The sequence below is a fragment of the Pinus tabuliformis genome, chromosome 8 (assembly GCF_031772625.1).
Source record: "Pinus tabuliformis cultivar Carrire ecotype Pingquan chromosome 8, CPIR1, whole genome shotgun sequence".
NCBI classification, from domain to species: Eukaryota; Viridiplantae; Streptophyta; class Pinopsida; order Pinales; family Pinaceae; genus Pinus; species Pinus tabuliformis.
The window spans coordinates 723388689-723532867 of NC_142294.1; the positions used below are offsets into that span (position 1 = coordinate 723388689).

At 38.4% G+C, this 144179-nt stretch overlaps 1 protein-coding gene across 1 annotated transcript; it reads right to left on the reverse strand.

Moving 5' to 3' along the window:
• Nucleotides 1-31951: 31951 nt before the first annotated feature.
• On the reverse strand, nucleotides 31952-89085 carry LOC149237630 (Sodium Bile acid symporter family). Its single transcript, XM_089372725.1, has 8 exons — nucleotides 88341-89085; nucleotides 87070-87158; nucleotides 33627-33720; nucleotides 33374-33407; nucleotides 33197-33251; nucleotides 32967-33050; nucleotides 32579-32866; nucleotides 31952-32416 (listed from the first exon to the last, which is right to left on the reverse strand). The coding sequence occupies exons 1-8, from the start codon at nucleotides 88795-88797 to the stop codon at nucleotides 32264-32266; spliced, it is 1254 nt and encodes a 417-aa protein (XP_089228851.1). The 5' UTR covers nucleotides 88798-89085; the 3' UTR covers nucleotides 31952-32263.
• Between the last annotated feature and the right edge of the window lie 55094 nt (nucleotides 89086-144179).

Here is a 144179-nt window from a genome sequence, read left to right on the forward strand (position 1 = left end):
TAATTATTAGCGGATAAGGAAATCGGAGGAGCCGTCATAGCCGTCAATGGTAGAAGATCTATAGTCATCGGGTGCTAAATAGCTCGGGCATTAGTCAAAGAGAAAGGTCAGTTTATAAGCAAAAATGGTTTATCGGGTTGAGAATAAGCATGGTAATTGGAGGGAGTCACCCGATTCCATTAAGCAATTGACATGTCGCACGTCGGAGGAGAGAGGAAACCGCTTTATCGGGCGGGTAACTCTCGTGCAAGTAGTCCACCCGAAATCGCTGTAGACCGTCAGATTTTGGGGGTTGAAATCTACGATAGAGAATTGACCCAACTGTGCCATTGTAATATGCCCTAATGTTATATCATGTCTGCCGCGTCAGGAGTTATGTATCGCAAATGTTTAAGGCCTTGTCATATTAAAGATCCGATTGCGATATCGCAAGTCTCAAAGGGATGCAAACCTGTGATTGCGATATATATATATATATATATATATGGACCCGACGGGTGTATTAACTTCTGTTTAATGTAATATCGCATCTGGTTCAATCCCAAGTCTTGAAGGAGTGTAACGATATAAACTACCGATTGCGATAAAGCGATGGACCTGATGGAGTTATTAACAACTGGTTAATAACATAATCGCATCCGCTCCCTTGGCAGCAGGGGAATCGGCTATCGGCCATCGGCTGTACTATGGGAACGACTTATAAAGACCTCTAGAATTTTTCGATTGCAATTGTGGGTTTAAAGGAATAACTCCAACTGTTCATGAATGTTGCGATTGTCATAAAGAATAAGTCTATTATTTGAATAATAATAAAGATGGCCTCTCTTCCTAATTAACCTGTCTTGTGAGTATTCATGAATTCGAAGAGATAGAGGAAGTCGAAGAGTGAGCGTAGAGGAAGTTGAAAGATCAAGCGAGCATTGAGGAAGCCGAAGCTCAAGCGAGCAAGGAGGAAGCCAAAGGTCAGGCGTATCAGGCATATAAAACAGACAACAAGGAAAGTTTTGTGTCGCTGGCAAACTGTAAGAAAAAAAAAGAAGTTGAAGTTGTGGCAGAAGTGGAAGGAATAGGAGGACAGAAGTAAGACATAGGTCCAGTAGGGTTGGGAGTAGAGAATTACAACTAAACAGATCCAAACAGTTTATAGCAGAGGGTTGGAGCCCTTGAGGTTGGTGCCTCAGAACTGAAAGGATTGGTGTCCTGGGAATTGGTGCTCCTAAATTCAAGGTTGGTGCCTTGACAAGACAGAGTTGGTGCTCTGGAGGTTGGAGCCTCAAAAAGAGTCTAAGTTGGTGCTTGGAAACTACCATATCCATATATATATATATATATATATACATATATATACATATATATATATATACATATATATACATATACACACACACATATATATTGTACTTGATTTATTGCAAAGATCACATTAATAAAAGCATATATTCATGTTATCTATTTTTGTGTTCCAAATATAAATGTTTTTAACTAATAAAAATAATGATTGAAAATAAATATTGATTCACCCCCCCTCTCAGTATTTCCAACACATGGAAATCTTTATAAGACAAAACCAAAAAAATTCTTAATATGAAATATCTTGTAGGCACTAATGTACTATTACATCAATTTGTAGGCACCAATTTACAGGAGACACCAATCCCCTCTACTACTTTGTAGGCATCAACCTACAAGAGACACCAATTCTCTTTGTTTCTTTGTAGGAATAACTTATAGGAGACACCAATCCCCTATGTTTCTTTCTAGGAACCAACCCACAAAAGACACCAATCCCTTTTATTGCAAGATTTGTAGGCACCAAATTACTTGATCACTTCTTCACAATGTCTATCAGTTACTTTTGTTTTCACCATTTCTGCTTGTTACTTTCTTCTTCACCAACTCTGTTAGGTGTTTCTACCTTCACTAAGTTTACCTACAGCTTCCTCCTTCACCCACTGTTCTTCTCCCAACAAATCGTTGTTTTTATTGTTTGAATAAGATTTCAGGATCATTTTGGAAGCTTAATTTTCTTCGACCATATATCTGAAATTATAGTGAATCAACATCTAAAACATTAAAAACATCCTAGAACAAAATTTATATCGAAAATTCCCAACTGACATATTTGAAGAAGATTCCAGGAGCATTCAGGAAACCTAAATTCCTTTAGCCACATCTATGAAATTATAGTGAATCAAGATTTTAAACTTGAACCACATGTACATGAAGATCTTCTCCATAGCTCCTCCAAGTTTTATGATATAAAACATCACAGACGAAAAGATACAACGAAAATGCCAAGATGGCATGTTAACTCCATAAATCACATTTTTCCTCCATCTTTAGACTCCAAGAATCACCCCAAAAGTTATTCCTCGGCTCCTCTTGTGACCCCAAATCCATTCTTTTGATGAATTTATGTTAAAATGAACTCACATTAGATAAATATTTAGGTATAAAATGGGACTCAAAACAAAAATGTTCAACCAAAACCAACTTTATAAGAACTAATAGGATTCAAGATGATGATGTCAACCATGGGGGTGATTCACCATTTTTGGAGTAAAAAAGTAAAAAGATTAAAAAAAAATAATCAACTTGTATTTTCAACTCTCCCTACAGTTTTATTCAAATTTTGAGCGAAAGCACTCATTGGATTCATAATTTATTTTTTCATCCAAGGAGTACCCATGTTGCATACTTTCGATGGACCCTGCTCATACCAAAAATGAGAAATACATGAAAAATGTGATTGCAATAACGTTTTTTCATGTATTTCTCATTTTTCGTGTAGCGGGCTTCATCAAAAGTATGCAACATGGGTACTCCTTGGATGAGGAATTAAATTATGCATATAATGTGTATTCCTGCTTGAAATTTGAGTTAAATCGTAAGGAGATAAATTGAAAATACAAGTTGAAAAAATAGTGGTTTTTTGTTTTTTGTTTTGTTTTTTTTTTTTTTTTTTTTGTCTTTTTTTTTCTTTTTCTTTTCTCTAAAATTTGATAGTGTAATCTAATATTATTTTATTATTTCCACTATCATTTTATAATATTCCTTAGGAGGCCCATTTTAGACCTAAAAATTTATCTAATGTATGCCATATATTTATAGTTTTTTTACGTTCAGTTATGCAGATGACTTGTAAAACTAGTTGGATTGGTCTGCTTGTACCTTGGTTGGGTCATCTTGAAAAAATATTTCATATCTTCTCATTCCAATGGAATTATAAGGAGTGATATACGTCATTGGAAATTACTTATAATTTGATTTCCATCCATATCTCTTATGCTACCATTTGAGCTTGGTAGTTGGAGTAAAAATGCCTTCAAATATAGTGTATCCAAATGGGGTCTACATGTACTTTAGTTTGTTCATCTTGACAAAATATTTCATACCTCCTCATTCTTATGGAATTAGAGGGAGTTCCATAGACCATTGGAAAGGTCTCAAAATAATATTTCTGATCATATATCCTAAGCTCCCATTTTAGCTAGATAATTGGAGTAAATATTCCTTGAAAGATAGCTTATACAATTGGGGTATCAAAAGTCCAAAAACAATATTTTCCAATAATCTTCATTTTTCAATCTTTATCCTGGACATGTGTAGTCTCCCCCTATCTTTGAAATCAATGGCAACAATATTTCCAACAAACTCCTTTTTGTCTTTAATGGCAACCCTTAGTCAATTGTGCAATAATAGTATACATCTCCCCCTATTTGCAATTCTCCTTGTGCCTGCAACTTCTCCCCCTTTGACATAAATGGAAAAGGGATGTTCCCCCCTAAAATTGTGTTTCTCCTTATTTGTAACTCTTCTTTTGTATGCAACTTTAGTGTCTACAACCCTTCCTCTATTTGCAACTTCTATTAATGACTACAATCGCTCACCTTGTCTATTATTTCTCCTTGTGTCTACATGTTCTCCCCCTTTGTTGATATTAAGGGAAAGATTTTATTCCCCATGAAGTTATGCACTATTGAAATGCATCACTTACTTCACTTTATTCATACATCATCTATTTTCTAGATCCTGTAGACTCATTATTCTTCCGTTGCATCTTATGTACTTCCATCTTTCTAATGAAACTTTCCACCCCTTGCTTCACTTGAAATTGTACTCTCTTTTACTGGTGAGCTATTAGGGATATGACTACCATAGAGGAGTTTTTCTTTATTTTAGTTTCATTGAGGACATATACATTGTTTGGAGGCCCAATTGAATTTTCTACTAATCTTCATGAATCTAATTTTCTTATTTCACCTCCTTTGGAATTGAATGTGAGACCATAACTCGGATTAGTATATTATGGTCCAGTGCTTCAACAAGTAGAACACTCGAAGTTTTTATCCTTCCATCATCAAGATTAGTTGTTACCTTTCTAATAATCCTTCCTATATCATTACTTTCAAGGATGACACTACCTTCTTTAACTTCCTTGAGAGAGAAATTTTCTTTTATCACCTGTCATATGATTTGAATATCCACTATGTATACACCATTAGCTTTCTTTGTTTTGAACACATAGAACTAGACTGCATTCTTCACATTTCTCTTGCTTTGTTTTCCATATATTCTTACTTTGATTTCTATTGATGATGATGCCTTATTTTATTCTTTTATCTTGAGGCCTTAATATGCTTCTACAATCACAAGTTTTGTGTCCAAAATCATTTCACTTGAAGCATTCAATGTGATCCAATGACGAGAAAAATGGATTGGAATTTTTAGCATCATTCTCATTAAAAATTCTAGGATTGTCGCTCAAACAAGTATTCCTTGAGATCTTAAATGATCCCCTACTCCTATTCCTCATAAAGTTATTTCTTACATATGCTATGGAATCTATTTCCTTATTACCAAAATATAGCCATAAAATAGATTTTGATACCCAGATGTAAAATTCCTTCTTGGGGGGATTATTCTCCTGAATCCATACTTGGGTCTTGATTGCTCTTCACTTCATTTCCTAGTGTTTCTTTCTTTCATTGGAGGACTAGATCTTTCTTAGTCCTCCTGTGGTCCTCCCCTTCTTTCTTATTTTCATTTGTGCTACTAATGGGATAATGTCTTTGTTGATCCTTAGCCTCATCTCTGACTTTGTTTTCATTTCTACTTGATCCTTTTAGCACATTGACATACCTTTTAGGTTCTTATTCTTGGGTGTCTTTGAGCTTGATTCTCTTTTGAACATCTCTTCCTTAAAACCAGTACTTGTTTTAATAAAAGGGGATCTTTGGTTATTGAGTAAATTATTTAAGATCTCGAAACTTCTTCCAAACCTCAACTAATCATTTTCTTTTTCAAGATCATTTCTCAAGGAAAAAATATCAGCTTCTAGTCTCTCACAATGTCCTTTCTTTTCTTCTAGCTAGCTTGTCACCACTTCTTTCATTCTCTTTGCTTCTCCTAATTGAGTTTTAAGGATGAAAAAACATTCTTAGTTTTATCATGATCCTTATATTCATAGTCTTGCAATAGTTTCTTCTAACTTTTGTTTATTATTGAGTCTCTTTATCTCTTCTATGGAGATAAAGAGCTCACCTTGAAAATATTTCTTACCTTCAATTTCCTTCTCTACATTTGTCTTCTCTTCTTGGTTATCTTATTTTGTTGTTCAACAACTTGAGTATTCATGGCTAGAAAATAATCTTCATCATCATTACCTTCATATTTTTCATATGGACATTTAGAAGAAAAATGACCTCCATTACCACCACTAAAATAGAGTGGAAGATTACCTTTGCCTTTGCTAGTTCCTTTTGAGATAGATTGCACTGCATTTAATTTCTATTTCTGATTTCCCAAGGCCATGAGTAAGCATTCTCTGTGATCATCATCAGATACATCTTCACCCCTATATTATGATCAGTTGTTATTATCCTTGGAATAGAAACTTGTTTTATTGTTCCCTTTTTATGAAATTTGCCTCTATTTCTATGTTAGTTTTCATAATCACTATCTTATGATTTTCCATATGGACATTTTGAAGCACAATGACCTATTCTACGACAACCGAAAACATTTGATTGATAACTTACCTTTATATTTTTTGTATTCTCTCTTCAGCTTTCTCATGAATTTAGCTTCTTCTTCATCTCATTCAAGGCTAGAGTGATCACGGTCCTTGTGTCCTTTTGTTTATTATAATGCTTTCAAGGTTACTTCTTTTAGTTCAAACTTCTTTTTTCTTGTTCTCATTTCATACGTCATTAGAATTCCATGTAGTTCATCTATCTTCAAGTTTTCAAGATCTTTCATTTTGTCAATAATTGAAACCTTTGGATTGAACTTAAGTAGAAGAGATCTCAAGACCTTCTAAAAAAATGTTGATTCTTCAAACTTTTCACCGAATCCTTTATTAGTGTTCACAACTTCATCTACTCAAAGAAAAAAATATGTTATATCTTCTTCTTCATTGATCTGTAAACTGTCATGGATACTTAATTCGATGATTCATCACAGCCATTAGAGAAATTTTGAGGTAAAAAATGGGCCTCAAAACAAAAATGTACAACCAAATTCAGATTTATAAGAACCAATAGGATTCAAGATGATGATGCCAACCATGGGGGATGATTCATCATTTTTGGAGTAAAAATGTAAACTAATTAAAAAAATAAAAAATAAAACTAATTTGTCAACTTGTATTTTCAACTTATCTCCTTGAGGTTTTACTCAAATTTTGAGCGGAAGCACTCATTGGATGCATAAATTAATTCCTCATCCAGGGAGTACCCATGTTGCATACTTTCGGGTGACCCTACTACACGAAAAATGAGAAATACATGAAAAACGTGTTTGCAATCACATTTTTCATGTATTCAGATTTTTCATGTAGCGGGGTTCATCGAAAGTATGCAACATGCTTAATCCTTGGATGAGTAATTAAATTTTGCATCCAACGAGTGCTCTCGCTCAAAATTTGAGTAAACCCATAAGGAGATAAGTTGAAAAAAAAAGGATTTTTATATTTTCCCTCTAAAATTTGATGATGTAATCTAATCTTATTTTAATATTTCCACAATTATTTTATAATATTCCTTAGGAGACCCATTTTAGCCCTCAAATTTTCTCTAATGGGATCTGATAAAACTATAATTAAATTTCCAAAATCTACATTATTACAGTGTTATTTCTCTTTAGATTTATAGATATGTAGATTATTGTTAATAGTGTATGCATACATATTAAAATTATGCAAAAAATAGAGAACAACGAAATAAAAAGCTCACACATACATTTGAAACAAGATATGACCTAGAAAAACCATTTGGGAGAAAAATCCAAGTAGAAGGTGAGGCCGTTATGCTCTCTCTCTAAATAGAAAATGTTTGAGTACAAAGAAGTATGGCTTATGGTCTATGGGGCTACTACAATGCACAAATCCTCTCTATGTTCTCTATCTCCTATCCCTCTCAGTGATGGTACAAATGCACTCAAAAGAATATAACCCCTTTTCCTCCTAGTGGCCCAGTTGTAACACAGCCTTATAGCCTACTAGTGGTTAAGTTGTTGGTTTTTCCAAGGCCCCAAAGAATCTGGTTTGAGTTTAAGATCATGATAAAAAAAACACTCAAATTCCACAACATTTTTACTTTGCAGCATTGGAATAACATACATCAATGAATCAACTAGTGCACATGACAATTTTTAAACATTTTAACCCACTATATGTCATATTACAAACTTTAATACAACAGTCTTAGGACTCCCGTACCAAGGATCATGTCCCTTACACACATCCCTAACACAAGGACATAACTAGGGCTTGGTGTCAATAATTATGACCACCAATCTTCCCTAAACAAGATACACTTGACCAACTTGTTAACGATGTGCACTACAACTCTTTCAATCTATGTACCTTGAACACATTTGGCGAGTACTTTGCCTCCCCATCTATTGATCACTGCAACTGCATCTCTAGTTTTCCATCCTACCACTATCACCCACACTTGGTTGCTCCAAGATGACTGAACTTTGGCCCACTGATCTTCCCACCAGCATCCCTCTTACTCCAGTAAGATGTCTGCTCATTGGGTCTTTCAAATATTCCCTCTTATCAATGACTTTCCACATCAAAACCCTAAACTGGTGATCCATCAAATATGCCTCCTAACAGTCCCTTCGTTGCTCCAAGGATCATTGTACATGAGGTCTTACAATTCTTCCCACTATTAATCTCCTTTTTACACCAAATATGACAAAACTTAGGGCTTATACCCACTACATAATGCATACAAGAATCATTGTTCACACCTTCATTTGTGAATAAAACTCAACTACCTTCACATGGTGTCTTAGTTGCTCCAAGATCATTGTCATAATGCCTTCCATATCTGCCTGCTTTTCAACTTTCTAGCTACTCCAGAATGTTGATCCTAGGGCCTCCAAAATTGCCCACACACAGTCTACACCTTGACTAATCTAGGGCTTCAAAGTTTCCCACACATATTCCTCTTTATTCCTTCAAAGAAGATAGATCTAGGGCTAGCAAACCTATCCCTCACATCTTCTCCTTTGCTCCACCAAACAACCAGCACTTAGGGCTTGCAAGATTTTCCTCTTAACTATCACAGGCATGCTCATTTTTTACAGTACTACGGCATCCAAACATTATTGTTCATCACCTATGAATATACCTATTTATTCCTTCACCAAGTCAATCTTACTCGCTGACACTCACTTCATAATTCTACCTACCATAGAGATCTCTCTACTTAGGGTAACGACCCTCTTCACCATGCTCGTGACTAAGACACATTCAATAGAGATTTGGACATACATTAAGGGTTGCTTTCATCATAGGAAGAAGCCATATCTAGGGCATATTAAATTTTGGTCCAAAACCTCATGGACAGACCACCATCTCCTAGCATTTGTCATCTCAAAAGACAAGTAGACATGCATCTTTAAGATGCTTACACAATTGTCCTAAAGATCACTGATCTGAGCATAATATCCTAAGGTTTTATGCCCTAATTCTGCTATAACAGTCCTCCAAATACACACACAACCCTCATTTACAAGCCTTCCACTTTTGCATTGTGCTCGACCTTCTTTAAACTATTGTTCCAAGGTTATTCTACCTTAGTATAGCTCCCAATTAGAGCTCAACCCTCCCATTAGAGAATTTTTTAGGTCTAAAATGGGCCTAAAAACAAAAATGTACAACTAAAAATCAACTTTATAAGAACCAATGGGATTCAAGATGATGATGTCAACAATGGGGGATGATTCACCATTTTTGGAGTAAAAAAATAAAAATATTAAAAAATTAAAAAACTACTTTTTCAACTCGTATTTTCAACTTATCTCCCTATGGTTTTACTCAAAGTTTGAGTGGGAGCACTCGTTGGATGCATAATTCAATTCTTCATCCAAGGAGTACTCATGCTGCATACTTTCGATGGACCCTGTTACATTAAAAATGAGAAATACATGAAAATATGTGATTTGAAAATATGAGTCCAAAAAGCAGTTTTTTATTTTTTCCCTCTAAAATTTGATAATGTAATCTAATCTTATTTTATTATTTCCACTATTATTTTATAATACTCTATAGGAAGCCAATTTTAGACCTTGAAAATTCTATAATGTGCAACACACAGAGACTATTGTGTCTTGTACACAAAGAGTATGTGACTCAAACGTATGCCCAAAATCCTGCAAGAACTCAGCCAATAGCTAGTTCAACTCGACTAGATCAGAATTGGAGGAATAACCCTTAACCTTGTCCTCCTTCACCTTCCATCTTATCTCCTTGCCCTGCAACACTTCAAAGTTGTCTCTCCTCTTGGATGAAATTCCATTATACAGTGATCAAATGAGTCTCCCTTCCTTCCTTCTTATAGTCATCTATAAGGGTAGATGTTGGACCTCAAAGGGTGTCTTTTCAGTACAAGGCTGACTTGAAATTTTTGGACAAACCCCAACTAACATTAGGAAAATTAATTTCTCTCATTTGATCTCGCCACCTCATCGTTGTCTTAGGTCCTCCTTGATCCTTTAAGGGTGCTCCACTTGCAACAATGATTAAACAATTATTTTCCGTACTTGGTTTTGTGCCCACACCTTCGGTGCAAAATCCACTTCTTGGGTACCCTTTCCCACAAAGCCCATGTGGGTCAACCTTCTCCCAAACCATGTACCCTAGGGTGTGGCAGTACCTCCCAAGCTACATAAATCAACATTCCCTCTTAGCGATGGAGGTACTTCCACTGCACGGAAGTAACCATCATCATTTTCGGCATCACTACCCCAATCTCTAGCATTCACCCCTACAACCTACCCTGTAGAATGAACCACACTATCTTGGTAGTGTCTCTGCCTCATTTCATTAGAACCTAGAGATTCAAACTTCCATAGGGAATCTCCCTTTGAAGCTAGACTGCCTCTAAATATACACAACCTCCACTATTTCACACTACTACTGAACTTATGTCATACAGGATCAATCTAAGTTGTGGTCGAACATGGGCCACATCACCACTGCAACCCAACATAGTAAATGATCTCATCCTCCTGGGTAAAATACCACATGTGCACATGGCTCCAATCTCGGATATGCAACATCAATACCTAATGAAGATACTATCCTGCCAATACCTGGTCCATCACATGAAGCCAACTCGTAATGCCAAATCACCTCTCAAGCAGTCCCAATGATCCATGACAAGTCATAGGAATTCCACGATATGCAAACTACCACACAACAAATTGTTGCCCACCAGGTTCTCCACCAAACCCCAAGAACTCCCAACCCATCTCACCATGTGGCCTATTAAGAACACATCTCCATGTCTTCAGTTGAACCTTCCACCCCAGCTCTAGACAATCTCAGCTCCCTCTGAGTTGCTTCATTATGCAGACTCTAATCCACTAGCCTTTCAAAGTAGCTCTGATAGCATATTGATTTTTCCATGGAACTCAAGAATCCTGTTTGATTCTAAGATCACAATCATAAATAGATTCAAATGCCAAAACACTTCTACTTTTCACAGAAAAACAACACACATCAATGAATCAACTAATGCACATGGAAATTTTTAAACTTTTTAACCCACTACAAATTATATTAAAAACTTGAATACAACAATCTTAGGGCTCCCATACCAGGGAACATGGCCGAACAAGATACACTTGACCTACTTGTTAAAGGTGAAAACCCTTTAAGTCCACGTACCTTGAACACAATTAGCGGGTACTTTGCCTCTGCATCTGCTAATCACTGCAATTGCATCTCCAGCTATCCAACCTACCACTATCAACCATACTTGGCTACTCCAAGATGATTTGGCCTATTGATCTGCTCACTAGCATCCAGATGGTTGCTCATTGGGTCTTCCAAATCTTCCCTCTTATCAGTGATTTTCCACACCAATTCCCTAATCTAGGGCTCCATCAAATCTTGCTCCTAACATACCCTTTGTTGCTCAAAGGATTATTGTACCTGAGGTCTTCTAGATTTTCCCACTATACATCTCCTTGTTGGTCAAAATATGATAGAAGTTAGGGCTTCTACCCATTGCATAATGCATACGAGAATCAATGTTCACACCTTCATTTGTAAATAAAACTTAGTTGCCTTAACACAGTGATGAAGGACAAAGCTGACACTACCCACGTTATGTAAATAAAATTGCATGTCACTGGTCCCAGGCCTTAATCACCTGATCCATGGTGAAAACCTTCTCAAATAAAGGGTTAAGGGCCCTTAATTAAATCTCATGTGGAACCATTTATTTGACTATTCAATAGTCTAAAATTTAGTCAACCTTTCCAATGGAAGGGTTTCTTTAAGTTAGAAATTCCCCAACTCTACGTGCCAACTCATCATCCATCGCAATCACAGAGATTCAAAGGACTCTTAAGAATATAGCATTTTGAACTCCCGATTTGCAATATGCAATTGCTCTTTCTGCCATTCCACGACCTTGCACATTTGCCGACGCTCACCTTTATCGCATTCAACCTCCACCATTTATTTCACTCCATCAGATCAACAATTGTCGCGTCGTATTGCGACTTAAATCGATTCATCTGCCGGAACTCAAATCTCTTAACTCACGTTGATAAACTTCTCGGGTCCGCTCAGGCCCAAGCCTTATCGGCTTCAATCTCCACCGTTGATCTCACCATTCAATCCGACGGTTGATGATTCACCCAATCAACCAACCTAATCAGTGATCCTCCACTGTTGATCAAGGTCCTTTTGATCCAATGGTTAACAGTGATATCGGACGGGAATCTTGCGCGACATTTAACCACCTTTACGAAGCCGATAAGGAATATAAATCCTTGACCTATAAATGTTCGGGTCCAATTTCGAAATTAAAGTTCGATCACTTTATCACCCGATATCTGTTGGATATAAGAGGCCATCAAATCTACGACTTGTGGGTCTTCAACTAGCACACGAATTAAAAACAGCTTAACCCCTGCAGTTGATTGTGACCTAAGAGTTGAATATGAGATCGACGACTAGGAGTGAGTGTGGGGCTTCAACCACAATCAAGAAATTCGTACACTCCTACCTCCGCAGTTTCTAATCATTGTCGATCTAACAGATCTGTCGATTTGGCGATCCAGATCTACTTCCGTGATTCACCTTTTGCAAGCACTTGGGTTTAATCTCCATCGTTCATTTCTTTTACTTAATGTTGCGCAACTTAATCTTGGTCACCCATCGCCTTCAGCCTCGTTCATTGATATTATAGATCCAACGACTCCTGTGCATCGTCACCTCATTTCTTCATCCTTCTCTTTACTTCGGTTTTATGCCATTTCTTCAGTGTGCTTCTGTGGTTTCAGGCTTACTTTATGGTTTCCGGTTTTTTAGTTTTTCTACATAACAACTTCCTCCTAAGCTTAACTTCGTGTACTCTTATTCACTGCCATCCTTGAACTTCACTTGGATCCTTTGATCGGATTCATCAATCAAACCTCGATCCTACATACTCCCCTTCTTCTCTGTATTCAACTCAAACTTCACCTGCATACATATACTATGCAGAAACTTCTAATTCACACACAATTCATAACTCCATTAATCAATACACAACACACAATTCAGAATCGAATTCTTTGTATTGATAAATAAATATTTACATAAGAGTATCTCTCTCTCTCTAGCCTGATATTCTAATCAGTGGCCTCTGTTTCACAATCTTCCCGTAGGCTTACAGTCAACTTCTTCACACTCTAACTCCCTAACTAATTAACTTGACTAACTTGACTAACTATTTTTATGCCTTTTAGGCTTACATTTATACAAAATGATTCTACAACCAATTCCTGGTTTAGATCCATAACCTTCTCAACAAAATCCTAAAATCTCTTCCTTATCTCTAAGGATCCTCTCTAATCCACAAAATCATGAACTAACTCCTAATCTAAGTTTTACAATTAATTCTCAAATCTCTCAATCTCTCAACTATCTTGATTCTCTCATGTTCTCCTACATTCAAGAACATTTACAAATATGCCTCACTATACTTAATTAAATCCCTATTCTAGCTTCTCTCATTAAAATCACTCAAAAACCTTAATAATTACATTAATTCAACACTTAGGAAACCAACTTCCTTGGAAACACAAGACCCCCTATGTCTACTAAAATACAATGATTTTTCTTGAGCTGAATGCTCCTGCATCAGACTCCCAAGGTAGAAAACATTCATGATCTCCTAATCATGTGTCTTCATATGTTGATAGAAAACCTCCAGGGTCCCAAACTTTAGTTTGTAACTGCCCAAATGCCTTGCACCTTTGTTGCTGTTGTATATCTGTCGTCTTCTGATTCATTTTCCTCTCTTCAATCAGTTTCAAATTCTGATTGATGACTCCTCCTACTATCATTTTCCTCAACCTGGATTGTTTCATCATCAACTGCCATAGTTCTTCAATCTCCATTTCCAGCACATCCTTGGGCTGGTCCATACTCTGCCATTTACTACTATCTCTTCCTCTCTGCTTCAGGTCGTTGTTGTTGTCCACTAACTTTGGCACCTTCACATTCTGCATCTCACTGCACATTGTCCATTCATACTCAAACTGCTGATTACTTTCCTCAACCTTTTCTACTTCAGCTTCTGCTATTACTCTTGATATTGCTCTAGGTACTGCTGTAGATATTGCTTCCACCCAAGCTTCCTGAATATCCTTGAAGATATCTTCCTCTGCAACATCTAATTTCTGCTCCTTGTCTGCAACAAAACCTGTAATCATAAAACAATTGTTAAAATAAAAATCATAAGGCTTTTGTGCCTTTTCTTCCTTTGGCAACAATTCAGCTTGTTGCTCTAATTCTTCCTCCTTTGTCAGCACATCAATATGTTGTTTTGAATTCTCAACAAAATTCACAAGACTGTCAGCTAGTCTCTCCTCCACACCATTTGTTTCAATGATGTCTTCCTGTCCTTGTCCACTGTAGTGAACTTCTTCATTCTCATTCAGTTCTGATTTTACAACCTGAACACTTACTTTTTGGTTTTCTAGCCTTTTCTCCAAAAGACTTAACTCATGCCATAAATTTTCCATCTCACTTGAAATTTCTCCTAAAAGCTCTGTACAATCCTCACTATCTTCTTCTTTGTCACAAGTATAACTTCTTGTTGACACTACTTCTTCATTCTTGATTAGAATAAAATTATGATCCTCCATCTCTGTGATAGTTTTAGATGTCTGTCCATCACTCTCCCTTTGGCCATTTAAGAAAATCAATTCCTCGTTGTTCTTACCAATAGCAAATTTCTTATCATAAGACATCACTGTCTCATCTCTACTAAAGATATATCCTCCACTAAGCAAGGAATTTATGAACTCCTTCTGCTGTAATAACTCAACTTGATCTTCATTTGAAAGACAGTCATCATCATACTTTGCTTGGAAACTTTCAGCTTCATTCAAGATAGTTCCATAAAATGGTTTGTCTTCTGCAATACCTGCATTCACGCACAACTTGTCAGTTGTAAAACCACAAGACCTCATGATCTCATTTGATGATTCAATCACCAATTCCTCCTGTTGTTCCAAGTCCTTTACATGACTCAGAAATATTTCGATGGTCTTCTCCTCAATCTCATCAAGTCCTTCACTTGATTGCTTGATATCCTTCTCTACTTCTTCTTTCAAAACAGAATTTAGATTCTGCCTGTCTTCTTCCTCCTTTATGTCAATATCAGCAAATTGTCCTTCTTCACATGTTTCACCTGCAAACATACACAAATTGTCAGATTTAAAATCATGTGACCCTTTGGTCTCACTTGAAGTTTCAGTCTTCAAGTCTTCATCTTCACCCAGAACTTCACCCTGTTCTGCTTCACAAATGGAAACTTCCATTTCCAACTCAGCTTCTCTGAGTTCTTCCACTAGGCTCTTCACTTGCCTCTATTGTAGCCTTCTCTGTAACTTATGCCACTTCACTGACTTTTTCTTCAAGACCCAACCTTGTTTCTGCATTTCCTCTAGTATCATCCTCAATATATTGAGGTGTTCTTTTAACTCAACAATCTCTTTGTCAATTTCCTCTTGAATCACCCTCTTTCCATTTACCTTGGCATTCTCTTTCTTCGCTTTTCTTCTGTTGTGGTGTTCCTCAGAACCTCCACTATGACTATCAGTAGTCATATTCTTCTCCATCTCTATGAGCCCCTCACTCACTCACTATGAGCTGCATTAAAGCTTATGCAATAGCAAGTCCTCCCTGTTGTCACTTACCTCACCAAGGTCCCATCTGTACTCGGTCTTTTGGCAAGCACTTGGTTCTATGTCTCCGGAACCTCTTTTGAGCACTTTTCTCTGCTCCTTCTAGGCTTCAACTCATCTGCACCTTTTAAGAACACAACTGTCCTCTTTATCCAACCTTTGTTGGAATTCCTCAAGGTTCTGCCACATTCTGCTTTCATTTAGAAACTTTTACCAACTTCTTTATCCCTTATCAATTCTACCCACATCCTCTGTGGAATTGCCTTTGTGTGTTGCAACAATACCTCTGCAGTAACAAGTCTCCTTCTTGCTACATATGCCTCACTAAGCTTCTCTCCTCTGAGCTCAGTCTTTTAGCATTTCTCTGGTTCTTTCCTCTGGAACCAATTGAGCACTCCTTGCTCTAGGTTGCTGCAGTCTTCTCACCTTCTTATGCTGCTACCTTCAAGATCTCTTCATGATCTTGTTCTACCATTCTCCTGCACTTTGAATGGATTGTTCTCTGTCTCTTGCATCTATAAATTCTGTTGCACATTATCTCTGTGTGCCTATTGTTTGTCAGATTAGAATCTGATCTCCTCTTGCCTGCATACACATCTTAACACATAACTTTGTTCTAAATTTTCAGACAGAATTTCTTTGTGTTGCTTTGATACCAAATGTTTCAACCACAATTCTGCTCTGATACCAAATGATGATGGGTAAAGCCGACAATACCCACATTATGCAAATAAAATTGCATGTCACTGGTCACAAGCCTTAATCACCTAATCCATGGTGAAAACCTTCTCAAATAAAGGGTTAAGGCCCCTTAATTAAATCTCATGTGGAACTGTTTATTTGACTATTCAATAGTCTGAACTTTAGTCAACCTTTCTGGCGGAAAGGTTGTTTTAAGTTAGAAAATCCCCAACTCTACGTGTCAACTCATCATCTATCGCAATCACGGAGATTCAAAGGACTCTTAAGAATATAGCATTCAGAACTCCCGATTTGCAATATGCGATTGCTCTTTCCGACATTCCACGACCTTACACATTTTCCGACGCTCACCTTTATCGCATTCAACCTCCACCGTTGATTTCACTCCATTAGATCAACGGCTATCGCATTGTATCACCACTTAAACCCATTCATCCATCGGAACTCAAATCACTTAACTCGCGTTGATAAACTTCTCGGGTCTGCTCAAGCCCAAGCCTTATTGGCTTCAATCTCTGCCGTTGATATCACCCTTCAATCCGACGATTGATGATTCACCCGATCAACCAACCTAATCGGTGATCCTCCACCGTTGATCAAGGTCCTTTTGATCCAATGGTTAACAGCGATATCAGTCGGGAATCCTGTGCAACGTTTAACCACCTTTACAGAGCCCATAAGGAATATAAATACTTGACCTATAAATGTTCGGGTCTCATTTCGAAATTAAGTTCGATCGCTTTATGACCCGATATCTGTTGGATATAAGAGGCCATCAAATCTACGACTTGCGGGTCTTCAACTAGCACATGGATTAAAAACAGCGTAACCCCCGCAGTTGACTGTAACCTAAGAGTTGAATATGAGATCGACAGCTAGGAGTGAGTGCGGGGCTTCAACCACGATCAAGAAATCTGTACACTCCTACCTCCACACTTGCTGATCACCGTCGATCTAATAGATTTGTCAATCTGGCGATCGAGATCTACTTCCGCGATTCACCTTCCGCAAGCACTTGGGTTTAATCTCTGTCGTTCATTTCTTTTACTTAATGTTGTGTGAATTAATCTTGGCCGCCCATCACCTTCAGCCTCGTTCATTGATCTTATAAATCCAACGACTCCTGTGCATCGTCACCTCATTTCTTCGTCCTTCTCTTTACTTCTGTTTTATGCCATTTCTTTAGTGTGCTTCTGTGGTTTTGGGCTTACTTCAGGGTTTCTGGTTTTTTAGTTGTTCTGCATAACAACTTCCTCCTGAGCTTAACTTCGTGTACTCTTATTCACTGCCATCCTTGAACTTCACTTGGATCCTTTGATCGGATTCATCGATCAAACCCCGATCCTACATACTCCCCTTCTTCTCTGTATTCAGCTCGAACTTCACCTGCATACATATACTATGTAGAAACTTCTAATTCACACACAATTCATAACTCCATTAATCAATACACACCACACAATTCAGAATCGAATTCTCTGTATTGATAAATAAATATTTACACAAGAGTATCTCTCTCTCTCTCTGGACTAATATTCTAATCAGTGGCCTATGTTTCACAATCTGTCCATAGGCTTACAGTCAACTTCTTCACACTCTATCTCCCTAACTAATTAGCTTGACTAACTTGATTAACTTGACTAACTTGACTAACTCTTTTTATGCCTTTTAGGCTTACATTTATACAAAAGATTCTACAACCCATTCCTGGTTTAGATCCATAACCTTCTCAACCAAATCCTAAAATATCTTCCTTATCTCTAAAGATCCTCTCTAATCCACAAAATCATGAACTAACTCCAAATCTAAGTTTTACAATTAATTCTCAAATATTTCAATCTCTCAACTATCATGATTCTCTCATGTTCTCCTACATATGAGAACATTTACAAATATGTTTCACTATACTTAATTAAATCCCTATTCTAGCTTCTCTCATTAAAATCACTCAAAAACCTTAATAATGACATTAATTCAACACTTAGTAAACCAACTTCCTTGGAAACACAAGAACCCCTATGTCTACTAAAATACAATGATTTTTCTTGAGCTGAATGCTCATGCATCAGACTCCCAAGGTAGAAAACATTCATGATATCTTGATCATGTGTCTTCATATGTTGATAGAAAAGCTCCAGGGTCCCAAACTTTAGTTTGTAACTGCCCAAATGCCTTGCACCTTTGCTTCTGTTGTATTCTGTCATCTTCTGATTCATTTTCCTCTCTTCAATCAGTTTCAAATTCTGATTGATGACTCCTCCTGCTGTCATTTTCCTCAACCTAGATTGTTTCATCATCAATTGCCATAGTTCTTCAATCTCCATTTCCAGTACATCCATGGGCTGGTCCATACTCTGCCATTTACTTCTATCTCTTCCTCTCTGCTTCAGGTCGTTGTTGTTGTCCACTAAGTTTGGCACCTTCACATTCTGCATCTCACTGCATGTTGTCCATTCATACTCAAATTGTTGATTACTTTCCTCAACCTTTTCTACTTCAGCTTCTGCTATTACTCTTGATATTGCTCTAGGTACCACTGTAGATATTGTTTCCACCCAAGCTTCCTGAATATCCTTGAAGATATCTTCCTCTACAACATCTAATTTATGCTCCTTGTCTGCAATAAAACCTGTAATCATAAAACAATTGTTAAAATAAAAATCATAAGGCTTCTGTGCCTCTTCTTCCTTTGGCAACAATTTAGCTCGCTGCTCTAATTCTTCCTCCTCTATCAGCACATCAATATGTTGTTTTGAATTCTCAACAGAATTCACGAGACTGTTAGCTACTCTCTCCTCCACACCATCTGTTTCAATGATGTCTTCCTATCCTTGTCCACTGTAGTGAACTTCTTCATTCTCATTCAGTTCTGATTTTACAACCTAAACACTTACTTTTTGGTTTTCTAGCCTTTTCTCCAAAAGACTTAACTCATGCCATAAATTTTCCATCTCACTTGAAATTTCTCCTAAAAGCTCTGTATAATCCTCACTATCTTCTTCTTTGTCACAAGTATAACTTCTTGTTGACACTACTTCTTCATTCTTGATTAGAATAAAATTTTGATCCTCCATCTCTGTGATAGTTTTAGATGTTTGTCCATCACTCTCCCTTTGGCCATTTAAGAAAATCAATTCCTCGTTGTTCTTACCAATAGCAAATTTCTTATCATAAGACATAATTGTCTCATCTCTACTGAAGATATTTCCTCCACTAAGCAAGGAATTTATGAACTCCTTCTATTGTAATAACTCAACTTGATCTTCATTTGAAAGACAATCATCATCATACTTTGCTTGGCAACTTTCAGCTTCATTCAAGACAGTTCCATAAAATGGTTTGTCTTCTGCAATACCTGCATTCACGCACAACTTGTCAGTTGTAAAACCACAAGACCTCATGATCTCATTTGATGATTCAATCACCAATTCCTCCTATTGTTCCAAGTCCTTTACATGACTCAGAAATATTTCGATGGTCTTCTCCTCAATCTCATCAAGTCCTTCACTTGATTGCTTGATATCCTTCTCTACTTCTTCTTTCAGAACAGAATTTAGATTATGCCCGTTTTCTTCCTCCTTTATGTCAATATCAACAAATTGTCCTTCTTCACATGTTTTAGCTGCAAACATATACAAATTGTTAGATTTAAAATCATGTGACCCTTTGGTCTCACTTGAAGTTTCAATCTTCAAGTCTTCATCTTCACCCAGAACTTCACCCTGTTCTGCTTCACAAATGGAAACTTCCATTTCCAACTCAGCTTCTCTGAGTTCTTCCACTAGGCTCTTCACTTGCCTCTGTTGTAGCCTTCTCTGTAACTTACGCCACTTCACTAGCTTTTTCTTCAAGACCCAACCTTGTTTCTGGCTTTCCTCTAGTATCATCCTCAATACATTGAGGTGTTCTTTTAACTCACAATATCTTTGTCTATTTCCTCTTGACTCACTCTCTTGCCATTTACCTTTGCATTCTCTTTCTTCACTTTTTCTTCTGTTGTGGTCTTCCTCAGAACCTCCACTATGACAATCAGTAGTCATCTTCTTCTCCATCTCTATGAGTTCCTCACTCACTCACTATGAGCCGCATTAAAGCCTATGCAACAGCAAGTCCTCCCTGTTGCCACTTACCTCACCAAGCTCCCCTCTGTACTCGGGCTTTTGGCAAGCACTTGGTTCTATGTCTCTAGAACCTCTATTGAGAACTTTTCTTTGCTCCTTCTAGGCTTCAACTCGTCTCCACTTTTTAAGAACACAATTGTCCTATTTATCCAAACTCTTTTGGGATTCCTCAAGGTTCTACCACATTCTGCTTTCATTCAGAAACTTTTACCAACTTCTTTTATCCCTTAGCAATTCTACCCACATCCTTTGTGGAATTGCCTCTGTGAGATGTAACAATACCTCTGCAGTAACAAGTCTCCTTGCTACATATGCCTCACTAAGCTTCTCTCCTCTGAGCTCAGTATTTTCGCATTTCTCTGGTTCTTTCCTCCGGAACCAATTGAGCACTCCTTGCTCTAGGTTGCTGCAGTGTTCTCACCTTCTTATGCTGCTACCTTCAAGATCTCTTCATGATCTTGTTCTACCATTCTCCTGCACTTTGAATGGATTGTTATCTGTCTCTTACATCTGTAAATTTTGTTGCACATTATCTCTATGTGACTATTGTTTGTCAGATTAGAATCTGATCTCCTCTTGCATGCATACACATCTTAACACATAACTCTGTTCTATATTTTCTCAAAGAAAATTTCACACAGAATTTCTTTGTGCTACTTTGATACCAAATGTTTCAACCACAATTATGCTCTGATACCAAATGATGACAGGCAAAGCCGACAATACCCACATTATGCAAATAAAATTGCATGTCACTGGTCCTAAGCCTTAATCACCTGATCCATGGTGAAAACCTTCTCAAATAAAGGGTTAAGGCCCCTTAATTAAATCTCATGCAGAACCGTTTATTTGACTATTCAATAGTCTGAACTTTAGTCAACCTTTCCAGCGGAAAGGTTGTTTTAAGTTAGAAAATCCCCAACTCTACGTGCCAACTCATCATCTATTGCAATCGCGGAGATTCAAAGGACTGTTAAGAATATAACATTCACAACTCCCGATTTGCGATATGTGATTGCTCTTTCGGCCATTCCACGACCTTGCACATTTTCCGATGCTCACCTTTATCGCATTCAACTTCCGCCATTGATTTCACTCCATTAGATCAACAGCTATCGCGTCGTATTGCCACTTAAACCCATTCATCCATCAGAACTCAAATCACTTAACTCGCGTTGATAAACTTCTTGGGTCTGCTCAAGCCCAAGCCTTATTGGCTTCAATCTCCATCGTTGATCTCACCCTTCAATCTGACGATTGATGATTCACCCGATCAACCAACCTAATCGGTGATCCTCCACCATTGATCAAGGTCCTTTTGATCCAACAGTTAACAATGATATCGGACGGGAATCCTCCGCGACGTTTAACCACCTTTAAGGAGTCGATAAGGAATATAAATCTTTAACCTATAAATGTTCGGGTCCGATTTCGAAATTTAAGTTCGATCGCTTTATGACCCGATATCCATTGGATATAAGAGGCCAAGAGGCCATCAAAGCTATGGCTTGCAGGTCTTCAACTAGCACACGGATTAAAAACAACTTAACCCCCGCAGTTGATTGTGACCTAAGAGTTGAATATGAGATCGACGGCTAGGAGTGAGTGCGGGGCTTCAACCACGATCAAGAAATCCATACACTCCTACCTCCGTAGTTGCTGATCACCGTCGATCTAACAGATCTATCGATCTGGTGATCCAGATCTCCTTCCGCGATTCACCTTCCGCAAGCACTTGGGTTTAATATCCGTCGTTCATTTCTTTTACTTAATGTTGCACGACTTAATCTTGGCCGCCCATCGCCTTTAGCATCGTTCGTTGATCTTATAGATCCAACGACTCCTGTGCATCGTCACCTCATTTCTTTGTCCTTCTCTTTACTTTGGTTTTATGTCATTTCTTCAGTGTGCTTCTGTGGTTTCGGGCTTACTTCAAGGTTTCTGGTTTTTTAGTTGTTCTATAGATCCAACGACTCCTGTGCATTGTCACCTCATTTCTTCGTCCTTCTCTTTACTTCGGTTTTATGCCATTTCTTCAGTGTGCTTCTGTGGTTTCGGGCTTACTTCAAGGTTTCTAGTTTTTTAGTTGTTCTACATAACAACTTCCTCCTGAGCTTAACTCCATGTACTCTTATTCACTGCCATCCTTGAACTTCACTTGGATCCTTTGATCGGATTCATCGATCAAACCCCAATCCTACATACTCCCCTTCTCTGTATTTAGCTCGAACTTCACCTGCATACATATACGATGCGGAAACTTCTAATTCACACACAATTTATAACTCCATTAATCAATACACACCACACAATTCATAATTGAATTCTCTGTATTGATAAATAAATATTTACATAAGAGTATCTCTCTCTCTCTCTCTAGCCTGATATTCTAATCAGTGGCCTCTGTTTCACAATCTGCCCGTAGGCTTACAGTCAACTTCTTCACACTCTAATTCCCTAAATAATTGACTTGACTAACTTAACTAACTCTTTTTATGCCTTTTAGGCTTACATTTATACAAAATGATTCTACAACCAATTCCTAGTTTAGATCCATAACCTTCTCAACAAATCCTAAAATCTCTCCCTTATCTCTAAGGATCCTCTCTAATCCATAAAATCATGAACTAACTCCTAATCTAAGTTTTACAATTAATTCTCAAATATCTTAATCTCTCAACTATCCTGATTCTCTCATGTTCTCCTACATTCGAGAACATTTACAAATATGCCTCACTATACTTAATTAAATCCCTATTCTAGCTTCTCTCATTAAATCACTTGAAAACCTTAATAATTACATTAATTGAACACTTAGGAAACCAACTTCCTTGGAAACACAAAACCCCCTATGTCTACTAAAATACAATGATTTTTCTTGAGCTGAATGCTCCTACATCACACAATGTCTTAGCTGCTCCAAGGTCATTGTCATAAGGCCTTCCAAAACTGCCCGCTTTTCAACCTTCTAGCTACTCCATAATGTTGATCCTAGGGCTTTCAAAACTACCCACACACAGTCTACACCTTGACTGATCTAGGGCTTCAAATTTTCCCACACATAGTCCTCTTTATTCCTTCAAAGAAGACAGATCTAGAGCTGGCAAACCTATCCCTCGCAGTTGCTCCTTTGCTCCACCAAACAACCAACACTTAGGGCTTGCAAGACTACCCTCTTAACTATAACAGGCCTACTCATTTTTGATAGTACTAGGGAATCCAAACAATGTTGTTCATCACCTACGAACAGACCTCTTTCTTCCTTCACCAAGTCAACCCTACTTGATGTCACTCTCCTCACAATTCTGCCCACCACAGAGATCTCTCTACTTAGGGTTACGACCCTCTTCACCATGGTCAATACTAAGCCACATTCAATAGAGATTTGGTAAAACCTTAAGGGTTGCTTGCATCATAGGAAGAATCCCTATATAGGGCATATTAAACTATTATCCAAAACCATATGGACAGGGCTCCATCTCCTAGCATTCGTCACCTCAAAAGACAAGTTGACATGCATCTTTAAGACATTTACACAGTTGTCTTAAAGATAACTAATCTGAGCTTAAAATCCTAATGTTTTCAGCCTCCTATTAGGGCACATGTACCTTCCACATTTTTTCCCTAATTCTATCATAACAGTCCTCCAAATACATGTACAACCCTTATCTACAAGCCTTCCACTTCTATGTCGTTACTCAAACTTCTTTACACTATTGTTCCAAGGTTATTCTCCCTTCATCCAACTCCCAGATAGGCTCGACCCTCCTGCTACACACAGATACAATCATAGCCTGTACATAGAGAGTATTTGCCTCAAACGTATGCCCAAAATCCTGCAAGAACTCGACCAGCAGCTAGTTCAACTCAGCCAGATTAGACATTTAGGAAGAACCCTTAACATTAGAGGAAATTTTAGCCTAAAAGTGCCCATGAAATTTTGACATACATAATATGTAAACCAATCAAAATCCCTTAAATTTAATAATAGGTACATGTAAATATTTTGGAGGAAAAGTTTAAAATATATATATATATATATATATATATATATATATATATATATATATATATATATATACTTTTTTTTTTACTTATCTCCTTATAGGTTTACTCAAATTTCAAGTGAACACTCGTTGGACGCGGAATTTGATTCCACATCCAACGAGTATCTACACTTGAAATTTGAGTAAACCTATAAGGAGAAAAGCCAAATATACAATGAAAAAAAATAGCTTTCTTTTTTTTCCTCCAAAATTCATAGCTATTATTTTATTACTTTTCCTAAGTAGGCCACTTTTAGGCTGAAATTTCCTCTAATGCTTTGTCCTCCCTCACCTTCTATCTTGGCTCCTTGACCTGAGGCACCTCAAAGTTGTTTGTCCTCTTGGATGAAATTCCCTTAGATGGTGATCAAGTGAGTCTCCCTTCCTTCTTATAATAATCTATGAGGGTAGACGTTGGCCCTCAAAGGGTGTCTTTTCAAGCCAAGGTCGTCTTGAACTTTCTAGACAATCCCCAACTAACTTTAGGAAAAATAATTTCTCTCATTTGATCTCGCCACCTCATTGTTGTCTTAGGTCCTCCTTAATCCTTTAAGGGTGCTCCACTTGCAACAATGACTAAATAATTATTTTCTTTGGTTCTGTGCCCACACCTTTGGTGCAAAACCAACTAATTAGGTACCCTTGCCCACAAAGCCCATGTGGTTCAACCTTCTCCCAAACCATGTAGCCTAGGGTGTGGGAGTACCTCCCAAGCTACATAAATCAACATAGGTTTGACTACCTGAACTCTTAACTAGAGTTACAATATACACTCTTCTAGATTTTTCTACATCATAATCACATGTCTAGTCCCCTTTTCATGAATAATGTGCGCTGACATGGCATCCTCTTGAATTATGGTGGTGAAAAAAGGACAGTGAACTTCTGAGTGGCATAACTTTCACATATGGGCTCTAATTTACGTGATTCTTGCACCGTTGGAAAGGGCTTTGTGTGTAGAATAGGTGAAGAAGATGTTGCACTAAAGCGGCAAAGTTTTACCCCCAAAAAACATCATTTGATGCCTCAAAACACTCTTGGACATTTTCAAGCCCCAATTTGTCAAATTAGGTCTCGCTAGTAAAATGGTCCTGAGAGTTGATTCCTCCATTTTTTCCATTTTGAATGCATCGAGATGGATGACAAACAATATAATGATCCATCCGAATCATTCATTCATCTTTAAACTTTGAAATTGCATTTTATGAGTTTGAAGTTTAGCCCTTTTCACCCTATCATCTCCTTCATAGATGCTTTGAAATTTGTCCCAAATTTTTTTACTAGTCACAATGCATTACCTTGACAAAAACCGATTTATCAAAACCATTGAAAATGGCATTCATTGCTTTCGAATTATGTTCTTAAGGCTTCTTCTCGTCTGCATCTCATGGAGGAATTTATGGAACTTCATAATTTTCTATCACTAAACACCAAACATTAGCACCAAGAGACATTAGATGTGCCCTCATTCTTATCTTCTGAAAAGCATAATCTGATCCATCCAATAATGGAACTTTGATTGGGTAAGATCCATCCTGACGACCATGGTCCCTTTGAGATCCACCTTCCAGTAGTTAGACCGCTTGTAAAGGGACCCACTCCGATATCAATTGTTGGAATTCACAATTATACTGAGAGGGGGGTGAATTAGTATAATGACAATTTTTACTTATCTAATTCCATTCAAACATCATGAAACACAAATCTCATAAATTGAACAAGTAACACAAGATATATGTGGAAACCCTTACAAGAAAAACCATAAAAATTCTTAATATGAAAGATCTTGTAGGCACCAACATACAAGAGACAAGAATTCCCTCTGCTACTTTTTAGGCACCAACCTACAAAAGACCAATCCCCTTTGCTGCTTTGTAGGCACCAACCTATAGGAGACATCAATCCCCTCTGCTGCAAAATTTTAGGCATCAACCTACTTTCTTGCTTCTTTACAATGTCTATTAATTGCTTCTACTTTCACCAAGTTTGCTTACTACTTATGTCGTCACCAACTCTATTAGTTGTTTTTACCTTTGTCGAGTCTACATATTGCTTCTTCCTTCACCAAGTGTACTTCTCCTAAAACTTCTTGTTTTTGGTTGTTTGAGGAATATTCCATGAGCATTCAAGAAGCCTAAATTTCTTCGACCATATCTCCAAAATTATAGCAAATCAAAGTCTAAAACTTGAACCATAGGTGTATGAAGATCTTATATCTGTATCATCAAAGTTTCATGATCTAAAACAACCCAAAACAATCACCTACTACATTTTTATCAGAGATGGAATGCATGTTGTCTCAATCATGGAATGGAGGATACATCATATGGATGTGAATGTAACATTCCTTAATAAGGTCATTGAGGAAGAGGTGTACATAGAGCGACCTCATTTCTTTGAGGTACATAGAAAAGAGTCTCATGTGTGTAGGCTTAAGAAAGCCTTGTGCAAACTCAAGTAAGCACTAAGAGCATGGTATTCCATGATTGATAGATATCTGTTGAGCATGAGATTCACCAAAAGTGAAGCAGATCCTAACTTGTACTAGATATTTGTTGAAACGTATCTATTTATTTGGGTGTTGTATGTAGATTATTTGTTTCTCACAAGTGTAGAGAAGCTTGTTGCAAGGTGCAAATCAGATTTGATAATTAGTTCAAGATGGACATTAGTTTTATGCACTACTTGAGGTTAGAGGTTTGGAAGAGACCGAGGGAAATTTTTCTTGAACAAGGGAAGAATGCAGTTGAGATCTTGAAGATACTTCTCGAATGGAGGATTGCAAGCATATGGCCAAACCTATGATCACCAATCTAAAGAAGGTGGTGAGTTTAGACACAGATTTGGTGGATCCTACGTTGTCCAGCAACTGATTGGTTCTTTGATGTATTTGGTCAACACTAGACCATATGTGTGTTTTGCAATGAACACCTTGGGCAATTCAAGGTGGAGCCAAAGTAGGAGCATTGGGTAGCAGCAAAACATGTTCTTAGATATGTAAGGGGCATAATGGAGTATGGTCTTACGTATCTTGGAGATGGTGAAGTGAAGTTGCAAGGGTATACAAACTCAAATTGGGAAAGGAGTGCAACAAATAAGAAGACATCTCAAGATGTTGCTTTAGCTTGGGATCAGTGATATTATCTTAGTTCAGCAAGAAGCAAACTTCTATTGCACTCAATTCAGAAGGGGAATTTATAGCAATGAGTACAATGAATTTTTAAGCCATTTGGCTTCTCACATTACTTGTAGGGTTGTTTAATCAGGAGTTGGGTCCTACAATGATCTATTGTGATAATTTGAGTTGTATCAAACTCTCTAAGAATCCAATGTTATATGACAAGTCCAAGCACATAGAGATCAAGTACCAATTCAACTGAAACATGATTCAAAAGAAAGTTATGAAGCTCTAGTATATTCCCACAGATCAACAGGTTGTTGATATTCTAACAAAGCCCTTAGTGAAAGAGAAGTTTGAGGCCTTCATAGATGAACTTAGGTTGATGCAAAATTCCTTCCTCACTAAGAGGGAGTGTTGATGTTTGTAGCTTGGACAAGAACTTTTGCACAAGTTTTGTGTCAGACGTGCAGGAAGTCATTTGAGTCCTTTTTATTTTGTAATTCACTTTATTAAAGTGAAGATCCTTTTAATTTTAATTTATGAAAAGTTTAATAAAGTGTAATTTAATTACACTAGTGATTTAGATAAATCTACATCGTTGATCTTTAGTGAGATTGGGACTTAATCTTAATCATTGACCAAATAAGAGGTTAGGGTTGTGGAGACTTAATCATCAACCCAAAATTATAAAGGTTGGGCAGAATAGAAGGAAAAGTGACACAATAACGCAATTGCATAGACAAATAGAGGAGTTCACTCAATGTGCGAACCAAGAAGAAGCATAAAACAACATAACAAAGGGAGATCTCATATTTATAGATGACGGCATTTATCTTAGTGTCATAGAGGATTGTATGGCTGCCATAAACTTACCGTACATTTTTTTCCAATGGGTAGAGTTTCCTTAGTTGAGGAGCCCTTGTAAGTTTTGAGAAAGTTAATGAAAATTTGATTTGAAGAGCAATAAAATTTATTTGTATATTTTGTTTTCACTAATTTATTTTCCAATGAATGTGTGATTAATTCTATGATTTGAATTTTCATGTTTAAATTCAAATTTTAGTGAGTTTTATTTATTGCGGTCATAAGGAAGTTATTCACCTAGGGTCTAGATAGATTTTTTAACGTTATCTAGTAGTGAGCAAGTAAAAGGATAGAGGACAAGTGATGTAGCAATCATATCAGAGCGTAGAATCAACTTATCCACTTCAAATCTAATTCAAGAAGCTCTTTGTGAAATAAGTGGTAATAAGAAAAGTATAATAAATAAACCCAATCCATCGACTTATTGTACATATCATGTTAATTTTGTCAATCTCATTCAAGAAATAATCAATAAGTTGAAATAAAATTATCTTAACAAGTTAACTTAGGGAGCCACATTTCTATAGAGGCAAAAGGTTAGGATATCAACATATGAAAAGAGACATGCACTTTCAACTACACTAAGTACCATTACCAACAAGGCTAGAAAGTTGAAAGTAAAGAGCGACATCAACATCATGAGGACTTCAACGTCCCACAATCATTAAAAACTCCTTGATGGTAGTGAGTTTTCTACTTGGAAAGCTTAAGAAGAAGGTTAAAGATTTTTCCAAATAGGACTAGAACCAAAAGCTATCAGTGTAGCAAATCTCATATGAGCTCAAAAAACTTAAGTTTGGTTGTTGAGATGCTACTACCTATAGGAATTAATGGCCTTTTGGATAATTGTTCTAGTTACATGCAAAAGTTCTTTCTCTTTTGTCTCTCATTAAAGATAGCGTTGATTGGTGTTCCAAAATGAATGCAACTTTTAAATCTAAGTACATTGTGATGGACCCCATACATGCCAAAAGACTCTTTCACTTGGAATTTCTTAATAATTTAAGGGATTTCAACTTCTTCAAGATTTCTAAGTTTTCCATAAAGACAAAATCACCTTACTAATGTCACCCTTAATTGCATAGCAAGTTAAGACTAATGAAATACATAACTGAACATCTTCTTCTAAACTTGGTCGTGTGGGTGCAAAAATACTCCCCAAAGCATGGACAAAATAAATTGAAAAATATTTTGGGAACAATAATCTTCCAAAAATAGCCACCACGAAGTGACAAACATCATCTCTTAGAAAAAATAATATAGGGCTAAACTACAAGTAATGGACCATGATATCGTGGTAACTTACCTAGAATATGAAAATATCCATGAGAACCCTAAAAACACATTTCAATTCAATTAGTTTCTCACACCATGGAAGTCTTCAACACAGGTTTCTAAAGTAATTTTGAGCTAGTCCCAAAGTTGATAATCTTTCTATCAAGCTCAAGCTCTTTGTGATGATATCTGCAAAAAGGAACAGAAGATAATTGTAGCCCTTAGGGCTAGCTCAATTGGTGGAGTCCTCGTCGTTGAAGCACCTCTACTAATGAGAGGTCACAATGTTCAATTCTCTCTATACTCACGGGGTCAGGCTCCGTGGTTGAACCAGCAGGAAGTGATCCTTTCAGGTAGCTCTGCCTGGTACAAATATTTCCGTGAACGTAACAGTGGCTAATCTCCGAGAACTATGAAAAAACAGAGGAAGATAATTGCATACATGTCAGTTGTTAACTCATTAGCTTTGATACTTATCATTATTATCTATTTGACTTATTGTAATACTATACATTGCTTTACAAAGTTGTTAGCTGTTGTTTTGAAGATTTTTTGACAGCAGTAAAAGAGGATTATGAATATTCTAGTGAAATCTTGATAGATTGATGTGAACTTCAAATAGAAATATTTATAAGCTTGCATTTTCATTATTAATATATTTAATTGCAACTAAAATAAACAAAAAAAACTCAACTTGCATTTTCCTTATTGATATATTTAATTTCAATTGAAATCGACCAATAAAATTATTTATAATGAAGCTATGTTTATTAGTATTTGAAAATAAAATTTAAAATTATATTTTATTGAAATAATCACTCTGCTTTAATCACTAGACAAACTTGTAACTGACAAGATCTATTCTACTATAAATATTTAATCCCAATGACTCAAGCTTTTAGAAATTGCAATTTTGCTTTAATCATCTTTATTTTCTAAAACAAAATTATCGCAGATTATGATAGATAAACCTTAACTTGAATAAAGGGTTCCTTGCCCCAAAAAAAAAACCATAAATTAGTGTTATATGTCATAAACCCTGGAGAAAATATGCAACTGAGGGCATTTCATCAATTTTATCTTTAGACTAATTCAAATTTTACCGACTTAATGCAGCTTACCTATGGCCTGGCATTATTCCATTCTGCGGGTGCACGAACAATAGATGTTTCCCATCCTAGGGGAAAAAGTTAAGAATCGTGACAACAAAACCTCCTCATGTGAAAATATATGAGTTCTAAAATTTATGTGAATATATATAAGAGTTCTCTGAAAATGCATGTGACGATTAGTTTCCCAAAGTTTTGATGTAACACTCTTGCCAAAGAGAAAGCCTATAGTGCAAAAGAGCCTATATCATTAAAAGCAATTATAAAAATGAGCAGCAAATATTATATACATATATATATATAAGAGAGTGGGGTATTAATTCAACCAGTTGTTATTAACATTGTTTAGCATTTTATTAGGTTTATGTTAGCAGCTGTCTAGGTTGAATTCTCCTTAGATGTGACACATTAATCTATATTGATGATTTTACAGGGGTTACATTCACAAATGTGGAGAAAAATCCCTTGGGTTTCCCTATAAGGTTTTCATCGGGGTCAATCCCCCTAGCTGACTGCCTTTAAAATGCAGATAAGTACCTAAAAGCTTTCCCACAAAGTTTTCCATATATACAGAATATCTATATATAACTTTGAATTGCAATGAGAACCATTGAATTTATAACTCAACCTAAGGCATGTGTTTCTGTTTAGTGAACACATTATTCTTGCAATAATTTGGACAACTACCTCCACTATGGTGGGAACTAAACTAGAACATTAAACACATCAATATCATGATCATTTCATGTGATTTATGTTAGACAATTTAAAGCTTATTTGATTTATTTCACACAGTAGTTGCGATATAGAAACTTGCATGACAGTTGCTAAGGCTAAATCCTGGCATCTATTCACTTAAATGGAGGCTCACTCGACTTGAGTTTAAACCTAACACTAAGTGCACAGCTATTAGACTCAAAAATTCCTGGCTAGCCTTCAGAACAAAAATAAGAAATGAAGAGGATGCTTTGAACTAAGAAATGAAGAGGATGGCTTTGAAGTAAAATTCAAATGTTTCTTTGAGGATGATTTTTAAGGGAAATTTTAGATGTTTCGTTTGCCCAGTAAGGGGAAAGGCAGAAGTGCATTAACAAATGAACCCATTGTAAAAGCTTCTTTTTGCGTGCCTTGCAGGTTGAAGAAAGCAATTTAAGATTAAAAGGGTACAAGTCAGAGATGCAAACTTTCAGCTAACATTGATATTGCTCTCGTATTTGAATCTTCAGTAGACAATCTCTCCCATGAACCCACCAGTTTACCATTAGCATCAAATTAAAAATCATCGAACTCACTGAAAGTCGTAGAACTTATGCCTCAACCTTTGACTTCATTGCCAGATGTTAGACGCCAAAATCCAGCTAAAGCACTGCCAAATATTGACTGGCAGACACTGGAGACAGCAGAGGGTACTGCTGACAAGGGATTGCTAAAATGCTGACCCGCGAGGACCACTCCAAGCGTAGAATTCTATAGCATAAGACATGTGAACCTTAGAACTGCAATTTGAAACTGAAACCTCGAAAAACATACATGACAATGAACTAGTAAAGAATGGAACGTCCATGTTATGCTATTTAACTTTGCTTGATATAAAATTTCAGAATCTTACAAAAGTTCACAGAAACTTGCCTGCATCCCAACTTCTATAGAAATGGTACGCGATGTGCGGCTGTCAAAGCCAAGAAGTTTGGAAAGTAAATAACCAAAGCAGTATCCAGCCAAATGAAGAAGACACACTGCCAGCACCACTTGTCCACCAGAAGACAGAATAGCTGAGGCACTCTGTGCAATCGCACTAGCACACAGTGCTGACACAGTCATGACTACTACAAGAGGAGTAAACGGAGAAATTTTGCTCACTAAGGTTGGTATATACTGATTTATAAGGGCGCCAATCAGGACTGGGAGAAGAACGACCTGCTCAAATGAAGATGAAAAGCATAAAATTGGTTAGTTAGATAAATATTTTATCATTTGAGAGAGGCATAACTGTGACATTGTGTAAGCAATGAATCACCTGCAGTGCTGAGGCAAATAGACCACTGGCATCAACAGCAACGTATTGTCCCGCAAGTTTTGCTGTTAGAAGTGGTGTCATCACCTACATGCCAAGTTTTTTGAGCCAGAAAACTCAGAGCATTTCGATAAACAGCGAATCCAACTTAATAAAACACATAATCTTCAATGCATTGTCCCTAAAGAGATTACATGAAACAGAGCAATCAAAATATCAAAATAAAAGCATACCACAGCCAAGAAGGTGCTAGCAGCCGTCATTAGAACAGAAAGTGCTACATCCCCCCTGCACAGCAGTCCAAAGAGCAGAATACTAGATGTTCTTATTTAAACTCCAATGAACCCATGGCTGCAAAAACATGCATGAGAAAAAAGGAAATAAGAAAGGTAATAAAGACAAGTCCACACCGTGCTATATAAGTAATCACATTACTTGCAGTTCCTGCAAAAAGAAGTTCCTCTTCAGTTTAAGGTCTTCCCGTTTCAACATGTCTTTTGGAATAGTGAAGATTCCTACCAAAATTGAGTGACATTCCACAGTAATAAACCATAGATACTATTCTGAGCAGAAATGAATCCCATATTTATAAAAGCAATCCAGAAAAACTGAAATGTGGCAATCACAAGAGAATAAAATGCAAATTCTTTAACAATTAGCTACCTCCAGGACAGCAGGAAACCAAGATTAATCCTGCCGCGTAATGGGAAGGTAAGTTTAATAATCTGCTCACCAATGCTCCTGCAGTTGGCATTACCTAGAATCAGCCCAAAGAATGTTAGAAAATTCTACCAATCCAAACATTCAACATCAGAGAAAAAGCAAAAAATATCACAAAATATGCCATGGCTAGTTTAACATACAAGCAGCTAAAACCAAGAATGATAGAGAGATTCCCCAAAGGTCATAAAACTCCACTTCCACTTTGTCATATCGTCTGAATTATTGGCAAATCCAAAGACCTCTGTTATGAAAGACAATTGAAGGATGATACAGTGCTTCTGCGGGACTACTTCAGAATAACCTTCCTACAACATGAACTGCCCTACAAAGCATAAATGATAATAACGGCCAAAATATATAGTACTAACTGAATATAAGAAAAAAAAAATGATTAGTGTCATATTTATTTTGAGATTGTGAATAAGAATCAACATAGTGAGGGCAGAGGGGACCATTGATGTGATTGTGCTTGGGAATATCCAACACTCCTAGATCAGTTTTACAACCCCATGAGAGTAATCTTTTTGTCATCATAGTGCTAGTAGGGCAAGCTGCAGTTTAACCTTATGAGAATAATAGGTGGCAGAGTGATCATAATGCATATACACAGCAAAGGCCTTGTGCAATAACCAGCCAATGAACTACTAGACGGTTTTTTGAAATATTTTATTAATGATACATGTGACATGAAATAATCACCTTTAATTAAATGGAAATTATTTACTTTGTACCAATGTTGCAATTATCGTGCCAGCATATATCGCCAAAGTTCTTAAAAAAACCTTACCAGATATATCTACAGTTTTTAAAAATTACAAAAATATTTTATTTTTTTTTTCGGTTAAACATATAAAGAAGCAACATTAAATGATGCATTTCCACATAAATATGAAAAGAAAACTGATGTATAAGATGTCAAGTGATACATCATGCATTGACACTAAACAACATGACATCGAAAATATAATAATCAAATAAATATGTTGTTGATTTCCTCTGCCCTTTTTATATTGTTTTTTTCGGTTAAACATATAAAGAAGCAACATTAAATAATGCATTTCCACATAAATATGAAAAGAAAACTGATGTATAAGATGTCAAGTGATACATCATGCATTGACACTAAACAACATGACATCGAAAATATAATAATCAAATAAGTATGTTATTGATTCCTCTACCCTTTTTACAGTCAAAGGTAATGATTAAAACGAAAAAAGAAAAGACATTGAGATTTGAAATTAAATGTGTTGAAAATGTAGCAAGGTTTTATGGCGTGTGCCTTAGCCAGTGAATACCTTGAACTGTCCTCATGAACTAGACTTCAGTTAGGATGAGTTATTTCCAATTTACTGGAATAATCACCCAGTTAGCATGCATAGAGTTGCAGCTTCAATTAAGCGGAGTCTTCATTAGTTTGACTACCAAAAGAGGTGGCAGTTAGAAGTTCAGTTAAAGTGAGCTAGTCTTTTGTCTTGATTGAAGGAAGAGCAAGTTAGTCTCCAATATTGATTGGAGAGAGAACGAGTTAACAACTCCAGTGATGATTGGAAGGAGAGTGAGTAACACTCTCAGTTAACTTGGAATCAGAACTCAAGTTCTAAATTTGGAACTAGGCCTCCTTCCTGTTCAAATTGGGCCTATAAAGGAAGGACGAAGGCACCGGTCTTCATAATGTAACTCAAATGTATCATTTATGTATTTATTATATTCATTATTATTATTTTTATCTCTAGTCTAAGCATGTTCTTCATGCTTTTAGGGTTTATTTAGTCAAAAGAAAATTTATTATGAGTCAAGGAAATGTATTTGAATCAAAGTCTTATTTGGACTCATTGTAAGAAAAAGTAAATTATTTACCTTGAGACAAAAGGAGTCAAAAAGTCAATTTGTCATCCACAAGACCAAGTCGGCCTAGAAGAGGCATCTATTCGACCTCCTGGACAGCGATAAATAGAAGACGCTTCGACCTCATTCACCCACTCATTGCACACCTTGATTTTTGTGCCAAATAGAATAAGAAAGATAGTGAAGTCAAAGGAGAGAATCCGGGTGTTTTTGGCTTGTTTTTGTTCACACGTGCGAAGGCACTGTTACCACTCAAACCAGTAGGGGACCTAAAGGGGTTCCCAAGGGGGCAACTGCGGAGCCTTAGCCCACTATAACCACAGTTAAGTCTCCTTGCTCTTTACAGACTTTCACCGATGGGAGGAGTCCCGGTAGTGCAGGGATTCACTTGTAAAGTATATGTCAATAGATAGGTGAGAAGTGACCCTAAAAACCCCTTCCCATGGATGGAGTGAAGAATGGAGATTGCTTGCTCTTTAAGCAAGGGACTTGGTCCACCAAGTATAAGGGGTAAGGATTGGAGGGTTGAGGTAGAAAGGATAGGCTTATGAACAACTTTCTCAGTCCCTATAATCCTTGGGAATCTTGGATTCCCAATTGGTCCTTGACAAATAGTCTTTATTGAGAAGTGAGACCACACGGGGCCAAGTGGACCCAGCCCAGGTTCGGGGATGGAATGTAGCAACCAATGGTGTTCCTATCCTGGAAAAGGTGAGGGGAAAGGACCAAACAAGAATACTTTCTTCAAAAGGTTGAATTGATCCTATTGAGGTCTAGCCTTGAGGATGCCTAGGCACAATTCGATCCTAGAGCTAGGGCTTGAGATTCCAGGAGATTCCACAGCTAGAATTGCCTCAAATTTGGAGGAGAGGAAGAGGACCCACTAGCGCAGTAGCCTATAGGAGATCAAATTTTTTCCTTGGATCAATTCTCGGGAAATTGATGCCCTAGGTGACCTAATGTGGCTAGACTTGGGGAAAAAGGGTAAAATGGTTAAAAGAGAGTTGAGATGATCACCCTTTTTGAGGGATCAACGCCTAGTTCACTTGGGGATATGGAGTCAAGGATAATAAAGAGTAAGAACTTGGTTTCTTGATCAAGGAGGCCCAAAAAGTCAACTTCGTCCAATGTTGAGAGAAAGAAAAGAAAAGTGACCTTCAAGCATTTATACTTCAAAGCAAATGATGCAAGCTTCTCGAGATAAATAAATCTCTAGGACATTTCATTCATATAACATTGGCCCATACATTAAATTAGCTAAAACATGCTCAATTCCACATTTCGATAATGCAACAACTAGCCCTAATTTTAGCAGTATGCAGCAACAAGAATAATAGCATCAAAATTTACTTACAACGTTATAGAGTATATCCAACCAGCATTTTGTTTGCTCAATAAAGCTCCAAGACAAGAGAAATAGCCCAAATCCATACATCAAAATTCATCCATCTCCAAAAATATCCACCAAGGAAAAAGTGTGAAAATTCTCTATGATTAGAGAGATCCCAAGTCAAGTGATGATACAAATGAATGTATCTAACATCAATATATAGCCTCCTAAAGAGTTTGAACTAGCCTTGGGTGCCTAATGATAAAATAATGTGCAAATAATAACCCCTAATGGTGACAAACCCACCATACTAGCTCATAATGTAAAAACAAGCCTCACAAGGGGCCAAATAATGATGTATGCATGTCGTAGGGCCCTCCAAAGGCTCAATAACATCCTGAAGTGCCATATTGAGGAATAAATTCCTCGGAATATGATGGACAAGGGGGTGGCCCCTTATTCTCCAAGTAGTAGCCCTGTGGTGCTCTCAGTGGGTCTAAGGGCACGTCAATGACCCCATGGGTCTCCATATGAATCGGAGATGTTTGTGGATCCTCTGCAATGGTCCAAGTGGTGGAATGAATGTTGCCATGACATCGCACAAGTGTTGGGACACCTACCAAGAGTGTGGGGCTCCTTTGGGGGTTTGCTGGCATAGTGTACCAATCATGTCACCATCGTCCCAAAAGTGGATCACTAGTAGTCTCTGAACATCCATGAAGATCTGTGGAGTGTTGTTTGTTGTTGTGGAGGCCCATGGCTCTCTATGCACACCCTACATGTGCCAATGTGGACCTCTAGGGGTCAGGATCCCATATAGGGAAGCCAAACCCAAATGGAAACCACCTGCAATCCTGCATAAGATCCAATGTGTCCCCTAGGCTTCCAATACAATCAGTCATTAGAATAATCGAGTAAAGGAGCTTACAAACCATGGATAACAAAGTGGGCATTTCATAATGGCATGCCCTTCTGTAGTGGGCTTTGGCATGTGCTAGTGTCTCCAAACTCCAAAGGGGGTTAGCCAAGTACCTTATTAGGTGGTTTTAGCCCTTAGAGGGGATAGTATGTCCAAGGTACACCCTTCTAATGGGGGTGGCAAGTGACAAATAGGTGAGATGGAATAGGGAATGAGAGGGGTAGCCCTGGGCCACATAATGGGGCATAGGGGTAGCTAGATAAGGGGAAGCCCACACCTAGGTATATAATGTATAGGAGGGAGCAGTCGTGGTACATGAGGTGCCCCAGCCTTGATTTTTCCACCCTTCTTTATATGCCTTTTGCCTTTTATGAATTTTCTTTAATTAACTACTCGGGGCTCAAAGGACAAGAGCATGATGTGTATAATATAGCAGTGATTACACCTTTTGAGGTAAGGCGATTCACTGCCCCCTAGGGGATGGGACAATCATGGGTTCCTAAATGATAGAGGAGGCTCATCTAGGGCCTATGGAGCCAAGGTGATGGCCATGGATGGGGTAGAGCTCATGTGTCGGCTTTTGCCCACGTGCTAATTATTTTTGTCCCGGCCATCTTTTGCATTTTGTGGTACATTCCTGTTAAATGTGGCCAATTATGTTTTTTCTTCTTTTCTTTTAGTTGCTTCAACCTTCGAGGCATCATTCTAGGTCTGACCCAAGGTGGGGGCAAAGGGGATAGGGAGGCTAGCCCTATGTGGACCTAGAATGGGAATGTGGACCCAGGTGGGAGAAATGATGAATGGGGGTATAGTGAGTGGAAAGGGAGTAGTATGTGCAGGTAAAGGAGTGGGACCACGCACCCAAAGTCGGGGTTTCCCAAGTAGTACCACCCTAGAACCAAATGGCCAATAAAGGAGATCCCACAGGACTAAGATCCAAGGGTAACAACCAAAAGAGATCAAGGAGACAAGAGTACAAACTAAGCCCACTCTTTCTGCCAAATCCCCCCATCAATCCATACCCAAAGGTATCCATGTTAAGTAAACTCAATACTCAATTATCAAATGACAAGACATACCTTTAGATTCGGGAGGCCCACCTTCAAACATACGATCAATACAGGTGGGTGAGGAACCACATGGTTGGCTCAAGTGGCAAAGAAATGGCACAACGAGCTAGTAGGAGGCATCAAGGGGCTACTGGTTGTCGGTTGAGGCTCATCATGGAGAAAAATTCTCCCGGGGATATCACCCACAAAGTGGTGGGTAACATCTGGCTCCAACTTGGACGTGATCTCTCAAAGAAGTGGACAAGGCTGCTCGAACGCGAGGTCATGAGAGCTCCATTAATCTCTTGGTCACCGTAGACCTGTTATATGCACATGTCAAAGATCAAAGCCACGGGGCAGCATGTTTTTCACAGTGTCTTATGATCACCCATGCTTAATGTTAGCCCATAAAGCAGCAAGAAATAAAATATGCAAATTTTTATTTTTTTAAACTAAATGTAATCTAATCTATCTTGAGAAACATCATATGTTGTTAGTTCTAATGCAAAAATCAGCATGCAATGCATCCTACCCTAACATGCATATGACGAAGCTATTATTCAGTGTAATTATAAATCCAGTGCAACCCACATATCATCAAGTCAATATAAATATGCCTGCCTATATGATTACTCATGCAGCGAACCCCAAAGCGACTGCAAATCCAAACACATGGATGTTGTTGTGGGCGGGAGGTGGGAAAAGGATGTAATCTAGTCCATGAGATCTTCTCTTGCAACCAAAATATAGAGATGTCAACAACCAAGCTCATAAAATTTTGATGGATGGCAACCTTAGGCATATCACTTCCACCATTGTCGTTATTATTTACGTCATGGCTTATGGCCTTCATTGGGTTATGATTAGTAGGAAAGGGAGGCCGACGAGATGGAGAAACACAAGTAGGTTGCACATGATGATTACACTAGAGAAGGGGAACTATGGAATGATCAAAACCCTGAGGGTGCGTCCAAGGAGAAAAAGTGTAATCAATCAAGGGCTTCTCCTTAACACTATACTTGGGAGGGGAAAAGGGCTCACAGTTACTTGGGATTATATGACAAGGGGTGAGGAAATCACTTCATGAACACTCAAGATGATGACTAATAGGAAAAAGGGAGAATGAAATATTGTATTCAACGGGTTGTGCTTTTCCAAAATCATAATCTAAAGGCTCAAGTGATTTGAACATAGAATCATACTCAAGAGAAGTGGGAGCCCTATCAATTTCCTTAGTACCAAAGATTAGGTCTCTTCTAAAAGGAAAATTGATCGCTTCCAACTGCTCCTCTTTGTGCAAAGGAAAATGAAGATTCTCCTTCCCAAGGGTATCAATGGGTACATCATCATAAGTAGTACCTAAGGGGAAAGGAAGATCGATCTCATCCTCATCCTCCTTATCGGTGTCGTCAATGGGAGCACAATCAAATTGAGGACCAATAATTTCTCATTTCTCCTTTTCAATGTGGAAATAATCTTCAATATCACATTCCAAGGGGCTAATGGGATCATCTCTCTCAAGGTTTTCAAAAGAGGTTTCATCAAGAGTAATATACTTGAGAAAGGTAAGTTTGGTCTCAATTTCACTTTCCATGGACTCATCCTTCCCAACACGTGTTCTCAAAATCATTATTTTCATCACGTGGACCCAAGGAGGACACATCTTCCCATTCATCACTTAGATTCTCAAGGTCTTGATTATGCTTGATGAAGCCTTCCTCTCGAATATTCAATGGGGAGCATACTTGAAAATGCCTAAGAAAGCCATCAACGAACTCCTCAATAGATGAGATGCTCCTAGGTTCGTGATTTGCAACCATGAGTTATGACCATAGAGAGAACTAAAGAATAACAACATAAGGACATCCTGGTGGACCACTTTCTCCTTTGAAGTATGTGCATTAAATCTTTCCACATGGTCAATTGCGGAGCTTGGGTCACCATCAAACATGAGTACTCCACGTACCATCCTTCCTGTGACATGATTAGGATGTCTTGGGATGCTAGCAATCCAAAGCGGGAAATTTATGAAAGAATGACAGCCTATTTGAGGTATACATGAAACATATGTAGGAGTCGCCAGGGTGAAATTAAAGATGCCTAGAAAATGCTTGCTTCACCCTACAAGCATCGACCTTAAAGTTCAATGAAGAACTAGGGCTTCGTTCTTCCAGTGGAGTCGCCAATAATGATATGTCGATATGTTGTACGAGAAACACACGTCTCGTGTCCCCGGAAGTGGCGCCAGAAGGTTAACACTCAAACCAGTAGGGGACCTAAAGGGATTCCTAAGGGGGCAACTGCGGAGCTTAGCCCACTGTCACCACAGCTAAGTCTCCCTGCTCTTTATGGACTTTCACCGATGGGAGGAATCTCGGTAGTGTAGTGATTCACTTGTAAAGCATATGTCAATGGATAGGTGAGAAGTGACCCTGAAAACCCTTTACCATGGATGGAGTGAAGAATGGAACTTGCTTGCTCTTTAAGCAAGGGAATTGGTCCACCAGGCATAAGGGGTGAGGATTAGAGGGGTGAGGATTAGAGGGTTGAGGGATTAAGGATAGGTTTATGAACAAGTTTCTCAGTCCCTATAATCCTTGGGAAACTTGGATTCCCAAATGGTCTTTGGCAAATAGTCTTTATTGAGAAGTGGGACCACATAGGGCCAAGCGGACCCAACCCAGGTTCGGGGATGGTAAGTAGCAACCAATGGTGTTCCTATCCTGGACAAGGTGAGGGGAAAGGACCAAACAAGAATACTTTCTTCAAAAGGTTGAATTGATTCTATTGAGGTCTAGCCTTGGGGATGCCTAGGCACAATTCGATCCTAGAGCTAGGGCTTGAGATTCCCGGTGATTCCATCGTTAGAATTGCCTCAAATTTGGAGGAGAGGGAGGGGACCCACCAACGTAGTAGCTTATAGGAGATCAATTATTTTTCCTTGGGTCAATTCCCAGTAAATTGATGCCCTAGGTGACCTAGAGGGGCTAGACTTGGGGAAAAAGGGGGAAATGGTTAAAAGAGGGTTGAAATGAACACTCTTCTTGAGGGATCAGTGCCTAGATCACTTGGGGATATGGGGTCAAGGATAATGATGAGTAAAGACTTGGTTTCTTGATCAAGGAGACCTAGAAAGTCAACTTCGTCCAATGTTAAGAGAAAGAAAAGAAAAGTGACCTTCAAGCATTTATACTTCAAAGCAAATGATGCAAGCTTCATGAGATAAATAAATCTCTAGGACATTTCATTCATATAACATTGGCCCATACATTAAATTAGCTAAAACATGTTCAATTCCGCATTTCGATAATGCAACAACTAGCCCTAATTTTAGCAGTATGCAACAACAAGAATAATAGCATCAAAATTTTACTCACAACGTTATAGAGTATTTCCAACCAGCGTTTCATTTGCTCAATAAAGCTCCAAGACAAGAGAAATAGTCCAAATCCATACATCAAATTCATCCATCTCCAAAAATATCCACCAAGGAAAAAGTGTGAAAATTCTCTATGATTAGAAAGATCCCAAGTCAAGTGATGATACAAATGAATGTATCTAACATCAATATATAGCCTCCTAAGGAGTTCGAATTAGCCTATGGGCCCCTAATGATAAAATAATGTGCAAATAATAACCCCTAATGGTGACAAGTGTTGAAATTTCTAAGTCTAACCCGTTAGAAATTTTCCTGCACTATCTGGTTTATTTTTCCTACTTGTTTAATTACTGAACAAGTTATTTAACCATATAAATACTGAAATAAACACAATGCGGTCTCAACCATCTACAGATCATTAATTGAAAGAAATAGACAAACACACAAGGGACACCGTTATTTTTGGACAATCGTCCCTGGAAAAACCCAACTTGGTAAAACTGGTGCAGCAGTTATGAGGGTTTTATTATTAAGCAGATTTTCTTGAGTACAACTAGGTGCCAAACTGGCTCACTCGACAGAGAATTCTATCTAGGAGTAATATCTCTCTCCGAAGGCAGATATTCTGAAAGTCTGCTCCATGAAACTCTCTCTAGTGTCTCTCTGAGGCTCAACGTCAGCCATTCTGGCCTCTGCATCAACCTAGAACCCTCTGTGTTAGCCTCCTGATGCACTGCGCAGCCTTTCTAGCCCTCTGCATCACTTTTGCAGCCTTAGTGTCACTCACGCAAACCCTCTGGCCCTCTGCGCAATCACTGTTGGCCTCTGCGTGGCTCCTGCTGGCTCTGCGTCTGCCTCTCTGCCTCTGCGCTGGTCTTCCAACACTATCTCTGCCTCTCTGCTATGCACTCACTGCCCCTCGTTGCAACTTTGATCACTGGTTCGATTTCTCTTAGCAAACCCCGCTCTAGAAAATTGAACTAACTGATCAATTTGGTGTATCTCTCACTGACCCTCAAGCCTCCTCTTATACTTCTTTTGTTGAGTCCTCAGCGGCAGAGATTACATCTCTAATCAATGGCTAAGATTAAATTTGGCTTGATCCATGTCATTTAGAACCTTCTCACTCAGTTTTATATTAATACCCATTAATATTTTTATTTTGCTAAGTTTAGACTTAGGAACCCATTAAAAATATTAATTATTTTAATATCTCCTTAACCGGGTGGAATTTTCCCAAACCATTTCTGGGTCTTAGAGATCTCATGTGCTTTAATCTCTCCCGCAATTTTCATGGCTAGAGCACATCCAATGCTACCCCAAATCAACACTCCCTCTTAGCGAGGAATGTGCTCTAGTAATGCTCCACCACTGAACATTACCCTGATCATCCAGCACCAATACCTGTGCTGATGCTTGGCCTTCTTGCCCAACATCCTCTGCACTGTTGCATCCTATACTGCTACCCATGGCTCTACCACTGCCATTGCTACATCTGTATGGTAGCTCCTCTGCATCTATGCTGTTGATGGTCCTTCCTCCCAACACTGCCTCTGCAACTGCAGCACTCTCTCATCATGCTGCATCGTGCTACCCATAGCACTACCACTGCTACTATGCACTGACATCTTTATCAAGCTAGAAGCCCTTCTGATGCTGAAGCTCTCTCTGCTGCTATCCTGTGCTCCCTCTGCTACCTCTGCGTTGTTGCAACAACTATGTGCCTCTCGCACTGCTGCAAACTCCTCTGTGCCTTCATGCACTGTTGTGACCTCCTCTATGCCTCTCGCACTACTGCAACCTCCTCTGTGCCTCTCACACTGTTGCAACCCTCTCTGCGATGCCAGGGATTACTGCACTCTAGCACTGTTCTGTCGCTCCATCCGCATCCGCTTCTACGAACATCTGTCATCCTGCTACTGTCTCTCGGGGCTCCCATAGCCAGATATAATCCAAGAGTATGGGTACCTAAAGGATTCTGCCCCTACATCTTTTGTAGTCCTCCTGACTACAGTTCGATGTCTCCCCACCTCTTCTCTAGAGGTGCATGAGCACTCATGGCACAGTGGTCATCATCCTCTACCTCCTTCTCTACCTTAGCCGGCGCTGCCTTGGAGTCAGACGCCTCTCCCTTATTCTTCTTCCTAGGACACTGAGTTGCATAATGGCCAAGCTCCCCAGAGTTGAAGCACTTAATCTTGGAGAGGTTCTTTTTCTTCCTCTTCCCTTGCTGCCTTGCAGATGTCAGAGCTGCATCCTCTTCTTCCTCTTTCTTGACCCGAGCTCCTACTACTTCCCGCCTTCGTCAACCGTCTAATCTCTTCTTGGCGAAGAGCTGCCCACAGTTCTTCCCAATCTGGAAATATTCGCTCTGCCCAAAATGCTTTGGACAAATGTCTCCCATTCCTCGGAGACTGCGTTCAGGGCGGTCCTCACCATCAACTCCTGATCCGGCGTGGCCCCTATGGAATTCAATTGGTCTTGAATCTTCTGCAACCTGCTAAAGAAGTGATCTACTTGCTCCCCCTTCTGCATCTTATACGACCACAGTTGATTCTCCAATAGCATCTTCCTCTGCACGGAATGTCGCCAATGTGTCCCACATCTCCTTTGTCGTATTCTTCTCAGCAATATGTTGAACTACATGATCCTTGACCCCATCAAGGATTATGCACTTTGCCTTGGCCATCGCATCCTCATACTTTTCGTTATCAGCTGGGTCGACTGGGATAGCCATGGTTCTCAAGGCGAAGGCCTTGATGCGATGTCTATCTAGAACAGACAAGATCCTAGCCTTCCAGATGACAAAGTTGGATGCCCCGTCCAGCCTGTCCTAATCCCTCAGTCCGTTCATGGCCATCTCTGCTCTTCTTTTCGACTCCTCTGAGTCTCTACTTCCCTCCTAGAAGTTCTCTTCTAAACTCTCTCTAAGTCTTGATTTCCCTCCTGGAAATCCTTCTGCCAACAGTCGAATCACACCTCTCCAATCTCCTTTGCTCCTGCAACACTAATCTGGATTTCTTGGCTAGAAATCGCCTAGGTAGCGACTCCCTTCTACCTTGGTTTTGTCCCATTAGGTATTGTTCTATCTCAACAACAACAGCACCCCACCAGCTTCACACTCCACAATCTGCCCACAGCTTCCTATGCCCCAGCAACTGAAGAACTGAGCCTCTAGGCTCTGCGCAATCTCGGCAGTGGCTGAATCGCTCCACTAGCCAACTGCGTCACACCTACTTGGTTAAGCAGGATGATGTGGCTCTTCGTGAGCCTCTTCTGCCTCTCACTACTTATGCGCTGGCCTCTCCTCTGGCTCGAACTGATGGCGCAGTCCCTCTATGTCACCCCTTCTCTGCTGCTTTCTTCTTAGGAACAGCTTCTGTCACTCGGGACAGTTGTTTTTGCTGCAAATTCTCCAATTCAACTGGTGCCCTCAGCTCTCTTGTGATTTGTAACTCTCTGATACCATGTTAAAATTTCTAAGTCTAACCGTTAGAAATTTTCCTGGACTATCTGGTTTATTTCTCCTACTTATTTAATTACTAAACAAGTTATTTAACCATATAAATATTGAAATAAACACAATGCAGTCTCAACCATCTATAGATCATCAACTGAAAGAAATAGACGAACACACAAGGGACACCGTTATTTTTGGACAATCGTCCCTGGAAAAAACCCAACTTAAGAAAACCGGTGCAACAGTTCTGTGAGTTTTATTACTAAGCAGATTTTATTGAGTACAACTGGGTGCCAAATTGGCTCACTCGACAAAGAAATCTATCTAGCAGTAATACCTCTCTTTGGAAGTAGATACTCTGAAAGTCTACTCCATGAAACTCTCTCCAGCGTCTCTCTAAGGCTCAGCGTCAGCGCTTCTGGCCTCTGCGTCAACCTAGAACCCTCTGCGTCAGCCCTTCTAGCCTCTGCGTCAGCCTAGAATCCTCTGCGTCAGCCTCTTGATGCACTACGCAACCTTTCTGGCCCTCTGCGTCACTTCTGCAGCCTCTGTGTTACTCACACAGGCCCTCTGGCCCTCTACGCAATCACTGCTGACCTCTACGTGGCTCCTACTGGCTCTACCTCTGCCTCTGCGCTGGTCTTCCAGCGCTATCTCTGCCTCTCTCCTATGCACTCATTGCCCCTCGCTGCAACTCTGATCACTGGTTCGACTTCTCTTAGCAAACCCCACTCTAGAAAATCGAACTAACTAATCAACTTGGTGTATATCTCCAACCGACCCTCAAGCCTCCTTTTATACTTTTTCTGTTGAGTCTTCAACAGCCGAGATTACATCTCTAATCAACGGCTAAGATTAGATTTGGCTTGATCCATGTCATTTAGAACCTTCTCACCTAGTTTTATATTAATACCCATTAATATTTTTATTTTCCTATGTTTAGACTTAGGAACCCATTAAAAATATTAATTATTTTAATATCTTATTAACCGGGTGGAATTTCCCCAAACTATTTATGGGTCTTGAAGATCTCGCGTGCTTTAGCCTCTCCACCAATTTTCATGGCTAGAGCACATCCGATGCTACCCCAAATCAACAACAAGCCCACCATACTAGCTCATAATGTAAAAACAAGCCTCACAAGGGGCCAAATAATGATGTATGCATGTCGTAGGGCCCTCCAAAGGCTCAATAACATCCTGAAGTGCCATATTAAGGAATAAATTCCTCAGAATATGATGGACAAGGGGGTGGCCCCTTGTTCTCCAAGTAGTAGACTTGTGGTGCTCTCAGTGGGTCTGAGGGCACATCAATGACCCCATGGGTCTCCATATGAATCGGAGATGTTTGTAGATCCTCTGCAATGGTCCAAGTGGTGGAATGAATGTTTCCATGACATCGTACAAGTGTTGGGACACCTACCAAGAGCGTGGGGCTCATGTGGTGGTATGTTGGGTAGTGTACCAATCATGTCACCATCATCCCAAAAGTGGATCGCTAGTAGTCTCTGAACATCCATGAAGATCTGTGGAGTGTTGTATGTTGTTGTGGAGGCCCATGGCTCTCTATGCACACCCTACATGTGCCAATGTGGAGTTTGGACGTTTGGGGGTCAAGATCTCATATACGGAAACCAAACCCAAATGGAAACCACCTGCAATCCTGCATAAGATCCAATGCGTCCCCTAGGCTTCCAGTACAATCAGTCATTAGAATAATCAGGTAAAAGAGCTTACAAACCATGGATAACAAAGTGGGCACTTCATAATGGCATGCCCTTCCGTAGTGGGCTTTGGCATGTGCTAGTGTCTCCAAACTCCAAAGGGGGTTAGCCAAGTACCTTATTAGGTGGTTTCATGCCTTAGAGGGGATAGTATGTCCAAGTTACACCCTTCTAATGGGGGTGGCAAGTGACAAATAGGTGAGATGGAATAGGGAATGAGGGGGCAGCCCTAGGCCACATAAAGGGGCATAGGAGTAGCAAGATAAGGGGAAGCCCACACCTAGGTATATAATGTATAGGAGGAAGCAGTCGTGGTGCATGAGGTGCCCCAGCCTTGATTTTTCCACCCTTCTTTATATGTCTTTTGCCTTTTATGAATTTTCTTTAATTAACTGCTTAGGGCTCAAGAACAAGTGCATGATGTGTATAATATAGCAGTGATTACCCCTTTTGAGGTAGTGCGGTTCATTGCCCTCCAAGGGTTGGGACAATCATGGGTTCCTGAATGATAGAGGAGGCTCATTTAGGGCCTATGGAACCAAGGTGATAACCATGGATGGGGTAGAGCTCATGTGTTGGCTTTTGCCCACATGCTAATTATTTTTGTCCTGGCCATCTTTTGCATTTTGTGGTACAATTTCCTATTAAATGTGGTCAATTATGCTTTTTCTTCTTTTCTTTTAGTTGCTTCAACCTCCAGGGCATCATTCTAGGCCTGACCAAAGGTGGGGGCAAAGGGGATCAAGAGGCTAGCCCTATGTGTACCCAAAATGGGAATGTGGACCCAGGTGGGAGAAACGATGAATGGGGGTATAGTGAGTGGAAAGAGAGTAGTATGTGCGAGTAAAGGAGTGGGACCACGCACCCAAAGTCGGGGTTTCCCAAGTGGTACCACCCTAGAACCAAAAGGCTAATAAAGGTGATCCCCCAGGACAAAGAGCCAAGGGCAATAACCAAAAGAGATCAAGGAGACAAGAGTACAAACTAAGCCCACTCTTTCTGCCAAATCCCCCCGTCAATCCATGCCCAGAGGTATCCATGTTAAGTAAACTCAATACTCAATTATCAAATGACAAGACATACCTTTAGATTCGAGAGGCCCACCTTCAAACATACGATCAATACAGGTGGGTGAGGAACCACACGGCTAGCCCAGGTGGCAGAGAAATGGCACAACGAGCTAGTAGGAGGCATCAAGGGGTTGTTGGCTGCCCACTGAGGCTCATCATGGAGAAAAAATTCTCCTAGGGATATCACCCACAAAGTGGTGGGTAACAAGTCCTGGGGCAAGTTTGTGATATTACAAGTCCGAATTGTAGGTCCAAATTTATGTGTTTTGACCAAATTTGACAAGGTTTGACCAGCGTTGACTTTCACTGACTTTGACTAGGTTGGAGGAGTTTTGAAGGAGGCCTGACTTGGGTCTTTGTGGCAATCTTGGTCTTGGGTATTGGATATCTCACTTTGATCTGAGTCTATAAGAAGAGGGATTTTGGGTTTTCCTCCTTGTGGGGTTTTTCCCTTAATTGAAGCCTAATTTCTAGTGTACTTTGTTTCTTTGTGATCTTTATGTTTTTGGTAATCGCTAGATAAAGAGAACAAAATATGAATAAGCCAACAAATATTCACAAGTAATTATCAAGTTAAGAGAAATCACCATTATCTACTTTCATTTGGTTTTCCAACATGAAATATCATTGTTTTGTGCACAAGGTTGTGAGACAAAGCAGCTGACGAGTTTGTGAGAAGAGTCTCGTTTGTGGAGAATGCAAAGAACTTGTTTCCTAAGAAATAGAGGAACAAGTGCACAAGTATTTAGGAGCTAGTTTTGTGCAGGAAGGAGGAGTTAGGGTCCTAAGGAATAGAGGCTGAAATGTCTAAGAAATAGGGCCCAAATGCACGAGAAAATAGAGAATGAAGTGTGCCAGGAAATAGGAGATCAGCACAAGAATTAAGGCTGCCAAGTACACAAGGAAGGAGGAGCAGAATTGAAGCAAGACAGAGGGGTTTGTAGAGCAAGTCAAGAAGGCAGCAGGGGATTGGTTGCAAGCTAGAGGGTCGAGATCAAGTAGTGATCTAGGCAAGCCTAGATTAACTATATTAGATGAGATTTCAGAGAGAAGCAGAACGCTTTCTCAAGAGAGACAGATTGCTTTGTAATAGATTGAATTGCGCCAAGACAATCAATAAAATACCACATCAAGCAAGCAGGTTTTCCCTGTTGGATTTCTTGAGAACACAAGTGTGTCAATATTTGTTTGATGTGTTTTTATCTCTATATTTTTATTTCGCTACTTATCAGATGTTAAGAGGCTCTATATCTCAGTGAAAGTTAACTAGTTTTTAGTTATTCATCTAAGTAGTTGTAAAGTTTCATGGAAATTTAACAAAATGAAGGTTACCTTGGTATTTCAATTTTGCTATCCTTCGTATTTCATTTTTGCTATCCTAAACAATGATGTCAAGGTTACATGTTCCAACACAGGCCAATTGGATTTATCTCAGGTGGTTGGGAGGAATGATTGTTATTGTCCCCACCCAAGGACAATTCTCACAAGTGGCATGTTGTGTTCATAACAAATATTGTTGTAATGGCTTCGAACCTAGTTATTGATCAACCTTGTGTCCTAAAGATTCTAGGGTTTACCCTGAGTACCATCCTTGTAATGACTAGTACTCAGGGATTTTCTCTAGGTTTAGTAGCTTAGGAAAAAAAATGTTCTAACACCCATCCTATATATCTCCACTTCTTTTAAACTCTCTTAGCATTCATATGGATTTGGCACCATCCTATGAACACACGAAAGGAATTCATCCATAACCTTGACATTACATATAAAACCACAAATAACAGAATAGGATTTGTTGAGAAACCAATGCATGTAGTTATTAGGGTTTTGATTCCTCTTTTCTTGATAATTACTTGTGATATGTGTTGGCTTCTTTACTTCTTTATTATGTTATCTTTCATCAAGCAATTACCAAATCAAAAATATGAAGATCACAAGAACAAGAGACACAAGATGTAGGCACTCAACCAGGGCAAAACCCCTCTCCTAGGGGAAAACCCAGTCAAACTCTTCTTCTCTAATAGAACCAAGTCAAAGTGATACAATCCAAGACCTTATGACCAAGACAAAGACCTTCTCCAATCACCAAGTCAGCCCTCCTTCCAAGTAGACAAATTTTGCCAAAGTCAACAAGGGTCAACACCCTTCAAATCTACTCCAACTGGAATTTTGCCCCCCTGCAACTCAGAAGCTTGGACCTGCAGAAACTTTGGCCCCTGCAACTTGCCCAGAAACCCTAGAAAAACTCACACATGTGAGAGAGAGATGCCCAAAACTTGTCTTTCTTTCACTTCTCTTTGACTTTGCCTTCCTTCCTCTAGATTTCGCTCTTTTTTTTGTCTTCTTTCCACTATAGATCAAACTTGTTATAAATTGATACCAAGGAGGTCGAATTCTCCTAATATATACTACTTCCACAGGGTCCAGTGGCCCTAGAGAAAGTTGACCTCATCAAGACAGGGCCGACTTGGTGAGGAGGTGTAAAATGACTATTTTTACTCAAAATAATTTTTCTTTATATGATACAAAAGCCCAAGAAGAGTCAAATACATATGACAATGACTCTTATGACTCAAGAAAAACCTAGAAGCCTTCAATGGAGGTTTTGACCTAATGAACAAATGAAAAGAGCATGAAACCCATGCTTCAAAATAATTTTATTTTTCTTCTTTTCAATTTTACAATAAATACATAATGATGACATACAATAGCAATTATGAAGACCAACCATAGTTACATTTTCAACACTCCCTCTTAACTAGGGAGTTATTCATAATTGTATAAACAGGTACAAGGATGAACTCAAGTTGACATGTTCTTAGAAGAGTATCAGCATACGCAATGTTAGGGATCTAGATACCATCTAGGCTAACTGCCAAGGTATCAACCCAATAGGGACTAAGGTGTCATCAAGGCAACTTGCCACTATAGGTACCATCAAGCTACAACCAAGGTATCAATCCAACTGGATATAGATACCATCTAGGCCTCCATGCCATGACACCAACCCTCACAAGGATCTAGGTATTATCTAGGTCAAGATATCAACCCTTAAAGTGTCTCCATATCAGCAAGACCAAGATACCCTCCCACATAGGGATATAGACATCATTAAGGCCAAAATATAACTGAGATCTCAATACCAACTAGACCAAGATGTCCTCCCAAGTACCATCATATGGGCATGCAGCCTAAGGTACTCATCTCTCCCTGTTAACCAAATCAGAGATATGCACCAATCCAAGCATGCTCCTAAAATATTCAAACTTCTTGTTGGGGAAAGATTTTGTCAACACATTAGCTACTTGTTCATCTGTCAGAACATACTATAGCTTCACGACCCCATCCTGTACCAAACTTCTAATATAGTGGTACTTATTATTAATGTGCTTAGTCCTAGCATGGAACACAGTCTTCAGACATTCTGATGCTGCTTTGGTTATCGCAATTTATAACTATGGGATTCAAGGGCCCTCCAAACAAATCTAACAGAAGCTTCCTTATCCAAACCACTTCTATTCCAATGTTAATTTTAGGTATGTTCTATGCTTAGAGCAATTTATTTCAATTTTCATAGTTAGCGCAATATCTTTTCTAGATTAACAATCACATCAGCATTAAAGTAAGCTGCAGATAGAACATAAACATAAATCGCAGAAGACAAGCCAAGACAAGAGAACACAAGATATGGCGCTAGGCAGGGACAAACCCCAATGTGGGGAACCCTTCGTCAATTCTTCTTATATGTTCTTCAATAGTTCAGCAGAGAGAGAGAGAGAGATAGTACATTTACAACAGAAGTCAACACTTTGACTTTTTAGATAAGAAAATAGATCATCTCTGCATGAAATCAGTTGAAGACATGTTGCTTCAACTGATTCTCCAAGATGACTCCTTCACCTATCATTGTGCTGCATCTCGTCCACATGCTGCACCTCACCATGCTGCTCCAATCACTGAGTTGCTCTCATCACGGATCTGCATTCAATGCTGCACTCATCATCACAATGTTGGACCTCATGCTGCTGCTGTCACAGTTTCTAGCACTGTTATACATAGTGCCACTGTTGCACCATGTTTACTGTGCTACTGCTGCTCCTATGTACAATTGCTATACTAAATGCCATCGCTGTTATGACTTGTAGTCTTCCACACAGTCAAGAGATAAGTCCTTTTAGGACTGTAGTTTGTTAGGGTCCTATAATAATAGGATTCATAATTTTGAATTGGCTATGGTTAGTCTTACAATAGTGTACATACTTTTGCTTTCTGCAAAATGTTTTCCATATTAAAAAATTAAAAAATGTAAAGAGGGTATGTCCTAAAAGAATAATCAAAGGAAAAAAAAGGAAGAAAAAGTGGAAAAAAAAAAAAGGTGAAAAATATGAACCCCAAAAGAGATAAAAATAGATCTTGAAAGTGTGCAAATTCAAATGCCACTACCTTTTTATTTTACTTTGCAAAATAAGATTGTGTGCAGCTTGTCCAAAATGCCACAATCCATGATGGTCAAATAGCTTAATCTTGACCAATGTTACTTGGGAGTGGGAGCGGAAGCGGGGAGCGGGAGCGGAAGCGGGAGCGGAAGCGGGAGCGGGAGCGACCATTTTCAGAAGCTCCAGATTTGGGAGCGAATCCCGGAGCGATTTTTTAAAAATATATATATATTTTATATTTTTTAATTTTTGATACATATATGTCAACAAAAACATGTAGAATGATGAATTAGATATAAAAAACATAAAAAAGCATAGATTGAACCATATAACAACAATCATCTAGAAGTTATAATCTTCATCAACCACGTCCGCAAGTTAGTAACATAGTAACATACAACATATTGAGTCTCATGATTCATCAATCTTAAAGTTTCAAGCTTTCAAAATTCAATATATAACATTTATCATCATTGATCACCAAAGTTGTACTTGTAAGCTAAGTGTAACCATTACAACAAATAATATCTAACATGAAATGAAATGAAACAACTTTCAACTTTCATGAAGCATCATATTCATAATTCATTACTAATGAGTTATAATTGCCAACTTCAAACTTAAATTGTCATATATTGTTTAAAAAAATATCATAATAAATATGAAAGAGTCAATAGTTATAAAAGCTACTAGAAACTAGAAAAGAGAAGTAAATCTATTATCTATTTCTTATGCTTGGGCCTCTTGCCACCACGAGAAATGTCTAATTTTTTAGTCTTGTTGCAAAATCAGGATCTTTGTCATTAATATCACCCTCCAAGCATTAATATCCAGAGGTATCTTTGTCATTACCTTTGTATCTGTATAGGGATCTTTGTCATTAATATCACCCTCTAAGCATTAACATAAGATAGAAAAAGCATAGCATGTCAAGTCAAGATTTTGTTTGAGTGATGCGTACATTTTTAGAAGGGTCATGATAGAGGAGTTCGACAACCAATGTCACTAACATCAAGGTACATAGAGGGATTGGTACTCTTGATTAAATATGAGTTCCATACCCTAATACATGACAAAATTCAATGGAAACATTGCAATCCCCCAATCCTGAAATCCTGAAAAACTGATAAGTCTGCTGGATTTTGAATGAAATCTAAAATTCTACTTTCTCCATATGAAATCCAATGAGAACGAAACCACTCTCAAACATCCTGAGTCATTTCATGGTAATGTTAAAAATTTAAGTAAAAGGATGAAAATGAAAATTAAAGAAAATGTCACTTTTACTTTAAGAATTTAACATTACCATGAATAGCATATCAATACTAGGGCCTAGACTTGATCATTAAGTTGCCCCACTCAAAAACTATTTGTTTCTTTCAAAAAAAATTGCATTTCGAACATTACTACAAAAAAAAAAATGCAAAAAAGGCAAAACGCTCCCGAAAAGGCAGGGAGCGAAATTTTTTTTAGGGAGCGCGCTCCCGAAATCGCTCCCTTTTCGGGAGCGATTTCGGGAGCGCGCTCCCGACCCGCTCCCGAGTCGCTCCCGCCCAGAGCGCGGATCGGGAGCGGGAGCGAGGGGGGGGGGGCGCTCCCCCGCAACACTGATCTTGACTCATTCATGCTTTAAATTTCATGTTGATAGATAGGGAATAAAGATCTAGCCAAAATGTTTAACCTTGGCAGATCAATAGATAATAATGAGCTCATCAGTTTAATCTGAGCGATTGGAAGTTATAAGGTTAGAATTAGATAGTTTGCTTATCAAAAAAAAAGGAAATAAAGAGTCAGCAAGCTCAAATGCACCCATTGAAATAAAGAAAAAATGTTAGGGTAAATAAAGGGTAAATAGAAGAAATTTTGCAAAGTGCACAAGGTTTCCAAGTCAAAAGTACATTTATCATGCTTAATCCTATGTTTCATGTGCAGGGGGAGTTGAGAAAAGAAAGGATATTCACCAAGCTTGTTTACTAATTTCCTCTCATTTTACTACACCCCCACATACTTATTTGTTAATTTCCCTCATTATCCCTTCATTACTTATAAATACCTTCCCCCTCATTTTGACCTTTTACCTCTTGGTTTCACACATTTCCCTAGAAATTACCAATGTTGCACGAAGCGGGGACGTTTTTTGGAAGCGGGGACGCGGAAGCGTCATTTTCCAAAAATCTAGGAAGTGAAGCGTCTGCTATATATATATATATATATATTATTTTTATATTTTTTTGCATTTATACTCAAAACAAACATCCCAAATACCAAATTAGTTGTAGAAGACATGAAAACATGCATATTTTTGCATAAATCAAGATAGATATAGCATCTATTGTACATTAATGATTAATTATTCGAGCATCAACCATCTAGAATCTAGATTCTTCTCCTCTTGTCTAGCCTTTGCCTCTACCTCGATTGTCTAGGGATATTAGTCAACATTGCCCGATTTTGATCAAACTACCTAATTCAAGACTTAAAATATGGTAGAAAAAGCTTAACATGCTTGATCGATGATTTTGACTTGATTGAAAGGTAATTTTTTGCTAAGGGCGTGCCACATGACAAAGGAGTTCAACAATTAACACCACCCAAAACTAGGGTACATATAGGGCTTAGTGCTCTTGATTAAATGCTAATCGCATACCTTCATACTTGATATAATCTAATGAAATGTCACAATCCCATTGATCCTAAATTCCTGAAAACTGTTAAATCTACTGAATTTTGAATAGGATATGAAATTCTATTTTCTCCATATGAAGTCCAATGAGGCTGGAACCACTCTCAAACATCCTAAGTCATTTCATGGTAATGTTAAAAATTTAAGTAAAAGGATGAAAATGAAAAATAAAGGAGAATGTCACTTTTACTTTAAGAATTTAACATTACCATGAGGGAGCATCTGCTATATTTATATTTTTTTGCCTTCATTCCTCACCCTAACCCAAGGTGGACCCACCCCCAACAAGCAAACTCACCTAAAATTAAAAAAAAAAAAATGATTTTTTAAACAGCGCGACAGTTTTCCGGAATCGTACGGAAGCGTACGTACGACGCTTCGGAGGAAAGCTTCCGAAATTTCCAGGAAGCATCCAAAACAAGTGGAAGCGCACTTCCGAGGACGCGCTTCGGGCCTTGGAACCGGGGGGGACGCTTCCTGCAACATTGGAAATTACCCTTCAAAAATCATCCTCTCTTCCCAAAAGCCCTTTCCCTAATGTGAAACCCATTCCCCATTACAAATATCACTTTCCCCCTTATTAATTTCCCTTTTCCCCTTAAAAACCCACAAAAACCCTTTATCCTAAGTTTTTCCTATGCCCCCGCATTATGTAATTAACATCCCCCACTTTATATTTCCCCGATACCCTTTTTAACCCACCAACCCTGGTGTAGTTAAAAAAAACCCCGCCACATAACCCATGGTCCCACCTTTATTAGCCCGCTGCTTATATTAAATCCCGACATTATTCATTAATTAATTACAATTCTTTGTAATTAAACCTTGGGCCCCGCCAACCACTTTCCCGACTTCGTCCGTGCAACTCAACTGTGCGATATCCCTCCAATCTCCCACCCCCAGATCCAACGGTGTAAAGCCATATTGCACGGATTCATTGTCCGGCAGTTAACAGCCCGAGAGCACGCGAGATTCGCGGTTTTGGCCGAGCACTATTTGGCTACGTGGCAGCACCACGTTATATTGCGTGCTCACGAAAAATACCGCCCGCCATCCAAAAGCAGTGTGATGTCACACAAAACCACCTCCCCGCCTAAAGGCAAAACTGCCCACTGTTCATTCAATAATATTCGCGCCAAAATGTGACCGTTATCGGTTAAAAGGCCGAAAAAGCCCCAATTTGCTCTTTTCGCTCGTTTTTCACTGCAAACCGTTGTAAACCAATTGTGACACCCAGAACCTCTGAGCGACCAATTTAGCCACCAATTGCCACCTGAAGATGTTGCGGACACCAAATTGAAGCAGCAAATATCTAGTTCAAGCCTCAATACCCTCTGCAGCTACCACAGAACCCCGTCTGCACACCAAATCGCTAATTTCTAGGTATTCTTGGAAAAACCAGAACGACCCTGTGAATTTGAAAAACGCACAGTAATTACTGAATTGTTAATTAATTAAATTAACTAAAAAACCTTCCTGAAGTTGAAGAGAAGCCTACTATCCACCCAAAACCCTTTTTCACAAACTGTAATTACCCTCCCACTGTTCCAGAGCTTCTAAACCTCACTCCTTAAGTCACAAAAAGCATAATTTAGTTGAATTAACCCAATTATGGCTTCCCAAACTTCTCTGGATGTAAGACCTTTGCAAACCCCTCACCTGGATATTGACCACCTTGCATTAGCCGATAAAGACTTTCAAATTAAAGATACAGCTTCCCCTGCCTACCTACTGAAACTCCACTGCTGGAGTAAAGACAAGTTTTTAAACCAGAATGATGACATTCACCTTTGGGAGTCAAATTTGCCCAAGTATTGTTTCCCACAGGTACACCCTTTCCCAGAAATCATCCACTTCTGCCAAGCTTGATACATTCTCAGTCAAAGAGCCATAGTCACCCCTGACCAGTGAGTTTTATTGACCATTACTGCAGAATCCATTAATCAAATGCTGCAAATCCAGCCAAGCCAAAATGAGACCCCACTTTCAATTGAAGGCTTGCTTGATCTCTACACCAAGCTAGACATACCCAAGAAAGCTCAGATTATTCAAACTTTCATCATTAAAGAGTCTCACACTCCAACAGATAGTCCTCCTTATGCTGCCACCATTTTTTCTAAGAGAGGCAAACAAATTATTACCATGCTCTCTTGCATTTTAGGGTACACCACAGATGAACATGTGGATGAGGTTGTCCTGGATTTCCTTTCTATCTTTTGCCCAGGCAAGCCTCCTGCTATAATGTATAACTATGCTCAGTTCATAGCAGACAAAATGCATGAACAATTCATCAGACTACCAAATGAGAGAGTTTTCAAGTACTCTTCAGTTTTGTTTCACATGTTCCTCTACTATCAGTCAGACAAGTTTCCAATCAACATTTAGAAGTTGGACACCAAAGGCAATCCAAGATCAGTCATCTATTGGACACCATTGATCCAAGAATACTCCACTGTTTTTTCCTACAAAGACTTCATTGATTCATTTGTGCATCCTGTTGTAAACATGCTAACCAGTAGCTATCAGCCCAGGATCAGTCAGGAAATTAAAAGGGTTTTACAGTTGGCAAAGAACAGTAAAGTGGGAGACTGGTATTTATACCAACACCACACAAAGATAAGGATATATGGATGCCAACTAGCTCCCTACAAACTGCCCAAATACCTCCCCATGAGGTTATTTGCATTAGAGTACTTTAGGCAGATTATAAACTCTGATGAAGTTAACTTCCTGGCAGCCAAGAAGAAGACTCAATTCAAAATGAAAAACCAATTGGGCCCCTTTATTTGTAATAATAGGGAAGTTGGACCAGAGGCAGATAAGATTCTACAGCAGATGAAATTCAAGAACAGTTTTATGTGGCAATATGACCCTCATGGAGTCATAAATAAACTTAGGCTCGAAGTCAAATTGGGTCCTTTCATACATCATCCCAGACCAGACATTGAGAGATTTGCCAACCAGTCTGAATGGTTGGAAAACACTTTAATAGACATGGACAGTATTGTAGTAGATGTGGAAAATACATTGATAGATGTGGAAAAGCAGATTGATACTAGTTCCTTTCTACAGGTTCTAGACTTAGGAGAACAGATGAATATTACTCCCATCCTACAAACTCCAGCAAATGAAGACAGGAATGTGAAAAGAACTAGGGAAGAAGGTTCTGGTTCGGCAATGGACACTACAGAGGAACAATTTGAGATCAGTTACAGGAAGAGGCCCAAGCTTAGTCCTGTAACTGAACAGGAAGACACCATTGGAATAGTGGAAATCACTGACACTAACACAATGGTGAGAAGGAGCAAAGGCCCATCAGCTTCAGAAGAAACACACCAACCCTCTACCTCAAACACCCAACTTATTGAGAGACAGCTCAACATTGAGGTCTCTTCATTCACCAGGCCTGTGGATAAAGAGAAAGATATTAAGGAGAGGTACAAGGAAATTAAGTTGAGGAATGAGACATTGAAGGCTAAGACTTATGCCCAGTACTTCAAGCAAACACCTGCAAATCAAAATAGGTTAATGTCAGCCTTTGACATTAAGACTGGGAAGATGCAAATGACATTCATGCAACCTACAGTCCAGCAGCCAAGGTCATCAACAGACTATAAGAAAACAGATTTTGAAGTTTTGGCCAGGGATGTTCACCCCATTGACCAAATTGAGTTCCATAAGCAGGTAGGTGAGATGATCTATTCCACCATGACAAATAAAGCTATGACTGTGCACAAACTTCAAGGTTCATTGGATAATATCACTGCACAGTACAAGCTGGAAAAGGCCTCCTCACAGGCCAAGGACAACAGAATCAAGTCATTGGAAGACTTGGTGATTGAGCTTGGACATGATCCCAATGATGTCAAGGCTGCTAAGAAATTGATAAAGAAAAAGAATGAGGATATTGCTGCTTTGAAGAAGCAATTGAAACTGCCTCATTCAAAGCATCCACAGACAAAAGAGGTCTTAGAAAGCCAAACACATCAGGAGGAAATAATGGACCTTGTTTTACAACTTAATGACCAATTGAAAGAAATGGAGGAGTTGGACAGCTTAATACAGCTAAAACAGGCCAGTCTTGAGACTGCCACTACCACTGTCATTCCAACAATCACTACAGTAGTACCATCCACCTTGGCAGCTTCATTGGCTCCTACAGCTCCACTGGCTATAGCACTTCCAGCTGCAACAACATCTACATCAGCAATAGGTTCAACAACAACAGCAGCTCAGCCAGGTGATGAGGCAAGCAAATTGGTCAAAGCAATGGAAGACATGTCCATTCAGACCATAGAGATAAATAAGCTTAAGGAAAAGATAACAAATTTAGAGAACGACAATAAGCTTGCACAGATTATGCACAAGGAGGAAGTTCAGAAGTCAACCAGGTTGACTGAAAGAATGAAGAGCTTAGAGAAAGAACTAACATTGAAGGAGCCACTTGGCCAAGCTAAAGAACAGTTATGGGCCAATATCATTGACTCTGTCAATGATATTTGGCCATCTATACAAGTCATCTTTGGCCATCTATACAAGTCAACTTTGAGCAAAATGACTTAGTCAAAGAAGCTATAGAAGCAATACAAAGAGTTAAGGTTGAACTGGGAGACATGCCAGAAAAAGCCATTAGAATAATCCATTTCCTTAACTCTAAAAATAAATATGAATTGCAGGAGTTGGACATAGCTGATAGGACAGGCACCATACTGGAGGTTAAAAAGGTGCTCACCAAGAGGAATTTGATGATGAACCTTGAGGACAAATGCCAAACCATGCAGCTAGCTATAGACAGGTTCATGGTAAAGTTTGATGTTTTGAGGCAGAAAGGTCTGCCAAATCCCTTAGTGATAAATGACAAATTGATGCCTCAGGAAGACTACAACAAAAGAATCAGAGAGGTGGCAAAGGATCAGGCAAGTAATTCTTCTATGAAGGGAATGCCTACTGGAAAGGTTCTATATCAAACATTTGAGAACCTGTTTTACCTCCAGCATGAGGTAAAGCACCTTTTTGTGAACAGGCCAACCTTTGCTAAGTACACAGAAGCAGATGAAATTTATAGGAAAATGGTAAATATCAAATTACCAGATGCAGATATTTGGGAGAAGTTAAATGACCTACTATAAAAATGCACAGTAACAGTGAAAACAGCACAGTGAAAGAAAAATGACAGATCAGCCAGATGAAAGAGTATCAGGGTAAAGAGTATCAGTTGAAAGCACAAAGTAAAAAGAATAGCCAGCATGAAAACCAACAGCAAGGCAAAGAAGAAACAGCAAAAGATCAAAAGCATAAAGACAGCACAACCAAATAAACAGGGACAACATACAACAGTTGAACATCCGTCTCTATCTTCTTGCATGAAGATATTTCCTTTTCCTAGATTAATTCCCAAAGTAGTTTGGGATATTTTGTAAATTATTTTTGTATAAATACTTCAGAATTCGAAGTATTGAGTGTGGATTACTAGACATTTGTAGAGTTGTATTGATCTGAAACCTAAGGGTTCATTGTATCATTTTTTCAACTCAGCAAACTGGACTAAGTAATAAAGAGATTGCATTACAGGATTCATGTTTTGAGCTACTTCAGTGAAGTATTTTCTTTGTCAAATTGTTATTTTCTTATGTCTTTCACATACTTGCATGATATCTAAAATTGAATGAATTAACTGGAAATTTATTTCAGAATTAGTTTAAGTACACTGTCTTGAACAGTTAATCATTTTAATGTTTTCTTCTGATATCCGGATATGAGAATCCTTAATTGTTCTCCCATCCCGGTTGACCTACTTCACTTCCTTCATAATCCGGTTTAAGGAATCCTTAATTGCTCCTTTGATCCGATTGAAACCACTTCACCATCCTGCCTTAAGATCTGAAATTACTCAACTACCTTGCCCTGTAAACACTATCTTTAGACCTTGATCCAGTCCTGTTTGTTTGACACTTGACCCCATAGCCCAATGGTAAAAGACATCCCTCTATCCATCTAAGTAAGCCATCCCACCACCAAATCAAAATCAAAACCCAAGTACAATCATAACTAGCCTAAAATCAATGAACTAAACAAAGTTAAATTATAAAGAGAGAGCCCTCTTTGAGCATTAGGAAGGCTAGATCCTAATCTCCAAAGTAGGTTTGTGGTTACCTCTACATTTCTTTCCTAACAACTCTAGAGAAATTTTGGAGTGATAACATAGTTTTCCTGGAGAGCTTTCTCTCATGCCACGCTTCCCTTTGAAGGTGTTGCCCACCCTTGACAGTCTTTAACACAACCTCAGCTGTGTGCTATGGCTTGCAGCGTAGCACAACAGCTAGTTGTAACTTTTGACCTTCCCAAATGATACCCAAACAGTCTCTAACAATAGCGTTGCCTTCCTCATGAACACGGCCAAGATGACAAAACTTACTTGCACTCAAATGCATACTTCTAACCCTTGACAATAGCTCTGTCCATCTCTTATTACAGTAGCATTATACAGCCCTTAGAACAGGTCTGAGGCAGCCTTTCTGGAGCACTGTTCCATCTCTCAAACAGCTCCATCTATCCTCTGCCTTCTAGCAAGATATACGGCCTCCTCTTTAGCCCTTTAGTCTTCCTTTATCACACAGTCACCTATAGCAAACACATTGTCCATTCTTAGTGTTGTGTTAAGACACTTTCTTGCTGCGTTTTAGGGCTACCTGTGTTGCGTCTTAGGGTCTTTACATAGCTGAGTATTAGGGCTCCATTGACAGTGGCTTTAGGCTTCTTTGATTGTGAATATAGAGCTTCTTAGGACAGCGGATTTAGGGCTTCTTGGGAGAGCGAATTAGGGCTTTCTGTTTGTTGCGTATTGGAGCTTTCTTGACAGCAAGTAGGACCGCCCTTGACAGCGTCCTAGTCTCCTTTATGACTGCGGATTAGGGACTCCCTTTCGTTGTGTTTTGGAGCTCTCTTTACAGGGATTAGGGCCTCTCTTTAAGTGTAGATTAAGGCACCTTTGACCTGCAGCTAGGGCACTTTAGGACTGCGCATTAGGGCTTCTCCTTCAGTTGTGTATAGGCCTTCTTCTTGTGGCTAGATCTCCCTATTTGGACAGCGGCTAGGCTTCCTCCTTGAGGTGCGAATATGACTCCCTCTTGATAGCATATAGGGTTTCTTTGAGCTGCGTATAGGTCTCCTCTTACCTGCGAATAGATCTCCTCATAAAACTGCGGCTAGGGCTCTTTAGTTGATTGTGTCTAGGGCTCTCTTAGAAGACCCTTTCCACTGCGTCCTCCTTGAGAGAGGATAACCCAAACAAGTGGAGAGGAGAGATCAAGGGAGATGAGTGTGTGAGGAATGACTCTCAAGTCATCTCCTTTTATACTAAAACGTTGAGCACTTGTGGGGTTTATTTGGTTGCTGGCCGACCTTGACGAATTGTCCCATAACACAAATAAATTCATATCTTCATGAATACTTATCAGAATCAAATGATCTTTAGATCAATCCTACACCTCTCAATGAGAGGGATCCAAGAAAAAATATCAGTTGCCATTAATAAGATGACCCACACGGAGTTTGGCCCTAGTTGCCAATTTTAACACTCCCTCTCAACTAGGGAGGACTCCAACTGCTGATCCATATGTCCGACTATACTATCTCTGCCATCAGTGCCTTGCACTACTCTGCTATGTTCTGCTCTGCTCTTCTGAACCATGAAGAAGAAGAATTAATCAAGAATGTCTCATACCATTCTCTACTAACCCGAAGTCAGTTTCATATGAGGAGAGTGTTTCATACCACTCTTACTGACCCGAAGTCAGTTTCATTGATCCCAGATCAATATCACAAGGGAGTGTCTCAAACCACTCATACTGATCCCAGATCAATGGAGGTCATCCTAGCATAGGGAGTATGGTAGATACAACGATGCGTCCATCGATAGTACTACTAATGGTCCCTAACCCCATTTCCCTACTCATTAATCAAATGAGAGGTACTTCCCATGAGTCCCAAACTGCATGGGTAGGATGCCTCGACAGGAGAACTAATCATCCTGTCCCACAGGGGAACGAATCACCCTGTCCAACAATCGCCACAAGAAAACTCATCATCCTGGCCCACAAGAGAACTAATCATCCTGGCCAAAGTCGCTACGGGGTATCACAAGGGAAGGTTGAACCTTTCACCCTATACATAGCACACCACCAGGGGAGGGTGAGTCGCCCTATGGTCGTATGTCGCTCCAGTAAGTACCCCAAGTCCCCCAGAGCTCCCAGAGCTCAATGCATGCAACATGCAGGACCCTTAAAAGAAGGTCTCTCAACGACTCTAAGTCGTTCAGGAAAGTCATAGATTTGACCTTTCCCCTGAGCTTTGACAAAATGTCTACGACCTGTACATCAGTCTCAATGCGATGGAGCCTCCTCGCTCATTGACTTACCATATCCCAGATAAGGTAGTATTTGATGTCTATCTGCGGGAGCAATCATAGAATATGAGATTCCTCAACAATCGAATCCCCCCTGGTTGTCACAGAGGATCACGGTGGTATTCATTATATGTACAAACAGCTCATTGAAGAGCTTCCACAACCAGGCAGCTTCATACGAGATCATACTCGTAGTTATGTATTTGGTCTCAGCGGTGCTTATGGCAACTGACTTCTACTTCCTGCTCATCCATGATATCGAAGCAGAACCCAAAGAGAGCCAGCACTGAGAAGTGCTCTAGTGATCCTCCACACTGCCTGCCTAGTCAGCGTTCGAATAATCATGCAGCTTCATATTTCCGGCAGTGTATCTCAATCCATGAGAGATTGTGCCCCGAAGATATCTCAGAAGATTCTTGGCACCAATCCAGTGAGGCTCAACCAAATATGAGCTCACCATGCTAACTGCAAAACATATGTCCAGACAGAAGTTCACCAAGAACATCAATGCAAATGAGTTTATGAAACTCAGAGGCATTTCTCAAATCTAGTCCGGCATCATCACCATATAACTTCTGAAAGTTAAGATCCTCGAGGTAGTCACGGGTTTGCAGTTTACCATTCCACATCCGGAATCCAACTCCCTCTTACTTCTGCAAGTGAGAGGGTCTGCACTTGTCTGAAATAGGTCGTCCTCAGAATGTGCCAATATGAGAGGTCTATCATCCACAACCTTCAAACAATGGTTTGGATCGACTTCACTCTTAGTGAATCTTAGCTTCATCTGACAGCTATCAATCCTCTCATATCAAACCCGGGATGATCTGCTTCAAGCCATAGAGGGCTTTCTTCCACCGGCACACATGAGATTCCTAATCATGAATCTCAAACCCCTCGGGTTGTTCCAAACCTGTGGACCTGCTACATGAGGGGAATGGTCCCCTTGTAAGATTTTCCCTTTGGTACATCTCAAACATGTACCTTCATTCTCCTTTTGAATTCAGGCATCCCTATCATCATCTAACTTACAGACCTCCGGTGCTATGTGTCAACTGACATGATTCCCAATGGACTTCCTGCCAACCCTGAACTCAAAGATAAAAGCATATTTGAAAATTCTATTTCCAAACACGTACCTTTCCATCGATGAATACCACCCTGAAACCTTTTGACTTCCATTGTCAAAATGGACACCAGGTTCTTCTTCCGATCAGTTACATAAAAGAGATTCTTGTAAATGAATCAAGTTACCCACATTCAATTGAGGGGTAACATTCCCTACACCCTTTCTGGGATAGGTGGCATCGACTCCAAGTATAATCCCATGGTTGTTTCCATCTCTACCAAATTCGAGAGAGCACCCTTCTATCCGATGAGGTGCCTTGAAGCACTACAATCAATAAGCCAGATTCCCAAAGAATTTGAAGGAGAGGGCCAATACAAGATAACGCTTCTTTATCTTATCAGAAACAACATTTGATTCTTCATACCTGGGGTTCCTTGCCTTCTCTGAAGAGTCGGTCGTTTCTTTGATGACCTGCATTACCTGTCATTCCTTTGATCATTGAAGATGTCCCTGGAATGATTGTTATCATCATCAAGTGATGTGTCCCTGCCATTCGGACACTCCTTCGCATAATGGCCGAACTTATTGCAACCAAGGCATCTGCCTTTCCTTCCACTCTTAGATCTGGACTTCCTAATGGAGTGATCTTTAGCTAGATCATCATAAGCTTCCGTTGCGCTATTCTGATAATATTCTTTGCTTCGATTTCACCCTAGGTGAATTTGAAGAGGGATAAGGAATCCGTTGATCCTTTTGTCCTTTTCCAACTGTCTTTGGTGATTGCTCTTCCACTCTTGCTTGGGCTTTGGCTTCACCTCAGCTCTGATACCATGTTAATTTTAGGTATGTTCTATGCTTAGAGCAATTTATTTCAATTTTCATTGTTAGCTCAATATCTTTTCCAGATTAACAATCACATCAACATTAAAGTAAATTGCAGATAGAACATAAACATAAATTGCAAAAGACAAGCCCAGACAAGAGAACACAAGATATGGCGCTAGGCAGGGACAAACCCCAATGTGGGGAAACCCTTCGTCAATTCTTCTTATATGTTCTTCAATAGTTCAGCAGAGAAGGAGAGAGAGATAGTAAATTTACAACAGAATTCAACACTTCAACTTTCTAGATAAGAGAATAGATCATCTCTACATGAAATCAGTTGAAGACATGCTGCTTCAACTGATTCTCCAAGGTGACTCCTTCACCTATCCTTGTGTTGCATCTCATCCACATGCTGCACCTCACCGTGCTGCTCCAATCACTGAGTTGTTCTCATCACGGATCTGCACTTAATGTTGCACTCATCATCACAATGTTGGACCTCATGTTGTTGTTGTCACAGTGTCTAGCACTATTGTACATAGTGCCACTGCTGCACCATGCTTACTATGCTACTGTTGCTCCTATGTACAACTGCTATACTAATTGCCATTGCTGTTATGACTTGTAGTCTTCCACACAATCAGGAGATAAGTCCTTTTAGGACTGTAGTTTACCTTGGAGAGCTTTCTCTCATGCCACACTACCCTTTGAAGGTGTTGCCCACCCTTGACAGTCTTTAACACAACCTCAGTTGTGTGCTATGGCTTGCAACCTAGCACAACAGCTAGCTGTAACTTTTGACCTTCCCAAATGATACCCAAACAGTCTCTAACAGTAGCGTTGCCTTCCTCATGAACACGGCCAAGCTGACAACACTTACCTGCACTCAAACGCATACTTCTAACCCTTGACAATGGCTTTGTCCATCTCTTATTACAGTAGCATTATACAGCCCTTAGAACAGGTCTGAGGCAGCCTTTCTGGAGGACTGTTCCATCTCTCAAACAGCTCCCTCTATCCTCTGCCTTCTAGCAAGATACACGACCTCCTCTTCAGCCCTTCAGTCTTCCTTTATCACACAGTCACCTACAGCAAACACACTGTCCATTCTTAGTGCTGTGTTAAGACACTTTCTTGCTGCGTTCTAGGGCTACCTGTGCTGCATCTTAGGGTCTTTACATAGCTGAGTATTAGGGCTCCATTGACAGTGGCTTTAGGCTTCTTTGACTGCGAATATAGAGCTTCTTAGGACAGCGGATTTAGGGCTTCTTGGGACAACGAATTAGGGCTCCCTGTTTGCTGCGTATTGGAGCTTTCTTGACAGGGAGTAAGACCGCCCTTGACAGTGTCCTAGTCTCCTTTATGACTGCGGATTAGGGACTCCCTTTAGCTGTGTTTTGGAGCTCTCTTTACAGCGGATTAGGGCCTCTCTTTAAGTGTAGATTAAGTTACCTTTGACTTGTGGCTAGGGCGCTTTAGGACTGCGCATTAGGGCTTCTCCTTCAGCTGTGTATAGGCCTTCTTCTTGTGGCTAGATCTCCCTTTTTGGACAGTGGCTAGGCTTCCTCCTTGAGCTGCGAATATGACTCCCTCTTGACAACGTATAGGGTTTCTTTGAGCTGCATATAGGTCTCCTCTTACCTGCGAATAGATCTCCTCATAAGACTGCGGCTAGGGCTCTTTAGTTGACTGCATCTAGGGCTCTCTTAGAAGAGCCTTTCCACTGCGTCCTCCTTGAGAGAGGATAACCCAAACAAGTGGAGAGGAGAGATCAAGGGAGATGAGTGTGTGAGGAATGACTCTCAAGTCATCTCCTTTTATACTAAAACGTTGAGCACTTGTGGGGTTTATTTAGTTGTTGGCCGACCTTGACGAATTGCCCCATAACACAAATAAATTCATGTCTTCATGAACACTTATCAGAATCGGATGATCTTTAGATCAATCCTACACCTCTCGATGAGAGGGATCCAAGAAAAAATATCAGTCGGTACCAATTCTTTTGTGTTGGGATTGAGATTTCTAAGATCCAAATCAGATCACTATGTGTATTACAAACAAGATGGTAGTCATTTCCTTGGTCTCACTTTGTATGTAGATGATATGCCATTATTTGGTAATAGTAGGGATAGAATTCATGATTTGAAGTCTCAGCTTTTCGTGCAATTTTGTCATGTCCCCATTTTTATTCTTCTTCATAGTACAGCCAGGGTGGATTTCTAGGACAAGGGATGGCCAAGTCAGTGGAGCAGGTTTATGTCATCAAGGGTCCCGATGGAGTTTTGAGGAGTTTTTATGGGATTTGATGGCATTCGCTTGGCATATTCCATCACTAGCACAGTTTGCCTTTCTTTCTGTTGTGTTCCGGCAACTTTCAAAAATCAGCGTTATTGTTGGGCATATGCCATAACTTAATTAATTATGCTCGAGGTGGCATTCCGGAGAGATTAATTGATGGAACACCTCAGTGTAATAGCTCATTGGGACCGGAACGAGAAGATCTACATGATGGAACTTTTGGATGGGAGTTTCGGTAACCGAGGAGACATGATGGCCAATTTACCCTTTCCCTGCATTAAAAAGGATATTTTATTAAAATAAAAGAGGGAAAAGTGCTTCATGATTAAAATAATAATAAAATAGAATATTCTAAAGGGATCCATCAGATCTATAAAAGAGGAGGAGGAGGCCATTGGAAGACATATTGGATTTGATATTGTTTCTTGTATGAGAGGTTGGGAACTCAGTTCTCTACTCTATTGGTAGCCCCAGGATGGAAACCTAAAAATTTAGTGAGATTGGGCAAGTACCCATCTCCCCATGGTGAATTCATCCAAAATTCACAGGAGAGCTCAGCAGTACAGTTCAGTTCAGTTTGGAGGGCCAGCATAGCAGTGCAGCAGATTATCTTGGAGGCCAGCTTTTCATCTCAACTCTTTTGGTTGTATGTGCATGTAACCCCAGTTTATATATTATGAATAAAGCTGAGATTATTTCTGCTCCTTATTGTTATTTATAGTTCTATGGTGTTGAATTTTACATGGAAATCTTCTGTTTATGAATGAAAGTTTTGTCTGAAGAAATTTTGAGTTAAAATATCGAGGAAACCCAAAATTTTTGCATTTGGGACATTACAGTGATATCAAAGCATCGAGCTTGGCTCAACCTGTGGGTTCGGGATTTTTAGTTGCAGCTATTATAATTCGAGGGCTTTTAGGTTATTTGCAGTGATTCTGCGAAGTATAAAACTCTTGCTTGATTATCTCGACAATTTGGGAGAAATTTTCTCGGCCATCCCACAAAAAGTTCTATTACCAAGGATCAGAGAAGTTCTGTCGAATTTGTCTCACTTAAACGATGAGTTGATAGAAGTCGTCAGTCAAAATTTGTCAAAGCTTAAAGGGCCCATTGTTAAATTGCAGGGTGGTGAAAATTTTATTTGAGAGCCGTGAAAATACTTTGGAAGCCACGGGTCAAAGTTGATATTGTTGTGCCTATGCCCAGGATCTGAAGCGTACTTGGTGCTTGGGTGCGGCAATTGTGAAGATCAAACACTGTTCATTCTTGCTATGCAGCAAATTGGTCAATTGCAAGGGCCGAGAGCAAATGTGAAAGGGACAGCGGTCGACTCATTTCGTGGATACGTAGACCATTCTCATCAGCGTAAAATTCAAAGCGCATATCACTCATTCGGAAGATCGTCGAGTGGGTAGTGATGTAGTTCGAGCAGATTTTATAGCTCAGAATCTCAACCGACGGAGTTAAATTAGATGGAAGCCCGATTTTGAATTATATGCAGGGCCGGTATTTTTATTAACGCAGTCACACAAATTTTGTGTTATCACAAGCCAGTCGGATGGCCAGTTCGTGAGCCAGGGTCATCCTCGGGTGATAGGAATCTGACTGTCGAGCCCGCAAATTTATTTTGAGAAAATCAGTCAAGTAGACTTGTGAGGTTAAAGCCACCATTGTCTCGTTCGTGAAGTGTATGTGCCTGGCTGAAGAGAATCGTGCATTCGTCGAGTGGCTTACACTGATCGGGAGGGCGATATCAAGGGGGCGACTACTCTCGGCAACTCACTACATGACAGAGGGGCATTTATCGATCGGGTGAATGTGATTGAGCCACAGGCTGTCGTCCGGTCATGGTGCAATTATCAGAAACATTGCTCACGGTGCGCATGAAGAAAGGGGCCCTATACACATGAAGAGCGTGTGATCTGTTGCGCCGTCATTTGCATGTGGAAGCTTGAAGCGGTTAACGCATGCGGCCGAGTCAGTTTCGTACCTATAGCAACACATTCAGGGAGACCAAGATTGGTTTCAGAGTATCTTCAAATCAAGACTACCATCATCTGCAGAAGTCCACGGAAATGGAAGCATAAATGATGTCGTTTGTATTACTTCGGTAGAGGACAGGGATTTTGGTGATCAGAACGACTACGTGAAGAATCTCGGGGAGACAGTGTATTAGTAAAAATCGTCCAGTCGGTAAGAGCCGCATACCAGTGCAGGGGCCGATTGAATTAATAAGCTCGTGCCTAATGACTTGGCGTATTTATGGTCCGCAGGGTGTGCCTCTGCCCACATATATTTGGCGTTCATTTTGCCAATTCTTTTTGCCACGAATTCTTCGACCGGAGAACGAGTCATAACCGAATATTTCTTGTGCATTGGCGGTGCATTTTATAAGTCAAATCATGAGGTATTGTCAATGGTTCGATATCCCTAGCTTATAAAGTCAAATTATTGCAATTTTGGAAGGGTCGAATATTTGCAATCGATTCCAGATTTAAAAATTAATACAGTGTGAGTTGCAGCGGACTGTTGATCTCCATCTCGGTCTTTTGAAAATGGGAGAATTTATGGTGTCTCTGACACTTGTTTCTCAGGAAAATCAAATAATTTTGTTGCCTGTAGCTCACTGTTCAATTCTAGAAAGTTGTTTAGTCATTTCCTATCAGAAGAGAGGACGTATGCCATTACTAGCTGTATCATTGGGCTGAAATCACCTCATCGATAACTAGTTAAATGGAAAGGCACTGCTAAAAGCACCTGGGAGCTGGTCCACGTCTTAAAGAATGCCTTGCAGACTTGAATATCAGGTTCCTTAATATTGTGTCACTATTGTTTTTCAATTAATGCAATAACTACACGCTAGTTTTAAATGTCCAATTGCTGCCAATATATCATTGTACTTGCTGCTTGTGACAGAGGATAGGTTGAGAGGTTTGTCGTTGGCTATGTACTGCTAGGGTTTAGAGGGAAAAGAGACTATAATTATTAGCCTTGTATTGTTGTGGGATCTAAGAGATAGTACAAAAACAGGGACCTCATTAAGTGAACCCTGTAATGTTTATATGTTGCTGAACAGATCATTGTGTCAAAACACATCTAAGACTCATGTCAAGTATGCTACTAGTAAATATGAGAGGTCGATAGTCAGCTGGTCATTATTGTATAGTGTTGTTATGTTGTCAATCTAAGTCTTGTATAAGTCAGCTTGACATATTTTTCATCATTGAGCAAAACATGGATCAAACTTTTACACAATCCCTTAATAAACTAGCAGCAGAAATCAGCAGACCCTTCTCAAAGGGACTCTATGCCAGCCTTCTGAAAGAACAACCAAGAGATGTGCAGGAGGAGCAGGAAATAGGACACAAGATTTTCACACTTGGGACAAATTTAAAACACATGAGGGTCACATGGAAAATTCTCTTCAAACTTGAAGAACTAGATGCCCTCCTTTCCAAAGTGAGTCAATTAAAAGGGAAGAAATTAGTTTGGGCTCTAAAACCAGCGATGCTTGCTCTCATACAACACAAGTTCTTGGAGAAACCTTTTGAAGGGGTTAGACTTCCAATTGTATCTTGTCTCAGTAGCATCATGAGACTAACCGCACCTACCATTCCTTAAAATGATGAAGTTATGAGGAGAGTTTTTAGATTGATAATAGAAACTTTCCGAGACTTGGACAACAGTGCAGGCTCTACCTTCAAAAAGAAGCTTGAGATTTTAGGAGTTATGGCCATGACTAGGACTTACGAAGTCATGTTTGATCTAGAGTGTGATGGTTTGATCTTGCAGATGTTCCAATGCTTCTTCAGCATTAGGAAACATCATCATGACACAGTCATAACACACATGCAGTCCATCTTATCATCATATATGAGAGATCGTGATGCCATTTGCCGGGAGTTGCAGTTCCCACTGTTGTCTGTTTGGAGGAGAGAGCAGTTGGTTTCACCTGTTGCTTATGAACTAGCCGAGAGGTTGGTTGAGCAGAACATTGGATTGTTCAGAAGATAGTTGACCAAGGAGGAGTTGATCAGGTTTGGGGGATCATGTAGCAAGAATGCGATGAGGAGGAAGGGACTTTGCTTTGTCTGCAAAGGACCTTGGGGACCTAACCACTCATGCTTGAGTAACGTTGAGGAGATGGCAGAGGTAGAACAAAACGGGATTCCTTCTGACTTTCAGGGTGAGGACTCTTCTTTGGACGAGTCCATGGGTTCACACGATGATATCTCTAAGGAGCACGAGCAGTGATGTGAAGTTGATGTCAATAGCCCAAATGTGCATCCATGTGTGTTAGAGAAGTATGACGAGCAATTGATTGTTCCTAGGAGGGAAGGAGATCCGGGAGCAAATGAGCGACTGATGATTCAGCATAAAGAGCACATAGAGGAGCATGAGTCATGTCGAGTCGTTGACAGTAGACCAAATTCATATGATGAGCAGTCAGTGGGTCTTATGAGAGACATTTAGGATGATGAATCAACAATGGTGATTCAGCATGAGCAGCACATGGTGGATCATGAGTCAGCTGAGGAGGATGATGTGCGTAGTATGCATGGTGAGCCTTCTAGGGAGGGCAGTTGGAGGTTCATATTGAACCCGTGAGATGGAGGACGAGCAACCACCCTTGGGGTCAGTTGTTGATGAGGAGCAGACAGATGTGCAGGTAGCCTCCAGAGAGGTAGTATTTGCAGACACTTGTTCTCGGGAGATGTTGGAGATTGACAGGGTAGTCTTGCACGAGGCTAGTATATGGCAGGAGTTGTTGGAGTTGGCAGTGCATCCATCTTCAAGTCTACCCATTAATGAGGTGCAAACCGATGTAGTGGCAGCTAGCAAAGTTGCAACATTTTCAGGCAGAAGCCCTCTCCAGGAGTACATAGACGGGGCTTGCAGCAGAGTTTGCACACTTTTTCCCATTAGAGGGAGAGAGGTAGGATTTCTTGGACATGTTTTAATTGCCCAGGTAGAGCATCAGGAGTTGAGCATGGACCAGTTTCAACCTAGCAGACGTATCCCTTGCACAGGTGTCCATGCATTGGATTGGCGAGAGATCATGAGCTGGTATCCTTTTGATGGAGTATCATTTTTAGTCAAGAGCATTGTATTGCAGGAGCCCTCAAAGGTGAGGGATATCACATGCTTCAGTTGGCATCAGGATGTAAGCCGGCCACTCATCAATATCTCAGTGCAGCATCAGTATGGTGAGATTGACCTTGGGGTATGCCAAGGATTGGATTGGAGAGAGGTGATGAGCTAGTACACAGTTGGTAGGGCAGCATTCACAGCCGGAGCTATAGCACAACAGGAGCCATGTAGCATTAACGCTCCTTCTTGGTGGCATTGGGATCCAGGTGGATCTACTGGCAGCAGGTTGAGTCAGAGATGGACATGGGATCCAGGTATTGGAGGATCCAGTCATGTTTTGATAGCTTGGAGACGTGACGTGGACCAATGGTTCGTATGGGATCCGGGCATTGGGTCTCAGTGGCATTGGGCCACCAAATTGGTCCACAGATTTGGATTGCTTGAGGGCAAGCAATCTTGGGGCGGGAGGACTGTCATGTCCCCATTTTTATTCTTCTTCATAGTACAGCCAGGGTGGATTTCCAGGACAAGGGATGGCCAAGTCAGTGGAGCAGGTTTATGTCATCAGGGGTCCCGATGGAGTTTTGAGGAGTTTTTATGGGATTTGATGGCATTCGCTTGGCATATTCCATCATCAGCACAGTTTGCCTTTCGTTCCGTTGCATTCCGACAACTTTCAAAAATCAACATTATTATTGGGCATAACTTAATTAATTATGCTCGAGGTGGCATTCCGGGGAGATTAATTGATGGAACACCTCAGTGTAATAGCTCGTTGGAACCAGAACGAGAAGATCTACATGATGGGACTTTTGGATGGGAGTTTCGATAACCTAAGGAGACATGGTGGCCAATTTACCCTTTTCCCGCATTAGAAAGAATATTTTAATTAAAATAAAAGAGGGAAAAGTGCTCCATGATTAAAATAATAATAAAATAGAAGATTCTAGAGGGGTCCATCAAATCTATAAAAGAGGAGGAGGAGGCCATTGGAGGAAATCTTGAATTTGATATTGTTTCTTATATGAGAGGTTGAGAACTCGGTTCTCTACTCCATTGGTAGCCCCAGGACGGAAACCCTCAGGTGATTTAGTGAGATTGGGCAAGTACCCATCTCCCCTTGGTGAATTCTTCCAGAAGTCACAGGAGAGCTCAGCAATACAGTTCGGTTTAGTTTGGAGGGCCAGCATAGAAGTGCAGTGGATTATCTTGGAGGCCAGCTTTTCATCTCAGCTCTTTTTGTTGTATGTGCATGTAACCCCAGTTTATACATTATGAATAAAGTTGGTATTATTTCTACTCCTTATTGTTATTTACAGTTCTATGATGTTGAATTTTACAAGGAAATCTTCTGTTTATGAATGAAGGTTTTGTCTGAAGAAATTTTGAGTTAAAATATAGAGGAAACCCAAATTTTTTGCATCTGGCACATTACAAATTTGATAGGAAGGACTTGAGGGTTGCAAACTTTAAGAATGGAGATTAGGAAAGATAGAGCAAAAAAAAGCTTTAATTGAAGATAAGTAAGTAAACTCTATGCTGCAACATTTTCATATGGCAAATTGCAAGGCGTTGAGTGTTTTGATTTTTGTGGGAACTAAACTTTTAGTTGAGCAGTGTCTTACAACACCCACAGATATGGAGGATATGACTTCTATTCCTTATGCTAGTGCAATTAATAGTTTGATGTATGCTATGGTTTGTACTAGACCAGACATTGCCCAAGAAGTGGGAGTCATAAGTCCATTCATGGTTAATCCTGGACAAGAACATTAGGCTGCAATGAAGAAGGTCTTCAGGTATTTGTGAGCTACTTATAAAAATTCCATTTGCTATCATAGTGATGTATTAGGGGATCCACACTTAGTGGATATATAGAGTTATGTGGATTTTGAATTGGCAAGGAATGTATATAAAAGGAAATCTACAAGCACATATGTGTTTCTATTGTTTGGTGGGCAATAAGTTGGATGAGCAAGCAATAAGTTGTGGTTTCTTTGTCCACTACAGAGGCAAAGTATGTGGAGGCTACTCATCCCTATAAGGAGGTTGTTTGGATTATGGAACTATGTTTAGATGTAGGGCTACGTTAGAAAGCCATTACAATTCAATGTGATAGTAATAGTTCCATTTTTCCAGCTAAAAATCAGACCTTTCATGCAAAGAAAAAGCATATTGATATCCAGAACCGCAGTGCCATTTGTCTAACTAAAAATCCGACCTTTCATGCAAAGACAAAGCATATTGATATCCAGTACTATTCTGTTTGAGACCTGGTAGAGGACGGAAAGGTGATATTTAAGGAAGTTGACATTTTACTAAATATTGCAAATGCTGTGAGGCTATGGGCCTCATGGCCCCTAGTAGTTAACTCATAGTTTGATGCCTTCGCCCTTGGACTCTTGCAAGGTATATGACATGTGGGAGAGTGTTGGGAAAAGTGTGCCATACAACTTGTCGTTGTATAAGAGTAGTTATCTCAATAAATGCTTAGCAAAATCCAGGAATAAATGTTGAGAATGACAGGTAATAAATACCAACTAGTAGCAGGTAATGAATGTTTAGCAGTGGTAGGCAATTAAAGCTAAGTAGCAACAATTGGCCAATTTATTGTTGGTGGTTTCCAACACGTCGAGTTAGAAAACCATAAATGGTTGATGCTTTCATTAAGCTTATTTATTGAGTGCTTGGCTAGGAGGTATTCTGAGCTATTATGAGCCTCTTAACTAACCGTTATGCTGTTGAAATTTCTCCAAAACCTTTATGCTACTAAATACTTCTATGTAGAGCACAGTGACTCTGTGATGTATTGTAACCATATTTTAGTTGTTGAATAATACATTGGGTCACAATGTTGCACAAAGCGGGGACGTTTTTTGGAAGCGGGGACACGGAAGCGTCATTTCCCAAAATTCTAGGAATTGAAGCGTCTCGGAAGCGTCTACTATATATATATATATATATATATTCAAAAAAAACATCCCAAATACCAAATTAGTTGTCGAAGACATGAAAACATGCATATTTTTACATAAATCAAGATAGATATGGCATCCATGATTCCATTGTACATCAATGATTAATTATTTGAGCATCAACCATCTAGATTCTAGCAATTACAAACATACATCAAATTTTTAAGCATATCATAAAACATAAAACGTTTAGAAGATAAAATCATCAAACATTCAAGTAACTTATCTAGCAAGTGAGCAACTGTCAACGTTAGTCGTGTCCAAAATTCAAATAATAATGTTTACAAAATGGGCCACTTGGCCACCACCAAGACTGAAGTACACACTGAAATAGGAAGAGTAAAACAAAAAAGTTCAAATTCACAACAAGAGTCTACAAGTCTAATCTATGACAAAAGTAGTAAACTGTGAATATATCTACTAATATCCTCCTCCTTCCACCACAAACAGGGCATGAGCCTCCACGTGGTGGCAATGAAGAAGATGGTGGGCTTTGGAAGTTGTGGCAGTGACTATGGAACTGATGAAGATGAAACCCCTGTTGTTGGTGTTGAAGAATGAAACCTGTGAATCAAGGGACCGGGTGGGGGTGGCATCTCAACTCGATCATCATCATCATAGATAAGAGCATCCTCCAATTGCTCTAATCGTGACACTCCATCCTCCAAATTGGGCTCCTCTGGATTTATGTCCCAAACCTTAAGGTTTTTATTAGTCTTTGCATCCTCACAGTAATGGGACAACAATCGCAAGTTGTAGTGAACATAAACCAAGCTCTCTGCCCGATCTAAATTTAACCTATTCCTTTTAACACTATGGATTAAAAAATAAGAGCTCCAACACCTCTCTGCAGAAGAAGTGTTTACCACTTGTGATAGCACCCACAATGCTAAAGTTTGTAGAACTGGAGTAGCACCTCCATGCATGTTCCACCACTCATGAAACGAAAAAATCTCTCGATCTCTAATTGCATGCATGCTCCCAAATGGACCAGCGATAAGTGTATAGTTGCTCAAATGTTTTCGTACCATGGCAGCCTCCTCTTCATCAGGGATTAATTTATCCAATGCTTTCATATAACCAGATACAACCTCTGGATCTAGGTGTGGTTTTGAAAGTCATGATGGATGATAGTATTTAGGTGTCAGAACATATGCTAAGGCATGCAATGGAACGTTTAGCATATCCCATTGTTTTTTCACCTCTACACGAATATAATTATACAAGGTGATATCTCTAGGCTCAACAATGTCTTTAATCTGCCCCAACATGCTATCCATTTGCTCATACACCTCCCCAATTATTGGTCAATCTGAATCTGCAAACTTGATCATGTAATAAATTGGTTTGGTGAATTGCAAAACATATTTAATCTGTGACCAAAAGTAATTGTCAAGAATAGTGTCCTTGGCTACATTAGCACCATCTCTATCAGTGTTAATTTCCTCCCATGATTCAGAGGTCACCATATTAGTTAAAGCTTGTCTCACCTTCACTAGCCGCCTAAAGGTGAGGTAATAACTTTCAAATCTTGTTTTTGCAAGTTTAAGAAACTGCAACTTGGAGTAAGTGCTATAAAATTAGTTTACACTTGTATGCCCTATGATAAATTTAATGAGTTGCTTCCCTCTCGCGTAAAGCTCATTAATCCATCCACATTCTTTATGCTTCACAATATCATGCATTAAAAGGTTCAATGTGTGCACCAAGCACCCAAACCAAAAGATGTGTGGATGTGTAGGCTCAATAATTTTCATTGTTTCCTTGCAATTTGTTGCATTATCAGTGATCACTTGAACCACATTATTAAGACCAACATCTTCGATTGATTGCAATAGGAGATCTACAATGTTTTGGGTAGTTTCACTGGCAGAGGAGTCCTGAGATGTAATAAACTATGCACCACTAGCAGAAACACCAAGAACATTTATCAAATGTTGGTTTCTAACATTTGTCCACCCATCTGATACAATGGATACCCCACAATCCACCCACTCATTTGTAAAACGTGTCAAAGCTCTTTGAACCTTTGCTTTTTCTCTTTCTAATAACATTGTTCTAGCTTTCTCATAGTTGGGGCTCTTGTATCCTTTTGGGGCTTCATTGATGGCCTTAACCATATCATGCCAATAGGGAGAGCGAAACACATTGAATGGTACACCGCAAGCACAAAGAAACTGGACTATCTTTCCATCCACATCATCCCTCCCAGCAACATTCAAGAAATCCCCTATTGTTCTTCTACTTCCAGAGGTTGCAGAAGTACCATGAGGAGATGAGCTACCAAATCTAGAGGTTGCACTTGATTCAAAATGAGTTTTTTGTTTCTTGTTTTTTGTTGTGCAGCCTCCTCTATTTGGATGTATTTTCTTATTTGTTAAGCTGAAACCTTTGGGCAAATTGCTATACCGAGGGCACCCTTTTTGTCATCCCTATCCAAAACCCTGTTGATTTATGGTAGCATCAAATGTGCTCTAAGTCTCAAAATTTGCAGGGAGGCTTAGACACATGCATTCTCCAATACCCATAAATCGTTTTGGGAAATTTCACCCAGAGACAGTTTTATTTAAATGATTAATTATTTTTAATGGGACCCTAAGTCTAACTTAGGAAATTAAAATAATTAAAGGGTATTAATCTAAACTGTGGGTGTAACTTCCAGAAGAAGACAAGGATCAAGCCAAAATGATCTAAGCCATTGATTAGAAGTTAATCTGGGTCATTGGTTGTCCAACAGAAAGATATAAGAAGAGGCTTGAGGGGCACTTGGAGAACACACCGAATAGAGTTCATAAGATCGAATTTCTGAAGCAAAGCAGTGCTGGACAGAAATTCAAAGTGAGCTTTTGCAGCGAGGGGCAGGGATAGTTCCGGTTGGAGATTTCTCCTGATCCGGGAATACTCAGCATAGGAGGCAAAGAGAGATCTGGGAGAGGCAGCGCAAAGCTAGAAAATGCTGACGCAAGGCCACCCTGCGGCAGCGCAGAGCCAGAAAAGGCCGATGCAGGGCCACGCTGAGGCAACATAAGCTGACGCAGGGCCACGCTGAGGCACCACAAAAGCCTTGAGGGAGTACGAAATTTGTTAGAGGGTTCTATTTATGTAGCTAAAAGCCAGGGTGTGAGACCGGGAGAGCAAAAGTCAGAATCTCAAAGGTAATTCGATCAGTCGGGAAGAGTGACGCAGACCCAAGACAGTGTGACGTAGACACAGTGCAGAGGCAGCCAGGGGTTATTCATTCAAGGGTTGGATTAGCTAGGATTTCCGGTGATAGTGTGAGGTAATCTCACTAATCTCTCTGTCAGTGATATTCTATGTAACTGGATTGTCGGAAAGGCATTCAAAGATTGTATTCAGAAATTACTACTGCATAATAAATTAATAATAAAACCCTCAGAGTTGTTGCACCAATTTTCCCGCATTGGGTTTTTCCGGGGACATTGGTCCAAACACAACGGTGTCACTTGTGTGTGTTATTTCTTTCTTGCTCAAATTCTTGTTTCCGCATATTATTTAAAGTTGTGAAGGCTGCAATTGTATTTACTTCGATATTTACTGTAGAACACAGTAAATAACTTGCATGGATTAACCAGTAGGAGAAGTAATATCAGTTTGTTGCAGTAGTGATTCGGGGATTCTCGAATTTTCACATGGTATCAGAGCACAGATGAAACAAGAGAACAATGTTGAAAGAGCCCAATGCTGAAGGGGGAAGGGGCAGAGGCAGCAATTCGAATCCCCAGAGGGTTTGCATAGTTAGGCCAAGAGGGCAAGATTTTCATGGTAAATCTCTCTCTGAGTGAGTCGACAAAGAGGTAAGACTTCCAAATTGAAGTTTGCCAGTGTCAGAGGGAGCAGCACAGTAGCTTCCACAAAGAGGCAGTTGTCTGGTGGGATGCAGTTTTCTGCAAGCAGTTGTTGGGCAGAAAGACGTCAGAAGGAAGAAGAGAGACACTTGAGGGAATTCTTCCTCAGAGGACTTCTAGCCAAGGAGTCTAAGTTCTCACTTGCTGAGCAACAGCGGAGAGGGGAAGATCTACAAGCTCCAGCAAGGAGTGCGTAGGCTAGTCTAATGTTGCGCAGAGGAGAGAGGAGGCTATTTGACCTTCTTCTTTTTTGGCAGTGATGGCAGCCAGTGGACTGAGAGATCAAGATAGGTTGGATGGGGCATCCAACTATGTGATCTAGAAGGCAAAGATGTCATGCCTTCTGGATGAGCATTTTCTCAAAGTCTACGTCGACAGTGATCCTCGACAGAGTAAAGGATCATATAGTCTGTCGCATTGCTGGCAGAAACACTGCCATGGAGATGTGGGATGCATTGTCAACGTTGTATCAAGGATCTTCCGAGTAGCAGAAGATGTACTTGGAGCAAAAGATGAGGTCTATGTAGATGCAGAAGGGGGAACGCATTGATTCGTTGCTTGCAAAGCTTCAAGAGACCCGAGATGAGTTGGCAACTGTGGGGTCAACACCTCAAAGTTCCAAGATGGTAAGACTGGCCCTAAATTCAGTATCTGAGCAGTGGCAAGTCTTTGTCCAAAGTATCCTAGACAGGGCGACTTTGCCAAATTGGGATGAGATGTGGGCAGTTCTTAAGCAAGAGGAGTTGAGGAGAGACTTGGTCAAGTGCAAACTTGACAGAAGCAGCAACAGTGGGTCGAAGCCCAAGGAAGAGGAAGAGAATGCAGCCCTCACATCCAAGGGGCAGTAGGAGCAACGAAGGAAGAAGAAAGATGTTTTGAAGATCAAATGATTCAGGTGTGGTGAACTCAGTCACTACGCAACATAGTGTCCTCTCAGGAACAAGGACAAAGATGAGAAGCACGATCCTAAGGTTGCAGCCGCAAACATCGAGGAGGATGAGTTCGCCATGACAGCCCAGGGATTTACAGGAAGGAGGTGGGGAGATTTAGAGTTGTAGTTCGAAAAAGCTACAGATGGGCAAGATCCTTGAGGAGCCCACCTCATGGATCAATTCCTTGCTACGGGAGCCCGGATCAATAGTAGCAGGATGGACCAGTGTCAATTGGTGTAGAGGAGTGTCGGAATGACAGTTGCAGTGGCTAGGAGCGCCAGAGACTAAGCAGCGCAGAGCTAGAGTTGGCAACAGTGCAGATGGCACAAAGCAAAGTCAGCAACAGCGCACAGGCTTCAGAGGGTCAACGTAGAGACTAGCAACAGTGAGAACTCCAGTAACAAGATGCATCATATTGAACACTAGTTCAGTAATTTGGGATGTTTTTCCGTTGTGATGCAGTGGCAGCAGCAGTTGGAGAAGGCCGCGATGCAGACGCAGAGTTGGCAGTGGCAGGGCCAACAGCAGCGTGGATGCAAAATTGAGAGGGAGTTGCAGTACGGATGCAGTGTTGACAGTGGCAAGGTCAGCAGTAGTACAGATGCAGCATTTGCGCATTGGTTGGTGGACAGGATGTCAGACATCAGCAGTGCAGAAGGAGATGTTACAAAATAGAGTGATGCTTAAGCAGGTTGCATCGCTAGAGCACATTCCTCGCTAAGAGGGAGTGATGATTTTTGGCAGCATCGGATTGCTCTAAGTCTCAAAAGTTGCAAGGAGGCTTAGACACATGCATTCTCCAATACCCAAAAATCATTTTGGGAAATTCCACCAGGAGACAGTGTTATTAAAATAATTAATTATTTTTAATGGGACCCTAAGTCTAAACGTAGGAAATTAAAATAATTAAAGGGTATTACTCTAAACTGTGGGTGTAACTTCTAGAAGAAGACGAGGATCAAGCCAAAATGATCTAAGCCATTGATTAGAAGTTAATCTGGGTCGTTGGTTGTCCAACAGAAAGATATAAGAAGAGGCTTGAGGGCACTTGGAGAACACACCGAATAGAGTTCAGAAGATCGAATTTCTGAAGCAGAGCAGCTGCCGGAGAGAAATTTGAAGTGAGCTTTTGCAGTGAGGGGCAGGGATAGTTCCGGTTGGAGATTTCTCCTGATCCGGGAATACTCAGCAGAGGAGGCAAAGAGAGATCCAAGAGAGGCAGCGCAAAGCCAGAAAAGGCTGACACAAGGCCACGCAGAGGGGTGTGAGACCGGGAGAGCAGAAGTCAGAATCTCAGAGGCAAATCAATTAGCCAAGAAGAGTGACACAGATCCTAGACAGTGTGACGCTGGGCTGACGCAAATGCAGCCAGGGTTGTTCATTCAAGGGCTGGACCAGCCAGGACTTCCAATGATAGTGTGAGGTAATCTCACAAATCTCTCTGTCAGTGATATTCTCTGTAACTGGATTGTCGAGCAAGCATTCAGAGATTGTATTCAAAAATTACTACTACATAATAATAAAACCCTCAGAATTGTTGCACCGGTTTTTCTGGGGACATTGGTCCAAAAACAACGGTGTCACTTGTGTGTGTTATTTCTTTCTTGCACGGATTCTTGTTTCCGCTATTATTTAAAGTTGTGAAGGCTGCAGTTGTATTTACTTCGATATTTACGATAGAACACAATAAATAAATTGCATGGATTAACAAGTAGGAGAAGTAATATCAGTTTGCTGCAGTAGTGATTCGGGGATTCTTGAATTTTCACAAACCCCACAAAGATGTCTCCTCACATGGGTATATGAACCACTATATGGTTTTCCTCCATGATAACCATGAGGGCACAAAAACTTGTAGCTTCCACCACCTTTTCCCCCTTCAAGTTTGGTCACATAATTCCACAAGGGTGTCAATGCAGCTTTCCCCTCTAGCATTTCAGTGTTCTCTTCATCCCCTTCCTCTTCAAACCCTTCCTCCTCATCATACATTGGGTCACTCATATGGGGACCACTATCCTCTTGTTCTTCTTCCCTTCTATTCCTACTCCCCCTTGCCATCATGAAAACCAAAAGTGGAATGATACATAGAAGCCAAAAGAACACCATTTTGGAATATGAATATAAATGGACAACTTGCAATGAAATGAGCAAGAAGAAAGAATGGGAAAGAGTAGGAGAGGGAGGAGAAAAAATACAAACAACAATGACAGAAAAATGAGGGAATTTGGGGTTTTTGCACGCACTTCTTTAGCTCTTGTAGATGGAAGCCTTTCTTTACTCCTCCAAGCTCCTCTTCCTTCACTGCTCCTAGCTCCTCCTCCTTCACTCCTCCAAGCTCTCTTCAAGCCTCTCTTCTCCAAGCTCTCTTCTCCTCTCTTCTCCAAGCTCTCCAAAAATACAAGAGTGAGGAAATGAGAGGGGGAAATGAGCTTTATCCCCATCTATCATTTCCCTAACTCAACCTAAACCCACCCCCAACTCAAGTTAAACAAAAATAAAATAAAATAAAATTGTTTTTTTTTTGGGTCGGCCATGCGGAACTACCCGTCGGGCATCGGATCCGCTCGGGATCCATATAGATCCGTGCCCGATCTGCCGCGAATCTGAGGTGGATCTGATGCCAAAAATCTGGAACCGCGGATCAGGCCGAAACACTTCCGAAATTCTAGGAACCGTTATTTTCAATCCGATCAACAGATCCAGCAGCAGATCCCCCATGGATCCGTACGGGGTCAATGTTGATTGACGTTGACAATGGCAGAGAAGGAACCAACCCACAGTTGCTAACACTGCAAGATACGGAACCGGAGTTACTACAGCGACACATAAATAGAATCCAGTCTATGAACTCTTATTAACCACTACTTGATTCTGATTTTATAGATACATAGATCCCGATAAGATGGAGGGGGAACAGACACTCTTGTGCTACGCGGATCCTGGTTTAGATCCGGGGGGCGTTTCGTGCAACACTGATTGGGTCTGTTTTGGAGCATGGAGTTTTTCTCCCGAAAGGGTTTTCCCCGGGAAATCATCGTGCAATGGTTTGTTGTTTCTTTCAATTGTTTTCTGACATATCATCTGCAACTGTTTGTTTAAAGTTTTCACAAATTCTTCTCTCATTGATTACTATAGGAAGTGTATTCCACACCTCTACTTCCTTTCAAAGGTGACTTACTTCAAAAACATATATTAATAATTAAAGACACAGTCATTTGTTGGCTATTGGTAGAAAAGTAGAAGAAGAAGACCGAGATGTCATCACTTTGAAGAGTTTCCCAGCATTATGATAATTTTGTTGAAACATAAGTGTCACATTAGAATCCACTAACATGTTTGAGTAATTAGAAAAAAATTGCTTGAAAAGCCAAATATAAAAAGCAATTTGGCAGTGCATGGATCTTCAGATATGGGTCTTGCAGTAAGGGCAAGGGCAAGTTTGGCAAACTTTAAATAAGAACAAATCCAGAACAGTAAAAGAGTGTTTTATTGTGGCAAACTACGCCATATAAGCGAAGCATGTAAAAATCAGTGTGGGATGAGCAACACAATCAGGGGCCTCAATCCGGAAAGAATTAGTAAAATTTGGGCCTGATGAAGAAGAATTTTATGCATTTGTGACAAGAAACAAAGGGACAAAAGATGGTAAGTATGATGATTGGTATATCGATTTAAAAACTTCTAGAGATTTCACTAAAAAAAAACAGTTCAATTACTTTGTACTATGTAGAAGACAAAACATAATCTCAGTCTGCGGTATTTGGTGATGAAATGGAGTACTTCGTTGAAGAAAAGGCGTTGTCCAAATCAAAATCAAATGTAAAACATTGCCATTTCATGCATGTTTTCCATGTCCTTAGTTTCGAGAAAAATTACCTTTTGTGAGTCAAATTACAAAGCATATCCCACACTTGGATGTCACTTTCCAGGGTGAAAAAAGATTTCTAATGGATCTAGGAACAAGACCAACAAAATTACTGCCACTGGTGTGGAGGAACAGGGCCTATGCAAGTTAGTGGACAAAGAAGAAGCCAAAGCACATGCTTCATAGCCAACATTGGACAAAATAACAATGCCCTTTGTTATCAAATGACACATGTATGGTTTTTAGATAGAGGAGGAATGACCTGTATCTAAAAACTATCCTCACCTGTATGGATTCATTATTTAACAACATGTATGGTTGTTTGAATTTCCATATCTTCCTCTATTGACGAAACGAAACATGGTGTTTGGTCAACCAGGGATTTAAGAGCAGAGGGAAGATGTGTGTGAAGCTTGCCTTGCAAGAAAGCAACATCGGTCAGCATGAGATCATAAGTGGAATTAGATATTGGAGGTTATTCAAGTTACATAATGTATGTCCCTTCTCTCATCCATGTAATAGAACATTACACCATGGAATAATATCATCCACGTACATTTTCTCTAATATGCTTGCCTTATCTTCCTGCATGTTTTGTGTGCTTTTTAACAATTATGTATCATTTGAGGCAATGCAAGCTATTTTTTGAGAACGCGAGATGAAAATAGGTCCCAGGATACGGAAACGATTCACTACAGTGGCTAGACTGTGCATTGATGATTATGTACATGATAAACTCCATTTATCTGCCAATGAAGAAAATGCCAAAAAAGCAAGGAAGCAGGTGTACGGAAGCATGGGTATATTACAGGTAGTATCAAAGAAGTTGTTAATCTCTGTCATCTTTGTCACCAGGTTTGAATTCAAATTCAGATTTATCAAAGCACAAATAAGGCAAATATTTTGAAGACCTTAAAAATAACTCAGGACAAAGAAAGCCATAAAAATGGCAATACATTAATTTAGATTTTGTGGTTGACCATCTAAAAGGGTACTGTTACATAAAAGCTAAAAGAGATAATACCTAGTCTACGATAAAAATAAGATATAAAACAATCATAAACGAACACAAACCTAGATAACCAACACTGAAATTATTGAATATTTTTAATAAAACAAAGATATGCCTGTATATTTAAAAAAGTTCAATCCTGTAAATATTGTTCGCTTAGAGTTCGAAATACATGAGAGGACAAGAGGAGACAATAAAGGCCAGTCATGGAACTTACGTGAATTAGGCAAATAGATTGATAACACATTGAGAGCATGTGTTCACTTCATACACCTACAATATCATAACCCTAAAAGAATTTACTTAATTCACTGACCTAAAGTCTATATTATCCTAAAGCAGCATAATATCAAATTCAAATGGATGAGCCAACGATAATATTCGCTCAATGTTTTAGAAGTTCGAACCGGTCGAGGATCAGAAGACTCGGAACATAATCGGCCAATGACTCAGTTTATGAACTAGTTCACGAAAACACATATAACATATTAAAGTTTTAATAAAATAAAAACAAGTAAAAAAATTGAGGGTTTGAACCGGTTGAACTGGCCAATCAAACAGTTTACAACCCAGTTCAGAGTCCCCTAGGGTTGAACCAATCGAACAGGCTGGTTCCGGTTCTGGTTTAGCCAGTTTTTAGAACAATGTATTTAAGAGCATATTTTATATTAGGAAATAACTTTACATCCATACAATTAACAATCATTGGAATACTATTGTAGTTATTACATTCATAAATCAAGTTAACTAACAAATCAGTTACAAACTTCAGCATAAATCTGCAAAATAGTTCTAGAGAGTCGAATCAACATTTAAGTGTTCTGTGCACTGACTTGTTTTGTGTGTTGTGCACTGACTTGTTTTGTGTGTAGAGATGAAAAAGCAAATGTGTGCATCAACTCATATGTGCAAAACAATTTCTTGATTCAATCATTTAAATCTCAACAAGGAGTTCAATTCTGTGGACAGTTTCAACTCCATCAGATTATATTGCAATTCCCCATTAAAATAATCAAATTTGATAGTTTCAACACTGTTGAAAGAGAGTTCGGATTATCCACAGTAATATTTATAATTTGTTGAAGTTTCAACATGGTCAGTTTGCTACATTACATGAGCATAATATCACCATTTCGGCTATGAAATACTCACTGTATACTGTAGCAACACTCCTCCCAGCACTTCTTTGGGCATTGCCAATGCACCTTGCAAATCCTTGAAGGAAAGTGTCATGCCCATTCCTGCAGGAAGGAAAACAACAATGTGACACTTCTATTTGCGTTACTTCAATAACTAGATATGGTGATCAGAGTCCAGACTTATTAAATTTTTAGAATAAGTAATTCTAAATAGTTTAAATAATAATAATAATCTAATTTTAAGGTTAGAGTTTAACAAGACACCAAATTGATGCATGAAATTTTTTGTGAGATAATGATGACGACTTAATTTATAGAGGTGTAAATACCCTACTACTTTTAAATTTGAACCTATTATTTTAACCATTAAACTCACTCAACTAAAATGACCCAGATAGGCTTAATATATAGTAGATCATTGCTACCTCACAAGACCAGGAAAAAATCAAATCATCATATATATATGTATGATAAAATAAAATAAAATGCCTCAATGGAAAATGAACTTTCACAGGTTTGACAATAACAAAGACACCTTCCCACTTATAATACATTCTCCAAAAAAACCTATCAAATGCCTACCAAGACATTCCAAGGTAGCATCTTAACACTATATGCATCCATAACTAGCTCAATCTTTGATTGACTAAGTGGAAGGCCTACATTAACACACATTCCTGCGCAAGAAAATATGCCCCTATCAATGTAATCCATACTTCACAAGAACTATCAACATTCAGAATGAATGTTAGTTCTAACTAGACTGACTACTAATAACACCAGTTCTATTTTTTATTTTTTGAGATATCACTCTGAAGCTTGGCCCTCTCTGTTATGACCATGGTTTGAAACTTCCATATTGACTAAATACAATCCTTACATAGAATTAATATATATGCAGTAAACATACTAAGTTCATGCTGATCTGATCGTATGCGATATGATGAAACCCTTCACATTCAGCATACTCACAAAATGCAATAAGAGTCCCATCCTAAAATGGCACTGATCAGATGTTCATTTCATGTGGCAAAAAAAGTTTTAACAAATTAAACGTTAATGAAATTCCCAACAAGGCATTAGTTCACAGGCAAGTGGACTGAGTGTTAAACCAACTGCCAAGGTTACATTCTTGTTGTGGTGTACACCGGCTATATGGCTTGAGTTTCAAAGGAATTAGGCCTAATTCAGTGGTTTAATAAATACTCCACACTTTGCAACTAGGTCTAAAAAAATCCACTATTCACCATGCAGCGATAATAACAATAGTATTATATGATAGACCTAGCATTGTGACGGTAAGTCCAGCAATTTGCCAGTTGCCTCGAATCCAGAGAAAGGCTGACGGCCGAAACAATCCTGCAAGGCAAGCCAATGCAATCCACACAGGAAACGCCGTTGTAAGAACGTCTCCCACCTGTCGAAGCCATTTCATCCACTCTTCCTCGTTCGCAACGTCAGAGACCGCTGGTATCTCTTGATTTGAACAACCAACATGCCCGAATGCCCCAAAGGGCAGCTTCCGATACCTAGATGGTTGAAAAGAGGATATAGCAGCCGTTTGCAGAAAAGCATCGAAATTGTTAAGCGAGCGGGAAATTTTTGGGCTCCTCAGCTTCAGAGAATGCACAGAACGCGAGACGAAGATTGAATCTGTCATCGGAGACCTTAATGAACATGGGATTAAGGCTTTGTGTAAATCATACGAAGAAAGAGGGGATGAAAAGCAGATTCCAGTCATGGCCTCCAATGAACCTAAGGAATCGATCAGACGAATGGAAGATGTGGGTAGCTAGATGAAAGAATACTGTAAATATTTTCCTGTAGCCAGTAAAGAATGCGAGGGTCGGAAGATATTCTTGGCATGAAGCCAAATAAACATACAGTGGTCACCGTGATCGAAAGTCATAACGCCATGATAACCGAATTGAAGTATTTAGTAGCAATTTTCCAGAGTATGCAAAGATCGTGCGACAGTAAGAATAGTGCTCTCCAAATTTTTTGAGAAGAGGATGCTGCTACTAGCCAGTGGTTTTAGCTATGTTTTTTTCAATTCAATTATTTTCTTATTCAAATTGATTTCTTATTCAAATGGATGAGGGTTAGTTTTAGCTTTTTGCAATTCAATTATTTTCTTATTCAAATTGATGATGCGCTGGCCCAACCTTCCAAGAATCCTCTCAGTGAAAATACAGTCCCAAAAAACCGATACTAATATATTTTTGTAAGTTTCTTTGATGTCTTTGAATGCATCACATTCCAAAATGAAATGTTTCTCCGATTCACACCCGTTCTTCCCAAGCTTCTTTGGGCCTTTTCCATCGTCCTGTGTCACACCGAAACTGATGTCCTCCACGGAATGCTAGCTCCAATGTACTCTTTTTGTTGGAGATCACACTTAGGGTTGAATTCTTCAATATAACACTTCTTCTTCCTATCCAACTCTTTTCCCCATATCCATTTACAAAACTTCTCCGTAACAAAATTCTTTAGCTCCTTGCTATTTGTGGGACAGGGATTGAGGTAGATATTCCACTTTTGTATCCATGTGTAGTTTTGTCTCATCCATGTTTTCTTTTCTTTTACTCATGCCTTCATTAAAGATAACATTAGGCCATCTACCTATTCTCATTTGCTCAATTCTTTTTAGATATCATATGAGTAGCACCGTAGCAATTACTTGGATGGGAGTTGCACCTTTTCCCTCAACATTATCTCATAAGGTACCAAACTTTTTATTTTGAACTTGCTCATGATCAAGCATTTTGGATTTTCTCAATTTGTTTCCATTTTGAGCCGGGGGTGCTAGTAGCCCACAATTCACACCCATATAGCATCACTCGACAAACTGAAGTCCAAAAAGCACTTTAATCGTTTTCCAATCCCATAACTTTGCCTCTCTACCTCTGTTTTGAAGAGCATAGAATGTTTTCCACCCTCCTAAAATTTTCTTCTTTCTATGGTTCTTCCAACTAAGTTTGTTGTTGAAATCAATCCCGAGGTACTTGTACTCATTTACTTTTTCAAGAATGTTGTCTTCAAAGAAGAACGTATGCTGAAACTGCTTCCTTTTATTAGATAAAATCATTATTTTGGTCTTGCTAGTATTGACTTGCATCACCATTGCTCTACAAAAATGTTCAAGGGCATATAGGTGCATCTACAAACCATGGGTCGATTTAGAAATCAATATAAGATTATCAGCATATAAAAGAAGCTTTATCACAAACTCCCCCAACCGAACACCATCTCCACCTTTCCACCTTGCATATTTAGCCACTCTTCCAATTTATCAATAAATAAATCAAAAAAAGTAGGGGATAGAGGGAAACCTTGCTTGACTCCAATGTCACTTCTAAAGCTTTCTGAAATACCCGTTGAGGTTCTAATTTTGACTTTCACCTCTTCATAAAGTCTATGGACAACAACTCTATAATGCGAAGGAATTTCAAATTCTTCCATTCTACACCACAACTTATCTCTAAGGACTCTGTCAAATGCCTTTTTGAACTCAACAAAGCAGCGAAATACTTCTTCTTTGTCCCCCAAAACCTTTTCAATAATGTGTCTCAACGTGATACCATGATCCATTGTAGAATTGTTCGGCCTAAAACCCTTGTGTCCTTTTGCCCTCTTTTTTTTTACCTCTGTCCTCTCACTGATTCTATTTTCTACCATGCTACTAAAAAGATTTGCAAACAAAGGATTGATCATAATGGTTCTATAATTGGAAGGATTATTAAAGCATAAGAGAGTTCCCTTAGTTGGCAGACGAGTAACGAGCACTTGATTAGGACTTCTTGTCTTTTGGATTGAATTTGATAAATTTTAGGAGTTAGTTTTTTCCGTTCGTTTATTTCTTTATAAATACTTAATATATTAAGTTTAATTTGTTGGATATAGTCTTGGTGTTAGCACCCAAATTACTTATTCATTGTATTTTAAATATGATGAATAAATGAGATTTTAGAGATTAAAAAAAGCCTATAGGACCACAACCACAAGTTTTCATGTTTTTTGCTTTTTTCAATTCAGCGTTTTTGGATTTAACAATCCCCTTGCCTAAAAGACAACACTAACAAACCCTTACTAACATATAAATTTTAATGTATTTAGAGATATAGTAGAGATGTTGTAATGTAATGTTTAACATTTTGACTAAATCAAATTAAATAAAACTAAAAATTAAATTAAATTTAAAAAATAAAATTAATTAAAAAGATTAATGTAATGTAAACATTTTAACTTATTCAAAATAAAATAAAAATAAAGATGACCTATGGTATTCATGTGGAATATGGCCTATTTAAATGTGAAATTAAACGAGCCTAGATCCATCTTAACTTCATATCTACCAAGCATGCAGAGGGATCAAATCTCTTTTCATTGGAAAATAGGTTTGCATATCAAAATATTTGATCCCTCGATCTAGAATTAAGATGGATCTAGGCTAGTGAATAAGTACATTGAATAATATGAAATACTTAAATTTTGCATATTATTATCTTTGCATTGGATTTTTGGTCAAACCACATTAATTTGGCTTCGACTAAAAACTTAATGCAATATTTCTATAGTTTAACATTGGAAATTGAAGTTTATTATTTTTAAAAAATAATTTAATTTATTTATTTGCAATTTCATTAGCTATGAAATTGAAAATGTTATTGTTCATTGCTTAGGAATCTGTGTTATTCATTTAAAGCATTTATGTTGACTGGGCATTGATGTTGGTTGTCAGAGTGATATGCTCCTTGGTACATTCGATTTCGTTGTTGCGATTTTCAATTGTTATTGATGTTTCATGGCACAAGTTCATGTTATTTCGCTGGAATTGCACGAAAGGATATTCCACGATTATATTGTATCGCATAATAAGTTGATTGCTTGAAATTTAATTGTCTAGTACCAATAAATAAATTGTATGGTTGCCGCTAATTTTATTTGCAGTGAACTATTTTAACTTTTTAGTGGTAATATTAAATGTAATATTTTAAGTAATATTATTTAATGTAATATATTTTAAAATATAGTAATATTATTTACTGTAATATATTTTAAGATATATTTATTTTTTCAAAGGAATCTAGCCATATAATTTCAAGCAAGAATGCAATTTTTTGTTGTTTAAAATACAATTTTAAATACATAAATGGATTCAGGGTGTGAAAAACTTATGGAACACTCAAATTCTACATATTAAACAACTTAATATCAAGTAATGGGAAAACAAATTTGGTTTATTAGATTTTAATTTATTTTATTTTAAATCTTTATTATATTTAAGAAAAGTATTTTATTATTTATTTTATAAATAATATTTTCTTAATTTTTTAAGTTAAGTAAATTTTTCTCCCGATCGGGATGAGGAAGAGGGCAGGTGAGGATGGCAGGAGCGATCATGATAAGAGAAGGACAGACGGACGTGACTGTAGGGATGAGGCTACCCTTCCAACAAAAGCAATGAGTAATCGGCCAGCTCTCGTTTCAAGTAACCGGAGTGGGGAAGGTGGATTGCAGATGATTAGCAAAAGTGGCGGCGGTAATGGCAAAGAGAGAAGGACGGCGAAGGGGTATTATATGAAGGTGGTAGAGAGTAAAGGAAAGGGTAGTTCAGACAGATTGAAGGAGGAGCGGAACGTGGCGCAGCTAGGAAGCATCATCAAGGTGGTCTGCGGTCTCGGGAGAAGGTAGGCGAGAGGATGGCACGGCCAGGTCGTGGAAGAGGTCGCAGTAGTAGAGGCCGTCCAAGGCAAGGAAACCCGGGTGGTAGGCCAATGGAAGAACCAGGAAACCAACGTAGAGGGAGATGGTCCACCCTGTCAGTGGTGCAGGAGGCGGCTCGTGCTTACCAGGAAGGAACAGACGAGGACATCCGTCGTATCATCCAAAATATGGAATCCAGTGTGTTAGAGGAACAGTCGGAATCAGAGACAGAAGAATGGGCAGCAATGGTTAGTGACCCAGGAAACACGAGGGGAAGGCTGACACTCTACAGGCAATCTTTGCATATTTACTGGGTCCTAAAAAGCCTATTGGCAAAGGCACTGGAACAGGTAGCAAAGGAAATGGCGGATATTGCCAATGGGCTGCCAGACCTGCAGAAGGAAATGAAAAATTTCCAAGTCATTATGATCAATCAGAACAATAAACTGGAGGAGATGTCTCAAATTCTGTCCAGGATGGTAGGCTCGCACCCGAGCCAGGAGGAACATATGGATATCCCCATGGATATGGACTAGAATACTGGAACCAGAAAGGCATGATTCACTTGTGGCTATGCTGTGGGCTTTTTGATCTTCTCCTATTTACAGTTTTATGCAAAATAGTAGCTTGATAGGTAGTTTTAGTTGTATAGTGCATATAGCCAGTATGGAAAGACTTGTCAAATTTTGCTTTTGGAATGCTTATAGCAAACTCAGGTGGCCAACAGACCTGGTTTCCCTTCGGGGCAGGTTGAGGCCACCAAAACAATGTATCTGGTCTCTTTGTTTAGCATAAATAGAAAAGAATGGTACTACCTCCACTTACAAAAAAAAAGTTAAGTAAATTTTTAAAATAAATATTATTATTATTATCCAATTTTAAGGTTACCGCCAAGCCAGACACCAAATTGGTGTATAAGAGCTCCTTGTTTGTAGGACAAGGGACCCACCTCCGAGTAGCGATTTGACTGCTAAGTCTACGAAGGCATACATACTCTACCACCTTTGGTTTTGAACCTGTGACCTCTTATGAGGAAAGACATGCTCTTAAACATTAGGTCCACTCAAGTTGTATTTAATCCATCAAACCAGTGGTTGACCAATCATATTTTTTTTAAATTGTACAAATATTAATTATGGATTGAAACTTATGGTTTCAATTCAACTTACAATTTCAATCCTTGCCTTAAGATATATTTTACAACTACATTTAGAAAACATAGTAACTAATTATTTTAATATATAGTAATAGTGATTAGATAGTTTCACTATTTTTTTTTACTAAGCCCCAGAGACAAGCTACTATGTAGCACTTATTTTATTAAAAGTTATAATTTAAAAAACAACATTTTATTTCATGTAAAATTGGTAGTTAAATTTTACATATTAAATGATTCATGTAAAATTGATAATTAAATTCTACATATTATATATGGTTACAAACATATTTTATTTCATGATTGATAATTAAATTATACATATTATATGGTTGCAAAAGAATGGTTACATTACCTTATTCCAGGTGAAATTGAATGAAAAATATGCTAACCGAAAGGTACAATTGAATTAAGCAATTATTAGACTACACAAATAATAATGCATAACTTTGACACTGTGGGTTTAATCGTTTATATATATATATATATATTACAAGGTTTGTTGAGCTTTAACTTTGAGGTTCGAATTTTGGCGAATCTTAAAAAAAAATTGAGGTTTGGCGAACCTCATCAAACTTTATAGCCATTGACCAAGTCCATAGGTCAAAACACATAACCTCATGTCACAACTCAAACTTGTAATTTATCCTTGCAGTTTCCATGCCAATCATAACATTTTTTATGTTTATATATATATATATAGACGAACCTAATGGCAAACCTCATCCAAACCTCATCAAAAAATTTGAACTCAAACTGAATCTAATCATTGCCGAACCCGAACCATGTGACATATATATGTGTGTGTGTGTGTGTATTTAAATAATATTTTTTAAATTTTGGTTACTACGCTAAATAGTAGTGGGAATCTTTGAAATATATTTTTAATTTATGTATTTTTTTATTTTTAATTCAAATTATTTAAATTATTTTATATATTTTGTAAATGAATTTTTATATAAATTATTTTTTAGTGGGTAATATTTGTATAAATAAAATTTTTAATAATAAAATGATAAAAAGAAGTTACAAGATGAGCTTCTTACTCATAACTACTATTATCCAATCAATTATTGTTCTACTATTATCTTAGAGTGCTCCTAATATGCCTTAGTGCTAAATATCATAGATACATATATTATGTAAAACTTTCCAAGAAGATAGCATACTTTTTAGCACATCCAAAAAGTCAAAGGAAGAGATTGGGTCACTTATTTGAGGGTGACTCCTTGGATGTGTCAATTGTCACCTCATTTCTAGCATGCATGTGTGACGTTGAGCTTCCCTAATTTTGTTGAACCTTAATCTCCCCTAAAACTGGTTCAAGATTAGCCTTAAGTATATTGTACAAAATGGACTTAGGGGCCATGGAGGTGAGCAGGTAGAGATCCAAGAGGAGATATTAGCCATGTGAAGATGGATTACACAAACCTCCTTCTCGAACCTCGAAATTCTCTTAGTTTAAAATATCAAGGAACTCGTGACAACTTCATTTGTCATGAGTTCCATCTTCTGTAAAAAATTTGGTTATCTTGTGCTTAGATCATGTCATTATGACTCCTTAATTGTTGTTCTAGGTCATTAATTCTAGCCCCATGGCTCTCCAACATCTTCCTTGTTCTGTGAAGCTCTATATAGTGCATTTTTTAGCTTTGGAAGTGATGCAAGACCCATTTGGGCGCAATTGCAAGAATACAAGGAAAGGTGAAGAAAGGACCTCAAAGAAGAAAACCTATTAACAGGGGATGGGATGTAGCAGAGTTATGAATGGCAAGGAGGACTCCGCAAAAAAAATGGAGTGGAGGAACATGAATTTGATAGAGTAATTCACAGGGGATGGGAAAAAGTGGAGGATAGTAGAAATTGAAAGCCAAAAGAGTTTGCGGAGGGGACGAACCAAGATTACCAATGCAATTTGGCCCAACAAATAGGAATATTAAGCACTTAATGCAAATAGAGAATGGAGTGCATCCAAAAGGGCACCTCTGGATAATAATGAGACTGCATCTAAGAAAATTTCACTAAAGATGGAAAGGCTAAACAAATAACTGCCTTGACCACAAGGCACTCATCCCATGAATGATAACAGAGAGGTACAACTATATACCCATTGCAAAGGAAGATCAAGCAAAAACCACTTTTGTAATAAAGCTTGGGTTATTTGATTTTACAATCATATCATTTCGATTAAAGAATGCCTCTATTGTATTTTGAAGGATAGTAGTTAAGGCATTCCAAGAGTACATTTATGAAAGTATGGTCATGTATTTTGACAACTAGACAATATATAGTTTAATGAGAATTCATATGCATTAGCTTAAACTAATGTTGGAATGACGTTGATAAATTTGACTATCCTTGACATAAAGAAATGCATCTTTGCTACCGTCATCAACATACTTTTAGGTCATGGAGATCTGCAATGATAGAATCAATGTTGACATGGAAAAGATAAAAGTTATACTCAACCTAAAACCTCTGGTAAGCTTGGAGAAAATACTGATAATTTTAGATCACATGAGCAATTATAGAAATCCATCAAATAATATTCAAATAAAACATTTCCAATTGATGAGGTCTTAAAGACTAGCATATAATTTATTTAGAACAAGGATTGTAGCTTTGCATTCAAAACCTTAAAAAGGAAGTTAGTTGAAGCACCAACACTTAGATTTCTTAACTAAATGAACAAATTTGATGCACATATCTCAATGCATCTAGTATAACAATTGGGATCGTATTAGTGCAACTAGAAGGAGGAGGAGTTTACCGTCGTAATGGATGCGTTATTTGAAAATTTAATAAAAGCATAAATAATTTATTTGACTATAGAAAGAGAAGACGTTATGAAACCAGCTCACAAAAAGATAGAAAAGATAGATAAACGCCTTAGAATTCAGCCTCTTCGAGGGGGCAACCTCCTTTACATTACACAGATGAACAATTCTTGGATGATACAAATGACAAGACCTCCTTTCTATATATAGGAGTCTAAGGGGTCATAATATAATCAGAGCTGACATAACAATAATAATGTAAGGGCACAATAATAACAATAGTGGGCTTCTATGGGGCACAATAATAACAATATGGGGACTACATGGGCACAACAATATAATAAGGGGGTTGTACTAATAACAATAAGGGGTTACACTAGTAGTATAGGGACCTAACATGCCCCTCTCCTTCAAAAAGTGTTGTCCTCAACGCTTGAGTAGTTCTTGATGCTTTTGTATAAATTCTTGTCCTCCCATGTGGAATCTTCAGCAGGTAAGTTCTTCCACTTGATGAGATACTCTGAAATTGATCTATTTCGTAGCTTTTGATTTCTCAGTTCTGTGACTTCTTCAGGTTCCAATATGATTTTCCCTTCCTTGTCAAGTTCTCGCAATACTTTTTGAACTAGGATCTGCTGCAACTTCTGAATGAGTTTCCACTCCTGTGGGCATATGGATATATGTAAGGCCTGATATTTGGAAGAACACTTCGTGGAATCAAATGAATAGCATGATCATGATCAAGAATAGGTGGGAGGCCTTTGGGAGTCTCAAATACCTTGGAATGATTGTCCAAAATGTTTTGGAGATCTGGAAAAATACATGATTTCGATGTGGGATCCTCTAGTGAACATAATTGTGCAATTACACCTGGTTGTTCTTTATTTAGAAGCTTTGTCATGTTGTTAGAGTTTATTATCTTTCCAAGTTTTCCTTCAATACCCCTCAATTCAACTTCCTTTCCTTCACAAAAAAAATCAAGAAAAGTTCTTGAAAATTAATTCTATCGTACCCAAAGATGTAGCCATTGCACTCCTAGTAAAACATCAACACCACCCATTGGAATGGAAAGAATTGGGCTATTCAATACATATTCTCCCATGGATAGCTTGATATTATGGCACTTTCCAGAGCAATTTATGGTTCCTCCACTTGCAACCATCACTTGACACTCCGATGCTGGATATAGGAAGCAATTCAATTCCTTGGCTATCTTACAATCAATAAAATTATGGGTACTGCCCGAATCAATCAACACTCTTACCTTTTTCTTCTTGATATGTCCTTCTATCTTGATAGTTTGAGGAGTGGTAATTTCTTCCAATGCATTACAAGATATGGTCGGATTGATTTCTTGAGACTCGATGTGATCTTTCAATTCTTGAACATTTTTCTTCTTGATATGTCCTTCTATATTGATAGTTTGAGGAGTGGTAATTCCGTCCAATGCATTACAAGATATGGTCGGATTCATTTCTTCTTTCTCGATGTGATCTTTCACTTCTTGAACCTTTTTCTTCTTGATATGTCCTTCTATCTTGAGAGTTTTAGGAGTGGTAATTCTTTCCAATGCTTTACAAGATATGGTCAGATTCATTTCTTCTTTATCTAAGGTTGGTTCCTGGTGTATATACTCTTCTTTTGATGTTTCTTGATCCTTTTCTTCCTCCTCTCCACAATCAATGTAAAATAATTTCTTCTCAGCGCACTTATGACCTTTAATGTATTTGTTATCACAATTGTAACAAAGCCCTTTTTCTCTTTTTTCTTCCAATTGTTGTGGTGTAACTTTTGTAGGTTGTGGAAGGCTAGGAGAAACAACACTTCCATGTTTATAGTTGTGAGGGGTAGAATTCCTTGTTTCCATAATTTCGCTTTCAATTTTTCTTGCCCACCTGAATGCCTTCTCCAATGAATCAGGTTCCCAAAGATGAACCTCGTGTTGAATGTTATCCTTTAAAGTCCCTATGAAGACATCAACCATTTTCTTCTTTGGAATACCATTTACCCTTATATTCAACTTTTGGAAGTCCTCAATGTGCTCTGCCATTGAACCCTTTTGTTTGAGATTTATCAATTAGCTAAAGAAGGTGTTTCTCTTTGTATCCTCATAATGTGCTATCATTTCCTCCATGAAAATTGACCACATGACAAGTGGTTTATGAGAAAAAATCGCTTTATACCATAAAAATTGATTCAATTCTAAATAAGTAGATGCAATACATACCTTTTGTAACAGTGGTACACCATGTAGATCAAAATATTTCTCCATCTATAGTATCCAACTTACCGGATCCTTGCCATCAAACTTCCTCATCTCGCTTTTTCTTGATTTTAGGAGCTCGATCTTGAAATGATTGTAACTCTATGCTTTCGGATCTTTAAGTTCTGAAATTTCGGTATGTAATAGCCCTCTGAGTCCTCTTTCTAACCCCACAAGTCTAATCAAGATTTGATTCTCCAGTGAAGAGTTATGCCAAATCTCCCACGATGACCTGAGTATAGACTAGTTCAGTAGAGCGAACTTGTACGACGTGCCACAGGTCATTGTTTTGACCTTAGGTTCTGAAAACGATACCCAAAAAGCTACAGTCCGTCCTCTTTCTGTAACTTCTTACGAAAATTCAATCTGATGCTCAAAGCAAAAGTTCTGACGATTTTCCCAAGGTGACCTGTTTGGAATGTAATTCGGGGGTCTGCAAAAACCCTAACTTCTTCAGATTATATCTCCGAAAATATTGCGAGATAGGATCTGAAATTCGGAGCCGCGGTTCAGACCAATTTCGTCTCCAATGGGTTTTTTTTTAGCTTCTAAAACTTCGTAGCGAAAGAGTGGTAGCGAAAATTCCACAATGACCTATTTTAGATGAAATTATGGAGCTTGCAAAAACCCTAAATTCCTCAGATCATATCTCCGAGGATATAGCGATAAAAAATCTGAAATTCGAACCCAACGTTCAGAGAGATTTCGTCTCAAATGGGTTTTTTTTAGCTTCTGAAACGTCGCCGAAAACAAGTTATAGCGAAAATGCCATGATGACCTGTTTGGAGCAGCGAAACCCTAGAATCCAAAGCTCTGATACCAAATGTTATGAAACCAGCTCACAAAAAGATAGAAAAGATAGATAAACGCCTTAGAATTCAGCCTCTTCGAGGGGCAACCTCCTTTACATTACACAGATGAACAATTCTTGGATGATACAAATTACAAGACCTCCTTTCTATATATAGGAGTTTAAGGGGTCATAATATAATCAGAGCCGACATAACAATGATAATGTAAGGGCACAATAATAACAATAGTGGGCTTCTATGGGGCACAATAACAATAATATGGGGACTACATGGGCACAACAATATAATAAGGGGGTTGTACTAATAACAATAAGGGGTTACACTAGTAGTATAGGGACCTAACAGAAGAGTTTAGGATGTCATTTGCTTTGTATAAATTATGGCATTGTTACTACCTAACTCCGATTACTTTTATAGAGAACACCAAGCAATAAAAATACCTAGTCAATAAGCTATAACATCAAGGAAGAATCTACAAATGGGTCCTACATTTTTAAGTGTTCAAGTTTGAAGTAATAGTTTGATTAGGGAAAATAAATGTTGTTCTCAACCATCTATTGTGAGTTGAAACAAGAACAGAGATGGTAGGAAATAATGATGATGACCTTCCTAATGCTCATGTATTCTGTTGGAAACACTGAGAGGGGGGGTGAATCAGTATTCCTTAGCAATTATCACTTTAAAATATTTTCAGAGCATTAGTTAATCTTCAATTGTTATTAATGTTTACGCAGTAATAACAGTAAATAAAAGAACATAGTAGGCACAAGAATTTTAGGTGGAAATCCCCCTCCCTGTCAAAAACCACCGAACGTTTTTCTAATATATTCTTTAATCTTCAGCCCCAACTAAAATGAAAGCAACAACTTCCTAGAATTCTAGAAATTCATTCTTCTCCAGCTCCCACTGGAAGGACACCCCAACGCCCTGGTTTCTTCAGTAATCAATTGAATGGATGCCCCAACACCCTAGTGAGCCACAACTCGCCCTAACACCACCCTACCACCCTGAAGTGTTCATAGGCCCCAACCTGTAGCCGACTTCATACACCTACCTAGCACCTCCCTGCCACCCTATAATGATTGAAATAAGACAAGACTGTGGATTCCCACACCAGGGACAACAATCCATGATACAATAAGATGTACAATTATTTTCGTGTACTTTACTAAATAACCAATCACTCTATGACCTGCAACCCAACCATGGCATCATCCCAACAGTGACTCCTATACCTCCCAACACTACCTCTTCGACTCTAGGCATAATGACTCTTTCACAAATGACTCTTTTACAATCTTTACAATGATGACACTTTTACAACTTTACAGTGATGACTGTTTTACAACTTTACAATGATGACTCTTTTACAATGATGACTCTTTCACAACTTTACAATGATGACTCTTGGCCTTAACAATACTTCACGGTATATGGATGGTTGTCATGTCTTCAAGGATGTCATGCTGCAATGCTTCCTTTGAATTGATACTTCTGCTCTTGAATTCTTGCTTAATGTTGTACTTGAATCTTTTTCTACCTGCATGCAAAATTTGCTCGGTGAAACCAATCCCAAAACAAAACAAAATACCCTTCAACTTACCTCTGCCTACAAAACACATGTAAGTGCATAATAATGAATAAATGTATACAATAAAAACTGATGAGACCCTAGACTTGTGATGGACCAAGTTCTAAGTACAACAACAGAGACCATTCTATCAACTATGACAAGACAAGTAACATGAACTTACAACATCATATAGATTTAGGAGACTTGGTGTAGCATCAAATGTGTAGTATCAAGAATAGGACATCTGAAATGTGGTATCAAAACTAACTGTGACATATAGAAACATTAACCAAGAACCTATATATACTTACGTTGTCCTGCAAAAACATATGTCAGAGATGATACTCAAAATTCAAATGTAAACACTAATCATACATACCTTGTTGTAGGATACTTACCCTTGACTGTTGATGTGTGGTCCTTACTGCAATGATCCTTGATTGCATGTTTTTTCTTGCCTTCTAGGAGCTCAATATTGAATCTGTTGTATCTATGTAATTTTGAGTCTCCAGGGTCTGAAATTTCATCCTGCAGTAGCCCTTTGAGTCCTCTTTCCAACCCCACAGGTCTGATCAAGATTGGATTCTTCAAGAAAGAGTTATGCCCAATCTTCCACAATGACCTGATTATAGACTAGTTCACTAGAGTGAACTTGTATGAAGTGCCACGTGTCACTGTTGCAACCTTCAGCCCTCAAAACGATACCCAACAAATTACAATCCGTCCTATTTCTGTCACTATTTACGAAATTTGAATCCAACGCTCAGAGAGAAAGTTATGACGATTTTCCCATCGTCACCTGTTTGACATGGAATTCGGGAACCTGCAAAAACCCTAACTTCCTCAGATCATATCTCTGAAAATATAGCGAACCAAGATATGAAATTTAGTCATGAGGTTCATCAAGATTTTGGCTCAAATGGGTTTTAATTTTAGCTTCGGAAGATTCGCAAAAAAAAAAAAAAAAAAAAAACAGAAGAAGAAGAAGAAGAAGAAGAAGTTATAGCAAAAATTCCACGATGACCTATTTGAAGCCACAAAATCCTTACTAGAGGAGGATATGAGGGTTACTATTTACATGAATGTCTTGAGTTGAGAGGGTCCTCAACAAGTGAACATTGGAGGGATTTTAGGAGAAAAAAAAATGTTATTAATTATTGACTAGACCACAACCAATTACGAGTGCCATGCCACAATCCCATAGGGTTCTAACCCACTAACACAAATATCTCTTAAACCGTGAAGAATTATGTGTTGTGCCATATATCAATGGAAACATATCGATGAGTAGAATCCATCTAGAAGATCCTTGACTCAGAATAGAGTAATTTGTCAAGTCAAAATTCCCATTCAAGATCGGGGTAGTCCATGGTGCTCTTTGGGTTGAAATAAATGACAACCACTAATCAACAATCTCCCCCTTTGGCATTGATGGCAACACGAGTACTCCCCCTGCGATCATGACCCCTCTTCCTACTGCCTTCTCTCCCCCTTTGTCATCAATGGCAAAGGGTAACTCCCCGTGGCAAACTACCATCCTGCGGACCTGTACACATCTCCACTCCCCATTTTTACTTAGTTAGATAAGAGAAAGATTCTAATGAGAACTTGGGAGAATCCCAAGCTTTTGGCGAAGATACTCAAATTCTTCACGAGGTAATGGTTTGGTAAATATGTCAGAAATTTGTTCCTTTGTGCCAACATATTCAAGCTTGATATTCTTTTCAGCGACCTTCTCTCTAACGAAATGATATTTGATCAGAATGTGCTTTGTTTTGGAATGCATCACAGGATTTTTGGAGATACTGATGGCACTGGTGTTATCACAGAAGATGGGAATAGGCTCATCAAACTTAACTTGAAGATCTTGCAAGGTTTGCTTCATCCAAAGAACTTGAGTACAACAAGCTACTGCTACAATGTATTCTGCTTCTGTTGTGGATAACAAGATTGAAGACTGATTTTTACTTAACCATGAGACAAGGCAACCACCTAGATAGAATGTTGCTCCATTGGTACTCTTACGATCATCAACACTTCCTACCCAATCTACATCTGTATAAGCTTGGATAACCAGATCATTTCCTTTGGGATACCACATACCATATTCCGTTGTATCCTTAAGGTATCGAAGAATTATTTTGACGCCAATAATATGAGATTCTTTTGGTGTCACTTGGAATCATGCTACTTTTCCAACATCCTGCATCACATCTGGTAGGGATACTGTCATATATAAGAGACTACCAATCATGGATCTATACAACCTTTGGTCCACATCAATTGACGAATCTTCTTGTAACCTATTACCATGGGGGTAAGGATAGGCTTGCAATCTTCCATCTTGAATTTCTTGAGCATTTCCTTGATGTACTTGATTTGATATATGAATATTCCTTTATCCTACTGAGATATCTCGATAATCGTTAGATTGTCTTGATCCACTTTCACATAGAGATTGCTTGTCAGCGCTTCCTTTCTTGAATCTGTAATACTTCAACTATTCTTCTCCCCCTAAACATGTAATGAAACTGCCATCTTGTTCAAACTACCTGTCTGTCAATCGTAGACTTGTGTCATATACTGTTGCATAGACTCCTCATCTTCAAATTTCTAGGAGTCGATAAGCTGAATTGTTCAGAATAGTGTGTCATTTAACGGACCGTCTTGACTCAAGTCATTAACTGAAGCAATTGTTGATTCCTCACAATCTATTACAAATCGTGAAAGCATAACTGTTGGGACCTTATTGCCTTCTTTCTTTTCTTGCTCATCTTGTCCCTGTTTTCCTTTCCAAACCTTCTTATTCTCGTCGTCAAGCTTTTCATTCATGGTTGATTCCATCTTGTACCTGCAGTTACGAGATATGTGTCCATAGTTATGAAATTTGTGACATTCGATGTTATTCATAGAAGATTTCCTTTGGTGCCTATCTCGTGATCCTACAAATTTACTTCTAGGGTTTTGTCGATAATAGTTGTTCCTTTCTGAAACTTCACAATCCCTAGCCATATGTCCAAAATTGTTACATTTGTAACATTCGACATCATCTCTCAAATGATAAAATTTGTTGATATTATGTTGAGTTTTGGAATATCCATTTTTGAAGGATCTTCTGGAATTATATTCATTCCAAACATACATGCAACATTATGCAACTCTATGTCCAAACCTTCCACATCAATAACAATGACCATAAAACATAGGTTGGTACCTAGGAGGAAATTTTCTTCGAGGAATTATCTTCCAAGTTTCTTCATGTGAGTTTTGATCTCTTGATTTAGCTTAGAGATCTATCTTCTTGGTAGATTTTGCATATCCATATTCTTTTATTGTCATAGAAGGACTCGACTTCTTTTCAAATTTTTCTTTGTATCCAAGACCAGTCTTGGCATTGTATGATTGTTGGTTGTTGATGAGTTCGTCCAAATTCTTTGAACTGTTGGCGTAGTTTTGAAAAGTTTTTCCATTTTTTACTTCCTTTCGTAGAGCTACTATTTCAACTTCCAATGCTTCTCTTTCCTTGTTGTTTTCTTGAATTCTTTCCTGAGAGATTCTTCAGTTCGTTTGTATTCTTCAACCTTGATTTTAAGATTGAGGACCTGTTCTCTTTCTGTCTTCAATTAGTCTTCAAGAGTGTTCACATGCTTCTTCTCAGCTTTGATCTCTTTGATAACCCCTATCACTTCGTTTTGAAATTCAACCTCAGTCATTTCTTCTTCTTCGTCTCCTTCTTCGTTAGGTGCCTCTTGCTTATTGTGCTTGGCCATAAACAATACTCTTCCGTTGAATTCTTCTTCATTATCATTGTCTTCTTTAGATGAGGAGCTATCTTCTTTGGTGAAGAAACTTTTCTTAAACCATTTCTTCTAGCCTTGCTTGTTGAACTTCCTAGGACCTTTCTTTCCATTCGTAACAACCTCATTTTTGTGAGGACATTTGGCTGCAAAATGCCCAACCTCACCATAGTCAAAACATATTAATGGAAGTTTACCTTTGAATTTCCCATACCTGTTCTCATTTTCCGCGTGAAGTAGGTGAATTCTTTATCTCAGAGTTCTTCTTCCTCTTCCTTTTCTTCATCCTTACAACTGCAAGTTTTTGCTTTCTGAGCTTGCTTGTCCTTACCATTCTTCTTGGATGCGGCAAATGTTGTTTCTAAGTAAGATGTGCCATCATCTTCTTCAATCCTCATTTCATATGCTGTAAGAATTCCATGCAATTCATCTATGCTGAGATTGGTCAGATTCGATCTATCTTCCAAGACAGATACCTTAGGGTTAAATCTTGCTGGCAAGGTTCTGAGGATCTTTCAGACAACAATTTTCGTTTCAACAGGTTCTCCCAAACCTTTCAATGTATTTGTTGTTTCATCAACACGCTAAAATTATGCAGCAATATCTTCATCTTCCCTCATTTTGAGTTGCTCAAATTTTGCCCTGAAATTTTGAAGCTTTGCTTCTTTCACCTTTGAGTCACCTGCATATATATTTTCAAGCTTGCCCCATACCTCTCTAGCAATTTTGCAACTCAATACCTTAAGATAAATAGATTTGATAAGTCCAGTGATAATAAGATCTTTAGCCTTTGCATCATATACCATATCTTTCTTACCTTGTTCATCCTGGGTCGGTGTGAAGCCTTTGTCAACGATTTCCCATACTTTTTATCCTCGCGCCAGCAAATGAACCTGCATTCTTCCACTCCAAAGTGCATAGTTATTTCCATTGGACAAAGGAACTCTATTCTTAGTATACTCCATGATCTCCTCCAAGTTGTTAGACTACTATTGAAGGAACCAAGATCTGATTCCAATTGTTGGAAATACTGAGAGGGGGGCTGAATCAATATTCCTTAGCAATTAGCACTTTTAAATATTTTCAAAGCATTAGTTAATCTTCAATTATTATTAATGTTTATGAAGTAATAACAGTAAATAAAAGAACATAGTAGGCACAAGAATTTTAGGTGGAAAACTCCCTCCAGGTCAAAAACCACTGAACACTTTTCTAATAAATTCTTTAATCTTCAGCCCCAATTGAAATGAAAGCAACAACTTCCTAGAATTCTAGAAAGTCATTCTTCTCCATCTCCCACTGGAAGGACACCCCAACGCCCTGTTTTCTTCAGTAATCAATTGAATGGATGCCCCGACACCCTAGCGAGCCACAACTCGCCCTAACACCACCCTTCCACCTTGAAGTGTTCACAGGCCCCAACCTGTAGCCGACTTCATACACCTGCCTAACACCTCCCTGCCACCCTATAATGACTGAAATAAGACAAGACTGTGGATTCCCACACCAGGGACAACAATCCACGATACAATAAGATGTACAATGATTTTCGTGTACTTTACTAAATAACCAATCACTCTATGACCTGCAACCCAACCATGGCATCATCCCAACAGTGACTCCTATACCTCCCAACACTGCCTCTTCGACTCTAGGCAGAATGACTCTTTCACAAATGACTCTTTTACAATCTTTACAATGATGACACTTTTACAACTTTACAGTGATGACTGTTTTACAAATTTACAATGATGACTCTTTTTCAAATGACTCTTTTACAATGGTGGCTCTTTTATAAATGACTCTTTTACAACTTTACAATGATGACTCTTGGCCTTAACAATACTTTACGATATTTGGATGGCTGTCATGTCTTCAAGGATGTCTCGCTACAACGCTTCCTTTGATTTGATACTTCTGATCTTGGATTCTTTCTTGATTTTGTACTTGAATCTTCTTCTACCTACATGAAAAATTTGCCCGATGAAACCAATCCCAAAACAAACTTCTGCCTACAAAACACATGTAAGTGCATAATAATGAATAAATACAAATTTAAATTACAATGCATACCTGAATTGTGCTTGTCACTTTTGTTGTTGACTTGTTGCAGCAAAGACTCCCACTCTTGATATAGGCCTGGACTCTGTGCAAGACTATATCTAAAATTGACCTAAAGATATATACAATAAAAACTGATGACAGACCCTAGACTTGTGATGGACCAAGTTCTAAGTACAACAACAGAGACCATTATATCAACTATGACAAGGAAAGTAACATGAACTTACAACATCATATAGATTTATCAGACTTGGTATATATAGCATCAAATGTGTAGTATCAAGAATAGGACATCCGAAATGTGGTATCAAAACTAACTGTGACATATAGAGACATAGAGATATAACTGAGACCCTGTAGATACTTATGTTTTCCTGCAAAAACATATGTCAGAGATGATACTCAAAATTGAAATGTAAACACTAATCATACATACCTTGTTGTAGGAGACTTACCCTTGACTATTGATGTGTGGTCCTTACTGTAGTGATCCTTGATTGCATGTTTTTTCTCGTCTTCTAAGAGCTCAATATTGAATTTGTTGTGTCTATGTAATTTCAGATCTCTAGGGTATGAAATTTCATCCTGTGGTAGCCCTCTGAGTCCTATTTCCAACCCCACAGGTCTGATCAAGATTGGATTCTTCAAGAAAGAGTTATTCCCAATCTCCCACAATGACCTGATTATATAATGGTTTAGTAGAGCAAACTTGTACGAAGTTCCATGTGTCCCTGTTGCAACTTTCGACCTTGAAAACAATACCCAACAAACTACAGTCTGTCCTATTTCGGTCACTATTTACTAAATTTGAATCCAATGTTCAGAGAGAGAGTCATGATGATTTTCCCAACATCACCTGTTTGACATGGAATTCGGGAGCCTACAAAAACCCTAACTTCCTCAGATCATATCTCCAAAAATATAGCGAACCAAGATCTGAAATTAGATCACAAGGTTCATCAAGATTTTTGGCTCAAATGAGTTTTAATTTCAGGTTCTGAAGCTTCGCAAAAAAAAATTTATAGTGAAAATTCCATGATGACCTGTTTGAAGCCACAAAATCCTTCCTAGAGGAGGATATGAGGGTCACTATTTATATGAATGTATTGAGTTGAGAGGGTCCTCAACAAGTGAACATTGGAGGGAATTTAGGATTGATTTTTTTATTATTATTAATTATTGAATATTCAATGACCACAACTAATTATGAGTGCCATGCCACAACCCCATAGGGTTTTAGCCCACTAACTAGGGTTACTAACTTCAGACACGAATATCTCTCAAACTATGAATAATTACATGGTGTGCCATATATCAATAGAAACATATTGACGAGTAGAATCCATATAGCAGATCCTTGACTCAGAATAGAGTAATTTGTCAAGTCAAAATTTCCATGCAAGATTAGGGTAGCCCGCGGTGCTGCTTGGGTTGACACCAATGACAACCACTTATCAACATATTAAAAGTAGAAGTTGTACCAAAGGAACTAGTAGAAATTGTCCAGTTCTTATGGGAAGGAAGGGCTCCCTAGGATCTAAGTGAAAATAAAAGAAGGTACTAGTAATGAAGGTTGCACCCCATACATGGATAAATGGATTGTTGAAGCCCAAGTGAAATTTTGGGTATTTTTTGAAATTTAATGTAAATGTAATTGTAAAATCCAAATGTAAATGTGAAATGGCAAGAAAATGTAAATGAAATGTAAATACAAAATGCAAATGCAAATGACATGTGATGTAAATGAAATAAATTCGAATTTGTCATGGAGGGAAAAGGTGTTGGAAGATATTTTTAGGAAAATATTAAAATAATCCCTCATGATATTAGGGTTAGGGATTATGTAAGAGGGTGGAAGTGAGGATTCGAGAGAGTCTTTTTGGGTCTCTTTGGAGAGGGTGTTGCAAAAGGGTTTTTGGAAGGGAGCAAGAAGCTTGGGGAGGCTACGCAGCCTCCCTACTGCCATGGTAGGGAGCGTTTCCTATGATCTAAATTATTTTTGTTAATGGAGGAATTCGAATTCTGGTCTTTAGCTACTTGAAATTGTGTGTTTTTTGCTTCATATATTGTTCCCTTTTATCTTTGTGTTGTTGGATTGTTTATAATTGCAACAACGTGGTGTTAATGAGTTTTTTGCTCTGTTTTGCTATTCAGTCACTTATTGTTTTGTAGCAGGGTCATAGTCAACTAGTTGCAGTTGTTGTATTTGTTTCAATAGTTTATTGTCCCGTGCCATGATTTTATTTGCATAAATGTACAACAACAGTTTCTTGTGATTATGGTATTATATGGTTTTAGTTGCAGCAATTTCATGTGTGTTTTGTGTTGGGAAAAATATGGAGAGGGGGCGGGATGAATCAAATTTTCTAATATTAACTTTTCATTTCATATTATGATTTCTGTACGCGACTTTACTGAAGGGAATCCGCGTGTGTACATGATTGTTCTTAAGACAACTAGCGTATATCCAGTAAACTTATGTTTCAGTTAACTCCTCATCTGCTTATCTTGAGCCAGTGCATCAGTTCTTTCTTAAACATTAGAGAATCAATAACAATGTGTAGTAAGAACAAAATAAACCATCACACATAAGCAACACACATGAACACCATGATTTAAGGTGGAAACCCAATGCAGGAAAAAACCACCTGTTGTTGTCGTCTTTGTCTTCTTTTAAATATAAAGAAAATATTTTACAATCTTGTATTGGCACAAACTCATGTCAATACGCAGGCACCCACCTGCAGAAGGCAACAACCTTTGATCGTTCTCCAGCTCCTACTAGAAGGAAGCTCCGACCTCCTGATCTGATTTACTAGCTACCACTAGAAGGAAGCTCCAACTCCCTCAACTTTGGGGACCACGTTTCATAAATTTTCATACTGGATCCACCTTCTATAACACATCATAACTTGTAGTCCACATTTCATAAAATTTTCAAACTGGACCCACAATGACCATTTAATCTCGATACCAATCATCAAACTATAACTCAACACTGTTACTGAATCAATCAATCACTGAAACCCAATCAACTAAAACTCAACCAAAAACTCAATCAATCAGAACAGTTAGATCATTGTAACCAGAATACCAAACAACTTACAATACATCATAGAAACCAAATTCTGTTACTACAAACCTTGATCAACCATTTGTCAAAATATGTACACTACTTTGCAGTAGAAAACTTGTGTGTGTACGCACTTTTCATGAAGTATACTCATGTACAGATCTTAAACCTCTGAAAACTAAAAATTGAACAACTGCCATTCTAAAACAAACACTGAATCATACTTAGATCTACTTCATCATTTTGAATTAACCACAAAACCTTCACTGAACTTCAATCACAACCAGCAAGTAACTTCAACATTCTTCAATCAATCAATTCATAATCAAGACATCACTGTTTAAGCCCAGATCATCAAGAAGACTTCATTGACAGACAACAGAAACACATCAAAACTGATAAAACTGATCAGAAAACCTTTTAATCAAAACTTTACTTTCTGTACATGCTTTATTCAAAGCATATCCACGTGTGTACGCAGTTTTTAGAAAAAAAACCTGTTTGTACGTGGCTTATCAGAACCACACTGGCATTTGTATGTGCCTTGCAAGATATAAAACCCGCGTACAAATATGCAAATTCATAATCAAATCTTCGCTGCAACACAGAACTTCAGACATACCCAGATCTCGGCATACATAGAAAAATCATGCATTAAGACACCATCAACACAAATCAAATCATCCCATAATCATGATTGTCATCTCAGATCTATTGGATCTGATCCATCATCAAACTCCCGAGTGCATACTTAGTTTAGATCAAGCAAAGCATCAATAGCTCATAACATGCATATTTTCTTCAGATCTAACTATTCATAAGATTTCCATCACTTGCACACATTGCACACTTTTTACCACTTTGATCTTCATCACCTTATATAGCTTAGCCTTTTTCAATACCATAGGTCAAAACCATACTCCAGTCGATGGTTTTCTTAGATGGGATCAAAACATCTGTTACTGGGCTCAATACCATAGGTCAATACCATGGTTCGGAAATTGTATTTGCCTTTGATTCTTCATACTCACGTGTGTGCGCAGCTTTGCTTAACAGAACCCATGTATACTTCTTGAACTTTCAACTTTATCATACCTTTGCCTCTGAATTGTTATGCCTTTGCCAAAACACTCTGTCACATCTGTAAAACACTCTGTCACATCCTGTTTACATCTTCAACAAGTAGGTTTCCATCAAGAGACAACTCATCAAGTAGGTTGTCATTCATCAGGTAGGTTGCCATCAAGGACAACACATAATTCATAATGCCAACAATCTCCCCCTTTGGACTTGATGGCAACCACTTTGGTGTTTGGTCACCACAACCTGTAAATACTTGTAAAACACATCAAGCCAAGCACCAAACCAAGCTACTCTCCAAACACCAAGATACTCTCCCCCTTTGACATCAAGGGAAAAGGGCTGACCAAATGTTGAATGAAGACTTATGTATCTGAACTGCTGAGTATGAACATTGATCATGCTCCCCCTAAGCACATGTTGAAGTTTCTAATGGATGTACAATGAAGTACATGACTCTATGACTCATATGACTTGTTCTATCACCAAGGACTCAAACTTAAATCAATCGACCAATCACAGTGGGTTTACATATTTGACATAATTATTACATCAACTTCCCAAACACAGTGGGTTACAAATTACATCACATATCTAGAAGGACTTGACCACAATAGTCCATACATGATTAAATTCTACAATGATTACATCATAGGTCTTTACATGACCTTTACATCAAATGATAGATAAGACATTTATAACCAAGACCAAAGACCTCAAAAAGACCATGATAGTCATCAACAACTATCATACACCATATATGATCTGTACCATGAGTATCTGATAGCACCATCAAGAACAACAACCTGTTGATAAATATCATTAAGCAAACATAATGCCAACAATGCATTATTTGAAGCAAATGCCCCCCCTGAACCTATGTCATCTTTTCACACCAAGTCCAAAACCAACAAGAAAAATTTGAGCTTATTTCTTCATCATACCAATATATACGTGATTGTTCAATTCAGAACTCGCGTATACATGCGAATTTTCTTTATAGGATCCGCGTACAGAAAGTGAAATACTAAAATTTCACACCTTCAGCTCCCCCTGAGTCTGTTCTGTCTGTACTTGTGTATTATGACTACACCAGAGACACTGTTAGTAGTATAAGAAGCATGAAAAAAAAACATGGGAGTCATCATCAAGTCACATATGTATTACTCCCCTTGAACATGAAGAATCAACTGAGTGATGAAGCAGAGACCATTCCTAATTTATGTCTGAGATATTCAAATGCCTCACGTGGAAGAGGTTTTGTAAAAATATCAACAACTTGTTCTTTTGAGGGAACATATTCCAGTTTAACCTTTTGTTCAAGCACCTATTCTCTTAGAAAATGATATTTAATTGGAATATGCTTGGTCTTGGAGTGCATAACCAGATTTTTTGAAATACTAATTGCACTTGTATTATCACATAGAATGGAAATGGGTGGAGAATAGTTGATTTGAATATCTTGCAATGTTTGCATCATCCAGAGAAGTTGTGTGCAGCATGATGAAATAGCTACATATTCTGATTCTGCAGTAGATAAAGCAATTGAGCTTTGTTTCTTGCTGAACCATGATACCAAGCGGGGCCCATATAGAATGCTCCTCCACTAGTACTTTTTCTATCATCCACATTTCCTGCCCAATCTGCATATGTATAAGCATGAAGAGTAAGATCTACATCTTTGGGATACCATAAACCAAGGTCTTGAGTGCCTTGTAGATATTTGAAGATTCTTTTCACTACTTGAATATGAGTTTCCTTTGGATTATATTGAAATCGTCCAACAATCCCAACTGCATGCATGATATCTGGTCTTGTTCCTGCAAGATAAAGTAGACTTCCGATCATGGATCTGTATTCTGGTTGGTTGACTGCAGGAGAATCATCATGTGAACTGAGACTACATCTTGTCACCATGGGTGTGCAGACTAGTTTACAATCTTCCATTCCATATTTCTTTAGAATTTGCTTAAGGTACTTTGTTTGTGAGAGGAAGATGTCATTCTTTTCTTGTTGAACTTGTAAACCAAGAAAGTATGTTAGTTCACCAAGTAAAGACATTTCAAATTCTTGTTGCATGACAGAAGCAAACCTTTGACTCATGGATTCTTCATTACTACCAAAGATGATGTCATCCACATAAACAATAACAATTAAAATTTTACCATCATCCACCTTTATATATAGGTTGCTATCTGTAGACCCCTTAGTGAATCTTGTTGTTGAAGATACTTGTCAAGACAATAATACCATGCACGAGGGGTTTGTTTTAGCCCATGTAATTCCTTCTTGAGTTTTCAAACAAGTTTTTCATCATTAACTAGAATAAACCCTTCAGGTTGTTCAATATAGACTTCTTCTTCTAGGTCCCCATTAAGAAATGCAGATTTAACATCCATTTGATAGACTTTGAAATTACGAAATCTTGAAAAGGCAAGAAACATTCTTATGGCTTCAAGTCTGGCTACAGGAGAAAATGTTTCTTCAAAGTCTATTCATTCTTGTTGAGCATAAACTTTGCAAATGATTCTTTCTTTATTTCTAATTACTTCTCCATTCTCGTTTAGTTTATTTTAAAAAACCCATTGTGTCCCAATTAAATTCTTATCACGAGTTCTATGAACCAATTCCTAAGTGTGATTATTTTCTATCTGGTCAAGTTCTTCATGCATAGCATTAACCCAACATTCATATTTTCTAGATTGATTTACATTTTGTGGTTCAATTGTGGATAGTAAGGCTAGATGACTGGCAGTTCCAACAAGAGTTCTTCTAGTTTGTATTCCAGATTCCTTACCACCTAGAATTTGAGATTTTAGATGGTTTTTCTGAACATACCTTGATGGAGTCTTTTTTGGTTCTTCTATATTGTCACTTCCTTCATTTGATGCTTCATTGATTCTTTCCTCCTCATATTTTGGCTAGATGTAAGAGGATCTTCGTCATCTATTGGTGCTTCCCTTTTGATACCTGTGGATGCTTCATCAATCACAACATAAATGCATTCAACAATCTTTTTAAGTATTTTATTGTAGCATTGATATCCTTTTCTTCTAGCGAAGTACTCAACAAGAATTCCTTCATCAGATCGAGCTTCAAACTTTCCAAGTTTATCATTATTATTCTTTATATAACACTTACTTCCGAAAGCTCAGTAATGCTTAACAGTTGGGTGTTTACCGCACCAAAGTTCATAAGGCGTTTTATCACTATTCACACGGATATGAGCTTTGTTAAGAATATTTACCGCTGTATGTGCTACTTCACCCCAGAAGATACGAGATGTCCCAAACTCATCAAGCATGGCAGATGCCATTTCTTGAATTGTTCTATTCATTCTTTCTGCTACCCCATTTTTTTGAGGAGTCCTAGCTATAGAAAACTGCCTCTTGATGCCATGTTGTTCACAAAAGTCAAAAAATTTGTTTGATATGTATTCTCCTCCCTTGTCAGATCTGAGACATTTGATTTTCAAGTCTAACTCATTCTCTACTAAATCTTTGAAGACTTTAAATTTATCAAATGCTTCATCTTTATACTTCAATAAACCAATCCAGCACATTCTAGTAAAATCATCAATAAATAAGATGAAATATTGTTCACCTCTAAGTGACTTTTTCTTTACTGGTCCACATACATCAGTATGAATAAGTTCAAGAGGCCTACTTGCAGAACCTTCTTTGGCATTGAATTGTACCCAAGTTTGCTTACCAAATTGACATGCTTTTCATATGGTATTTTCTGGTAGAGAGATGTTTGGCAAATCACAAACTGCTCCTAGCTTGCTTGACTTATGTAATTGACTGAAGCTTAGATGTCCCAGTCTTTTGTGCCATAACCAACCTTCTTCTGCTTTGCTTAAGTAACAATGTTCAAGACCACCTTCCAAGACATAGACATTACCTGGAGTTCTTGTTCCTTTTATTATGGTCTTTCATGTATCAAGACTTCAAACTACACAATTATTTAATCTGAAAACAACTTCATTCCCTTGATCACACATTTGGTTGACACTTAACAAGTTATGCTTCAATCCATCAACAAATAAAACATTTCCAACTTTAACCTTTTCTTTTAACATAACAATTCATTTTCCTTTGATAGTAGTAGGTGTATTGTTTCCAAAGGTTATGTTCTTTTCTTTATTTATTTCATTAAAAGACATAAACTTATCTTTATCACTTATCATGTGTTTTGAGCATCCACTATCAATGTACCACAAATTTTCTTGATCCCCTGCATATAAAGCTAGACCACAATTCTCAGATTCAATGGTTTTCTTCTTCCATACCTTAGATGTTGTTTCCATTTGCTTATCCTGAGATATTGATCATCCTTTGCTCCTGCATTCAGATTCCTTATGCCCAAAGTTATTGCAAAGGGAGCATTTAGTTTCATATTGAAGAGGAGAGAAAGCATTGTGATAGAATTTATCATTCTTTTGTTTTCTTGCTTCCCTAGTCATGATAGTTTTGTAAGCAACACATTGAGCAACCTTATGACCAAAATTGTGACAAGAAAAACATTTTCCATTAAAGTAGAATCGTCTGGGAGCATAATACCTTCTAGTGTTGTTATTTTGATTGAACCGAGAAGAGTTTACCTGGGAGGTATTTGGTCCTTTATTCTTTTATTGTAAGACAAAGAGATGTTGACTGCTTCCTTTTACTGTATTGAGATAGCTTCTTGTTTCTATATTTGTTCTTTATTCTTTTGTTGTAGGACGGAGTGATGTTGACTGCTTCCTTTTATTGCATTGAGATAGCTTCCTGTGTTTGTAGAAGACTTTACAATTTTTGATGTTTCTTCACAGTATCCAAGACTTGTCTTTATAAGAGGTGAGCGTTGAACCTTGATGATTTCATCCAAGGTTTCAGATCCTTTAGCAAATCTAAGATTAAGACTTTTTGCTTTCTCAAGTTCTTTCCTTAGACTGACTATTTCACATTCTAGCTTCTCATTATGCTCTTCTTTTTCTATGATTTGTTTCTTCAAAGTTTCTTCTGCTAATTTAGCTTCTTCTAAACAAATCTTAAGCTGAGATATTTCTTCAATAAAAATATCTTTTTCTTCTAGGGCATCCATGAAATTATCATCAGACTCATCTTCAAATGCCATAAGTAATTGACAGTCTTGATCAAACTCATCTTCTTCATCACTATCATTTTTGCATAGAAAAGGAAATGGATCACATTTAGAACAAAATTCCATACCTGATAATGATTTTGAATATCTGCTTCCATTTACTATCTTTTTCCTTGGAGTTTCTTTCTTCTTTTTCTTCTTTCCCATTGTCTTGACGAATCTCCTTCAAACGATCAAGCTTCTGCCAAATAAGCTGGCTCTGATACCAATTGTTGGGAAAAATACTGAGGGGGGGGGGTGTGAATCAGTATTTCAAATCATTATCTTTTCATTTCATATTCTGATTTCTATACGCGACTTTACTGAAGGGAAATTGCGTGTGTATGTGACTGTTCTTAAGACAACTAGCGTATATCCAGTAAACTCATGTTTCAGTTAATTCCTCATTTGTTTATATTGATCTAGTGCATCAATACTTTATTAAACATAGGTAAAAAGTAATCATGTGTAGTAAGAACAAAATAAAACATCACAAGTAAGCAACACACATGAACACCAGGATTTAAGGTGGAAACCTAATATGGGAAAAAACCACCCGTTGTTGTCGTCTCTGTCTTATTTTAAATGTAAAGAAAAGATTTAACAATCTTGTACTGGCACAGACTCATGCCAATACGCAGGCACCCACCTGCAAAAGGCTACAACATTCGCTCGTTCTCCATTTCCTACTAGAAGGGAGCTCTAACCCCCTGATTTGATTTACCAGCTATCACTGGAAGGAAGCTCCAACTCCCTCAACTTTGGGGACCACGTTTCATAGATTTTCATACTGGATCCACCTGCTACAACACATCATAACTTGTAGGCCACATTTCATCAAAATTTCAGACTGAACCCACTACCAACATTTAAGTTCAATATCAATCATCAAACTGTAACTCGTCACTATAGCTGAATCAACCAATCACTGAAACCCAATCAACTGAAACTCAACCAATCAAAACAGTTAGATCATTGTAACCAGAATGCCAAACAACTTACATTACATCACCGAAACCAGATTTTGTTACTCCAAACCCTAATCAATCGTCTGTCAAAATATGTATGCTACTTTGCAGTAGAAAACATGCGTGTGTACGGACTTTTCATGAAGTATATTCACGTACAGATCTTAAACCCCTGAAAACTGAAAACTGAACAACTACCATTCTAAAACAAACACTGAATCATACTCAAATCTACTGCATCATTCTGAATCAACCATAGAGCCTTCACTGAACTTCAATCACAACCAACAAGTAACTTCAACATTCTTCAATCAATCAATTCATAATCAAGACATCATTGTTAATCCCAGATCATCAAGAAGACTTCATTAACAGACAACAGAAACACATCAAACCTGATAAAACTGATTAGACAACATTTTGATCAAAACCTTACTTTATGTACGCACTTTCTTCAAAGAACATCCGTGTGTGTACATAGTTTTTAGAAAACAAAATCGCATGTACGCGACTTACCAGAACCACACTAGTGTGTGTGCGTGCCCTGTAGGATATAAAATCCATGTATAGATCTACAAATTCATAATCAAATCTTCGTTGCAACACAAAACTTCAGACATACCCAGATCTCAGCATACACGGAAAAATCCTGCGTTAAGACGCCATTAACACAAATCAAATCATCCCATAATCATGATTGTGATCTCAAATCTATTGGATCTAATCCATCATCAAATTCACGGGTGCATACTTATTTTAGATCAAGCAAAGCATCAATAAACCATAACATGCATATTTGCTTCAGATCTAACTATTCATAAGATTTCAATCACTTGCACACATTTTTCCAATTTGATCTTCATCACCTTATATAGCTGAGCCATTTTCAATACCACAGGTCAAAACCATACTCCAGCCGATAGTTTTCTTAGACGAGATCAAAACATCCATTACTGGGCTCAATACCATAGGGCAATACCATGGTAAGGACCCTTGGTATTTAGAATACCATGGTGCAGAAACTGTACGTGCCTTTGATTCTTCATACTCGCGTGTGTACGTGGCTTTTCTTAACAGAACCCACGTATACTTCTTGAACTTTCAACTTTATCATACCTCTACCTCTGAATTGTTATGCCTTTTCCAAAACACTCTGTCACATCTGTAAAACACTCTGCCACATCTTGTTTACATCTTCAACAAGTAGGTTTCCATCAAGAGAGAACTCATCAAGTAGGTTGTCATTCATCAGGTAGGTTTCCATCAAGGACAACACATAATTCGTAATGCCAACATTTTGTACAACAATTTGTGAAATATGGCTTTTTGGTGTTATGTAGTTGTATGTACATTATGCTGCTAGTATTATTTTGTTGTCTAGGCATTTCTACATTTGTTTTTGTGGTTGAAATCAGTTCTAAATTATAGTAGTGTTATGTGAATATTTATGATCCAGTGTGTTTAATTAGTATCAAAAATCCAGGGTCATTTGTAGTCGTTTGGGTCATTTCCTGTAGCAGTTGTGATTTTGCAGTGTCAGATTTTATTTACAACAATGACGTAGTCTGTGTTTCTGGCACTGTTGGTGCACGACACTATCGATGCGTGACGTTGTCGGTGCACAATGAAAAAGCTAGCGATGACAACATTGGCAGTGACGACACCGACGATGACGACACTAGCGGTGACGATACTGGCGGTGACGACACTGTCGGTGATGACATTGGCTGTGAAAACATTAGTGGTGACAACGCTGGCGATGACAACATTGGTAGTGACAACACTAGTGGTGATAGCAATGTCTGTGTTGCCTCCACTATCAGAGTAGCATTGTATGGGGTTTTACAGTTGTGTTAGTGTATATGTGTCGAATTAAATTTGTCTTTTCAACTTTTGGTTTTCCCTTGTTGGCCTTCCTAGCTAGATCATTTCCAACATGGATGTTTGTACAAATTGGGACTAAATGATGTGCTTAGAAAATGTGCCTTGAAACATGAAATAGAGAGTATAATATAGGAAACATACTAAAGCCTTGCAAAGGGTCACTTCCATGTAAATACTATAGCTAGGAAAATCTTACAAATTGAATTTTGGTGGTCTATACTAAATAAGAATTGTTGATCAAATATTAATAAATATGAAAAATGTCAGAAGTTGTGTTAACCACTGAGGATAGATGAGATTCCCTTAATAATTGTCAACTAAGGTCTCCCTCTCAATATTTGGGCCATTGACTTCATTGGACTCTTATTATTATTATATTATTATTGCATTATTATAGTGGTTGAATATTTCACAAAGTGGGTAGAGGCAAAGCCTATCAAAACATGTACTAAGGAGGGAGTAGCCAAGTTCATAAATGAGAACATTTTTACAAAGTTTGGTTTTCTGTTAACAATAATAAGCAATCAAGGGGTGGAAAGTGTAAGGATGTTTCTCTATGGCCCCGAAGGACAAATTGAATTAAATTACTCATGGAATTTGGGCAGAGCCTTCAATAATCAAGTCGAAATGTATGCTCTCCTTCAAGGCATCATCTTGGAAACATCCTTCCTAATCAGATTCCCCATTATCAAAGGAGATTCTAATAACACAATTCGACATCTCACCTTGGGAAACTCTCCTTCAAACTCCAAATTAAACCATCTCCATAAGAGAATTTTGAAAAATCTATCATTTTTTTTTCCAAACATTCAAGTTAAGGATGTGCTAAGGGACCTTAATTGTACAATTGATCGATTGGATAACCAAGCTTTCTTATTAGCCAATGGAACCATGTAAATCAATGGAACCTTGAGGGTGGTAGTAATTCCATAAATCATGAAATCACACTAACAAATAAACATCAATGTATTGATATTCCCCACATGCATGGAATGTGGTAACAACATATTGTTTTGGAATTGCAATTGAAGGGTTACTACAAACCAAGGAATGGATTCAATTTGATGCAATTATTTTTGTTTTAAAACTTATGGTGAGTTATGCAATGTACCAGGAAATTATTTCCACAAATATGATGGCACACCATGTGATGAAGAATAGATTCCTTGTGCAAAATACATGGGATGGCCAAGATAGGATAGCCCATTGATGCAACCCACCCATATGATCAAGTAGTGGGAGATCTATGGATTAGAGAAAGACAATAGTGAGAGTGTGAGGGAGGACAGAGCAATTATTTATGTAATAATTCCTTGTTTTCACAAATGATCAGTGGGTATTCCAAGATGTTTCAAATGATAGACCATGTATGGGACTTAATTTCACTATCTCTTTGGATTTGAAATAAAGGAAATCTAGGGATAAGAAGTGAAAATGGGGAAATTGATTCCACCACCAATAGGAGAGAAAGAGTCAATCCAACCATGTATTATCAAATACCAAGACAAGCAAACTACCCTACGGGAATGTAGGACAAAAACAGAAGAAATAGAGAACATGAAAGGAAGCATGAGTGACGGAGTAAGACATCAAAAATGGAGATTGTGATATTAAGTAGGAAGGTTGATTGGTTAACTATGAAAGTGGATTCATTGACCAACATATTCTCTGCTCATCGCTAACAATTATAGGATTTTAAAATGGGACTTCAATAATTCTAGCTCTAGGTGCTAAACCCATAGGATATGCAGCAGGGAGAAGGTGAAGACCACAAAGTTTAGGTGTCTTCAAGCAATTCAACAAAACTCACTCCACTTGGATTGTGCAATCTCAACTAGGTAGCCTCAACTAACAATTTAATTATAATAGATGAGTATGAGCACAATTTAGTTTAAATTTTGTTCAATTCCAACAAAACATTGTTATATTTTAGGCATCTTATTTAAAGTGAATGCATATAGACATTACTAAAGTATTGGAATAGGACAAAGACATAATTGGTTTGGACAAAATAATGTAGTTTAGAAAAACTGTTAAATTTTGCTAATGGACACTATGGATATACTTTCACTATGCTCCTACACAGATTTGTTAATATAATAGACCTTGTTATTGTTAAAAAAGAAAAAGGAAAAATAGTAATAATAAGCAATCAAGGGACACACTTTGTAAACAAAACCACATACATTCTAATGAATGAATTTATGATCAACCACAAAAAGAATTCTCCATGTCATCCACAGGAAAAGGAGCAGTCGAGTGATTTGATAAGACCCCATTTAAAGGACTCACCAAAATGTGCAATGTCGAGAAGAATGATTAGGGCATCAAGGTGCTTATTGTTTTATGGTTATATTTAATTGCATATAACCAGACAACTAATTAGACACCATTCTAACTAGTATATGGATAGGAGATAGTGATCCAATTTAATTTTAGAGCTAATATTGATAGAGTGGCCAAGGTATTAAAATTTGACTAAACCAAAGGAAAATGCAATCAACTACACCAACTCAATAAAATCAAAGAGAGAAGACTAGTATCTCTTCACCACACAAAATACAAAAGTAACAACAAAAAGGTCAGCATAATAAAAACTTAAGGAAAAAGGAGATCAACACTGGAGACATAATGTTTTTATATAATAACAAAATCAATTGCAAGCTTGGGAAATTGGAGGCAACCTACCTTGGTCCTTGTATAATAGAAGACATAAGAGGGAATGAAGCTATGCAATTTTGAAGTCTCTAAAGAAAACTCCTAAACAAGGTGTTTATCGTTACCCAATTGAAGAGGTATCATCCATAACTTTGACCAAAAAATAAAACCTTTAATGGTGAAAACTAGTAATGACACCATTAAGCAAGAGTATGTTCTAAAACTAGCTTGTTGGGAAATATATTGTTGGGAAAGAAAGGAAATAAAAAAAGTTTAGTGGTGAAAAACCTTCTAATGCTATAAGGTAGGAGCTTGATCCAGATTCTCTAATTTACTGGCATTATCCAAGATCTTTTCTTCAGTTGATGTTAGCATAATTACATGAAAAAACATGTAAAAACCATATATGTAAACACATAAATAAGAAGCAACATAAAGGAGACCATACAGACAATGCACACAATGTTTGATAACACAGTTCGTCCAATGTGGACTACGTCTCTGAGCACTACTTCAAAAGTGGGGAGGTCACTTCATTCATCTCATCAATAAGAAAGGAAATAATATGGAAAAATACATCACTATACCTTCAATCTTGGGAGTGACTTGAAATTCAGCTACTCAAATCACAACAATCACAACACCAACGAGTTTGTCTTGTCCTCCTGAGACTTTTGACTGTAAACATGACCCACTTCTGAAAGGCACATTGTTGTCTCGAACTTCATGCCCAATAATTAATGATGAAGGCGGGTTTCTGCGATGACCCCTAAAATCCTATGCTCGGATGCAAAACTAACTGAACCATTATGATCCTTGCAAAATTTTGGTTAAAATGAATATAAAGTCAGCCACATTTTGACAATGTCAATTCTAGCCCCACAGGGAATATTTTAGATTCCTCACAACGTCAAAAAGGAATATTTTGAGAATATTCCCTACTATGTACACTAGTAATATTCATAGAATCTTATTGAGATTCATGACTTCATTGGCCTCCTGGGTCCTCCTCTCTCATGCATTCTCCATGGTTCCCTTTCAACCATTCAAATGACATTTTATAACAAAGTGTGAGGGAGAATAAGACAAAGTGTGTAGTCATCACAATGGTTGGCATAATCATATTAAGTTAATTGTTGTTAGGGAGGTTTTGGTTTCAAAACCCATGGACTTCTAATTTTGCTTAAATATGGTTTTAAAGTCCAATTTTTGTTTTAATATTGTTTTCAAACAATATAAGATATGGCAAACACATGTCTATATTGTAATGACTCTCCAAACCATGAAAATAAGAAAAAAAATGGAGGTTGCACCATTCCAAGGCCACTTGGGCCTAATTTGAGGTGTGATGTGGCACCATGTGATTGGGACACGTGGAAGGATCTCATTCGTTCACATCATATGCCACCTACTTACCATGTGTCAACATGTGGTGTTTCCATGCCACTTGCTTGTGGGTCCACTTGGTTTAGTGACTGGGCTACCACATTAACTTTGTGGGTCCCACCAGGCCTGCTGACTTTGCTGCCATGTGTCATCTATACAGCCTACCATGTGGCAAAAGTTTGACTTCGACTTTGACTTTTGCCCGATTTTACTAAGACTGAGACTGAGCATAACTTTTGCATACGAACTCGAATTGAGGCACTGTTTACACTGGTGGAAAGCTTGCAACGAGCTCTTCGTTCTAGCCCTCATTTTGATCCAGGTGGATATTGGTGGCCACCTGCCTTTTCCACTTGGACCCCCAACACTGTCTCTTTCAATTTTTTGGTTTCCTTAATTGTAGCACAATTTACTATTTTTGGCAGTTTTTCAGGCCCTGAACTTCCGGAGCCATTTTGAGGCCCTAAATGACGTTTTTAGGGAAAACGGAGAGACTAGAAACATCCCAAACCAACAAGTTGGTTTGTTTCTAACCTTCTCTTTGAGATGTTTGAAATAAGTATTATGATAGCCAAACAGAGATCGTATGCCAAAGTTACGACCCTGGGAAGTTGAAGTACCAATTTACCTAAACGGGGCCCACAATTTTGGCGCTTCATCTCCTAGGGTTAGGTTTTTGGATGTTTAGGGTTTTCCATTGTTTCTCGATAATAAATAGGCCTTTGAGCCTCATTGTAACATAGTTCAGAGGCATGTAGCCGACACATCTCTCCTCAAAGATAAGCTAACATCACCCAAGCTATCTTATTTCCATTCTGTTTGTAAACATAGTTCAGTATTTTTCCATTAATGAAATTAAGTGTTTTTATGCCACATCTTTATGTTTATGACTATATTTGTAAGTTGTTGTGTTCATGTTTAAAGTTTGGATTAGTGGTATCAGAGCGATCTTCTCTTTCTTTATTTTTCTTTGCATGTCCCCAACGCGGCCAGGGTATAAGGAATTAGGGCTTGATCTAGTTGAACCATTGCAGGATCAGCCTCGCAAAACCCAATGACCTCCCATGGTGGAAGAAAAGAAAGACAAGGGGGCAGGAGATCCTTTCAAAATGTTGCTCGAAGAAGCTCTCGAGCGACAGAGGGGCATGATGATGGATAACTTTGCCCAGATCCTTCGACGACTACCCACAGGCGATGCATCTTCATCCAGCAGCCACTCTGGAGGCACCACTCCTTTTAAGGTACAAGTTAACTTCTATAGTCCCATTTTCGAAGGCCTGATAGATGAAAATGTTGTAGATAAATGGTTAAATCTATTAGAAGGATATTTTTTCAGTTCATGACTTTTCCAATTGGGAAAAGATTATGTTTGCACTTCTCAAAGCCGCCCCACACATTAAGGATTGGTGGGAAACCTACTGTGAACAAAAGGACGAGAGTGAACCCTCATTGTTTTCAGCTGCACCCACTTAGAATTCTTTCCGAGACGCCATCAAGGAACAGTATTACCCTGTCGGGAGCTATGAAGATAAATACATAAAGTGGACCACGCTACGGCAAGGAAGGGACCAAGATGTGCTGGAGTTCACAAATACTTTCCATACCCTTCGCACGAAGTTGGGTATCAAGGATACTGAGCAACATTTGGTGCTCAAGTACCGCGGCTGTCTACACAAGTACATCCAGGATGAGATGGAGTTCCTAGACATTTCCTCGCTCGGCACGACGTATTGGTATGCTGTAAAGATTGAGCAGAAGTTTAAACAGAAGAAGTAGGACTTTGGAGCTGTGAATCCAAAGCAAGGAAAAGGTGCCCCCAAACCATAGAACAAGGGACCAAGCCAAGGTGGGGCTACCCAGGACAACCCACTGAAGCTGCAAGCAAAGAACAACACCACAAAGACGAAGAAGGACACAGGAAAATGGTGTGAGTTCCATAAGAGCTCCACTCACAATACAAGTGAGTGTGGGGCCAAGCAGTCACTGATGGCCAAACTAAAGGCTTTCGAACTAGACGCAGGTTCCGGCTTTGAATCAAAACCTGATAAGGGGACTGATAAAGGGAAGCAAATCATTGATGCAGAGCCCAGTGTCACCGTGGCCACCACAAAGGACCAGAAAATTGAACCTGGAGATCTAGAGGAGGGGGAACACCTCTTCCACTCATAGATGTGGGTGAAGGGTTCTCCGTTGCAATTCATTGTCGACAACGGAAGCCAAAAGAACCTCATTTCAGCAGAAGTCATGAAGCGATTGGGCCTAAAGACTACAACACATCCACAACCATACACCATTGGGTGGCTTCACCAAGGACGATATCTTCACATCATCCAACAATGCCGCCTTCCCTATAGCATCAAGCCCTTCATGGATGAGGTATTGTGTGATGTTGCTCCTCTTGAAGTTTCTGATGTATTGTTAGGACAACCATACTTGTGGAAGTGACATGTTGTATATGAGTCTAGACCTCGCTCTGTGATTATTACTTTGGCTAACAAGTTGTACAGGATACTGGAGGTAGCCCCACCTACCGCCATCTCTTTGATCACTGCAAAGCAATGCAGTAAGATCATTTCCCAGATCAGGAAATTCATTTTCCTTATGATTCGCCCCCAAGGCAAGAAGAAGGTTGTGGCCACGGCTTCCAGGCAGGGCTCCTCTGCACAGTAGCAACAGATGGATAAGGTTGTGGAGGAGTACAGGGACATTTTTGCCTCACCCACAGGGGTACCTTTGCACTGTCAGGTCAAGCACTCCATCAATCTGACCTCGGGCGCGCTGCTACCTAATGGACCGATCTATCAATGCCCTGTTCTGGAGAATGATGAGATCAAGAGGCAGATTGATGAACTACTACAGAAGGGGCACATCAGGCCAAGATCATCAACCCGTGGGAGCCTGATTGTATTGGTACAAAAGAAGGATGGGACCTAGAGACTCTGTATTGACTATCGGGCACTGAACAATATCATTGTCCGGAATAGGTACCCAATCCCGTGGATTGATGACCTTCTGGACCAACTCAACGGGGCCAAATATTTCAGCAAGATTGACTTGAAGTTAGGTTATCACCAGGTGCCTATTGAATCCTCCGATGTGTGGAAGACTACCTTCAATTCCAAGGAGGGCCGTTTCGAATGGTTGGTCATGCAATTTAGATTGATGAACGCCCCTGCAATCTTCATGAGATTGATGGATGACATCTTGCAGCCCTTCACCAATGCATTCGTGGTGGTGTATCTAGATGACATCTTGATCTTCAGCCAGAGTTGGGAAGAACACCTCCACCATATTTGGCAGGTCCTTCAAACCCTTCGACAACACAAGTTGTGTGCTAACTTGGAGAAATGCACCTTTGGCCTGACCCAGGTTCAATATCTGGGGTACATCATTGATGAGGAGGGTGTACATGTGGACCCATCCAAGATACAAGTCATTCAAGATTGGCCAGCCCCAACCACTCTAACAGAGCTCCGCAGCTTTTTGGGTCTTGCCAATTTCTACCGCAGGTTCGTGTTGGGGTTCTCTCATATCGCTTGGCCTTTAAGTCAAGTCACCAAGGGCGGAGCAAAAGCAAAGTTCTTTTGGTCAGAAACCCAACAACAAGCATTCTCTGAGTTGAAGAATCACCTCTGTTCTGCACCAATGCTCACATTACCAGACCTGTAACAACCATTTGAGATTGAGACAGATGCCTCTGACTATGCTATTGGGGCAGTTCTTACTCAACATGGGCATCCAGTGGCTTACCATAGTGAGACACTTTCAGACACAGTTCGAAAGTACCCCACTTACGACAAAGAAATGTATTCCATTGTGCAGGCCTGTCGTCAATGGAAGCATTACATTCTAGGGAAGGAAACAGTCATCCACACAGACCATCGGCCTCTACAGTTCATACAGACACAAGGGAAGTTGCAGAACGATCGCCATCAGAAATGGTCCACCTATTTGCAACAATTCCATTTGAACATTAAGTATAATAAGGGCAACACCAATAATGTTGCTGATTGCCTCAGTAGACCACCGGTCATGGCGTTGATCACTGTGCTCGAATCCTGTGGGCATGAGACATTGGGGTGGCCGCATGTTTACAAGAGCAATCCAGAATTCGGCAGCATATACCAGACACTCTTAGAAGGGAAGAAAGTTCCAAAATTTCACCTTCAGGATGCACTATTATGCCACTTGGGACACATATGTGTTCCTTCAAGTGAGCATGCCAAGATGATTTGGGAGGCGCACTACAGTCGGGTCGCTGGAAATTTCGGAGTAGAGAAAATAGTGGCGGTATTACAGAAGTATTTTTATTGGCCGAAACTTCGTCAGGATGTTGGGAAGTACATTAGATCTTGCACCGCCTGCGCCATTGCCAAACCAACCATCAAGAAGCAAGGCTTGTATACTCCTCTACCTACTCCTAGCTGACCTTGGGAATCTGTCTCCATGGATTATATGTCGGGCCTTCCTTCTACTAAGCACGACAACGATTGCGTTTTTGTGGTCATTGACAGATTCTCTAAGATGGCCATCATGGCGGCCTGCAAGAAGAGTATCTCAGCAGAGGCGACTGTTAATCTCTTCTTTGAGCTAGTGTGGGTACACTTTGGGATCCCACAATCCATTATCTCAGATTGGGACAACAGATCCTAAGTGCATTTTGGTGAAGTCTATGGTCGATGCTGGACACAAAACTCACTAAATCCACGACTTTCCATCCCCAAACTAATGGCCAAACAGAGGTTTTCAACAGAATGATCATACACATTCTGTGCATGTACAACTCGAAGCATCCAATCACATGGGATGAAAGTCTCCCCTATGTCCAACATAGCTACAATAGAGCTCTCCACAGCTCAATAGGCCACAACCCCTTTAAGGTAGGGCTAGGATTTTAGCCATTATGCCCCATTGATGTGGTCATACCATTTACAACCACTCAGGTAGATTCAGCTCATGTGCAGTCTGAAGCTGAAAGGGCTAACAACTTCACTGAGCGCAGACAACACATTCGCCAACAGGTCCATGATATATTGGATAGATCCAATGCTAGGTACAAGCAACGCCATGATCAACATTGAGTGCGCACAAGTTCCAGGTGGGCAACAAAGTTTGGCTTCATTTGCAGAAAAAGTGTCTTGATGGGCCCCACCGCAAGCTTCGCCCGCTCCGATATGGGCCTTACACCATCACCAAGGCCATTGGTGACAATGCCTTCGAGCTCAGCATCCCACCGTTCCTTGGTCTGCACCCAATGTTCAATGTAGATCGCCTTCAGCCATACTTCCCACCATTGTTGGACACATCTTACATTGCAGAACAACTCACACCAACAGAGCTAAACCCAGACTGCATGGAACAGGCCACCACTGATCGGATCATGGACACACGGATCAAGAGCACTCGCCAGCAGAAGGTCTAACTATATCGGGTTGTCAAAGCCGGCCAACTCCTTCAAAAAGGCAAGTGGCTCACTAGGGACCAAGTTCAGTGGAAGTTTCCCCATCTCATGGAGGTACTCAACGTAATGAGGACCATTGCTTCCTAAGGGGGGAGGAATGATCCAGGTGGATATTGGTGGCCACTTTCCTATTCCACTTGGACCCCCAACATTGTCTCTTTCAGTTTTTCGGTTTCCTTAATTGTAGCACAATTTACTATTTTTGGTAGTTTTTCGGGCCCTGAACTTCCAAAGCCGTTTTGAGGCCCTAAACGACGTTTTTAGGGAAAACAGAGAGACTAGAAATGTCCCAAATTGGCTTGCTAGTTTGTTTTTGGCCTTCTCTTCAAGATCTTCAAAACGAGGTATTATGATAGCCAAACGGAGATCGTATGCCAAAGTTACGACCCCGGGAAGTTGATGTACCAATTTACCCAAACGGGGCCCACAGTTTTGGCGCTTCATCTCCTAGGGTTAGGTTTTTGGATGTTTAGGGTTTTCCATTGTTTCTCAATAATAAATAGGCCTTTGAGCCTCATTGTAACACAGTTCAGAGGCATGTAGCCGCCACATCTCTCCTCAGAGATAAGCTAACATCGCCCGAGCTATCTTATTTCCATTCTGTTTGTAAGCATAGTTCAGTATTTTTCCATTAATGAAATGAAGTGTTTTTCTGTCGCATCTCTGTGTTTATGATTATATCTGTAAGTTGTTGCGTTCCTGTTTAAAGTTTGGATTACATTTTTCTGCTATCCAAATGCTTTTATTTTTGAGGTTTTCTAGAGCCACCTAGATCATTCCTCCCCACTTAAGGACTTTTAGTCCTCCAAAAGTATAAACAATAATGCAATCTGATCTACATAACAAATGTGTTTGAAAGGCCACACTTTCTTCTCCTTCTCCTTTGTACTTCAGAGCCTGAAGTGATGAATTCGATACATGTATCAATATGCAAATCTATAGCTGCCAACACATTTTCAACTTGCAAGATTCCAAATAAGACCATACTTGCCAAGAGTTTATAACACACTCATGGTCAAGTTTACAACATAAACCATACCCCATGATATTCAACTAAAAGGCCAAAATATCACTATGTTACATTCATAAGTGATGTTGTACACGTCATCACTTTTACAAACATTTCCACAACATGTGATTTACAATGGTGGCCATACTCAACTAGTTAAAAAGGCTTCCAACTTTGGATGGAGCTTTTTAGGATGCAACTCTGGATGGAGCTCCTAATAGGTAACTCTTTGGTGTCCTTTCTTGTTGCAATGGGTGCAATGGTTCTTCTTCCTCCAAACTTTCTTAATCTTCCTTTTCTCTTGCTGTGGAGAGGGATCCTTATGTTATGACTCCTTCTTGGTCGACATAACCTTCCTATACAAGGCCATTGTTTTCCAACACTTGGAAGCAACATGGTTATTCAAACCACAAAATGTACATGGTTTTCTATGCCATAAACTTTGCTTTTTAATTTTCTTATAATCAAAAGGAACATTGGAATAGTTATACTTGAATGGTTGTCTTTGGTGCGGCTTCGATGAGGGGAGCTTGCCTTAGATCTTCCTTTGGAATGCCCATGATCATTGGAAGGTGGTGATGTGCTCTCAACATCTTCCATTGTCTTAGACATGTCGCTTGAAGACTCTCTTGTCTCTTCCTTTTTGACATAGACCAATCCTGCATATCGAGGTAATTTCGCCACTTGGATGTGATTCATAATGCCTTAGCCATTAAATCCTAGGCCCTTGCCTTCATATCCCATCTTCTTCATGAGCTTCGAACCAATACCTGTGGTGTGTCTTTCAAAAGCACCAAAATCATCGTCATAATGAGAACATGAAACTAAAGAATTGCTGACATTGTTTACCTCAGTTGTTGTTTCTTAAGTGGGTGATAAAGTCAACAACTAAGGTCGTTGCAATTTTTCCAAGGCCTCTTTTGTGGCTCGTAACTAAAGTTGCAATCTTTGCTTCTCCTCTTCTGCTTTTCGTAGAAGTCTCCTCAATTCAACATTCTCTGCTTGAAGGCTCTGGTTGATCTCCTCATTTGAATGATGAGAATAAGATGAAGAAGAAGAATATTCACTTGAAGATGAAGATGGAGGTTCTCCTTCATTTACCAAAGCATTGTCTGTTTTACCTTTGTTTATCTTTTCCTTCTTTGCCAATCTCCTCTCATGATTTACAAACAATATATCTACCATGTCTGCCATCCTGTAGAACGCCTGACGAAAAGCTTTGTCTTTCTCCATTTTCCTTCTTCGTGTTGCATGCCCAATCTCTGGTTATTATTCACACTTGAAATTCACATCAGCAAGAAGACCGCTTTGATACCAAACTCGATTCAGAATCTTTGATTTACTGGCACTATCCAAGATCTTTTCTTCAGTTGTTGTTAGCATAATTGCATGAAAACGAATGTAAAAATCATATATGCAAACACATAAAGAAGAAGCAACATAAAGGAGACCATAAATACAATGCACACAATGTTTGATAACGAAGTTCGTCCAATGTGGACTACATCTTTGGGCCCTACTTCAAAAGTGGGGAGGTGGCTTCATTCATCTCATCAATAAGAAAAGCAAGAATATGGCAAAATACATCATTATAGCTCCAATATTGGGAGTGACTTGAAATTCATCTGCTCAAATCACAATAATCACAGCACCTGCAAGTCTGTCTTTTCCTCTTGAGACTTTTGACTGTAAACATGACCCACTTCTAAAAGGCGCATTGTCGTCTTGAACTTCGTGCCCAACAATTAATGATGAAGGTGGGTTTCTCTGGAGCTCCTAAAATGTGCCACTCAGATGCAAAAAATAATTGAACCATTATGATCCTTGTGAAATTATGGTTAAAATAAATATAAATTCGGCCACATTATGACACTTCCAATTCTATCCCCACAGGGAATCTCTTAGATTCCTCACAACATCAAAAAGGAATATTTTGAGAGTATCCATTAAAAATATTCCCTGAGAATATTTCTTAGTACATGAATTAGGAATATTCATAAAATCTTCTCGATGTTCTTGACTTCATTGGACTTCATGTGCCCTCCTCTCTCATGCGTTCTCCATGGTTCCCTTTGAACCATCCAAATGACATTTTTTAACAAAGTGTGAGGGTGAATAAGACAAAGTGTGTAGTTGGCACAATGGTTGGCATAGTCATATTAAGTTACTTGTTATTGGGGATGGAATAGTCATATTAAGTTACTTGTTGTTCGGGAGGTTTTGGGTTCTAAACCCATGGAATCCCAATTTTGCTTTAATATGGTTTTAAAGCTCAATTTTGGTTTTAATATAGTTTTCAAACCATATAATATATGGTAAACGTATGTCCACATTGTAACGACTCCCCAAACCATGAGAATAAGAAAAAAATGGAGGTTGCATCATTCCAAGGCCACTTGGGCCTAATTTGAGGTGCGATGTGGCACCATGTGATTGGGCCATGTGGCAAGCTCTCATTGGTCCACATCATATGCCACCTCTGCCACTTTCCATGTGTCGACTTGTGGTGTTGCCATGTCACATGCTTGTGGGTTGACTTGATTTGCTAACTGGGCTACCACGTCAACTCTGTGGGTCCCACCAGGCTTGCTGAATTTTCTTCCATGTGTCATCTATATGGCCTACCATGTGGCAGAAGGTTGACTTTGACTTTGACTTTTGCCCAATTTGACTGAAACTTTGACTGAGCATAACTTTTGCACACGAACTCGAATTGAGGCATTGTTTACACCGTTGGAAAGCTTGAAACGAGCTCTTTGATTTAGTCCTCATTTTTCTATTATCTAAGGAATTTTATTTATTTTTATGTTTTCTAAAGCCACCTGGATCAGAGCCTAGTTGAAAACTAAGTCATATAGCATATAAACTCTTAAATAATAATAATAATAATAATCATAAATATATAAATAAAGTGGTCAACTAGGGTAATTTAAGAAAATTACTATCAAGAGATTTAATTTCAATAATGAAACTTGGCCACCACAAAATGCAAGGAGCAAAATACTGAAGGGTCATGATAGTTTATTAGGACCAAATGAGAAGTGATGAAAGGTATGGCAAAGTGACTACTCAACATGTTCACATTGATTCTAGGGAAATTTGAAAGAAAGGAGGATGAAGGAAGCTATTGTAGTAGCAAAGAGTCATCACCACACACAGGAATGGGTTCCAATTAACATTTGAACAACCAAAAAACTTGGAGTGAAAGCAATATATTAATGAGCATTGAGCTAAAAAATAAAATTAAGCGAAGTTAAAGAGAAGTCGACCAGTGAAAGGAAGACAATTGGTTGAAAGGAGATAATCAAAATAAAATTGGCTAGTAAAAAAAAGGCAGTTGATGGGAAGCCAAATAGTCACATCAACCACTTAATGTGTGACTTTAATAAACCACAATGTTGGTATGATCACCATACAAATGAATATTGCATTCAAATGAGAAAATTAGATATATAATCATTAAGAGAAAAAATCCAAAGGAGATTGAAGTAGATAAAGAAACAATAAAGCTTACTTGAATAGATTTTAGTGGAAACTTTGAAGTTATTAGAAATTTTCCACCAAAGACGAGAGGAGTGGCCCCACCTATAGTTACAACACTTAGGCGTAATATGTTTGAACTTAGAACCAAGAAAAGATGGGACACACAACTTATGATAGAATTAGAAGCAAGAATGGATAAGATTCAATAAGGTGAAATGGATGATAGACTAGGACAAACATTTGTAGAACTACAAGAAGTGGGTAGTGGTTGGAGGGACATGGATTGATGAAACTCTCATGCTTGAAAAGTAAAAAATTTGGTCGTACCCAAGTACCTCGTAGAGAGTTAGATTTGAGGGTTTGAAGGAAGAAGAAACGAAGTTTATGGTCAGGAAATACTAGGAGAAGAAAATTTGGCTATATGAAATCATGATAAGCCTAATTTAATGAATTATAAGGTTGCCAAGGATGGAGGAAAGCATTCCATTGGCAACCAATCCACTTAGTTGGGTTTAGGATTTTTATAGGGGAACCAACACAAACAACTCAAATTGTTTGGAGATAAGGCTAGTCTAAGGGGATCAAGTGAAGTGAACTTGCATGATAGTTGCCCTCTACTCAACCAACATTAATCAAACATCTGATATTAAATGAAATATGGTGGTAGCATGATATGTAAACTATCGTGGATATTCCATTGGACAGTTCGTCACAACAAATATGATAATATTATATTAAACATCTGAAATTCTACACTATTACAGTTTTATTAAATTTCTAGATCTGTAGATTTTACTGTAATTAGTGCATGCATGCGAATGAAAATTATGCAGAAAATAGAGAACGAAAAAATAACATCTCACACACACACATAAGACACACGATATGCTTTGGGAAATCCTTTCGGGAGAAAACCCAACTGTAGGGTGAGGTCGCTCCACTCTCTCTCTTTGTCTGGAAACCTGGATGCAAGTACAAAGAAGTATGGTCTGTGGCCCATGGGATGCTATAGTACACAAACCTTCTCTTTGTTCTCTACCTCCTATCCCTCTTGTCTATTTTTGCTCATCTATGGAACAAATGCACTCGAAAGAATGGAATGCATCTTCCTCCTAGTGGCTTGGTTATAACACAACTCGATGGCCTACTAGTGGTTAAGTTTGACTACCTCAACTCTTAACCATAGTTACAATATAGAATCTTTTAGAGTATTTTACATCACAATCACATGGATAGCCCATTTTCCATGAATAATGGGGCTGGTGTGACATCCTCTCGAACAAGGAAAATTTTAACGATGGAAATTTTTCTTAAAGTTTAAAAACATTGGTGAATCTTAGTAATCCCTAATATGCAAACTTTAAAATGTTTATTGATATATTTGTAAAATTATTCAAATTTATAATGATTTTATATATAGTCTCTATATAATGTTGGCGATTTTTAAGGTAAAATAATTTTATATTCTAAAATTTGGGCGAATCATATTTAATAAAAATTGGAAATTGGTGAATCTGTTTTGTGGAAAAATCATGGAAAATTAGCCCACTGGGCGAACATTAGCCCCTCAAATTTTCCATGCTCTCGAACCATGGTGGTGAAATTAGGAAGGTTAACTTCTAAGTGGCATTACTTTCGCATACAAACTCTAATTGATGTGCTTCTTGTGTCGTTGGAAAGATCTTTGTGTGTAGAATAGTATGAAAGGTGTTACGCTAAAGCAACAAAGTCTTACCCCATGAAACCTCGTTTGATGCCTCAAAATGCTCCCGAAAGGTCTTAGACCCCATTTTGCCAAACTAGATCCCACCGGTAACGGTCCCGTGAGCTGATTCCTCCACTTATTCTACTCTGAATGCATCAAAATGGATTGACAAACAATATAATGATACAATTTGCATCAAAGATATAAGGCAAAAAGTTGAGAAAGGAATGATCTATAACTAGGTAGAGGGCATTTAAAAAATCCTCAATGTTAATTATGAGGAATGCAAGAGTTCAGTGAGGCAATAAGGTACCCATCACTCTTTATGTGGTAGTTATGTAAATGTGTGGTAGTTCAATAAGCTATGCTTACCTTATCGAACACCTTTACCATGGGAATATTTCAATATTTTGGCTTGAACTAGAAGGGTAGAACTAATGAAGTCTCCCCTCAATACATGTTTGCAGACTGGTTGAAATCAATGAAACTAGAATGAAATAGACGGAGAATACTACAAATAAATATGTAAGAATTTACCACTGACTATACATATTTATCTAGCCCTCTAACTTCCCAAGAATGTGGTATGAAAAAGGAGTGGGGGTAGATACAAAATAACTCGTCTACTACCCTAGAGTTGAGGAGATTTTTGTAGAAGTCACGAGATAGTAAAACACGATGCACCTAGTATTAGAAGTAGATAGGGGGGTCACAAAGAAACTCATTACACCCTTGCTCAATGGAGACTTGGAGGAAGAAAATGAAGTGACATTGTACACAATTTTTTTTTAAGGAGTGATAACTTCAAAAAATTCACAAGGAAGAAAGCAATAGAAAAGTCAACCAAGAAGACAAGTCAATTCTACATTGGGTAAAATAGTTAGTTTATTGATGAAAACCTACAAGTCCTATTAGAAGGGAAGGATGAGGTCAATTTCAAGAACCCACAACTTAAAAAGAAAGTAGAATTAGTAGCAATTAATGTGCTAATATCAAGGGAGGATGGAAACTACAAGCTAAACAAAGAATAAGAAAGGAAAAGAAAACATGTGCTAGAACCAAGCACAACATAAGAGAACATTGAAGAAATCAAAAGAGAAAAGTGCATTATTGTTAAAGACCTTAAAAATAAAATTACCATTGAAAAACAAATTCAAGACGAATTTGAAAGGCTCTACTAATAGGAGTTATGTAAATAATCCTAAACAATAAAGAAGAAGAAGACAAAGGAGCTTGAGGTTACAATAAATGTCCCAACCAAACTAATGGATATGACTACAGGATTAGAAACTAAAATGACTCAAGACCCCATTGATTTGAAAATGGATTGTAGCCCAACCAAACCAAGCATAATTATACAAGACTCTGTAGAAAAACACACTAGACAAAAGGAGACTAAGGGAAATTAGAGTCTCAACCGTACATATAAAACAACAATAAGAAGAGGGGTATTAGGAACAAGAAGTAAACATGTAGTTTGGTATAGAACAATAACAAATGGAGCAAGTTGAAGAAACATGGAGAAAACTATGTTAGCATAAGGGTCAACACATTAGCGAACAAGGAAGATTTGATAAGTTACACAAAAGGTGACTGAGCCAAAGTAGTGTAACATGAGAAGAAAAGTAGCAAGAAAAAATATGAGGTGAAGGATAAAAATGAGAAATCATAAATAATTTTCAACACCTTCAATATGAAGGGAAAGCAACATGGAAAATATATAATCGCCTTTAATCCAATAGACACATTAGACTCAAATATTCTACATTTGTATAGAGCAGTGAGAAAGGAAAGAAATAGAAGATTAAGCAACTAAGCCAATAAACTTAAATAAAGAAGAGAAAATGAGGAAATGCAAGGATAATAGGTAAATAAAGGGCCAAAAATAATTTGGGAGTGACAACAGTCAACCCACTAAATGGCCTGATTGATTCTTTCAAATAGTTACCCACTAACTTAATTCATCAATAGCAAAATATCATTATTGAGAAACAACAACTAAAGGTTGAACATACTAGAAAAATTATATGAAAATGACATCATAAATTTGGGGAAGTCAAGGGATAGTTAGAGGATGTAGGAACTACTGCTTCAACAATTAACATTTTTCTCAACAAGTGGTCAACTTAATGTGTTTACATATCAAATAAAGGTAACTAAAGCATTGATATAAGAATTGAAAAGTTGGTGAAACATTACATTCGACTAGAAAAGTTGGGATAAGTTGAAAGCTCGAATCACACATGTTATCACCCTAAAATTTTTGTTTCTAAACTTTGGAAAGTTTACCTTGTTTCTAGTCATGGTCTTATAATAAGTTTTGAGTCATCGCATGCTTAAAGAGATAAGTGATAGGATTAGAGTCTCAATAGTGTCATTCTCATTTACAAACCCTTCTTCTAGTCATGGTGTTAAAGGGTCTCTAGGTCATTTCATGCTTTAAGGGTTAGGTCATAGGGTTAGAAGTCTTTTAAGGTCATATTTCATTTCCAAATAAAGTTTGACAACCTCATTCCATGTCCTAGAAGCCTCACCATGTGTTTAGAAGTCATATCTCACATCATTTTGAAAATTTTTGAAATTAGCTACGAAATCGTGGATTCTGAACTAGGAGTTTTCGTAGCGTGCTACGAAACCACTGAAAAAGCCTGTTTCAGCATAAAAGACTCTGTTTTCTGCTTTTACTAGTCAACTTCCAGAAGGGTTACTGAGCAGCTGAGAACTCAATTTTGAAAACTGAAAGAGGATTTTCTTCCTAACATACTAAAATATAAAAACCTCTTTCAGTTTCTTCAAATTCGTTATAAGGTGGGATAAATTTATGGTTAAACTTGCGCTACGAAACTGCTGAAAGCCAAGCTTTGTCTTCTGGTTTTAGCAGTCTTTTTCAAGATCAGTTTCTGGTCACAGGAAAAGGTATTTTAGAATTCTGAAGGAGGTTTCTTTTCATCAACTCTCCAAATACAATAACCTATCTCACTTTATTCATAAGTATTATCAATTGGGAGATACTAAGATTTCTTTGAAACCCTAATTTTAGAGAACAGATTTTTCCTGTTTTACACGTGTTTTTCAAGGACAGATTCTGGACAGCTGGAGAAGTGTTTTAAAAAAACAAGAGAGGTTTTTGTTCTAGACAGCATGTAATACAAAAACCTCCTTCAGTTTCATAAAATATGTCATGGATGAGAAGATAAAGGCTCTGTCCCATGTGCTAATTTTCAAAGATCCTAAACCTAAAAATAGGGAAACATGTTCCCTAATTTCTAGGGTTTATCATCAGCAGTAAGGTGACAACGTGGGAGGCTTCATCAAATTCGACCTCATGAGGTTGCAGCTGTCAAAGAATGCATTCAATGTTTAGTTAAGGTGGTTTAGTCATAACATGATGAGGAGTTACACTCCTAATTGTTTTAGGTCTCTAGAACTGCTAGTTAACAATCAGTTATATTAAATAGTTGGTTTTAAGTGTCAATAGGTGTCAGATTAGGAAGAATTTGAATTCCCCTCATGCTGGAGGAAGGAATATAAGTCATGTAATGAACTCTATATATGGGAGAAGATGTAATGCACTAAGGGTTGGAATTTTTCAGAGAAACTCTCATATTGTGCTTTTGTGTAAGACTTTGTTTTAAGTAATACAGTATTTGGCTTTGCTTCTCAGGAATTAGAAGGAATTCAATGTTCAAAATGTCTTGTGTTGTCCTCTTTTCATTATTTACAGTGGTATGAATGTATGATTACTTAGAAATCACTGATTGTGCTCTAACTTCCTTCATACATTTATAAACTGTGTTGTCCTTTATGTTTCTGATGTATTCCCCATGAGTTGAATACTAGATGCTCTAACTTCCATGTAAAGCTAACATTATTGTCATACTGAAACATTTTTGACTCCATAAGCTAAATGGATATTTTCTAATTATGTTTCAACCATTTACACTCCTTCGTTTGTTTCATAGAGTTAGCCATCTAATTCATTATCAAAATCTTTAATCTAGTGAGAGAGCCCTCTCAGGTTGAGGAGGCTAAGCCTCAGCCAAAAGTTGGTTTGAAACAGTTACTTAAGGTCTACTTGATCAGAAGCCTGTCAGGGTGAGGTTAACATTTTGGTGCGTCTGCCAGGAGCTTGAAGATTAATCATTCCCGAAATCAAGAAGCTGAACTTCTGAAGGTAGTAGGAGCTTAGAAATCTTTTTGAGGCTGCAAAACTACCTTGGCGACTCCATTGTTGAAGAATTCGAAATTCATAGATTCATGGTGATTCCACTGGAGTTATGAAGAACTCAGATGCTACCATTCTTATTTCAAGGTATGCATGCATAAATTTTTCAGGAATTCATGGTTTCCCAAATCATTTTCCCAAGGATACATATTTTCTAAGGAATGGTCCAAAATTCAATGAAGAAGACTTGAGTTTAACTTTGAAGCATTTATCAGATTTCTGTGATTTTACCGAGCTTCTTAGAGTCAAACATGAGGATATTTGCATTATGTTGTTCTATGATTCATTTCAAGGGAAATGTAAATAGTGGATTGAAAGCTTTCCTGCCAAATCTATTAATTCATTTGAAGACTTTTGGCTTATGTTTTTGGAGGAATGGATAGATAGAACAGAGTTGGTGGCAAACTCTCCTTCAATTCAAGGTTTCAAACAATGGAATGATGATCATATTAATGAAGAAATATATGAAAATTTTTCTTTGTCCTTGTCTTCTTATCTAAAATCATTTGAGTGCAAGACAAAAGATAAGATGAAATTTTTGGATGAAGTTGCTAAGAACATTGAGAAAGACATTGAAGGTTTACAAGGTCAAATTCAATCATATAGTCTTCATGATCATGATCATACTTTTCAAAAGCTTTCTATGGCAGAATACAAAGAGAGGGTGTTGCTTCCTTTCTCTTTTGAGATTGAGGAAGAATACATTATTTTTGAAAATCAATTTGAGGAGCAGTTTGAGAGCACACAGTTGAAGCCTTATGCAGATGATCAAAGTATTGGTGAGTTGTCCAAAGCTGCAGAATATCACAAGAAACATCAAACTCACCATGTGTTTTTTGACCCTATAGCTGACTACATGGAAAAGATTTACTGTTCAGGCTTCCAGTTATATTTTCATCTTGAAGAACAGTTACACCTCATGCTGCCTTGGTTATTTCAGTATCTGGTTTATTTTTGCTTCAAGCACAGTCAAGAGATTCAAGTGTCAGATCAGATCGATGACTGGCTTCATTGGAAGTTTCATGTTCCTTGAGCTACAAGTGGAGATTACAGCTGATAGGGTAGGTAGGAATGTGCAAATAAGCTCAGGGTAGGTTAATCGAGCATCTGTTTCAGTAGGTACAGTTTGAATTCTTCTTGCATAAATCATTAAAGGCTTGAGGAGCAGATTGGGCAGAAGTTCAGAGTTTTATTCTAGAGGATGGATGGTGGCACTGGAGGTATAGGTTCTTTGTATACCACAAGGGCACACTATCCATAGTGGAGCCACTGTTATCACCCTAAATTTTTTGTTTCTAAACCTTGGAAAGTTTGCCTTGATTCTAGTCATGGTCTTATAATAAGTTTTGAGTCATCACATGCTTAAAGAGATAAGAGATAGGATTAGAGTCTCAATAGTGTCATTCTCATTTACAAACCCTTCTTCTAGTCATGGTATTAAAGGGTCTTTAGGTGATTTCATGCTTTAAGGGTTAGGTCATAGGGTTAGAAGTCTTTTAAGGTCATATTTCATTTCCAAATAAAGTTTGACAACCTCATTCCATGTCCTAGAAGCCTCACCATGTGTTTAGAAGTCATATCTCACATCATTTTGAAAATTTTTGAAATTAGCTACGAAATCGTGGATTCTAAACTATGAGTTTTCGTAGCGTGCTACGAAACCACTGAAAAAGCCTATTTCAGCATAAAAGACTCTGTTTTCTGCTTTTACTAGTCAACTTCCAGAAGGGTTCCTGAGCAACTGAGAACTCAATTTTGAAAACTAAAAGAGGATTTTCTTCCTAACATACTGAAATATAAAAACCTCTTTCAGTTTCTTCAAATTCGTTATAAGGTGGGAGAAATTTATGGTTAAACTTGCGTTACGAAACTGCTGAAAGCCAAGCTTTGTCTTCTGGTTTTAGCAGTCTTTTTCAAGATCAGTTTCTGGTCACAGGAAAATGTATTATAGAATTATGAAGGAGGTTTCTATTCATAAAATCTCTAGCTATAATAACCTATCTCACTTTCTTCATAAGTGTTATCAGTTGGGAGATACTATGATTTATTTGAAACCCTAATTTCAGAGAACAGATTTTTCCTGTTTTACACGTGTTTTTCAAGGACAGATTCTGGACAGCTGGAGAAATGTTTTAAAAAACCAAGAGAGGTTTTTTTTCTAGACAACATGGAATACAAAAACCTCCTTAATTTTTGTAAAATATGTCATGGATGAGAAGATAAAGGCTCTATCCCACTTGCTAATTTTCAAAGATCCTAAACCTAAAAATAGGGAAACATATTCCCTAACTTCTAGGGTTTATCATCAGCAGTAAGGTGACAACGTGGGAGGCTTCATCAAATTCGACCTCATGAGGTTGCAGCTGTCAAATAATGCATTCAATGTTTAGTTAAGGTGGTTTAGTCATAACATGATGAGGAGTTACACTCCTAATTGTTTTAGGTCTTTAGAACTGCTAGTTAATAGTCAGTTATATTAAATAGTTGGTTTTAAGTGTCAATAGGTGTCAGATTAGGAAGAATTCGAATTCCCCTCATGCTGGAGGAAGGAATCTAAGTCATGTAATGAACTCTATATATGGGAGAAGATGTAATGCACTAAGGGTTGGAAATTTTCAGAGAAACTCTCATATTGTGCTTTTGTGTAAGACTCTGTTTTAAGTAATATAGTATTTGGCTTTGCTTCTTAGGAATCAGAAGGAATTCAATGTTCAAAATGTCTTGTGTTGTCCTCTTTTCATTATTTACAGTGGTATGAATGTATGATTACTTATAAATCACTGATTGTGCTCTAACTTCCTTCATACATTTATAAACTGTGTTGTCCTTTATGTTTCTAATGTATTCTCCATGAGTTGAATTCTAGATGCCCTGACTTCCATGTAAAGCTAACATTATTGTCATACTGAAACATTTTTGACTCCATAAGCCCAATGAATATTTTCTAATTGTGTTTCAACCATTTACACTCCTTCGTTTGTTTCATAGAGTTAGCCATCTAATTCATTATCAAAATCTTTAATTTAGTGAGAGAGCCCTCTCAGGTTGAGGAGGCTAAACCTCAGCCAAAAGTTGGTTTGAAACAGTTACTCAAGGTCTACCTGATCAGAAGCCTGTTAGGGTGATATTTTGTGCTAACAACACATGAGCCTAAGGTTGAATCATAACTAAAAGTATAGGAACACGAGTTGTTTTAGGAAGGGGAAAATGCATAGGTAGAATCCACCAACGTGACCAACCATATTTGGGATATGCATTGACAAGTACAACACTTGCAAGAAAAATATTCCTATTCTATTATAGTACGTGATGCACCTATCCATGAGAAGATGGATTGTTTGGTCAAAATGAAGAAGGCAAATATCATAATAGAGAAAACTATTGAAGAATAGGAGGATTTTGAAAAATTAATTAAGTAGCTTTCTCCCTAGATTCATGAAGTATGCGTAGATGTAGTTAAGGAAGCACAATCACCAACCCTAACACAAACACCTCTATTCAACTAGCATTTGCATTTTTTAACCTTGATACTTTAGTAAATTAGTCATCATTGATTTAGCAACAATCACCTATAATAGTGACCATCAATGTCAAGATGGATATGAATATGGATACCCATTATTTTGTAAAAAAAATTTATGGTCAACAACTCCCTTAGTTGATACAAAGAATACCTTGAGGGAAAGGGAGATGCTGGAGAGACATCATTAATTAGGTTTAGTAGTTGACCAATGTACAAAGATAATCAACTAAATATGTAATTGACTAGGTAATCAAGTAGGTCAACCAACCACAATAGTTATGAAAGTTCCAAAATAATACTGATGCCTACCAATTCATGACAAGATATTGTTGGAATAGTCTCTTCTAGCTCTAGAACTTGTGATGGTTCTAATTCTTGATCTTCTCCCTCTTCACAATCTATGTAGAATAATTACTTCTCACTTTACTTGTTTTGATAATATTTGAAACATAATATTTTTTCTCTTTCTTCATCCATTTGCTAAGGTGTCAACCTTGTTGGTTAAGTTAGGAGAGGGAGCATGGCCTTCTCTGTAGTTGTTAGTGACCATTCTTCTATTAGCCATAGTTTTAATTTCAACTTTCCTTGCCCAGATGAAAGCATGCTCTAAGGATTTAGGTTCAAAGAGACAAACTTCATGTTGGATGCTTTCCTTTAAAGTTCACATAAACAGATCTAATAGTTTATCCTTTGGAATGTCCTTTACCTTGAGACTTAGTTTTTGGAATAGTTGAATGTGTTATGCAATTCAACCTTTTTTCTAAAGATTTATCAATTTACTAAAGAATGTATTTCTCGTAATATCCCCATAAAGTGTTCTCACTTCATTCGTAAAAATGGACCAAGGGACAATATTCCAATATTGTTCCAACTACCAACTAGTTCCAATGTCGTTTTTGAAATAATTCTAACTTTCAAGGATTATCTTCAAAAAGATCTAGAAAATGATAAATATTTATTTAAAGTTTTAAATACCTTTAGTACAAGGGTTACAGGCATAAATGATGCCTTTAGACGAGAACAAAATTTGCCTTCAAAATCTCAACTAAAACAAATATAGGCTTGTTGGCTAGGAAGACTCAATGTTTAAGAGAAATGATTGAAGAATGTGAAACCATCAATTCGAAAATAAGTGATTTATCTTTTAATATTGTTGATATAGCAAAAGAATTAGAGGGACCCCATTTAATAATGGATACTATGTTGTTCACTAAATAAAAATGCAAGGGCAACTAGATGTTGTAAAGATCTCATTAGTTAATGAGTTAAATGACCTAACCGATTTCTCTCAAGAAGAAGTTCAAAAGTGGTTAATCTAGTTTGAGAAGAAAAATTAATATCAAGTAGATATAATCCATTAGTTAGATTTTGAATCAAAAGATATCTAGATTATTTA

What these genes read in the sequence shown, in the direction of transcription:
- LOC149237630 (XM_089372725.1), bottom strand. Translation starts at nt 88,797, where the DNA reads ATGACTGGAATCTGCTTTTCATCCCCTCTTTCTTCGTATGATTTACAC. An exon ending in GAGTGTTGCTACAGTATACA is followed by an intron (nt 33,721 to 87,069) that starts GTGAGTATTTCA and finishes GGCTGATTCTAG; the next exon opens with GTAATGCCAACTGCAGGAGC. An exon ending in GTGATTACTTATATAGCACG is followed by an intron (nt 33,252 to 33,373) that starts GTGTGGACTTGT and finishes ACTGCTGTGCAG; the next exon opens with GGGGGATGTAGCACTTTCTG.